The sequence below is a fragment of the Haliotis rufescens genome, unplaced genomic scaffold (assembly GCF_023055435.1).
Source record: "Haliotis rufescens isolate VD_foot unplaced genomic scaffold, xgHalRufe1.0.p SCAF_4, whole genome shotgun sequence".
Lineage (NCBI taxonomy): Eukaryota > Metazoa > Mollusca > Gastropoda > Lepetellida > Haliotidae > Haliotis > Haliotis rufescens.
The window spans coordinates 50,282,702-50,411,103 of record NW_025964112.1 but is presented as its reverse complement, the minus strand read 5'-3'; the positions used below and the strand labels follow the sequence as shown (position 1 = coordinate 50,411,103).

Genomic DNA, 128,402 nt, shown 5'->3' with positions numbered 1-128,402 from the left:
TGAATGTGGGAGGAAAGCCCGAAGTGATGCAGGTCTCAGACGTTTACCACTTCGGTGAAACCCACGAGCACGGGTATGGTGCTGACAAACCTAGAAACATAATCGGGGCGAACCGGGATTCGAACCCACAATCATAGGTTTCTGGCGTGCCGGGGACGCAACTCTGCATAGCGAATCGCGGCGCCTTAGACGACTGGGCCACCCGTGCCCCCTCCTGTTAGGAAGGGACAGTAGGATTGAGGTGAGATTGTCTACCGGTCAAGATCCGGACTTGAATAGGTCTTCAGCAACCCCTGCTAGCCGTAAGAGGCGACTAACGGGATCGGGTGATCAGGCCCGCTGACTTTGTTGGTGCATGGCATCGTATCCTAATTGCTTGGATCGATGCGCATGATGTCAATAACTGGATTGTCTGGTCCAGACTCGATTATTTACAGACCGCCGTCATATAGCTGGAATATTGCTGAGTGTGGCGTTAAACGACAATCACTAGATTGTCTGGTTTCTTTACATGCCGCCGTCAGAAGGCAAGAAGGCTGTGAGACATCAGGCAACAACTCAATTTTTTGAAAGTGTTTGAGTGGCGGGTGCTACCGGTAGAGCAGGACATGCTCACCCATTTCCTGATCACCTGGTGTCATTTATTTTGAGTTATCATTTCATAAACCTTCGCTGCTGTTTCCCTTTAAGGAACATTGTAATCTGTTTCGTCGGACGAGACAGGCTGTTCTCTGGCGATAAAGTTATGTCAGTAATGCCCCATGCCGGCGGGCTAGATGCCAAACCTTCATCTTCAGAAGCCCGTTCCTCTCCATCCCCTCTATTTTCTGTCAGCGTTAAGCAACAAACAGGTATGTCTGCCCAATACCCGTGATCGCAAGTTTCTCCAATTTGAGAAGCCTAAAACCAACAGTGCTCTTTCCTACAAATCTAAGCCTTTTCAGAATGGTCAGGTTGGATCCAGCGGAGGTCCATTGGTGGTTTGAGATTCGAATTCAGTGTATTGTGGTGGCGTTTATTTATGATTGTGGGTAAAAGGTGCAGTGTTGCAGAAACAAAACTGAGGATGGTGATATTGCTGATGGCACATCAGTTGCCGCAACATGTCTGGAATAGTTCTACATGCACACGCATCCTCTCACTAAATACGCAGAGAGAATACTGATAGGCTTATGGCTAAAACGTCTTGTCGCCCCGAAGTATGGGTTTGATTCCCCCACACGAATAAGCTGGAATATGCGGCGTAAAACAATACTCACTCACTCAGTGCAGAAAGACATCTTGGTTTTTAACATAACATTTTGTCATGATATCAACTCGGTCGAAAAGGATATGTTGTTGAAAAGTTAAAGTTTATAATTATCGCTTATCTTGGTGCCTTCAAGCTAACGGAGGTTGCAAGTCACCAACCCACGGAGCTGATCATTGCCCAACAGACGGTTATCTGTTTCCATTTTCACGCGTCCTGTATTGAAGCGAGTAGTGTGGTACCAGCGAATTTCCGAGATAATCCGGTTACGTAATATTACGTGACCTCGGAAATTCGCTGGTCTGGCCCTGGCCTGGGGTGTTTACCTAAATCGTTAAGAGAACAATCGTCGTAAAACAATAGATCAAAGGGGGGATTAGGGAAAGGGGGTGATACCTCGTGATGACGTCACAAAGTGACAACCATAACCTACGTTGTTGATTGGTGGAGTTGTCCCTATGGTGATCGCCATTTTGGGTCGATGGTCGTACGATCATTTCCCAGACATGAGTGTGTGTGACGTCATACAACGCGTCCTATACTCGTGACGTCAGCACATGGCGATCGTGGTTTTGTATTCCAACGGTGATCGTCGTGTTGTGCTAGGTTCGTCAACCATAACAGACATTTCTGCTAATGCGTGTCAGAACTCTGTGTGTGCGCGCGCTCTTAAAGAATACCAAAAAAAGTGTATACATTTAACAAAAAATCATTTTATTACATGTGAAATAAAATATATACAAATAACGATACGTTGTCAAACAATTTGACATTATTACATAGAATTATATACACATAGAAATACAAATGAACGACTCAGGGGATGTTGAGACGTGTTTTGACCCCGCTCCTATGCAGAGTGCGGGGCCGTCTTACACGTCTCGGGAGTGTACCGTGGTGGTGTACGTCAGCCACTACGGTTAGAGTGTTCGTGGTACTCACTTCGGTCGATTCCATAGGGGGAGGGGGAGTCACCGTAGATGTTGCGCTAGACGCGCCAGACAGTTCTGTAACGAGGGAGGATGGGAATGTTGTGCTCTCATCGTTTCAGGGCACCCTCTGTGCATTCTCGGGAGAGAGTGAGTGAGTGCTCTCTTCATCGATGTAGAGAGGCGTGTTCGGTTCTTCAACAGGCAGCTTGCTAATAGGGCTGAAACCCTCTGAAGCAGGACTCCTAGCCGCCCCAACCCGCTGAGCACTCTCCGGGGGGCTGCCTCTATCGGTATCGGTGGGTAGTCGCGGTATGGGAGCCACCGCTCCAGTGGTTTCAGCTCTATCTTCCGAATCTTCATTCAAACTTCATTCAAGACCCGTAATACACTTTAATTTTCTGTAATGAGAGCCTAGGATCGCGCGACCTTTAGTCTGAGTGCCGACATCGGCCGTTGTTTTGACGCAACACTTCGCACACCTCTCTACAGGTATCGCCATCTCACCCTCCCCGTCACGGGTCTTTATACGGTTTTCCAACTAAACACCAACAACATGTGCACCGTGCATACTCTTCATACAGTCCCTGGCGTAGTGTCTGTTAGTGTTGCACCTGTAACACTTGGTACGGGGACAATTAGAGGCCCAATGATCGGAACCCCCGCATCTGAAGCATTTGCCGACTGCGGGAACCAGGTCCGCGGAAACAGTTGGTCTCCCTGTACAGCGGTAGAAGCACTAACAGCAGCAGCATCAAGAACACCTCCTCCACGAACAGCAGGGACAGGGTCAACTACACCGGCAACTCCGTGCCTCACATCAAGGGCTTGAAGATCCGGACAGGTCCTCAGATAGTGTCCCCCCTGTTACAGCGGGTACAGGGCATGGGACACTGTTTTCACCCCAATGTCCAGAATTACCACACCTATTCCCGCATACAGCTTTTGGACAGTATTTGATCCCGGATCCCGGACATTTCCAACAATGCAGGTTTTTAGGTCTGGTGTTGTCTCGGAACTCGGTTGCGATGGCAGGAACCTCGTTGTTGGTAGGGGAAGACATCTCATTACCAAGAAGTACTGGTAGACAGACAATGGTGAGAGGAGAGGCTCTCACAACAGCCTGACAACGTCTTGGCATACTCCGAATTAATGCCCGGATTGTAGCCCTTGAAACATTATGCCACTCTTGTCTTAAACAGTCAAACATCTCGTCCAGATTACGAGGTTGATTAATGCGATCTCGCACCCGACGATCAAGAACGTCCCATAAATGTTCTATCGGGTTAACGTCTGGACTTTTAGCCGGCCATGGAAGCACAGCGACCTGGTTCTGCCTCAAAAAATCTGCTGAAACACGAGCAGTATGTGGCCTTGCATTGTCCTGCTGAAACTCGAACAACCGCCCAACTCTGTTAGCGAACGGAAGCACCACTGGGCGTAACACTTCGTCACGGTAACGAACACCAGTTAGACGACCATCCATACGAATCAAATCTGTTCGGTTGTCGTAGGTATTCCACCCCAGACCATCACTGATCCACCTCCGTATCTGTCATGCTGTTTGACAGTGCATGCTTGGTATTGTTCATTGCGTCGTCTCCAAACACGTATCCGACCATCTGCAGTGTCCATATTGAAACGAGACTCATCGCTGAACATGGTGTATCGCCAACGACGCAGCTATCTGGCTCCATGCTGCCTTGCCCACTGTAACCTTCGCCGTTTGTGTTCTTGAGTCATCCTGATTCCTACCACGGGACGGCGACTTTGTAGACCGGCTGAACGCAGCCTGTTACGTACTGTGCGCTCACTTAACCGTAGATGTGTGACAGTTTTGAACTCGGCATTCACTTTTGGGGCAGGTTTAAAGCGATCCCTCAAACAAATCAGCCGAATCTGACGATCTTGACGAGCTGTAGTTTTCTTTGGTCGCCCACGCCCACGTCTCATGACAACATCGCCGGTCTGCCTGTAGAGGTTCCACAGTCGTGAGAGGAATATTATTTCTTTCGTTTGAGGTACGAATAAGAAAGAATTTACTTTCTCCTATCGTAGGAAAATACAACATGGTGTTGTGTAATAGTAGAGGGCGCTTATAAGAGGCCTTATAAGGTCAAGCATGTAAAGAGTGGTCATTCTCGCTTGCAGTGCACCACTGAAAACTTTACTTTTATTAGTGATTGTTTCTAAGTTGCAAACATGGAGGCTTGTCGCCCTGAGAAACTGATGCCTGTCGCATGTAAACAGCAGCTCGTTGCTCATGATAGTTTATTATCACTGATTATGGCTTGTTGCCTTTTGTAGGGCTCGTTGCCACGTATTTGAAGCTCGTCGCGTTAATCGAGACTCGTCGCCAGTATTTGTATATTGTCAATTTATTCAATGTCATATGTTAGATATTGTGTATATCATGGATGTCAAATGACTGAGATATATGCAAATGTGATATTAATGTTGAATTAAATGGTGTGGTGTGGTGCACTGCATAGCAATCCCAAAGTGTTGTGTTATTTGTTGTATTGGAAGGTGATATATAGGATAACACTGATGGACTTCTGAAAGTGTCTTGCAACTTCTCGCAGTGACTGGCCTGACCTCACCATCCCGATTGTCTGCCATTTTTCCTTCAAACACATGTACTGTCTTGGCATGTTTCACGCAGTGGTTGTCAATGAGATCGGTCTTACAGTAGAAGACTTTATACCCCATTGTGCCATGAAAAACTACTGAAACACGTGCACTACATGTCTTTCTAAAGGTGATAGTCTGCGTTTTGGAGATGTTGACCATGTACTTCCGAAAAACGGCCACAAAAAAATAACATTCGGACTCATTGACCAAACACACCATGCGATCCCTTATTTATTTCCATCAGTATGTATAGAGCCATCCATAGAGGCGAGGTTCCTGTTGACATAACAACAAAGGCCAATCAGTTCTAGATGGGAGGTTCTCGCTCACCCCAGCGACCGATCAATATCGCCACACACCAGTCACCGACTGTTTTTACAACGATGTCGGTCTGTCCACGTGTTTAATCCCTAATTACTACATCAAGACCGCCGTCCTCTGGTCTGTTTATACGTATGATTAAGCCTTCGAATTACTGACTTACTTACGCCACTTATTCCCGTAGATGGTATCGTTATTGTACATTAAACCACGCCCTCTCGCACTGTCAATAATATAAATAATACCGTACAATTGCGCATAGGTAACAATACTGCGCCATTTCCTGACCATCGTCATTTTTACTGCCAACACGTTGACACGACTTAACACGGATCTACAGGCACTCACCGAGAGTCAGGAAATAGATATTATGTCTAACATTCTGAGATTACACGAAATAGACGATTCGGATGACGATCTATTGGTGACGGTGGACGAGAACGATGCTGATTATAACTTATTAGAACTTACCTGCAATCTGGGACAGGAGATCACCCCTCGTCTCCTCTCAAAAATCGCGGGCGGGAAGACGACATAATAGAAGATCAGATACAGCATGACGGTGATGATCACGCACCACAACACCTAGACGACACCATCCACGACCACGATACCCAAGCAGACTACTCGCCGCACAGAGTGTTTTACTTGCGACAATCTCGACGTATGGACAGTCAGCGATATCGTGAGTCGAACATCACGTACCAGTTCAACTTCTTACAGGAAATCCTGGATAATGTACCGGGCAGTGCAGATCCCGAACTTGTCCTGACACGAGGTCCTTGTCGCCCGCCTGGGTAATCTGGAAAGTAAGTAAATATTACATCGCCATTTTCAAATAGTTAGAAGTTGTAATAGAAAACATATTTTCCTATCTGGTTTTCTGAAAATAACATAGCTGTCTACATCTCTCTATCAAAACCCAAGGGTGTCTGTAGAACACCCCTAGCTCGTATCACATCAACGTTTATTCACGTTATTTTTTTTCGTGTCTTCCGCAGATATCAACTGGTTAGCAGAAATAGTACAAGTGCAATAGGCAGGCAAAGAACAATAATTCATTTACGATAGTTTTATTTTAGTTTCAAGCAACAATTACCAGCAACAATTACTATTGTACTTCAATTCACATTTACAAAGTTTCTGAATTCCCAAATTTCTATTATGATCACGATTACTAAATGACCTGTGTCAAACGATGTTGTCTATCCTAACTCTAAAGTCAAACGGAATTACAACGACACAGGGTGGTCGACACGTGGCGCATATGCATGCTTTTTTCATGCTTTTAGATATGTATCCGCAAAGTAAAGCAATGTGTGCGCGAACTATTTTCACACACAGGAACGAAACAGAACGACCTGTTCGGAAAGATAGTATACTCACAGCAATACAACCTGTGATGACAACATCCTTACGTCCATACGTCCATACAAATAATCCCAGGGGTGGTCCAGCTGGTCACTACGACTGTATCAATTCCGTAGCGGGTGTGTACGGTGATAACAAATATTGCAGGCTATGCCCTAGAGGGTATAAGTCCGACGATACACATGCCTGTACTAAAGAATATACGTGCGGAAAATGTGGACGTAATGGTATAAACTGCCTCTACACTTTCCGGCAACAACGCCACAGCGTGGCAGGGTGCGACGGTGTTGGTCAGGAATCGAACCTGTTCGGTCAACCGTGTCGAGAGTGTCGCATATGGTTCCCTACGAGGGACTGTCACGCGGCTCATATCGCACACGGTATCTGAGCGACCTCGAGACCCCCGTATGTATCCCTCTCACCAGGTTTTCAGACCTTACAGGTCCAGACATTATATATATCATTTCAATATTGTATACTATCCTAATTATTTTGGTTGTTGTTGGAGTTCAGCCTATAATTTTCTATTTTTTTTCTAAGATGGAACACTGGTATTATTTCATAAACATGTGAATATATGTCTAGATATGTAGTTACACAATGAAGATTCAGAAAACAATAATTAGAAATCTATTGATCTAAATTATGTCTCTTATTCATCACATAGCAATGATAAATACTATACTATTTATTAAGATTGTTATAAGGGTTTAGTTCAGTTCATTTTTTTTATTATCATGTATATTAATTAAGTTTTAATTATATATGTTTTTTTGTCTCCTAGATGCCCCATACTCCTCGGTCTGTGTCAAGGCGAAAGGCGAAAGGCAATCGGTCCCAGAAAGAAAGGTCGGCGACGTAGAGTTAAAGCAAGTTGATCATCATGTTGCCGAAGACGACTGCTATTCAACTGGCAGCACCCCAAGTCCATATACCAATCATATTCCATATTATCCTGGAATATTACAACCGTCCAGCTATCACAGTTACAGCCAGTCATCAGAGTTATGCTCTCCAGAGGGCACTACAGTGTTACTTCCAACGTGAGTAGAGACAAAGTACAGAATGATTGACAATAAAGTTAGGTATTCCATCACAGTTGTAAAGTATTATTTATAAAAGACAGCTATGCCATAAATCGCAAAGAACACTGAAGAACGAGGCATGTGTATTTCATGATAAACATAGTTCCTTTCTGACATGATGTCATGCTTATTGAAATCTGTTAACATTTTTAAAGCTTGTAATTTTTTTTGATATCATTAAAGCATGTATAGTGGTTCAAACAAATTTTGTCATTCTAAATAAAAATAAGGTTCTTGTTAAATCAGACACTCATTTCATTGAATGATAAACAAATCCCTCTTGTAGTTTATATAGCTTTAATAATTTAAAAAGATATTATGTAGTGTGTATGTGACATGATCTTTATTTATGCAATTCTAATTTCAGAAAAGACTGCAATGACAATTTTGGATGGGAAACAGCTTGGGAGAATTTCTATGTGAAAGACAGCAATCAATCAGCTTCCATACTTAACAGCTACTACAAAGAGGTTACAGATTTGGACATCTGTACTGCCAATGAGTTGTATGTTGTACTTCATAAAGTATTCCAGTATGCCGCTGAAGATGAATTGGATGTGGTTGTTAGTAGACTGTTGACTGAGAGGGCATTTGCACACTGTCGTACCCTTCTGGATGAAGTCAAACTGAATTGGAGAGCCTCTGGTGGCTTAACATTTTTCAGCGCAAATCACCATGGATAGAGATTTATTCAAGCATATGATCATGAACCAAGCCAGGCAATGAGACTCAATTTGATCATCAGTCAGTAATTACAACCAACATTGTATGTCCATGGCAAGGAAGTTGACCCTGATCATGATTTTTGGACTGGTCTTCCACACACATATAATTCTGTGAAAGACATTCAGAAGTTACAGTTGAAACTGGAGCGTTGGGACATTTGCATGGGAAACTATGAGACTCAATATGTGTCTATGGTGCCGTCAGGTGTTAGTATTCACAAGAATGCAAGTTGTGTCAGTGCTGTTGCCTATCGGGAAGATATCGATGCTGTGAGAGGTGACATTCAGTACGAGTCAACAATACGGTCAACCAAGTGCTGTCTACTGGTTCTATCAAAGAGGAGATTCAAACACTGTGACCTATACAGAAATACTCTCCGGAGTCCATTTGGTTAAGAAGATTGACATGTTAATTGACAGCGCTCAATTCAGGTTGAACTTGATCGACTTAAAAAACGGGTCCTTGATGTCATCAAAACAAAAGGACATGTGTTAAGCTGCAGTGAAAACAAGGAACTCGTTGATAAATACACAAGTGATGTCGAGACAAGTTATCCAGACGAAAATTGTACACAAAGGCTGTTCTAGGATCAACAACTTAAGTACGCAAAACTTAAAAACAAGTCGGCAATGAGGTTGGTTGGTTGGTTGGTTTGTTGTTTAAAGCCGCACTCAGAAATATTCCAGCTATATGACGTGGGTCTGTAAATAATCAAGTCTGGACCAGACAATCCAGTGATTGATATCATGACCATCGATCCACGCAATTGAGATCGATGACATGCATCAACCAATTCAGCGAGCCTGACCACCCGAACCCGTTAGTCGCCTTTTACGACAAGCATGGGTTGCTGAAGACCTATTCTACCCTGGAATCTTCACGGGACTCGGCAATGAGGTGGCACCCTATGATTGTCAAGTGGTGTTTATATTTGCGTAGCAAAAGTCAAAAAGCTTATGATGTGGCCAAAGATTCTGGATTCATTGCCCTTCCAAGTACACGTACGTTATTTGACTACTCACATGTCTTGCCAAGTAAATGTGGCTTTCACGAGAAATTTACCGAGCATCTAATAGAACAGGCAGAGAACTGTGGAATGTACCAGGAAGAATGGAAATCTTATGTCGGCAACCTTCAAGATGAAAATAAAGTTTCAGAGGGATTGGTCTATGACAAAACAAGTGGGGAGTTAGTTGGCTATGTGGATCTGGACAAAACTGGGAACGACACCAATCATATGAAAAATCTCCTAAGTGACAGTGACCCCAAACTGGCGAAATCCATTCTTGTTGTTATGGTGAGAGGCATCACTACATCTTTGAAATATCCATTCTTTTGTCTGGCTACTGATGGAGTGGCTGCAGCTACTTTATATCCACCTATATGGGAAACTGTAAGTATATTGACGGTTGAATGCGGCTTAAAACCATTGTTTATAACATGTGATGGGGCGACGCCAAACAGAACATTCTTCAAACTACATCGTGATGAACACTTACAAAATACATTTTGGACTAGGAACCCATACTCGTTTCCCAACAGAAAACTGTTTTTCATATCAGATGTCCCACATTTACTAAAAACAACAAGAAACTGTTCTGGAGCACATAACTTGGCTTGGAAGAATGGGAAATGTATTTCATGGGCCCACATCACCCGTTTGTATGAGGATCATGTGGAGACCCCATTATTTTCCCTCTGTCCCAAACTTACCAGACATCATGTTCATTTATCGTCATTTGCAAAGATGAAAGTGAACGTAGCTGCACAAGTGCTCAGGAAGACAGTTGCGGATGCTCTAGATCTTTGTGGGGACCATGTTGCAGAAACTGTCAAATTTATTCGGCACATGAATCGTTTCTTCGACTGTCTGAACACCAGAAATACAGAGGAGGCAAAACGCAAGAGGAACCCTGATCTTGGGGCATATAGGACACCAGACGACCCTAGACTTCAGTACCTGAGTGATGAATTCTTGCAATATTTCAATGATTGGGAAACGGCCATAATGACTAGGACATGACCATATACAAGAGGGCAACGCAGGAAGATGATTCTGAGTCAACAAACATTAAATGGACTCAAAATTACTGTGAATTCTATTGTAGAATGCACAAAATTTCTTTTAAGAGAAGGAGCAAGTTTTATATTGACACATAGATTTAATCAAGATCCCCTGGAACAACATTTTGCTCACTATCGGCAGAAAGGTGGATCAAACGACAACCCAACAGTCTATGATGTCAGGAACACAGTCTCAACTTCGGGTGATTGGATCAGGAGCACTTGCACCTATTCGAGGCAATGTTTCCAAAAAGGAAAAACAGGGACCACTTGCGGTTGACAATACCCCACTTGCCAAAAGGAGAAGATAATAATATTGTGAACATGTGGTTTGTTGGTTGGTTTGTACAATTTTGTATAGTCATCATGGTGCTAATCAAAAACAGTGAACTGTGAAACTTGCCATTCAGTGTAAACCGAGCGTGCACTGTTTAGTAGGAACAAAAAATGGATTTAACTCTCCACAAAAAGGTAGTATCTGGCACGATTGTCTATTATAAAAGCATGATTTTGTGAAACTAAATGAATAATGTTCCATAAGCGAAATAGTTGTGTTAACTGTTGAAACAGAAATAGTTAAAACTATAAACTAAGTTGTATCGTTACTACAGAACACAGCAGACTTAATAATAGAAAATCAAAAATAAATGAAGACGACAACTTGTTTAAGGTTGTATTTTTTAAACTTTAAAGTTTAATGTTTTGCAGGCAAACTGCACTCAAGTATGTTTACAGGGTATAATAAATGCTACAATACAATTACAATATACATGAGGAGATAACTTTTGTCATGGGAGCTAGGAGTCATTGTAGGTTCGCAGTCTTTTCTCAGAGATTGGGACTTTTTCCCTTTTAAACTTGCTTTAGCATTTTCCTTCTGCGATTGTCTTTGTACATGTTTTGCAACTGCTCTTCCGCGGAGTATTAAAAATAGGTCTACAATGTTCTCCAAGATAGAGGTTTTAATTTTGTCCTCAGAGGCAATAAGCTTGTCCCAGTAGAAGCCAACTGTGATGTCTTGCATTATTGCCTCTTTCAGTGCCATCTTTGCAATTGCATCCGTGTTAAGACCCTTTAAACTAACTGCCAGTCTGCAAATTGTCTCTATTTTTCTGACAAGAAAGAAAAAGTTATCCCCACAGACTTTCAAACCACCACGGTTCAATTTCACAGTCAAACCTTTTTCCTTTGTTACAAAATCGGTAGACTTTTGGGTAGATCGCGCACAGAGATTTTTGAGAATAGATTCAGAGGCGGTACTTCCTTTCTTCATTGATTTGTTCTCCATTGCATAAATCAAATATCCTGATATGTAGAATAGGATGGGTTGTCTTCGTCTGTAAAGAATTCTACAGATTTCTCGGTTTCCTTCTGTAGACTTGATGTGAAGTTGGTAATTGCACATGTTATAAGGTCATCAAGGAGACACTGAATAAAGAAATGGACATGCATTTCTGTCTCGGTTGCAACTTTCAAAACTACAGACCTGACCTGACACATAGTTCAAAATTGGTCCTCATTGAATGAAATTTACTCCACATGAGTTCCTTGTCGGCAGAGAAAGAGTTTGTCTTGCCAAACACTGCAAGGGTATCCAGGAATGGTGGCTTAAGAACAGTTCCTAATCTCTGCATCATGTCTGGTGAGGACATCACTATTTTGCCTATATGAACCATGGTACTTCCGGACATGGTGGAGTTGTGATTTGGTTATTCAAAACTTCTAAAACTGCAGACTCGAGAAGTTGTGTGAATGAGTTATCCGTAAAGGTTATGATGTCACTTGACGTCTTTGTGATCCCCTGGTCGCAGGCAGGTGTAGCAGCAACATCATCTTTTTCCGTGTCTGACAGCTTGTGTTGACTAGCTGTAATAAGATCATTTACATTGATTCAGTCCAGTCACTGATTGAAAATACATGTGTAGATAACAATAGTAAAAATCATAAGCATAAACTGTAACCAACTTTTAAAAGCAATGATAAGTGTTACAACAACGTATTAAACTATCTGTTTGTTTATGTGAAAAGATAACATCCAGACTATTGCGATCATATAAGTGATGTAAATAAAAATGCATATAACAAGATAAAGTTATTGAAAATACACAGAAATTTTGATTTCTTAGAAGCTATTGTAATAACAATTAACCTGTGTTCCTCAGTAGAAAATGAAATGTGTTATTCAGTATGTCATGTATACATTGCAATTTAAAACCAAATATTTGTATATCTTATGAACAATTTATATATTTATTTATTGGTGAAGTACGAATGCATTATTATTACTCAACACTCTACTTTTATGAATATATATTGTTGTTGTACAGAAACTATTGATATTTTTAATATGTCCAAAATAAATTTAAAATGAATTCTCATCCCCATATATTTTAATTTAAGTCCCAATATTATCGCCCAAGAAAACATTTTCAATAAAAGCTCCCCTATGTTTGTAAAGATTTAGATGATAAACTGTAAATTAATAACATTGTGGCCTTGATTTAAGCATAAAAAAACACCGAGAAAGTTGTCATTTGTCTTTATTTTTATGAATAATTTTCAGAGTAAATATCACACACACACACACACATATATATATATATATAGATATATATATATATATACTGAAAATATGCATTAGTACTCTCACCTTTCAAATCGCATCCTTTGTGTTTGTTGACGACATAACCCCTGAACCCTGATACAACAAATACCGTTTCAAGCATATTGGACACTGGTAGCCGTTTGTCTTTGGTGTAGGTTTTGCTGGAGGTTTTGCTGGTTCACTCTCAGTCTGAGGGGCGGTCGGGTAGCCCAGTGGTTAAAGCGTTCGTTCGTCACGCCAAAGACCCGGATTCGATTCCCGACATGGGTACAATGTGTGAAGCCCATTTCTGGTGTCCCCCGCCGTGATATTGCTGGAATATTGCTAAAAGTGGCGTAAAACCATACTCACTCACTCACTCACTCACTCTCAGTCTGCCTACTGACACATCTTCAGTTTTACGCGGATATTTGTTCTAGCGTCCGGAGCCTGAAGAGCTGTCCTGACCAAGGCCTGGAAATTCAAAAGAGCCGTCCTGACCAAGGCCTGGAAATTCAAAAGAGCCGAGGCGTGACAGTTTAATGTAAAGCCTCGGATCTTGCAAATTGGTGTAGACGATAAGCATAATTTTTAGGTCCACAGGTGACAAGTTCGTCAATCCAGTTACCTTCTATCTCGTCAGTCAACTCGCCTAGAAAATCACCGAGTTTCAAAGGTAGCGGTTCGCTCTCCTTCTCCACATATATTACCGAATCGTGTCAAAGGACAAGACAGCGTCACCAACAGCCTCTAAGGCCTTGTAAGTTTTAGACGGGCTTGCGCTGTGACCCATGCAGCTATTACGGGATTGCTGGCAGTGTGTGGAACTCAGGCGAGTGTACTTCTACAGGCGAGTAGCCGACGAGCAGAGTCTGGAGAGACCAAAACAACATCTTTGAGGTCTATACATCCGTCGTGAAAGAGGTCGTCGAACATACGCTCATTCGTGATGTACAGGCACTGCGTCTTGTCCAAAATGCGTCCAAATTTTCCCCAGTGGCTGTTCATCATAAATTTGGCAGCAGACCCGCTATAGACCGCATGCCGGGGTTGTGTTCGATTTTGGAAATGTCCAGACGGACTCCTTCCTTTCGAAGTACTTCCTCGACAAAACGGACCTTGCTATCCTCCGTCTGCATTCGGGAGGATAGCCACTAGCTTCCTGCTTCAGTTTGTAAAAATTGTTCACGTAGCTTGCAAACAATCCTTTCGCGCCGAAGAAAGGAATACCATCGCTGCTAGTTTCTGGCTCGTAGCGCTCGAATCGGGAAAAGTGCCATGAGGAGAAAATATGTCTGACCGTATAGCCCAGTTCCCGAACTGCTTTGTGTACCTCTATTGTCTTGTACGTACCCACCCACAATCTCTGATCCTCGGTATGCTGACATTCTGACCTGGCATTTGACTCAGCACACGTCCGGCAGAGAGGAAAGTAAAGCTTCACATTCGTGTGATATGGTAAGAGAGAATGATAGAGACGTTGAGGCGCGAGAATGTCGCAGTTGATCAATTCCGTCCAATTCGATCAAACTGTCTGAGGAGGGATTGTGTATAATACGAGGATGGGATAGGGGAAAGCGTCCTCTCTTACACACGTACGGGTACAGCAAGCATACGTCCGCGTACCGTATATTTTCACCCTCCCCGCACTTTGTGTTGTTGAATACCATTAGTGTGGCCCCCGTCAAAAGCGTCCCGAGGTTGGAGCCGTAGTACCGTAGCCTCGTCGGGTAGTTTGTCCTCCTCCTCGCCTCTACTAGCCTTGTACTGACGCTCCCATATCGCGTGTATGGCCTTCACTTGCGAATGCTGGCGCAACAGACCTAAACGATACATAGTACAGTCGTGTCTGTCAGCCAGAGTAGTGCCCGAACCATAGTGTATTTTGACATTCCGCTTTCGAGGGAAACACGTCGTACACGCATGCCAGAAACAACCTAGGAATTCGTACACAACTTTGTTGACAGGAACGTAACCATCTACTTTGTGGGTATGCTGTCTCTGTCCGGTCGTTGGATCGTAGCCGGCGTGATTGCCACCGTCGACGCCGCAGCTAAAGGACACTTCACAGTCCAGCCTCAGACCTCGGTTTCATTCGAGATACGCTAACCACTCGGCGCATATTTTTGATTGCCGTCACGGTGGTTGATTGTCCTTGTATCCACCGGGCGGTATTATGGCTATGGTATTGGGCTTCAAGTACTTTCGTCTAAACATCAGCATGTAGGCGTGGGGCAAAGTCAAACGCTCGAAAAAGGGGTTGACGTCGTTCAGAGACAGGAATGTGTCTATGAATTTCGCACAACCTCGTCTTAAGATGTCCACGTCTTGCCGACAATACTTTATGGGTTAAACCTGCATATTGAAAGAGTTTTGCTCATTTTCCCTATACCACGACATAGAAATGTCGCGACCGTCTCGAGACATACTATCCGGAGCGTAAAAGTGTGAGGGGGTAGACTGTCCAGGATAGCTGACTGATTTGCGCCGACCTTATTGAAGAGATGGGGAAAATGCCCCTTTTCACCTCTGGCCAAGCCAAATGCCTTTCAGAAGTTCTGCAGAGCGGTACGGATATAGTTGTGCCAGTCGCGAAAGAGAAGTCTACCGGTAAGCATGTTCAAAATTTTACCACCTGTCAAGATCACCTCGGGCTTTTAGTGTCAGATTGTCTAGCAGCGTTTTCAAAACGAAATGATTATCATAACCCTTGGCATAGTGAGCCACAACCACGATGCTATCGTTGCCACCTTCATCGCTAGTGGTAGAACTTTGATTGGGTTCTCCTGTAGACTCACCCCCTGTTGAGACGACAGTTATCTCGGTAGCTGTTCGTTGCAATTTTGAAGATAGCACAGACGAGAGAAAAACTGGCCAACGAGTGTGCCGGTGTGAGGACCGTCTATGACTATTTCCCGTTCAAAATCTGTCTGTACGCAGCCAGTTCTCTTCTCGGCACGCCAAGGGCATGACTGACACAAGTACTCAGACTCCGTAACCATGCACTTGCCACAACCGAGCTGGAGAACGCATAGGTTAGGTATATGTTTCCCATTTTCGTCACACATGGATTCGAAATCGCAAAAGATATACTTGGTCATGCTATACTCTGGACAATCCTCCTTTTTGACGGTGTGGGGCAGTCGGGTAGCCTAGTGGTTAAAGCGTTCGCTCGTCACGCCGAAGACCCTGGTTCGATTCCCGACATGGGAACAATGTATGAAGCCCATTTCTGGTGTCCCCCGTCGTGATATTGCTGGGATATTGCTAAAAGCGGCGTAAAAACATACTCACTCACTCACTTTGACGATGTCGACAGACATGTGACAACCGGTGCGATGGTCCTAGAAGACTCTTACACGTACGACACACTCTGCCATCGTCTTCTTCTAGACACTCGTGACCCGCGTTTCTGTCAGCTTTACATTGGGGACACCAGAATCTCACCTGTCGGCAGATACTGTTGTCGATCTGATCCGCGTCACAGTCCCTCGTAGGGAACCATACGCGACACTCTCGACATGGTTGACCAAACAGGATCGATTCCTGACCAACACCGTCGCCCCGTGCCACGCTGTGGTGTTGTTGCCGGAAAGTGTAGAGGCAGTTTATACCCTTACGTCCACATTTTCCGCATGTATATTCTTTAGTACAGGCATGTGTATCGTCGGACTTATACCCCCTATGACATAGCCTGCAATATTTGTTATCACCGTACACACCCGCTACGGAATTGATACAGTCGTAGTGACCAGCTGGACCACCCCCGGGAGTATTTGCAGCCCACCAGAAAATATCAATGCGCACCACCTACATCCCTCAGGAACGCTTCTCGTTCGGTGTACTGTTTTCTATGTTCCTGCTTGGGACATTCCCTTGTAGTGACGAATACCTCAGGAAAAGAAGGGCGACAGCAATAGCCCGACCAAAGCATAAATGATCATCATTCTCTGTTTAAGTGATACAACTACCCCTAGTTGTTTTACGCATGGTAAATGCCTCCAGTGATAGTAGATCTTTCTTGCTCAGACAGTGTCCATTACCCCTACCCACAGCGACAGGATTCCTATCTTCGTTCAGTTTCACTGTCATTGTACAGTCAAACGCGAAAGATGTGTTAGACTGGGCCACATGGTCCATCGCTCTCAATATCGTGGCACCTTAAGGTCTGAAAACTTGGTGAAAGGGATACATACGGGGGTCTCGAGGTCGCACTGCTCTAAGTACAGAGTAATTATGTCCGCGGAGACTGTGAACTCAAAATGTGAATACTTGTGAGACATTGAGGGATATGGACGTAAGGATATTGTCATCACAGGTTGTATTGCTGTGAGTATGCTATCTTTCCGAACAGGTCGTTCTGTTTCGTTCCTCTGTGTGAAAACTGTTCGCGCACCTGTAAGGTCTGAAAACCTGGTGAAAGGGATACATACGGGGGTCTCGAGGTCGCTCTGCTCTAAGTACAGAGTAATCATGTCCGTGGGGTTGATATCTGCGGAAGACACGAAAATAAATAACGTGAATAAACGTTGATGTGATACGAGCTAGGGGTGTTCTACAGACACCCTTTGGTTTTGATAGACATGTAGACAGCTATGTTATTTTCAGAAAACCAGATAGGAAAATATGTTTTCTATTACAACTTTTAACTATTTGAAAATAGCGATGTAATATTTACTTACTTTCCAGATTACCCAGGCGGGCGACAAGGGCGTCGAAACCTCGTGTCAGGAAAAGTTCGGGATCTGCAGTGCCCTGTTCATTATCCAGGAATTCCTGTAAGAATTTGAACTGGTACGTGATGTTCGACACACGATATCGCTGACTGTCCATACGTCGAGATTGTCGCAAGTAAAACACTCTGTCCGGCGAGTAGTCTGCTTGGGTATCGTGGTCGTCGTTGGTGTCGTCTAGCTGTTGTGGTGCATGATCGGCACCGTCATGCTGTATCTGATCTTCTTCTATCACGTCGTCTTCCTGCCCGCGATTATTGAGAGGAGACGAGGGGTGTTCTCCTGCCCCAGATTGCAGGTAAGTGGGACGGGTGAGTAGGTCGTCAAATGAAAAATAAAGTAAAATATTGTCCTCTTCCTCTGGGTCTTGTAGGAGAGGTGTGATCCTTTCCATGCTACTGAGTAACTCTTAATAAGCATCATTCTCGTCCACCATCACCAATAGATCGTCATCCGATGCGTCTATTTGTGTAGTCTCAGAACGTTAGACATAATATCTATTTCCTGACTCTCGGTGAGTGCCTGTAGATCCTTGTTAAGTCGTGTCAACGTGTTGGCAGTAAAAATGACGATGGTCGGGAAACGGCGCAGTATTGTTACCTATGCGCAATTTAAGGTATTATTATTACTATTACTATAACGATACCACCTACGGGAATAAGTGTCGTTAGTCCGTGATTCGAAGGCTTAATCATACGTATAAACAGACCAGAGGACGGCGGTCTTGATGTAGTAATTAGGGATTAAACACGGGGACAGACCGACATCATTGTAAAAACAGTCGGATGACTGGTGTGTGGCGATATTGATTGGTCGCTGGGGTGAGCGAGAACCTCCCCTCTAGAACCTCCCCGCGAGAACCTGTACTCGCTGTAACGGGAGGGGACACTATCTGAGGACCTGTCCGGATCTTCGCCAAGCCCTTGATGTGAGGCACGGAGTTGCCGGTGTAGTCGACTCTGTCCCTGCTGTTCGTGGAGGAGGTGTTTTTGATGCTGCTGCTGCTGCTAGTGCTCATACCGCTATACATGGGAGACCAACTGTTTCCACGGAACTGGTTCCCGCATTCGGTAAATGCTTCAGATGCGGGGGTTCCGATCATTGGGCCTCTAATTGGCTCCGTACCAAGTGTTACAGGTGCAACACTAATATAACGGACACTACGCCAGGGACTGTATGAAGAGTATGCGCGGTGCAAATGTTGCTGGTGTTTCGGAGGAAAACCGTATAAAGACCCGGGAGGATGTGTCGGAGGGTGAGATGGCGATACCTTAGAGAAGTGTGCGAAGTGTTCCGTCAAAACAACGGCCGATGTCGGCACTCAGACTAAAGGTCGCGCGATCCTAGGCTCGCATTACAGAAAATTAAAGTGTATTACGGGTCTGGGACGACGTTTTAGTTTGAGTGAAGATTCGGAAGATAGAGCTGAAACCACTGGGGTGGTGGCTCCCATACCGAGACAACCCACCGATACCGATGGAGGCAGCCCTCCGGAGAGTGCTCAGCGGGTAGTGGCGGCTAGGAGTCCTGCTTCAGAGGGTTTCAGCCCTATTAGCCAGCTGCCGGTTGAAGACCCGAACACGCCTCTCTACATCGATAAGTATAGCACTCACTCTCTCCTCCCGAGAAAGCACAGAGGGTGCCCTGGAACGATGAGAGCACAACATTCCCATCCTCCCTCGTTACAGAACTGTTTGGCGCGTTTAGCGCAACTTCTACGGTGACTCTCCCTCCCCCTATGGAATCGACCGAAGCGAGCACCACGAACACTCTAACCGTGGTGGCTGACGTACACCATCCAGTACACCCCCGAGACGTCCCCGCACTCTGCATAGGAGCGGGGTCAAAACACGTCTCAACTTCCCCTAAGTCGTTCATTTGTATTTCTATGTGTATATAATTCTATTTTGGGTACCTCTACCTCAAAGATAGAGGTCGTGACATTGTGAATTTGTTTCGCAGTCAATTTCTGGTAATGAGTTAAAATTCTGAGGTGAGTGAGTGAGTGAGTGAGCTTTCACTGAAACATGGATGCCTTGTCCGTCGTCGTCAGCGGCGTCTGTCCTCTATTCCACTGGACCATTGACGCTGAAACTTCACATGAGGTCAGAATCCGATTTCAAGATGGCCGCGAGGACAGCCATAGCCAATCTTTTTTTAAATGAGATAAAACAGACAAGACCCATAAGGCTTAGAAAGCTGAAATTTGTTTGATTAGACTATATTAGAAGATGTAAGTTAGCTAAAGGGAACCTGATTGACTTTCAACTTCGGTACTGTAGACGATGTCGCTAAAATAGGTGTTTCTTCTTTTTCCTTCATGTGCGGAAACCAGCCACAGACGTGTGTTACCATAATTAGGGTATAGTGTTTTAAACTCGTCGAAGTAAATAATTCATTTTCTTAAGAGTGTGTGTGTGTTCACCAGGGTTCCCCAAAGAGGTACAATTGTGATGTCCCACTCTATGATACTGCTGAAAGCGACGTAAAAACTCTCTCACTCAGTCATTTACATTTGTTTAAAAACAAAATGGCTGCGCCTAGCTTAGACGATCTGGTAGATAATCCTTTTTTTGTAATTAAACGGGTCTTACCTCGCCAAGTACATCAAATCACTTGAGCACCTTGATGAAAAACATGAAAATATTTGGAAAATATCTCTGGACGTCCAGTTGACGTACACATGCTCAGCAAATCCTGCAATCGACCGATATCTGCATGTCAGTCGCCATGTTGTTCATGAACCGGATGTCGATGTCGTTATGCGATTTTGATTGGACTACGCAGACTCGTTAGTCCATCCAAAATGCAACGTCATATTTCCAGCCTAGTTCGGCAAGGATGGAAACTGGACTTTCATAGTCAGTTTACTCCCTTGCTTTAGGAAGATGTGTACCTTCAGGCTAATCAAGATAGTAAATCCTCTTCCGTCGCCATGTCAAGTGACTGATCATTGCCAGACAAATGCTTATCAGTCACCATTTTCTCGCGGCCTGTATTGAAAAGGTGATAAAAGACACGCACCTTCAATTTCGCAGTTCGTCTGTAATTCTACAATGAAACTGCTGGTTGTGTTTTCTGTATTCGTGGCTAGTGCCCTGGGCCAGAATGGCCTCCCCCTGACCCCCGTCTGTGCCCCTACAACGTGTATGGTGGTGCTGTGCATGTCTGCCCAAGGATGCGACGGGCGTATAGAGCCACATGGCGGCTTCTGTGGCTGTTGTCCGATCTGTGTGAAGCAACTCTGTAAGTAATGTGTAAATGTTTACTTTTACTTTTCTGGCAATCGGGACACGGTGGGCCCCTGATGTGTGGCGCCAGTTCTCGCTGTATAGAGGTTCGCTTCTTGACTGCTTGAATCTGCTAGTCATGGATTAGACGCCACATTCTCCAGATTAAACTCACTCACTCATTCACTCACTCACTCACTCACTCAAAATACTTTACATTCCCATACTTCCTTGTTTTCCCATCAGTGCCACAATGTATAAGTGCTACACACCTGAAAGTATAATTTAGGTCAAACACTTCTTTAGAGCGGTAAAAGAGTACAGTAAACTACGGTTATAACGAACTAAAAGGGACCACTAATTTTAGTTAGTTATAACCGTAGTTCGTTATACGCATATATACAGCCCGTTTTCAGCAAATGGGCGGGACCAAAAAACAGTTCGTAATGTCCGCCAGTTCTTTATAAGCGTGTTCGTTTTAAACGTTGTTTACTGTAGTACTATATGTTCGTAACAGAGTTAAATATTGCGAGTAATTTAAGATAAAACAAAATTCGTTTGGCAGTTTATTAAATCTTTAATTGCAGTTGCTAGTTGTCTCGGGCAATTCGTTCTACAACGTCACGTCCCCATATGTGGCAATAACTTGTGATCGTGGGTTCGAATCTCGGGTCGCCCTGATTGTTTTAAGGTTTGTCAGCATTTCTACCTGCTCGTGGCTTCCACCAAAGAGGTAAACGTCTGAGACCTGCATCACTTTGGGCTTTCCTCCCACATTAAACTGACACGCCGCGATATCACTAGCATACTGATCAAGATGGTGTTTAACCCAACTCACGCACTCACTCACTCACTCACCTCCTCTCATTTGCCCACTGCATTGTTCTCTAACCTGTCATGTCTTTCCACCGGAAGCTGCCGGCGACTCGTGTGACGCCAGCGCCAGTGATGTTGAGTGTGGCAAGGGTCTTCACTGTGATACTTCTTCTCATACCTGTGTCAAAAACACAAGAAGCACAGGTAACTTACACCATTTGATCTATGTTTACTCATTCCTACATCTTAACCTTTTGAAATAACTTGGACATCAGATGGTTAGACATCCGAGAACGTCCTTAACACTATTCAACTGTTTGTATGACGTTTTTTAATTCACGTTGCCCCTGGAAAATTAAATATAATTGGGGTTTTATTTCAATAATTATTTCATCTTACTATTCTCTTGTAAATTAGGATCAATCTAAAAGTACAAAGTCTCTCAAGGATGAGGGGCGGTCTGGTAGCCTAGTGGTTAAAGCGTTCGCACGTCACGCCGAAGACCCGGGTTCGATTCCCGACATGGCTACTATGTGTGAAGCCCATTTCTAGTCTCCCCCGCCGTGATATTGCTGGAATATTGCTTAAAGCGGCGTAAAACCATACTCACTCACTCACTCACTCACTCAAGGATGTAGTTAACGGAAAATAATATTTTTTGTATTTCTTGAAATATAATTTCATTTTTATACAGCACATTGTGTTCCTCTAGCTACAGTAGCATATGGTTTTGAAAGCCTGTTCAATTTAAATTGTCGGTTTTTATTTCAATATTGATCATGTTATGTTAGTGGGTACATAGCAATATTATGCCCTTTAATCAAAATACAGTTGTAAGAATAGCAAGGAGAATATACTGTAGGACAAAAGAGAGAAGGTTTAAACCCATGTTTGATGTTGAATGAAACAAACAGGAAGAGGTTATTTGATGTGTTTTATGCGGGTATCACAGTTGTGGTTTTGGACCTCAGGTTTGCAGCTTCCGGCAACTGTTTTCATTCTAGTCACGTTTTGATAACGTTTATTCAAATCCAATTTCCAACTGTATACTTTTTTTGCCCGTCAGTGTTTGTCAAGGTAGCCGTACTTCGAGACAAGCGGAGTGTTTATGTAAGGCTCCAGTGTAGATGGGGGGTCTCTCGGAACCATCACGTTAAAGGGTGCGTCAAGGTATAGGGGACATAGTGAATGAGGGTTGATTGTGAGAGTATCAAGACAAATGCGCCAACAACTGACACGTTCTCCTTCGTTCACGTTCACGGGGGCGGTCGGGTAGCCTAGTGGTTAAAGCGTTCGCTCGTCACGCCGAAGACCCGGGTTCGAATCCCGACATGGGTACAATGTGTGAAGCCCATTTCTGGTGTCTCCCGCCGTGATATTGCTGGAATATTGCTAAAAGCGGCGTAGAACCAAACTCACTCACTCACGTTCACGTTCTTTCCTTACCCAGCAGGGCCCTGTGCTCTGCGTCACCAGGAGTTCCTTGCTAAGGATCAGCCTTTACCCGGAGATATTGATCTAAAGTGTGAGACTGACGGGACATACAAGCCCAAACAGTGCATGGTACCTGGGTAGGTTCAGCGTGACATCCTCGATTGTCCAGGACATTATATCTCAACTCTCTAGCTACCCTAGAGTCGTTTGAAAGTGACGTCTTTATCTATAACTCACTCAATATCTTACAATCTCTCAATCACTAACCCCAGCAGGGATTACTCGCTCATAATAATAATTATTGGTTTGACCCTAGACTAACATTTAGTCTCTGAAATCTTATTTTACACAATATCCTTCTTGACTCTAAAAATAATTTTAAAAATCCCTATGCTGTGGAATAGAGCTAGCTTGTGCCGGCTAGACTTGCTTTTGTATGCATTTCTAGATTATTTATTTTTTATAAAATAAATATATTCCACGGTCATGGTGCAGGACTAGTTTGACCCAGGCTCCATTATTTGCAGGCCGCCCTCATATAGTTGGAATAGAATGCGGCGTTAAACAAAAGACAAACAAACAAAATGTTATCCGTTACCACAGAATGTTTCTCCCACGAGTATCTGAAATAATTTAACAAATGTGACAGCCTCAAACGAACTCAAAACTAACATCTTCCTTTTCATAACAGAACCTAATATCGTACATGCGGATTTTAAAAACAAAGCATTTTTTCCTCAGATTTTACAAAAATAAAATAAATATTTCGCTGGCCATTAGGGATGTCCTGAAAAAAATTGCTGTTGAAAAAGATATGTCTCCTTTCTCTGAAAAAGAAAAGCGTATTTTCAAGAACTGACCGAAAAATATCCTATCTTCAACCCAAATCCCAGATAAGGATATAATCTGATACAATGTGTGAACTACATTCTTGTTGACACATGCCGTGATGTGATTTAAAATGGCTTCTCGTCCTCACTCATTCATTTCTTGATACATATTCAATAAGAAAATGTTTGATGCGATACATCAACACGGCGACAAACTCTTTGTTTGTCAAATTTTATTTGCAATAAAATAATTTCCCAAAATATTTAATCAAGATATTCAAACGAATTATTTCGAAATTTGTAAAAGAAAACTCTCGCTCTTGAATCTGCGTACCAAATACGATTTTGTGCGTTCCGTGTACCACACTGCGAAGTCCTTATTACCCTCTGAATATACCCAAGCATAATACAAGTGAGGGGCACGGGTTGCTCATCCATCTGAGGTGCTGTCTGTGCAGACTGTGCAGACTGTGCCCCTTACGCGTGCCAGATACTATCGTCTTGGGTTCGAATCTCAGATTCGCCCTTTTCATGTTTCATATTTTTTTGCACTATCCCTGTGCTTGTGGGCCTCGCCAGTGTGGTAAACGTCTAAGACCTGCATCAGTTCGGGATTTCCTCCCACATCAAGCTGTGATAAAAAAAGTCCAGTTAAAACTCCTCAATTCCAACCAAGTTCGTCAAGAGTAGAAACTGGACTTTACAGTCAGTTAGCTCCCTAGCCCAGATAAGATGCAATATCTATCAACCTTTAAAAAAAGCAGAATTTTAAAATACCCTCACTATTTTGGCAAAGTGTTGGCGAGTTGTCTTCCTAAGCTCACTTTAATGAGTGAATTGTGTTTTATATGTTTTACTATGTATAGTCTTGTTAGTCCAGGTAAAATGAAACTCCTTAATTCCATCCAAGGGTGGAAACTGGATTTTTATGTTCACTTAACTCCCTTGCCTCGGGAAGATGTGAATATTTTACGCCAGACATAAATTTAACATAATGTTCAAAGCAGTGTTAAACCAAACCATCTCATTCATAACTTAGTATAACCTCTCCGTGCTTCTGTTGGAGAGGCCGTGTCGTGATTCCAGGTTATAGAATACTGACTCATTAACCTATGCGTGTCATAAGAGTTGTCTAAATAAATGGTTAGGGTGGTCAGAAATGACTTCGCCACTGATTATCATCATGCCCCATCACTTTCTTAAATACCTGTTTCAGAAGGTGCTTCTGTGTTGACCAAGACGGTAACGACCTCGGCTACTACACCAACTCCGTCGCGGACGCAGGCAACATGGACTGCAGTAAGTACTTAACAACGTGGTTTAGCTGTTCTATATTCACTGTGCTAATAATAAATATCAGGCTTCAAACTTGGAAATAGAAACGGCATGGCAACAAAGCTGTAATATTGGCCAGATCGATGGAGGTCATCCGCCATCATATTTTCTTGTTACATTAAAGCATGGGATATCTAGTGAAACCCGTTAATCCGTTCCCAAATTGAATCGAGTTACCAAATGTCCGGATTAACGAGTCATGAGTAACGAGGAATGTTCCCGTGTGAACGTTGCCTTCACTACTCGTCCGGAATCTGAGGTTACAGGTTTAACGGGACCACACGGTGTCACTGTATCATATGAAATGCAAATAGAAATGTTCGGAGTTAATGTTGACCGTTGTTTTTGTTGACCTTTGTTTTTATTGACTACTTTTTTAAGCGTGTGCTCGGGATAAAGCCGCCTACCTGAAGACTGGCCTCATCGGCAAACTCTTCTTCTGCGACAGCAAAGGCAGCTACAACAAGAAACAGTGCATGGGCTCTGTCTGCTTCTGCGCCGACAACAACGGCAAGACGCTGACCAACGGCCAAACTGTCAACATCGGTGAAATGGACAAGCTCCAGTGTTAGGTGTCGGATACTGCCATGTGCGGAGCATGTGACCCACGTTTCTTGTATACCCGGTGTGACATTGGTCTCATATATACGAGGAATACATCGCATGGAATAATTCGTCCGTGGTGTTCTATACACGGAAATGTACGATGTTGTCATTACCAGCCCCCAGCCCCACATGGGGTAACGGGTGGCCGAAATCGTCTAAGACGCCGCGATTCGCCGTGCAGAGTTGCGTCCCTTGGGCACGCCAGAAACCTATGATTGTGCGCTCGAATCCCGGTTCGCCCCGATTATGTTTCTAGGTTTGTCAGCACCATACCCGTGCTCGTGGGTTTCATCGAAATGGTAAACGTCTGAGACCTGCATCACTTCGGGCTTTCCTCCCACATTAAGCTGACACGCCGTGTATAACTGGAATACTGTTAAAAGCGGTGTTAAACCCAACTCACTCACTCACCCAGCCCCACATCCCTTTCATCATATTTCGGTTCAAGGTGTGGTGAGGGAGGTCGGGTAGCCTATTGGTTAAAACGTTCGCTTGTCACGCAGAAGGCCCGTTTTTGATTCCCCACATGGAAACAATGTGTGAAAGCCTTTTCTGCTGTCCCCCGCCGTGATATTGCGTGAAGATTGCTAAAAGCGGCGTAAAACCATACTCGCCCACTAACTGAAATTGCTCATTTTCGGGGTGCCATTTTGTCGCGGGTTCTGCCAACGATGTAATTGAGGGAACTGAGGCGGTGCGGATGAGGTATAAAAGGATTTATTACCTGTAAAAATATATAAATCACATCAACATGAATTGATGAGTCGAGGAAGAAAGAATGTCTTCCCTCGACAATGGCGTGACATAAAGTGGCATTTGAAAGTGTCCACGTCACACCCCAGGTATCAGCACGAGATACTGCTGGTAAAACAACCAGGAGTAAGGGTTGAGAGATGAAGCGTCCGTAAAATGAAACAGAGATAACTCTTGGCAATTTCCCTAAATGAATCCGGCGACATTCATAAGAATGCGGGATGGACAGGGAGTCGAAACGCACTTAAAATACATAGAAGAAAATATAGGATGTGTCCGACAGGTGGCGGGTAGGCTTGACTGCTCCGCCACGAATTATGCAAATGGCTTCCGCACGAGGTATGCACCCGTCAGTTGGAAACGTATATCGTCCTCAATCACACCCGCAGATGGGGCAGGCACAGCTGTATGTTGACAACACGTCACACACAACAAGGCATTTATAGCAGGTGACATGTCCCATGTCTTCATTCTATTTCCTGATTAGGGAATCAGCATTAACTCTTGGAACCAAGGCTGGCATCGGTCAAGCACTGGAGAATACATCCTGGTCAGTAGGTCTGGAGATTATATCCTATATATGGTAATAATTTAACACTTTGAACAAAGGGTCACAGTGGTGGTCAAGCACTCCACATCTGAGAAAACGTACACCTTTATTGATAACATGGTCTTGTTTATTGCATATAGCGACGTTTCCATGTAGGTTCTTACACCGTCGTCAAGCATCTGTTTTGTTTGTTTGTTGTTTAACGCCGCACTTAGCAATATTCCAGCTATATGACGGCGGTCTGTAAATAATCGAGTGATTAACATTACGAGCATCGATCCACGCAATTGGAATACGATGACATGCATCAACCAAGTCAGCGAGCCTGACCACCCGATCCCATCAGTCGCTTCTTACAAGCATAGTCGCCTGTTACGGCAAGCATGGGTTGCTGAAGACCTATTCTACCCCGGATCATCAGGGTCATCAAGCATCTATTATCCACATCTGGAGATCATAACTTGGTCAATAGTTTGAGGTTCACGGGGTGTGAACAAGGGGAAGACAACTCTGGAGATGAAGCTGGGGACTATAAGTGACCAGGCAACAGACCTTGGAGTTGTGTTTAGACCTGATTCCCATCAGATGTGTTATCTAAACAGTTGTAGTGAGGTGAGGTGAAATGGGGTTTAACGTTGTGTCCAAGATTATTGCGTTTGTACTACTCCGGACTGATGCCGACTTATAGTGCTAGCCCACTGAGATACCATGCCGCAGTGTAACATGAATACCCCACTCAGACACAGTATACTGACTCCGGGCCGACCAGTCCTTGTTTTAGCCCCTTAATGCCGACCGCCAGGCAGGGTAACAACAAGTACCATTTTTTAACGTCTTTTGGTATGACACGGCCGGGGATCGAACCCCGGACCTTCCGCTCTCCGGGCGGACGCTCTACCACTAGACCACGGAGGCTGTCAAACAGCTGTGGACCCACAGACGAACTTGTATTGTGTATGCCGAATACGTCACTAATATCAACAAACCCGAAGGGTGATACATGCCAACTGCAGATGTATCCTATAATTGTATTATCGTGTTGTAATCTTAGCTTCACAGAGTAAACTATTGTCCAGTGGTTTGCATTTTCACTCAGATTTAGTTAATAGATCATTCTTAACAGCTATAAACCTTTCAAGCTTATATCCCTGTCCACACAAGGACTGCATCTAGTGTCGGGATACTGTTTGTGATGCTGCCTACATGTACATGATGTTTTGGCCATAAGAATGATATGAATTAAGAGTATACTAGGAATATGGCAAAATAATATTTCCGTTTTCGTCAGATTATATTTACAGGTAAAGTGCAAGTTAATTTTTCAATTTTCAACCAAAATTCATTATTATTTTTTACAAATTTACATTCCAAGTATACGTGAAGTAAACTCTCAGATACAGGTCGCTATATGGCTGAAATAATGCCGATGCGACGTTAAATTATATCCCCAAATAGAGCAAGTGCCATCTTCAACTAACTTCCGGCAGTTAGCCACTTTGATTGGTGTGAGTAATACTCCAGTATCCCATTCCTCAACGCTGAGGCAATCTCCCCTATTTCAGTGCAGACTCAGTAACTGGTGGTCCATTCATCTAAGGGAGAGAAACCTATGATCACGGGTTCGAGTTCCTGTTTGCCCTCATTAGGTTCCAGATCCGGGTTAGAATAGGTCTTCAGCAACCCATGCTTGCCGTAACAGGCGACTATGCTTGTCGTAAGAGGCCACTAACGGGATCGGGTGGTCAGGCTCGCTGACTTGGTTGATGCATGTCATCGTATCATGATGTCAATCACTGCATTGTCTGTTCCAGACTCGGTGCGGTCCACTGCGGTGTTAAACTACAAATAAACAAACAAACAAACATTAGGTTCCAAGTTATTGTCAGCAACATATCTGCGCTCTTGGGTTTCACCACAGCGGTAAACGTCTTCGGAATTTTCAACGACATGATGAAGACACAGTTTAAAGTAGCGTTAAACTAAACTTGCTCACGTGCAATGTAGGTTTCTGGGTGGATACTTATGTATCTATGTATGTATCTTTGCGTTTCTGCGTGGTTTATTTTGCAAATTAGTGTTTACATTGTTTCTGTCTACTTGCTTCTTGTGTCACATTCATTGTCATTGCTTGTTTATTCGTTGATAGTATGTTGTAGAAATCACAGCTGATCACGCAATGCATGGAACGAACTGGTGTCACATGTTTTTACTTCGATCTTCATTTTTCTAATTAATTCTAATGCCAAAAGGCGGGATATCATCATGCAGTATTTCAAATATTAACATCCGTTGTAAAAAAAATACTTAAAAATAAAGAAAAAGTATCATATAAATATAATGTTGAACTACCACAAGCCAATGATTCGAACCCTGGCCACAAGATTCTTGACCGGATAAATAAGCTCTCTGATAGCTCTAATCAGGATTACTTCCCTTGTGATTGCGGTCACCAAGCTCCTTCCCAGCGCGTGACACCTTCGTTACACTCTCGGTATAGAGAGTTCCGGGAACGTACTATCGCTGTGAGGAGCTTGTGCGGTCATATGTCTAAACATTCTGAATGAGCAGAGTGATTCAGCGGTATTAGAAGCAGTGATCACTGTCGGCCACAACGCAGCTGACGTAAGATTACATCAGATTATCAAGTCTGCCCGGCGCTTCGACAGGTGTATGTCGTAGTCTCTCTCAAACCAGTAAACCTTCGATCGTACGATAGTCACGTGATCGCTTCCATATCGTCTGCAAAACACACAGGATCATGACAGATCAGGGTTCGGAGTCCAAAGCGCCCGATAGGAACAGTGACATCAAACCCAGGTATGACTGGACACACGATACCCGTTTTACCTGTTTAACGTTATGTCCCACCTCACAATTGAGTAGAATGTCGCATTTCAGTACTGTTCGTTGGGAAATATAATATGGAAGAGGATATGTGCCAAAATTGCATTATGACTGCTAAACGCTGCAACTGTCCGTTTTGTGTCCCTCCGAGACACACAGAGCAGTGCCTTCGAAGTTCTATTGTCGTAATGCCTACGAACTGAATCGCAGATTTGATTTATATAATATTCGCTTGTATTTCTTCTCCTCGTCGAGCATACGTGTACTCAACACTAGGATACGGTACATATAGGATAAACATGGCTAAAAAGAACGGGTAATTGAGTAAGGAATCCGACAATACAATGTGTATACTTTTACCATCATTCCTAAACGAATGGAAGTGGGTGTTCAGAAACAACAAGCAAATCATTTTGAAAATTATTTATGGAATGTTGCATAAAGAATGAGTGAGTATGGTTTTAGGCCGCTTTTAGCAATATTTCACTAATCTCACGGCTGGGACACCTGAAATGCACTTTACACAATGTACCAATGTGGGTAATCAAACCCGCGCCTTCTGCGTGACGAGCGAACGCTTAACCAGGCTACCCGATCGCCCCATAACGACTGTTTGCATGAAGCAAAATACAATATTGCATTATGAATAGCTTTATGTAATATTTGCACAGATTCGTTCCTTACGAGATTAGTGTTGTCTTTTTTCCCTAAATTTAACAGACGAAACAACCTTTACTTTAATTCTCTTATGTATGCCCTTCAATGGCAAATTTAGCTCTAAGGCCTCAGCCGCAGATGTTGTACACAACACGATCTCCTGCAGGCCTATATTATGGTATATATGCACCATCGTAACTGGCGGTAACGCTCTGCAGTAGTTGTCGGATCGTAAAATCAGAGAATAAACATATGGCTACGATTCCGGAGCCGACTCCAGTATAACCTGTCCCATTATAAGAGGGCACCTGTGACTGTGAGGGTTGCCTCCCTTAGCTGTACAAGGATCTCCTGGTGGTGAGTCCGAATCCAAGATTAGCCTTTATTTCGATCGTTTATCAGTCAGCACCAGTGCCGCGTTAAACAACAAACACAATTTTGTGATGCCAGGACCCTACATCAGGGTCGCTATATGGCTGAAATTATGCCAATGCGACGTTACATTTTAACTCACTCACTCACCCCAATATCAGGGCTCGATTCCCAGATTCTAACTTGTATTGATCCTTGGTTTGTTTGCACGTGGCCCGAGCTGGTGGGTCGAGATTTGCGTTACTAATATTGATGATAAAATGTCAAAGGCGCATTAAACACAACTCACTACTAACCTGTATTTACACTGTGTTTCCAGACCCTTCCGGGCCAAGTACCAGCATCTGGTTGACATGGGATATAGCTTAACAGTAAACCAGGAAGAATCTCTTGCAGTGGTGGAGGCCCCTGGACCTTCTTATGAGTCATTTGACGTCTATGGTAAAAAATATATTGAATGAAAGAAATACATTGATTAAAAGATATATAGATTTGTTTGTCACTTCAGGACACCTTTTGTAACTGAAAGGAGCTCGAATTTGTTGGGTTTTGTTTCTGCTTGTCCAGAGAAAATTTCTTTCATCTTCCTAAACCTGAGACAAAATCAGCTTTTCCAGCTTTTCCTTGAACAAAAAAATCCCTGAATAACAAATTACTTGTTCTTCGGATTTTGTCCCCAAAGTGACGAGATACAAATGGCATCATTTGTTGCTGTTTCAACCCGTTTCGATCCCCCACATAGGTACATATTGTTAGGCCCATTTCTGGTGTCCTGCTGACATTGCAAGAATATTGCTGAAGGTGGCGTAAATCCATACCCACGCACGGTTTTATGGTGCTAGCTCACTGAGATATCATGCAGCAGTTTAACATTGATACTCCACTCAGATACAGTATACTGACTCATGGCCGACCATACAGTAATGCTGAGCGCCAGGCAGGGTAACGAGTACCATCTTCAAACGTTGTTTTATATGACGCAGACGGGGATCGACCTTCCACTCTCCTGGCGGACGATCTTTCGAGAAGACAACGGAGACCGTCTATTCTGAGAGGGCTGAAATGATGTCCCTTGTGGCAATGTCAGGATAGAATGTAGTACCAATGCTTGTCGTAAGACTCGACCAAACGGAAGCTTGGATTGCTACAGTATCATTAGTCACCACTATCTCCTTTCCGTAACCTGCAAGAAGACTCGTCCCCCCTATCAATGAATGTTATGTGCGAAAATAAGACAAACCAATCTTCAAGCACTTAGTTCAAAGAATCCCTCAGGAATAATTTTTGATTTTATACATGTTTTGCATCTAAACATATACCCTAGATTCAGGTAAATGTGTTCAATCATACTGTATATACCGTAAGTTCCGATGTGTTTTAAATAGCCTCTGGAAATATACGTGAATCATTACGCAACATTTCTTTTGAGTTGACAATTCTTTTAACTATGCCCGTTTGCGCTTAGACAGAACCCAGTCGCAAAAATGGCCAAGAGAGGGACACGAGTCAATATACGGCTTGTCCCGGAATAACACGAGTTGGTCACGAATGCTTCTAACAGTATGTGAACTGTTCTATTGTGTGTCATCCTACGAATTACATATTTACTCCCTGACGTTATTACCAACAGGCCGTTGTGATGTTGCTGAAATGATGCTCGTAAGACAAATCTCTTCACAATGAAGGCGACTATGCTTGCCGTGAGAGGCGACTAACGGGATCGGGTGGTCAGGTTCGCTGACTTGGTTGGTGCATGTCATCGATCCCAATTGCGTGGATCGATGCTCATGATATTAATCACCGGATTGTCTGGTACAGACTCGATTATTTACAGACCTTCCGTCATATAGCTGGAATATTGCTGAGTGAAGCGTTTAACAACAAACCAACCAACCAACTAACCATTACAATGAAAACTTTTAACACATATTTGATTATGATATTTTGTCTTTGTAGGAAACTGTAAGATTTGGAGCATCATGAGACTCATGGGCGCCTGTAGGTACTTTGCCTATCATTATCCCTTAGATAAAACAGGACACTCATTCATGGACTATGGTTCAATGACAGATGGCATGTTCACATTCATGGCGTCCTCTCAGTTTGAAGTTGAAAAGTCCATGTATGATACTCAAGTTTCAAAATGGCCGCTCAAGGTCAACGTACAGCTCGGGTACATCGGGAAGTCTTCCACCAACTCCGTCAGCAGTTTAGTTGTACCTTCTTCAGGTGAGACATTGGTAAGAAATATCAACCAGATCGTTGCCATTGACAAGGAAACGCGCAAACCGACGCCATTCCCGTCATGGTGGAAGGAGAAACATGGCGAGAAAGCGGTCAGAAAGGAACCACTGATTATACAGAAGCTCTCCAAGCCTGACAACCCCCACACCTACACCTTGCGTGTGTCGTGGAGCGAAACGGACATGTACAATCACGTCAACTGGGCGTCCTATGTGGTGTACTCCATTGATGCCCTCCATCATGGGATAAAGGAGGGCAAGTTGAAAGGCATGGACAAGGAGGTGGTCAAGAAAGGAATACAGAGGATGCGGATGGCTTACTTTGGTGAATGTGTCGAAGGAGACCAGTTGACGGTTTACTTCTGGGAGGTGGAAGACCAGCCTAGAACTGTGTATTTTGACATCGTAAAGGATGGAGTTTCCGTCTATCAAAATACATTAACATACCATCAGTAGGAAAAGTATTTGTTAATCTATCACCCTGTTTAAAAGTAGACTCGTCAAGATCAACACTTCATTACCAAGAATGTACACAGCATACCATTGGCGACAGTACATAATGATTGCATCCGATGAATGAAAACCTATTCAACCAGAAAGACATTTTAATCTTTTATACCTAGATTTGCTTAATGTTTGTAGGTTTGTCAGCACCATGCTGGTGCAGGCTGGTATCACCAAAGCGGTAAACGTCTATGCAACATCACCAAGGGCGTTCCTCCTGCATTTAGCTGACACGCCCTGGTATAACTGAATTACTGTTCCAAGCGGCGTTGAAAAAAACACTTCCTCACTAAAATTCAAAAGAACATTAACTTAATTTATTCAACCTCGATTAAAGCAGTTTCCTTTCTGTTCTCAATGCCCCTGTTCATATGACCTGACCGTCTTTATAAGTGAGTGAGTTCAAATCTAACGTTGCATTGGCATTATTTAAGCCATATATAGCGAAGAGCCGTTTATTTAATGTTTGACAGGACAATAGCCATATTTGAAAGGCTGAGGTTCTTAAAAAATATTTAATCATTTATTGATGAAAGAGTCGAGATATGAAATCATAGTATCCATTTGAAATCATATGTTTTACTCATGTTGCCAACTATTTATTTTGATTCAATAAAGTGAAAATTATGTAATAATGCATTTTGACTTTGTCAGTGTAGAAGCATTCAACTGAAGGAATTACTGCTATACTTTGTATGTTCTGTTGAGAAAGGAGTCGCTAATAGTGATATGACTCATTAGTATCACTATGCACAGCGTCCTTGTTACAAACAACAAGATATATCATTGTGCAGGGGAATGGGTGCGTCCCATCATATGACACTTGGGTTTGTGTAATTATGAAAACAATATTTTTGTCTCTCAGTTGTTCAACAACAAAAATTATAGCTGGACATGCTGATTGTGGTGACCAATGTGTTGAAAGTAATAAAAAATAAATTGAACAACACCTTTCTGAAAAAAAAATGTTATTCTAGAAACTGGCCGACAAATTCTACCTAATGGCTACCGCTAAACAAAGGCTTCATATCGTTATAATGCAATGTGGCCGCAGAGGTTGAATATCTAAGACTTACGATTGTTACGAATTGATCGAATACCTGACTCCATATTATAGAGACTACCCAACAAAGTATAACTTTTCCTTGTTTTAAAACGTAAATATGCTCTAATTATATTATAATGTGTGGTGTCAAATGCCGAAACTCCGTGAAAATCCAGGGGTAGAACAGATCCCTAGCATCCCGGCTTGAGGTAAGTAAATAAAACCGGATGGCCAAGCTCTGTCACATGTCTTAATTTGTTTCATAACTTAAATCGTACTCTACAAAAGTATTTATTTTGTCCCTGTATACAAGTTCATTTTGGCATGTTTTGTACATGTTGTACGAGCCGACTTAATGGATCTGAGACCCGTGAAGGTCCGGATTAGAATAGGTCTTCGGTAACCCATGCTTGCCGTAAAAGGCGACTATGCTTGTTGTAAGAGGCGACTAATGCCATAGTAACCCAATTACGTGGATCGATGCTCATGATATCGATCACTGGATTGTCTAGTCCAGATTTGATATTTACAGACCGCCGTCATATAGCTGGAATATTGCTGATCGCGGCGTTTAACCACAAATAAACAATAACTTTGGATGTTTACGTCGTACATATTTATCCGTATGTTACCCCGACGGTTACCGTTCTTATCCGTTGGCATTATCCTGCCGAGAAACCTTCTTATTATATGATAAAGAATGTTATAAATACAATGTTTATTCCTAATACACATATTTTCCCCAAAAAACACACGAGCATGATAACCTCTATTATATTAGGCGACAGTAGAGACTTAGACGTGTTGAACTTAAAATTAAAGAATTAGAAATTGACCTTGTAATTTAGAATTGATATTTAAACATTGTGACCTAAAAAGATGAAAGCGGACATTGGCAAACAATTGAAAATTTATATGAAAGTAAATGTTTCGCGTTTTGCATTTGTACAAAATTTACTTACAGTCGGGTGTTCACGTCGAGTATATAATCACTACACCGCCCCATAGTCAGCGTTCTACAACAAGCCAATGACGTCTAATATAACGCGATATACTTAATTCATAATAAACACTCACGTGGTGTTCATGTCATATTTTATCAAATGAAAACGTCGCCCAATATGTTCCATAACGTTTCATATTGACTATTACAATTATATCCTAAATGTTAATTAATAACGTGTTTGTCGAACAATGATATTTGTAACATCTGTTGAGAACGTTAGCGTTCCCCTTTCTCTACCTGCCTGCCGTTCATCTACTATCTGTACAAACCAGACGGTGCCGCGGTTCCCCCGGAATATAATTCTATCTCTGAAATCGGTATGTTATTTTTCTCTATGGCAATATAACATCATGTCGGGACTACCCATACCCTTCAGTTGGATATTAGTGTCCTTATCCGAACGGTAAGGACACTGTTGGTAGAAAAGGGTTTTTTAGGGTCCACGAACAGTTGTAGGTTGGAAAGGTAGGCTCCACGGTCTGTTGTCCCTTTTATAGCGAGACGTTGTAGGTTGTGAGACTGTCTCCGTGTATTTGGTAATGATTAATGTTAGAATGATTTACTTCATAATAATTGAGTTTGTCATCAGTGGTGGACTTGACTCAGGTACGACTGCCAATTTACCCGAGCACGGTTCCCCTTTATAGACGAACAGTGCAGCTGAGGAAGTCATCAGCTGACGACCAACATGGAAAGAATGAACAGCGTGGAAGCCAGGTAAGAGCAAGAAGGGCTATGAGAGAATTGACCGTTTACTTTTCATCATGCAACCTCGAAAGATTTAACACGGGGTATTCCGAACGCCTGTTACGGGCTTTACGACTGAATCCAAACAGTTTGGACCATCTACTAGCCAATCCACCTTTTGTTCAGTTTTCAGTTTTGAGTCGAGAATTTTGCGAAATGTGTTTCAAAGGCGTAGTCGACAGTTTGAAACTAGTGCCGTAAAGCACAAGAACGCTGCCTTCTGATTGGCTAACGTCGACTCTTGTCAGTCATTGCATTGGTCGGTCAAAGTTCGCATTAAATGACAACTTAATTTAATGTCCCCTGATTTCAAATAAAAAGATGTTGGTTACCACGTGCACATTGCATGAAATATGTCTACTCTGGTTTTTTTAAATACAGACTTTATGCCCCATTCCGTCACCTAGAGAGAATGGGATACAGGTTAAGACTTTGGGAGGACGAGGCGCTTGCTGTTGTAGACGTTCCGGGTCCTTCTGACGACGCCTTTGACGTCGACGGTAATACGATTGATTAAGTAATAATAATAAAAGTAATATGATGATGATGATATTGTGCATCAAATCCACATATTTAATGCGCAACGTTGTAACCCCAATGGATCAGTGCTCTCAGTCTTCATGCTCTGTTCCCTGGGGAGTATACAACCCGTCCTGCCTGTAGTGGAAGTAATGGCGTTTGGCCTTGGTCCACACACACACACACACAATACATTTACTGAAGGGCCATATATGCGCATATTTGAGGGTTGTCTGGACAATTATAAGGGATAGGCAGGAACAGTTGACATGGTGGCAAGTGGTGTAATGTTCATGTGCAACTGGCTTTATTTACTTGAATCTGGTAGAGGAACTTAAACACCAGCTTACAGTATCAAAAGAATTGAGTTCTAGTTTATAGGGTTTATCTGATGACATTATTCTTTCCATTTCAGGAAACTGCCATGTGTGGAGTATTGTAAAGGTAATAGGTGCAGCTATGCATTTTGCACACAATTATCCCCTGGGCGAAAGGGGGCGATCCTTCTTGGACTACGGAAAACTAACCGATGGATTGTACACGTTTATGGCTTCCTCATCCTTTGACTTTGCGAGATCCATGTATGATCCCGATGTGTCAAAATGGCCTCTCAAGGTCAATGTACAGCTCGGGTACATCGGGAAGTCTTCTACCAATTTCGTCAGTAATGTAGTTGTACCATCATCGGGTGAGATATTGGTAAGAAACATCAACCAGTTGGTTGCCATCGACAAGGAAACGCGCAAACCGACGCCATTCCCGTCATGGTGGAAGGAGAAACATGGCGAGAAAGCGGTCAGAAAGGAACCACTGATTATACAGAAGCTCTCCAAGCCTGACAACGCCCACACATACACCTTGCGTGTGTCGTGGAGCGAAACGGACATGTACAATCACGTCAACTGGGTGTCCTATGTGGTGTACTCCATCGATGCCCTCCATCATGGGATAAAGGAGGGCAAGTTGAAAGGCATGGACAAGGAGGTGGTCAAGAAAGGAATACAGAGGATGCGGATGGCTTACTTTGGTGAATGTGTCGAAGGAGACCAGTTGACGGTTTACTTCTGGGAGGTGGAAGACCAGCCTAGAACTGTATATTTTGACATAGAAAAGTTTGGAGTATCCGTCTTTCAAAATACATTAACATACCATCAGTAGGAGTGTTTCCCGAAAATACATTGACATAGCTCCAGTGGGAGAAATCATTGTAAGTGCATAGACATATGAATGGGATGTGGAGAACTAAATGTATGGGACTTTAGTTCTGCAATTTGTCACAAGATTTATATGTGTAACATATGAGTGTTTATAAAATAAATGAGAGAGTGAGTATGGTTTTTGGCCGCTTTTAGCAATATCCCAGCAAAATCACGGAGGGGGACACCAGAAAGTGGCTTCACACAGTGTATCCATGTGGGAAATCGAACCCGGACCTTCGGCGTGACGAGCGAACGCTTTAACCGCTAGGCTACCCCACCGCCCCCATATGATAGATGAGAACGTGCACCTGTTCATGATATTTAATAAAAGGTATATTGATTGGTTGATATCAGGTAATGGATATTTGTTCAGGTATTGTGGTGTCGTTATTGACATGTGTTATTAATTTTGCACTAATGGTTTCTCGAAATGGACGTCGGTCATTTAATTGGATATTTGGGTGTGGGGGTGTCTCATCTCATTCATGATCTCTTATCTGACAACAATATGTATTCAAAAATCATTTCATGCTGCATAAAACATATATGCAATATCAATTATTCTTTGTCATGGTTTCGGTTAAAGTAAATGTGCTTGTAGGGCAAGGTGAAATTGGGTTTTAAATCGCATTCAAAATTGCTGCACTAATATAGCAGCGTGCGTGCACGTGTGCGTGTGACTGCTTGTACTAGTCCGAACGTATGACGGTTTTATAGTGCGAGATACCATGCCGCAGTTTTCGGATACCACCACAGATACACAATATACTGACTCCGAGCCGAATAGTCCTTGTTTTATTCCCTTAGGAACCGACCATTCGATACCCAGGGTTGGGGTTGGGGGTGAGGGGTATTTTTTATCAAGATTAGATATTTTTCAGCGACAACTACAAAATGAGACATTATTTTCTGTAAAACTATGAGCCTGAAGCATTATTATTTCTTTCAAAAACTTTCGGGACGATGTATTTTTTTCGATAAAATCCCAGGACCCACCAGAATATCCAATGGTTGGTTCCTTAATGCCAGGCAGGGTAACACGTACCAGTTTGTAACCTCTTTTGGTTTGACCACGGAGGCGGTCAAATGTGCTGATTCTTACACTTCACCGTCGTATAGATGTACAGCTAAAGGTGGAACAGGTTAAGGGTGGGGGTGGGGTGGGGGGGGGGGGGGGGGGGGGGGGGGGGGGAGGGTGGGGGGGGGGGGAGATAATTGAAGGGTTAGTTCAGCTTTCTGGCTTTTCCCTCCTGCGTGTAGTTTTCACTGATATCCCTTCGCTTGTACTTCATAGCAAAATATTCGTTGGCATTCTGGTTTAAGATTAGGTCGGTGGTCAGGACCAATGACTTGGTTGATTGCGTGTCATCGAACCCCGACAGCGAGTGTCGTTTCTCAAAATATCAGTCACTGGATTGTCTGGTCCAAGCTCCAAATTACAGGCCATCACCATATATCTGGAATATTGCCGAGTGTAAGGTTAGACAACAAACAACCTAAAAACCTTCTGTATTGATGTTTTAATAAACTGTCTGAGATTCCAAAAAGTGTTACCTTTGTTGAAGCTTTGGTCTATCTGGATTAAAGGAGCTGCCAATCATGATATGTGTAACCAATACTTAATCTCATGCTCTTCAACGTTGTTGCCCCCAGCTTTGAAATTTAGAAACGTTTCTGGGTCAGACTGTACCCTTATCAAACCTAGTCTATTGACAGCTGACACTTCGAGATTTAAAATCGGAATGTAGAATCCTCAATCGTGATAAACAAACGTGCTTTGGTATATAGTCTGGCCCAATTTCTGAACATCGAAATGTACAGTTCTGTCATCCTGGTCCGACGCCCACACTCCAATAGTAAGCTCATCGTTCTCTAAACTTTCTCCCATGTAAGTGTTCCTCATGGACTTGATACCACGCTTTACAACGTCCTTGGTCAGGGCTCCCATACAACCTTTCTCTATAGCATAATGCAAAGCGTTGATGCAGAAGTACGCATAGTATGCGTAGTTGGTATGATTGTGATTATCAGTGTGCATCCAAGCAACCTTGACATTGTACTGCACAGCGCCACCTGGCCGTTCAATTTTTGGAACTATCAGTGGACGTTTCAAAATGGCGGATCCGCCATGTTTCTCTCGCCACCAATCCGGAAGTGGTTTGGGTCGTCTGCTTGTTTTATCCATGCCAACAAGATGGTTGATGTTTCTGAGGATCGTCTGTCCGGTTGATGGAACAATGATGGAACCTACTGAACTGAAGGATGACTTGCCAACATACCCGAGTTGATATAAAACATCTAAGGGGTTCTTGGGTACAGATATGTCATACAACTCCCTTTCTGTAACAAACTCGGATGATGCTGCAAACCCCAGTCTGTCCGAGGTGAGTTCAGAGTAGTCGAATACCGTCCTTCCAGACACATCCAGGGGAAAATGAGAGGCAAATATTCTTGCTATGGTGATGAATCGCATCAGGCTCGGCATTGAGGGATTTCCTGCATAGGAGAAGTCTTGTTAATACATTTTAGTCTATATCAAAGCCTAGTTTCTACCCTTGCATATCAAGCCCACTTGTTTAGGCTCGATCGTAATGCTACCTTGCGTAGATCACAAGTTGTGCCCCTTGTAAACAAGTAGAGATTGCTGCAGAGCATCAATAGCTCCCCGCAATATAATGTTATGTGCAGAGGAAATAAGTGTAAGCTATGGGAGGAGAGAATTTGTGTTCAGTACAAATTGGTTGTTATAAATGTACTTATCTTTGGAAAGCACAATAAAAGAAACAGTGTCTTTAATTGGTCAGCACAAAGAAAACCCAGGCAAGAAAACTGGGCCTGTCAGGCAAAACTTCATATATACCCATTATTAGTACCAATAAAAAAATCCTATATAGATAACACAACAAATGTCATTCTAAAGCATGCTTTTGCAGCAAATATCAATATTTCTGGTCAAAATGTTGGTTGGGTTAAATAAAGCAAACTTTTAAAATAGTAAACACAAAAAAATGTAATGAATCCACTCTAAATATACTTCAGTTCAAATGTAAAAATTCACGCAATCATTAATGGATTCCCATTTATCTAGCAACTAGTTAGGAACATACAGTTTGGTTACGTTATCTATAAATATTGAGAATTATCTTACATATTGTAAAAACAAAGGCCATAGTTCACTTTTCTCAAAAATTCGTTTAAGTAAACAGAAACTAAAAATTGTAGATATACAACAACAACAAAAAAACCATTTGAACAACGTCTCTGTGAAACATGTGATGTCTCAGAAGATGAACAACATTACGCACTGTCTTACATAATACAACCAAGAAAGAGAATCACAAATAATCCCCAATCATGATAAAGAATTTGGTACACTCTGTTAAAAGGTGCAGATTCTTAATAAGTTTACCAACAGTTATCCAGAAACAGCTTCCAAGATCTGTTAACATATCAACAATTACAAACAAATTCCTTGTACATGTATGTACAACCTTACCATAGTTTTGCTCAATTCTCATATTGTTTCCATATCATTATAATACACTTGTTTTAGAAATTAAATTGTTATAATGTACCTCTTTTGAATGTTGAATGTTCCTGTGTTTTTTAATTGTCGTTTATTGTGCATGTATTTTGTAGTTTGTGATTGTGTAATATTGCCACTGTTTCTTCATGGAATGTTCCGCAATACATATCTCATCTAAAACATCTTTGTTGTATAATAGTTTCTTACAGTTGTTTACGGGGGCATGGTTGGCCCAGTCGCCGAAGGCGCTGGAATTCGCTTTGCAGAGTTGTGTCCCTTGGGCACGCCAGAAACCTATGACAGTGTGTTTGAATCTCGGTTCGCCCCGATTTTGTTGTCAGCACAAAACCCTTACTCGTTGGTTTCACCAAAGTGGTGAACGTCTAAGACCTGCATCACTTCAGACTTTCCTCTCCCACATCAAGCTGACACGGAATACTGTTCAAGACGGCGTTAAACCCAACTACCTCACTCACTCTTGTGTATGGTTCCGTTTGGTTAACTGGGTTTGTGTTGTGATTGCTTCCGGCTTAGATTTGAAATTTGTTTAGAAGAATTGTACTATGTTCAACCCAAACATCGTGAAGATATCATGCAACCGTATTATCTTTTGGGAAAATAATAGCAAACTACAGACCAACCTGTCGATTTCCTATGTATCCAGAAGCAAAGAACATATACGGGTGTATGATCTCTGCTGGAAGTTAATTTTTTTTTGGTCAAAGCAATAAACCATGCAGAAACGTAAACCATACATTATATACAGTGAAGTATTTAAAACAATGCCGTCAACTATGCACAGCAAGCGCCATACTTGTGATTATGAAGACAACTAATAAAAAAATCCTCATATCAAACCCGTTGTTTTACATGTGTTGTTTTTTTAAGAAAGTCATACTTTATAGAAGCCTGTTATTTAATCTTGTTGAAAAATATGTTGCAATAGCAGTGTGAAAATTGAGTGCGCGTGACAGGCTTGGCCAAATTTCCTTCCTGGAACGTTTCTCGATGGCTGCCTGAATAACATACGATACATTGCAAAGGTAGTGCGCAATTGAGCTGTTTGGGTAAGGGAGATAATCACTCACTCTCAGTGATACAGCTTGAATAAGATACGATGTACAGCAATGCAAGGTCAGTGCGTGAATTTATCACTTCTATACTACGCCTATAGCTAAAGGAGATAATCGCTCAATGCGCAATAGTTTATTCTTACAAAATATAGACCGGTTAACTTTAGCGAAATGGGATCATTTTTAGCTCTTTTAAAAACAAAATGAACAAATTTCATGGGTTATCAGCATTACGAAAAGTAACTAAGTCTCAGAATAGCAAGACGATTTGGAGGTATCTCTTATTGCTGGAAAAGATAAACATCAACATTTCACGCACATTTCACATGATTTGTATGTTTCGTTTCGGTAACTGTGTGGCTTGAAATTTCAAAGAAACCAACATGTCGACTTACATGCTACAAAATTAACCTCTCCCGTATACTTCCCCGCCTTAAGGGCGGGGAAGAATAAACGTAAACGCGATATCCCATCATATCGCTGTTCTCAGTTCGTATGGCTTCACAAACATGTCGACAACCATAGATGACGATCTTTTCGATCAGATAACGAAAACATTCGCGATTTCACCACGTACAGACAAACAAAGGATGTTGATTTTATTAAACGTTCTCTGATTGGACTATCGGTATATCCTCGTTCCAATCATAATGAGCACTGAAAAGAGGGCTTGATGTGGCTAGGGTGGAAACGAGACTTTGATAATTAGTGGACGCTCTTTCCTCGGAAAGATGTCATGAAAAATAATGAACATAAGAAACCTTCGGCGTCCATACACCTTGGGTGAATGAGTGATTTTAAAGACGCTTAAAAGCTTTGAACAGTATTTAGGTTATATCGCGGCATGTCGGTTTGATGTGGTGGGACAGACCAAAGCGATTCACGTCTTTGTAACTTTGTAAAATCCAACAGCACTGACAAACAGAGAATCATTATCAGGCTGTATCATGTCTGATTCGTAAATCCTGTCGCACGCACGCACTCAAACTCTAATAGCTCGTTTGCTTAAAGTGAGGTCAAAGGGAGTTCAACCTTGCGTTCAAGAATATTTCACTTGTACAGTGACGTGCATGTTTCTACTAGTTCTGACTAATGCTGGTTTAATAGCGTTAGTCCGTTGAGATACAAGTTTAACATAGGTACACCTCTCACACATACTGACACCGAGCCGCCCAGTCCTTGTGAGCGCCAGGTAGGGTAACAACAAGTACCATCTTTAAAAGAATTTTGGTATAACGCGGTCGGGGATCGAACCACCGACCTCCGCTATCCAGGCAGACACTCTATCCACTCCACGAGGGAGGCGGTAGGTTGGTTATGGACTCACTTTGTTAAATCACAAACATTAATCTAATACGAGAAAAATACTAATATATGCGACACAAACACTATATTTACCATCTCTGTCCATGGATTCAAGTGAAAAGCCTGGAGTGTGTACGACTGACCGGGTCTCCGTCTTGTCCACTGTCTGACTGTACCCCATATTCGTCATGCTGGCCAAGAAGCGGCTGTAATGATTGAGTGAATTGTGTTTTACGCCGCAGTCGGTCCAACTATATCATGATGACCTGTACATAATATAGTCTGGGCCTTGCAACAAGTGGCTGATAGCATGAAGATTGAAAGAGTATGGTCTTACGCAGCTTTTAGCAATATTCCGACAGTATCACGTCGAAAATGAGCTTTACACATTGTAACCGCATGGGGAATCGAACTCGTGCATTCGGCGTGACGCGCGACCGCTTTAACCGCTAGGCTATCCCACCGCCCCGCATGAAGAATGATCCAGGCTGCCAGGTCATTGAAATCATCATTAATTTTCTAACTAGAACTGGATGATTGATATCTTGTTTACCTGAATTCCCTTTAGGTTTGGTGAAGGTTATACTCAGGGTTATAGCTGACTTCCGTTATGTTGTAAGAATGTCTTTGGTTTAACGCCGCTTTGAACAGTTTTTCAGGGTTTTTTTAGTGTGGAGACCCAGGACCATGGGTATGATACTTAAAAAATCTTGAATCATAACCAGGAATTATTAGGGATTCGAGTTGCATAATATTAGAGACAGAAATTCAATACAATAATACATAATAAAATTTCATTTCTAAAAATCTGAAAATATACATAGGATATGTAAGGTAGAAAATTAATGGATAATCTTGTCAAGTATTTACAACTATGTAAACAACAACAAAGATTGTAGGAATCGGTATTGCTGCAATTTGGCAGATTACGTATTTTTAGCAATTGTTGAAGTACAGTACACGTCCATTGTGTATGATGCATCATGGCGTAATACTTCCCTAATTCCGCTCAACAAATCATTGTACATAGCATCATTTTCAATTTATTAGAGGATAAAAAACATCTGACCCACCAATCCTGTAATCAATGACCGGTTCCTTATACAGATTTCCTTTCAAATAAATTTCCTTACTGGGATGTAGTTTCCACATTCTTTAAAGATATTATTAAAGTAGCTCTGTGAAAACAGTGTTAGATTTCACACATTAACCATAAACACATCAGTGTTCAAGCTGCTATCTGTCTTCCATATTTTAAACTATGAAACACACATTTCAGTGTTGAAGTACGAATATATTCTGTCATTTGAGAATGTTTATTATTTCAAATTAATTATTATAATAATATAATATTCAGTATCAATATTACATGTTTAATAAATATTAATTTTATTGATTTTATTCATTAATTTGTCATTTTTTTATTTTTTTATTGAAAACAATCCCGTCCTCTTGTCAGAACAGAGCAGAGCAGAACAGAACTTTATTTACGCTCAGGCCGGGATCCTCGGCATATGAGGTACAAATTTGCAAACAATTTTTTACATAAGATGGCGGGGTGGTTTACATGAAAGATTTTACAGTTTTCATAATGACTTTACAGAATGTACAAAGCTTTTTAATGACATTTATTTTTTTTACAATTAAAAAAATCTTTAAATTTAATCATATTCGGGGTTTTAGCATATGAAATTGGAACATATATTTTCCGTTGGTGTTTAAAAGGACAAAGATAAATATAATGAAATTCATCACCAACATCGCTCATGTCGCAGAGTTTACACGTTCGTTCACTGGCAGGGAGTGTGTGCCACCTGCCTAGTTCATTAGGTAAATGGTGGCATCATGTACTAAACAAAGAGAACTTTACAGCCAAAGAGAAACGGATAACTATTAAATATTTTTCAAGGACGAGTTCTGTTTTAAATATGCAATATGTGATACCTTTAGAAGAATTTGTAATCTCTGCACTCCATGTTTGAGTTGCTGTATCAGATAATCATGACGAAATTATAGATTTAAGGCCATTAGGAGGAACTGCTTGTTGGTTCAACCAATAAAAGCTGTAGCCCGTTTCATTGAAAATACTTTCCAAACATTTTATCCATTTTTGACAGCTGTTTACACAGACTTCATTATATAACATTTGATATAGAATTCTTGATAACTTTTGTTCATTTAAGAATTGACCTTCACTTTGTGTGAGTTCATTGTAGTATGAACCTTCATAGAGTGAGGGCCAAACTGTATGAACGTCAATTTCGCGATCATTTGACCGACCTCTCGTCCAATGGAAAAGCCGTATATCGTGTAAACTTCAAATTAAAAAACTATTGCCAGATAAAAATAAGACCTTAGCCCAAAAACATACCATTCGACATTTGATAGAATTAATTAAAGGTATCCTTCCAAGTTCTCCATACAACATGTATAAAGCCGTACTTTTTTAATGGGAAGTAATTTTCAACCCCAACGTTCTGCCACACCCGACACTGACCCGATGGAATTAACATTTTATGGAGCTTCACTGACATACGGCAACTAAGGGGGGTAACTCTAATCTCCAGTGCTTGCAACCTTTGACCTAAACAAAGGGGCACCGACAAACTCCAGTTTTTACCACTGTTCACAAGAAAACATTGATGCAGAGCATCAAAGTTCCCGCCATATGTGATGCCTCACAAACGCATAATTATGATGTTACTGAAAGGCATGAAGGAGCATAATTATATTAACCACAAATAACACAACGTTGTTGCGGGAAAAAATGTTATGTATTTTGAGTATTGGGCAATACAGTTGATACATTTGCATAGGGTAGGTTTATTTTAAAATAGTTTCTTGTTTAACGCCGCACTCAGCAGTATTCCAGCCATATGACGGCGGTCTGTAAATAATCGAGTCTGGACCAGATAATCCAGTGATTGACACCAAGAGCATCGAACTACGCAATTGGAACATGATGTTATGCATCGACCAAATCGGCGAGCCTGACTACCCAATCCTGTTCGCCGCCTCTTACGGCAAGCATGGGTTGCTGATGACCTATTCTAACCAGGGTCTTTATCTAAAAAGTAGATCGAAGGAAATGGAAGCAATTTCTGGCTCAAATGTAAATATGTGGAAATAGTATCAAAACTGCCAACAACATTGGCAGATGCACATACTCAAATAATAGATCACATTCTTTTTACACTTGGAATTGGTTAGAAATGTAAATGAAAATACTAAGGTCTTTTTGTCACAACCACAGATGAACATACTCAAAATATTATCACGTAGATGGAGAACATTTCAATACCGGGACTAATCAATAACGGAGATTCCTCGTCTCTTGTATTACGTTTTTTGGTCAGTTTCTTTTTTGTATTTCTTTCTTTCAAAGAATAGTAATTGTGATCATGATGAGTTGAGTTACTTAGTCTTTTTCTATGTACTGTTTTTTATCCAGTGTCAGTAACTGTTGTGGAATGTGGTTTACTAGTAACAATGACTGGTTTGAGTTCATATGATGATGATTGATTGGTTTGTCGTTTAACGCCGCACTCAGCAATATTCCAGCTATATGACGGCGTTCTGTAAATAATCGAGTCTGGACCAGACAACCCAGTGATTAATATCATGAGCATCGATCCACGCAATTGGGATCGATGCCAGGCATCAACCAAAGTCTGACCACCCGATCCCGTTTGTCGCCTCTTACGACAAGCATAGTCGCCTGATATACTGTTAAGCTGTAACATAACAATTCATCCATACTACTAAACAGAAGTAAAACCGCTAGTCCATTCTGATCCAAACCATTCCGCTGATGAGAGTCAAATAATGCATACGAATCAAAATCCGTAAAAATTGCAATGGAGACATCATTAAAAGATACCAAAAGTGACGGGGATATCAATATTGCTTGTTGAAATGATTCTGTGAAATTTGTTTTCCCTGCTTCTATATTTGTGGCACCTGTGGCACTTATCTGTTATGTAGACAATATCGCTTAGGGAAGTGGCTGCTGGGAGCTGATTATGACCTCCATATCCCTCATAGCCTTCGGTGTTAACTATGTGACTCTAGACAGCTGCGCCTTCATTCAACAGATTATCGAGGTCAGTGGAACACGGTACAGACGCAAATAGATTTGAGCCATGGGACACAAAATATATGAGTGACCAGAGCTTCGGCTGTACATTGAATTCCATTAAACGGTTGAAAAAGGCTACAGCCTTGATGCAAATTCGCCGACACACTACTCCGATTTTGCTTTGACTTTGATCTCAAAGGTTTCACATGTGGCTATGTGCGGTGCACTGATTAAAAAAACACGGGGGGCTGGGTTAATTCAAAATACGGAATATAACTATTCCAAATATTTCCATAGGAAATGAGCATCCAAACAATCAAAAGTGTGGTATGTAGAATGTGGAATTCAACCATATTACATTTAAGTTGAGATGTCGTCGTTGTCCATGAATAAGCATATTCAGAACATATTTTATATTATGCTGTTATTTACGATATCCGGAGTACAGTTCTTCTTTTGTATACACCGTGAAAATCAGAAAATTAGTCCTTGAGGTAAAAAGGACATCGGATTACACATGAATGGTTTAATAATGTCAGCTAATGACCAGAAACGGTCAGATGCATCAATTAACTACATAAAGATGATTTTGAAGTATCTCTTATTGCTAGAAAAGAATAGCATCAACATTCCACGCACATGATTTGTATGTTTTGTTTCCGTAAATGCGTGGCTTGAAATTTCAAATAAACCAACATGTCGACATACAAGCTACAAAATTAACGTTTCCCGTATACTCCCTCGCCTTCAGGGCGGGGAAGAATAACAAAACAAGGAACGTGTGCTCTTTTCCTGAACGAACAACTAACCTGGACATAAGTCCTGAAGTGACACGATCACTCTGTTCCGGTGTCTCGTATGTACTCCAATGTCGCCTCAGATACGAACACGGTTGATAAAGAACAGCACATCTGAAAAGCGTCGGCAGTGGAAGGAGCCGGTAGATACCGGCTGTGGTGTGAGTGGGAAACATCACAATAACTTCGGCAACAATGCAGTTTACCGGGCGCAGCCCGAGCTCTACCATCCGCTCAATTACCGCGCTATAGTGCCACCGCTGTCTCGTTATACCGTTACCGTGCCTCACGCTCTGGTGACTCTCGCTTCACGATCCAACACCCGTTTTTCGGTCTTAGGGAAACTTACACGTCTTTACGATCCAAAACCCCTTTTCGGTCATTAGGGTCAGCTGGCTTTGGGCAAGGGTTACAAAGCCGGTGAGCCGGCGAAGCGCGTTCGAGCCCCCACAGCGCTAATTGGATCTTAAAAAGTGCGCCCGGTAAAGTGCATCAAGGTTTAATCAGTCAAACTATTTGTCGTGGCTTGTCAGCGCAACTACTTCCCTGTGTTCTACACGGACATGGTCAGGGAAATGATGCGCCTACCTTTGACTGGTTTTCTGTCTCGGTACACGGATCTAGTGAGTCGGCGAAGCAACCGTCCAAGATTTGTGTGTTTGTTGTTTAACGCCGCACTCAGCAATATCCCCGCTATATGACAGCGGTCTGTAAATAATCGAGTCTGGACCAGACAATGCAGTGATCGATATCATGAGCATCCACCGTCCAAGTGTCCAGTGCCCTATCCTGTTGGTGCTGGCGTCTTCATTATTAAAGAAAATTGAGATATATGTCTAGGTTTAGCTGATCACATATTTCATTATGTAAATGATTAAGTTATTAATTAATATCACGACACCAGGGCCTATACGAATAAGTTGCCGACATCTACTGAATTCCTGAGGGCGGTACTCATCATGCATTATCAAATCTAATTAGTTTTATTTATTGATTCATTAATGAATAAATGCATTTTATAATGTGTGATATAGCAATATTCCACAAATATCAAGGCGGGGGACACCAGAAATAGGCTAACACATTGTACCCATGTCGGGAATCGAACCCGGGTCTTCAGCGTGACGAGCGACCGCTTCAACCACTGGGCTACCCGACCGTCTCAAATGCATTTTTAAAAATATGATTAACATGGTATCAATGGTATATATATATGTATTCATATATGCGTCAGGGAAAATTGAATGTCGATTGTTGATATAAATAAATCAACAATGCTACTAACTTTGATGAAGATATTGCATCTCTTTTGCTATGTTCTGCGTGTTATTTTGAACTTTCTTGTCGCTTTACATGCATTGAAGGGAAATAGTGCAATGGCAGTTTCATATCATGTCACGATTGGAAAAGGGAGTTAACTCTTACTGGTTTACACTTCCGCGACACACTAATATATTTTGACGTTACAACTTTCAAGTCCACTATTTGTGGTACCCCTAGCGGTATGTGAACCCTGAGTGATAAACTGAAATATGGTCGTTTTTCAAAGATATTGAATTCTCTTATTTCACCCGTAGCTTAACGGTAGTGTTTATATAAACTAGATATTAGTTGAAAATTTTATGTACGCTTTTAAATTATTTTCTGAAACATGATTTTGTAACAGAAACTGGTCAAAATAGCACACAATTAAAATATGTATGATCAAACATACTTGCGAGTATTATCACAATTATTATCTTCTATATGTGCTTCTATATGTGGATATTCCTTTGTTTAATCTTCACTTAAATAATAAACTTAATGATGTATGTAAAACATGTAAATTATACAAAGCACAATAAAATCATCCTTCTTTTGAACCTGTCCACTAACAATTTCCCGCGGCAGCATGTCAACAGTTAGGTTAAAAGACACCGTCACGACAGTCGTCGGACGAACAGGCCAATATGTAGTTAAACATATTATACTCTTTGGTACCCTTATCAAAGGGTAATGTGACAACAACAAAAAGCAATATCAGGAACACGGTTGTGAACTTTTGCGCAATAGTGTCGAAATCTAATCAATACTTATACGAATCTGCCAATTTCAAAAACTTGAAATGTGACACAAACAGTATGTTACTATAAACAACTCTTTCACTATTCTCCCGAAAAATCTTGAAAAATATAATTATGTTTCAGACTGTTCAAAATAAAAGAAGCATTTGCCTCCGCCAAAAAATAAATTTTATTGTTGCAAGGGTTTTCTCTTAATAAATCAACTTTAGGCTCGTAGTTTTCAATTAAAAAAATAGCTGGCTTTGTAGCACGGTTAATATCGGAACAAAATCAGATCTCAGTTCTGGCTACCGCTGAAGAAAGACCTGAGGTTCACCTCAGAACGACTTTTCATCCGACCAATCAGAGCGGCGCTTACCAGACCAGATCAGGAACGTGACAGCTACTAAGCGGGAATGTATTTTCTAATCATACAACTTCGAAAATTTAACACTGGGTATCACTTCGGGCTTTCCAATATATATATATATCTATATATATATATATATATATATATATATATATATATATATATATATCACACACACAGGGTTGGTTGGTTCGTTGGTTTGTTGATCAACGTCGCACTCAGCAATATTCCAGCTATATGACGACGGTATGTAAATAATTGAGTCTGGACCAGTCAAGCCAGTGATTAATATCATGAGCATCGATCTACGCAATTGGGATACGAGGACATGCATCAACCAAGTCATCGAGTATAACCATCCGATCCCGGTATATTAGTCGCCTCTTACGGCAAGCATAGTCGCCTTTTACGGCGAGCATGGGTTGCAAAAGACCTATTCTGTACACGGGTCCGTAGATATTGAGATATAGAGGATAGATAAGGCGTTACTGTATTGTTAAAACAGTAATACTGCACTTCAACCTGATTTGATAACATTTCATTTTGTCGTAAAACCTTTACTGGAGAAAAACTTAACGATAAAATATTTTGACTGCGCCATGACATCACTCACTTTCTTTGTGGATTGGTCAACAAACGTTGTGACCTTGACCTTTCTCTCAGTCGCCGAATACAGGGTGGTGAATGTGTTTGTTTTATACTTCATCAAATTACATTATTGGTAATAAACTGAATAATAACTCGCTTCATATTTGACATCAAGTTTATGTCCTGAGAAAAGTAATTTTTAATATGCCCGAGACATACATCTATTTCCATCAATACAAATTATCACTCATAGCAAATAGGATCACCAAAACACCCAAAACATCATTCAGTCATCATGATAAACAAACGTGCTTTGGAATATTGACTGGCCCAATTTCTGAACATCGAAATGTACAGTTCTGTCATCCTGGTCCGACGCCCACACCTCAATAGTGAGCTCATCGTTCTCTAAACTCTCTCCGATGTAAGTGTTTCTCATGGACTTGATACCACGTTTTACAACATCCTTGGTCAGGGCTCCCATACAACCTTTCTCTATAGCATAATGCAAAGCGTTGATGCAGAAATCAACATAAGTGGTGTAGTTAGTATGATTGTAATTGTCAGTGTGCATCCAAGCCACTTTGACATTGTATTGAACAGCCTCAGCAGGTCTTTGCAGTCTTGGAACTATCAGAGGATCCTTAAAGATGGCGGATCCGCCATGTTTCTCCCGCCACCAATCAGGAAGTGGTTTGGGTCGTCTGCTTGTTTTATCCATTCCAACAAGATGATTGGTGTTTCTGAGGATCGTCTGTCCGGTTGAAGGAACAACGATGGACGCTACAGTACTTAGGGATGACTTGCCAACATACCCGAGTTGATACAAAACATCTAAGGGACTCTTGGGTACAGATGTATCATACATTGCCTTTTCTGATATCACCTCTGACGAAGCCACGAATGTCAGTCTGTCGGAGGTGAGTTGTGCGTAGTCAAAAATCGTCCTTCCAGTCTCATCAAGAGGAACGTGGGTGGCAAATACTCTTGCTGTTGTTGCAAATCTCATAAGACTCGGCATTAAGGGGTTCCCTGCAAAACAAAGCTTCCGTCTTAACCTAATTTGTCAATAATCGAAAACGTTCAGTTGTTGTGAATATCTTTTTAGAAACATAATATGGTTATTTTGCAATACAACACGGGTTTTTTCATTAAAGCATTGACCCTCATCTGACATATGGAAGATATATTGATAATTGGTGGCCATATTGGATTATGCAAATTAGCCATATTTCCCAAACTGGGATTGCTTGGGACTTTTAGTATGTTGTTTTCGGGACCGTGTAGAAATGCATTGTGGTAAAATAAATTCTGTTGCAGTTTGTTCCAAGTGAAACCTTATTTTGCCTGGACTATAAGCATTAAAGGGAAAGTAAAGCCAGCATAGGAACTTTGAAGATTTTAATACTTTAGGACACACTTATAATCATAATTTCTTGACCAAAATTTAATTTTTTAAAAACCGGAAATAGCGTAAAACAGGATAAAAACGGCAGGCATAATCGTCTCCCAAACGAAAAATTCCGCCACTTAGGGGATTCCCTTTGTGGGGTTAAAACGTGTACCCGGTCTTTGTTGCGCTGCGCAATGTCAACAATCACGACGATCGGGCTTCTGCTTCGGTGAGTGAGTATGATTTTACGCCGCTTATCCCAGCAATATCACGGCGGGGGATACCGGAAATGTGCTTCACATATTGCACCCATGTGGGGATTCGAACCCGGGTCTTTAGTGAGACTAGCGAAGGCTTAAACCACCAGGCTACCCCACTGCCCCCTTCTGCTTCGGATTCTCTAATACATTACGGGTAGCATTGTTGTTATTTTTTAAGGATTAGCAGAAATAGCAGAAACAGTACACGTTTAACCGGCTAAGAAACACAAGATAGATGAACTAGGCAAACATATCAGCCAATGAAAACAGTTGTTACGCTGCACCGGTAGCTTTAGGCCACGCCCCCAAATAGGTCTGTTTTGGAAGCCGAATGCGTGTGATTTCAGCACTTTCACATGGACATTTGAATGCATTCTACGAGTATTATGATTGTACGTACATTCGGAGTTTGAAATTTGCAATTTGATCTAAAACAAATAACATAAGGCCAAATATATCACAATCAACGTTTATGTCTTGTAAATACATCACACACGAAAAAAAAATTAAATAAAACATTGCTGACAATACACAAATGCAATGCTATTCATGAAAGGGGGCGGTCGGGTAGCCTAGTGATTAAAGCGTTCGCTCGTCATGCCGAAGACCCGGGTTCGATTCCCGACATGGGTACAATGTGTGAAGCCCATTTCTGGTGTCCCTCGCCGTGATATTGCTGTAATATTGCTTTAAGCGGCGTAAAACCATACTCACTCACTCATTATTCATGAAGGAATATCAGTTATTGAATTGATACGACCAACTACATTCGTAGAGGTTTAACGTTGCAAAAATGGATCTGGTGTTCACGTAATACAGATTTGTGGGAGGTTGGAGTTGTGGGGAAATGAGCTGCCGTTGTTCAACTGGGTTGGCTACATCTTAGGTTGGGTAAGCACAGCGCTTTAAGGAAATAGATCGTCTGAGTGAAGGTTTAACGATTTGAAAGTCACCTTCATGTTGAAGGTGAAATGATTAGGTGAAATGGGGGTAAACGTCACGTCCAAGATTATTGTATAGCAGCGTGCATGCACGTGTGTGTGTGTGTGTGTGTGTGTGTGTGTGTGTGTGTGTGTGTGTGTGTGTGTGTGTGTGTGTGTGTTCGCGTATGCTGTGCATGTGTCTGTCTGTGTGTCTGTATATCTGTCTGTGTGTGTCTGTCTGTGTGTGTGTCTGAGTCTGTTTGTGTGCCTGTGTCTGTGTCTGCTTGTACGGCTTCTTCTACTCGTCCGGACTGATGCCGATTTATAGTGCTAGCTCACTGAGATACCATGCCACAGTTTAACATTAATACCCCACTTAGACAAAGTATACTGACTCCGAGCCGACCAGTCCTTGTTTTAGCCCCATAATGCCGAGCGCCAGACAGGGTAACAACAAGTTACTGTACATCTCTTAATGTCTTTTGGTATGACACGGCCGGGATCGAACCCCGGAATTTCCGCTCTCCGGGTGGACGCTCTACCACTAGACCACGGAGGCGGTCACCTTCATGTTGAAGCTCGAGGTCACGAAGACCGAAGACATATCGCATCAGCTTCCTGATGACAATGAAACCAAGGGTCATAATTGGAACGAATATGGCATTAGAAACTACAAGCAGATCCTGGTATGGCTAAACGTTACAACTCCACTCAACGAAATACAGCACCTTAGACCAGTGGACAAATAATTCATCCTCAGCCAAATTTGGAGTTTTGCTGAGATCGCTTTGTGAAATGAGTTTTGGGTTGGCTGTTATATCCTTGAGGATTTAAACCAGGCTTCCTTACCTTAATAATACTTGGTTCAAAATATGTCTATGTTCACCCAGAACAGAGTGGGTACCCAATAGGAATATATGGTTAACAAGGTGGATTGTATACTCCTCAGGGAGCTGAGAATGAACATCGAGTGCACACTGATCCATTGACCTGGGTAATAATTGTCTGTGGACTATAAACATGATATCCAGCATGTACGCCATACAAACAGACTTTTATTATTATTACAAACAGGAATTTAAAAAAATAATTTCAAAAACCATTACCATCTCGGTCTATGGATTCATAAGACAACCCCGGCGTGTGTATCACTGACTCCTCCTCCGTCTCGGCAACTGTCAGGCGGTATATATCCTTCAGGTAAGCCATGTAGCGTCTACAACATGATTCAAGTCACACTGGTAAAAATGAATAAAAAAATGTATCCAGATAAATAGTGAGTTTGGTTTTTACGCTTTCTGCAGTGTTTCAGTTAGTTCTAGGCGTGTCAGCTTGTTTGGGAGGAAAGCCCACGGTTTGATTGTTTGTTTATTTATTTCTTGTTTAACGCCGCACTCAGCAATATTCCAGCTATATGACAGCAGTCTGTAAATAGTCCTATGAGGATATCAGATTATAACTTTGTGGCTAAATAAGTCACGTCATTTATCTATTAAAAGCCATGATCTAGTGACCCACTTTGGCCTGAACAGTTGGGTTATTTGGTTTATCGGGTGTTGACCACTCCAGTTGTATTTAATTTATCAAAACTGAATACCTGCCAAGGTTGTAAGATACCAGACTTAATTAATCATTCATGGGAAACGCATTGTTGAATCAAGTCCGGGTCAATGGGTTAAAAATTAGGTAAACAGTAAAATACATCGAGAAAGATACCAAGTTATAACATGAAGAGCGCGCATCAATCAAAGGGAGGTAACTCTCATTTCGACTGATTTCGACCTTTGACCAGTGTATTAATCACAACACAAGCCTTCCACAGGCCTGTGAAGCCTTCCTGTGTCTGTATTTACTTACATCGTAATTGGCCCGGTAGTGAAACTATTCTTTTCTGACGATTCTCCTGTGCTGAAGTGTCGCCCAATACTCGGACAGTGTAGATCTAGCTTGCCATATCCACATCTCAAAATCCTCTGCAGAGCGTGTCGGCGGACAGACGATGTTCGAGTTGAAAACATTCCGGTCAATAACTGGAGAGAATCCGCAGTGTGAGAAATCAACACGTGCGTGTGATTATAAACACCCTAAACCCAAAGTCTCCCTTTGGGGTGAAAGAAAAGCTGAAGGGGTGGTAAACGTATATATGCGGTTGTGAAAGCGACTCACTAACACAACCTGACACAACAAGGGAGGTAACTCTTGATTGTTTATATAATCCCTCGTGATAATAATTATTATTTTTATTCAATATTTTCCCCTCGTGATGTATCCAATTATTAAAAAAAAAAACTTACGACCTGTATAATAACCTTTAAGGTTTGTGTTTGGTCTAGGCTGATTATAACACCTAGAATTTATTGTCGGAGAAGTAGCTCGAGACCGCACACCTTAAAACAACCAAGAGAAGCATCTATTAGTGGTCGTTATTCGGTGTATCTCATCAGTCACTCACATATAACAATAAAACACAAGCAAAAGTACAACCTGAGGCAATTAAAATACTCCGAGAATTATGAACAAACAGTTACAGTATAAACCATACTGACAATGAATCATACAAAAAAATGCATTTTTAAAACAATGAAACGAAGACACTTTTACATTTGGTTGAAAATAAATAAACCGTGATATGGCGCAATTAAGGCAATGTATTGTTAATAAATAAGACACTTCAGTAAGACACGTACTACATGTGTTTCAAGTTACTAAAGACCGCCTCCGTGGTCTTGTGGTAGAGCGTCCGCCCGGATAGCGGAAGGTCCAGGGTTCGATCCCGGGCCGCGTCATACAAAAAGACGTTAAAAGATTGTACTTGTTGTTACCCTGTCTGGCGCTCGGCATTAAGGGGCTAAAACAAGGACTGGTCGGCTCGGAGTCAGTATACTGTGTCTGAGTGGGGTATTCATGTTAAACTGTGGCATGGTATCTCAGTGAGCTAGCACTATAAATCGGCATCAGTCCGGACTAGTACAAGCAGCCACACACACACATACACGTGCATGCACGTCGCTATATAAGTGCAATAATCTTGGACGCGACGTTAAACCCAATTTCACCTCACCTCACCTCAAGTTACTAAAATAATCTGACATGATCTTTGATATTTATGAAGAACGTAATGATAGGCTTTACTTTGATACAACACTGCAGAATACACATTGAACCGAATAATAAGAATACAGAAATATTAATATATAATTTCAATCTGTTAGTTGAATAATATGTCAACATCTTTTCTATCAAAACTACAGTTAATTATCAAAAAATCATATGCCGCGCGGCATGTCATTTGATGTGTACAATGTATACATAAATAGAGCATAACAATACTGATAATATCGCAATGAATGAGCAGCTGATCTAAACAACAAGTTTAGCGTGAACAGTATAGTTACCTCGCTTGATAAGTACATTGTTTATACATTAATTACACCAAGGGTAGTTTGAATCATTTGAAATGAACACACACAGTAATTATTTAAAGATACATTCATTTACATACACTTTGATTGCAAACATGCAATAAAATATAAAATTGACAACACACATACCAGAGCGACTTCGCTTCCACGAGGCTGATTATATGTTATTAATACAGTAATATTAATATACACCTTATTGTTAGATTATTTCTAGTGCTACAAGATCTAACCTAACTATAATAATAACTTCACTGGTATACTTAATCAATGCCTAATTTAAAATGTTGATTATATTCAAATCAACTAACAACATGGAAAGCAATAGAAAACAGGAAAATAGGAATATAGTTTAAGGACATACAATATATATCAAGTGAACATGTCTTACCTTAAAATAGCCCAGAGAAGCATCTGTTAGTGGCCAGTCTTTATTCGGTGTATCTCATCAGTGAGGTACCCCCCAAAAAGGCCGTTATTTATACCACCGATGCTCATAGATGTCATGATATGGTCGCATGTTCAATTATCGTTTATTTAATGTTACTACACAATACTTACACAAAGTATCTGAATTTAAAGATCACCTGGCAGTTTTGAAAGAGATGAGTATTCTAATCCCCCTGTGACAGTTAACCAACGTTTTTGTAAATATTGCCCTGGATGTGTAGAAGATGAAACTCACTTTCTCCTCCACTGTTCACTTTATGATGATATCCGTGTTACCCACCTTCCACAAGTATTTAACCCCACAAATGGCAACTTAAATAACTATACTGAGCTTGTATATATTTTAAATGATTATAATATTATTTCAACTCTAGGTAGTATGTGCTACAAAATGGCTGTCCGAAGAAAATCTCACTACCAATAACACCATATATATTTATATTGCTTTTTATATGTTTTTACTCAATTTGTTTTACTATGTATTATGTATGGTCTCTTATAACCCACATCGTGGGTGGCAGAGATACTTTATAGTGTACTTTTATAATAATGTATGTGCCTATAACCTGTATCTACGATGAGACAAAAATAAACAATTTGTCATTGTCATTGTCATTGTCAGTATGCAGAATTGACAAAAATTACATAAGTTGTCTCGGAGGGGCGTGTTATCACAGAGTAATGTTTACTTCCCTCGCCGGACATGGAGTATTAACGATTACCACATAACGCTTGTCAAGTAAAACATGGGAATGAAGGCAGGCGTATATCACCACTGACAGATATAGACTTCGGACGAACATGCATGTGTCTTGACGCTTCACATCTATACTTATCAACTAAAACTTGAGAATGAAGGCCGGCGTATATCAACACCGACTGATGAGATAGACTTTTATTACACAAATTATTGAGTATTATACACAAAATATGTTGTTTAGTCCTATTTTAATAAGTCAAAATTATTTATACAATGTTAGGAAAGGAATCGTCTAATATCCCGTCAAATTATCAAACCTCTTATGTGTATCATATTGTCTTTACACAATGAAGTTCAGACACAGATGCTATAAATGTTTTCCTCCAGATAAGATCGAGCACAAATCACGAAAGCGAATTTTAATGGGATTTTTTCACAACATACGAATACCCTGACGAAGACTGTTTAAATGCCTCTTCCGGTCGCTACGGTCGTGATTACTATAATTTTAATATTATTATTTCATTTATTGATATCACAAATTCGATTTCATTAGAAGAGATAATTATTGATATCATAAAATAGTAAGTCATCACTGATTCGATGGTTAAATATCAGTCTATGATATCTTAAAATGTATTTGTGATATCGTAAAATGTATTTTATGATGTTAAAAAATGAATTTGTGGTATCTGAAATAATCTATCGAAATCTAAACCAAATCGAACAATTCATTTTTTTATATCAGAAACTCGATTTATTTCTATTCAAACAAACATCCCTTTAAATGATATGGTGTCAATATGTGATTTTTTTAATATATGATATCAATAAAAGAAAAAATGATATAAAAAAAAGAGGGGGGCCGCCGCCGTGGAGTAGTGAAAAGAGGCATTGCCTAAAAGTCGGTCCGGGCCGGGCCAAAGTGTTATTGGCTAATTACTTCATGTTCGGCGATCATACCTACATGTAATTGATGCAACATACACACATGTCATTAATGAACAACCACCAAACAAAAAAGTGAACCATAATTAAGTAATTGGGAGTAAATCGCTTGAAAACCAGAAAGTGGAGCTGTGTGTAAGCGTCGCTGATCTAGGTAACATGTAAAAGAGCAATCGTTAAACGAAATAAGATTTGAAACGTATCAAATACTTCTAGCTATCGTGATACAAATTTCCATCTGTCGGCATAGCGTACTATATCTAAGTAAATACCACTTAATACTGTCACTGTTCATCGTATTTAAAGCAGACACGTTGGTTAAAGTAGACCTCTTCTCCCTATACTCTCAACAGTCACACAAGTGTTCGGTCCGACTTGGCCCGGGCTGTCAAAATCAACTTTAAACTCATATATGTATCATCAAATGGATTCACTTCAATAAACTAGTATAATTTCTACCAAAATATCACTTTATAGTGTCTTAGATCGCGGTATTTAAAGAAAACAAGGGGCTCAAAGTGAAGCCCTTTTCCCTCTACATTCTCAACATAGTCTCTATCAGAAGTGTTTTGCTTGTGTTGGGTCCGAATTGGCCCGGGCGGTCAAAATCTACTTTAAACACACAGATGCATCTTCAAATGTGTTTACATCTATAGATTAGTATTAAATCTACCTATATACCACTTTATAGTGTCACGGTGCATCGTGTTTAAAGAAAACAAGGTGCGCAAAGTGAAGCATTTTTACTGTATTTTCTTAAGAAAATCTATGTCAGAAGTGTTCGGTCTGACTTGGCCCGGGCTGTCAAAATCAACTGACCAGCTGTAACACTGCACAATATGTTGTTTTCACTAAGTATCGTTATACATTAGAGAGGTGCAACGCGTTTTTATCCGTCTTTTAGAAATGTAAACGCTTTGAAAAAGACACCTGTCCATTCAATACTAGGAGATTGTATTCGCCTTTAGACTAGACATTCCTCGCTGAAATGTTTGTATGGATGATATTTCAATGATGATGAATCATATACATTTGTACATACTAACGCTTAGATTTTGGCCTCCATTCAAATAACTTTCTACAGAAAAGTGCTATAAGAAAGCCAGGGTGGCCCAGTTGTCTAAGGCGCCGCGATTCGATGTGCAGAGTTGCGTCCCTTGACACGGCAAAAACCTATGATTGTGGGTTCGAATCCCGGTTCGCCCCGATTGTTTCTAGGTTTGTCAGCACCATACCCGTGCTCGTGGGTTTCACCGAAGTGGTAAAAGTCTGAGACCTGCATCACTTCGGGCTTTCCTCCCACATTAAGCTGAAACGCCGTGATATAACTGGAATACTTTTAAATTCGGCGTAAAACCCAACTCACTCACTCATTTCATACTACCTGTATTCCCATTTGCCCATTCCTAATAATGATATTTGAGTATATCTAATAATCCTGAACATTCGGACACCACATTTGGCCTGGATGGTTTGGGAAGATTTGTAATTGAAAAATATGTACCATTGTCAATGGACAAAAAGTAGAAGGAATGTTTATTTTCTGGCACAACATCTGAAGCACCTCACCAGCAGAAAGTGTTACCAATATCTTCTCTCTCCCGATCCTCTTGTACCCATATTTACTACTACTTAGTCTAACTCTCCGAAAGGCAAATTGAAACTTTTGTGCAGCTAGATTCAGGAAGTTCACAGCGTGTACATAATGTTGCCTTTAATCTGTCAGCGAGAGCCCTCTCCCGGCTTAAATATAGAGCTTGAGAAATGTTATTGAAGGGTGTTCATAGATTCAATGCTTTCAGTTCTTTCAAAAAGGTCTATTGAAATATAACCTATAGTCATGTCATAAATAACTTAAGTCTAGACATGAATGAGGGTTTAGCTTTCATGATACGCTTAGCTAAGCGACGCGAGACTGTTTCGATAAGGGCGGGAGCGATCACCGCCACAGAATTCAAACGGCCGTTGATACTGAGGTATTTAAGTCTGTACGTTACCGTCACAAAAAAACTGCAACCAGTTGTTTATCCAGCGTAACGGCACTTGGCCATAGCCTCAACATAGTTTTTTGCTCATTAAAATATTATATGAAGTTCGTGAATTTAGCGTCAAGTTCTGCCTGCCACTGTTGTCGATGGTCGAAATGAGAGTACAAGTTGGGTAAAGTTAGGCCACTCGGCCTGTAGTGCAAGTTGATATCATCCTTATTTTATTAAACTGGCGAGGCCGAAAAGGCATCCCTGTAAAACACTCCATTTTGTGTTGGTTCTCAAAAAAGCAGTTGATATACGGTAAGCATATACACTCACACAAGAAACACACACACACAAGGGTGTTCACAAGGGTGTTATGCCCATCTATTACTACACGAATATGGCAAATCGTCACTCGTCACCACTCGTTCATTTCCTTAACCCAGCACCATACGGTTAAGCTCAACTCACTCACTGTGAACACAATGTTCCAGTTTAAGTTCATCACACACGAGGCGGGGCGGCCGGGTAGCCTAGTGTTTAAAGCGTTAGCTCGTCACGCCGAAGGCCGGGTTCGAATCCCGACATGGGTACAATGTGTAAAGCCCATTTCTGGTGTCCCCCGGCGTGATATTGCTGTAATATTGCTAAAAGCGGCGTAAAACCAAACTCACTAACTCACTCAAACAGACACCCTGGAGTTATTTCGGCTGAAAGTAGTTTAACCCCCAGCGTCGAGAGTGCTGACATAACATAAAGAAGTTGTAAACTATAAAGTTGTATGTTTTCTTATTTACCACTTATTGTTCTGGGATGTTTGTTAGAGACTGTATCTTTCTTCACCGGTACTTCAAGAAATCCATTCTTTTCTTCGAAAAGAAGAGCCAAAAAGGTTTGTGTTTGTGTTTGCACAATACGTTTTAAAAGACATCCCGCACATTGACGTCTTTTGGAAATCCCAGACTCCCACAAAGTGATTTCTTATGAATATGGAAAGGCATTTGTCACTTTCAGGAAGGGTCATTTTCATATTTGTTAATTGTTATACCACAAGTCAACAATATAAATATAATATGTTATTTTGATTGACACATAATAATTCTAGAATCTGGTCCAGGCGAATTTGTTGCTGATAACAAGACTAACGCCCCATTGTTAACACAAGGATGCAAAACGAAACGTTATATTTTATTCAAACAACATGAACTAAACCTAATACATGTTTCAAGGCTTAAACGTTGACATGAGTTACTCTATATACAGTTGACAATGATGCTTGAAACAGTTGAACAATGGAAACATAATCCTTGAGCATAACATCCTTGAGTATCAAACATACATAAAGAGTCAAACAGCTTAAACGTGTTTATTAGGACAGTTGTATTCAAACTGCTACGAGAAACAGTTCCAGCCTTGAGGAGACGATGACTCAATACGTCGATTATTATCACAGGCGTGTCGACTAAGAAGTTGTTATATACATGATTATGAAACTACTGGTAAAAGGCATGCAATTAGTATAAAGCATTAAAATGTATCAACATTGTTATATGAAATACAAATAACTGGTGTATATTAAAAATATACTCATTATTCCTTTTGTTTATGAGACATAGTTTTTCTCATATGCAAAACAGGTTATTGTTTAGGAATGATCTAAAGTATTATCACTGTTTTGGCACGTATAGCTCGTTCATAAACTCATGTTTTAAATGTTTATGTTTAAAACAACCAATAACCGCACTTCTTGCGAATAATTATATTTTCATCCCCGTAACCGAGAGTAGATGAAGACGTTTTTCATATCCTGCTGGCGCCTCCATCAACATAGTCAGGAAGAGGGTCTGTGGGAGGTGTGCATGGAGGCCTGGAAAATGGTAAACATATTAAATTTCAACTAATTTGATAAATAGATCATGATATTAAATTACTATAGAAGATCAAGACATTATAAAAAAAAATGATATTTCAAAACGTAGTCATTAAATGAAAATCAGTATTCTAAATACAAGTCACAATAGAAGTGGTTTCATTCCAACACTCATACTGTTAAATCAAATATTGATGATATTATGTTCCACTTGATGTATTCATATTTTGTTTACAAATATGTATGTGAGAAATATCAACGGCCAAATGTGTATTCATATTTAGTTTACCTTGGACCTGTAGACACATATGCTGGGTTTGGAACACCGGATGACTGCAAAGACGAGAGAGTTTACATTTAGACAGCTGTTAGTCATTATTACCAGCTAATTTTAAAAGAACACTGTAATGTAAATACTGCATACAGAAAAAATAATTTTCATAATCAGTAAGGTGTATATGTGTGTACCATACATAAAATCAGTTATGTTGTCAACACTTGTCATGATTGGATTTCAAACACTTAATAAATCCAAATGAAAACACCTCACAGAACGATTGTGGTCAAACAGAAAAAGCGAAGTAACTCTTCACTGCCATGCAGACAGGTACCTACATTTTGGTGAAGAGTGAGTGAGTAAGATTTTCGTCGCTTTTTAGCAATATTCCAGCAATATCACGGCGGGAGACACCAGAAATGGGCTTCACACATTGTATCCATGTCGGGAATGCAACCCGGGTCTTCGGCGTGACGAGCTAACGCTTTAACCACGAGGCTACCCGACAGCCCTTTTGGTGAAGAGGCTTATGTGAGTTAAAGTGGATGTTTTGTAACAGTCAGTGATCTATTGTCTGATGTTGGTACGAGAACATAGTCTGTGAATGATATTTTCAGTCCCACATGATCACAACTGCCCGACAGCTTATAAAATGGTGTGTCAAAAATGATATGCTGTAGACTTACGAAATCTCTGTCTCTGAGTTTGTTGTACGATGTTTCTTCATCTTTGCCCCCCGCAGCTAGTGAGTCGTATCCAGCTTGTTCTGATGCTTTTGTTGTTTTACCATGAGCGGTGTTGATATTTTCCTGATATTGTGTTCTTCGTCTTACAGTCCTCCACCTAAACGAAACAATGTTTGAAAAAATAATTGGAAACTGAAACTCCAAAACTCTGCGCATTTACCTTTAAGGACATAATGAAATTGCACGGGAGATTTTGTTATTGATGTTAATGAGTCACATCCTCGATAATTGAAAGGCTGGAGTCATTTGAGTACTTACTTGTATATAGCAAATACTGCAGCAATGCTGGTAACTGCAAGTAGGGCTGCCATAGCTATGAATAACCCAAGGAATAATACTCTCTGTTGTTGTAGCTGTGAATATGCGTTTTCAGCTACACATGTTGTTTGTGTATATCCCTGTAGGGTTATCGTAACTGTACACGATCTGAAACAAATATCACAAATCATTCGACCGCTGCTTCAAGAAATGCATTGTTGTACTGCAAAGAGAAGCCAAACAGTGACTGAGGAGTGGACTACATAGTTTGCACATTGCTTGTAACAGGCATACCAAACCATTGATCTACTGACTTTGTTCCTGCACGGCATGTGCTGCCAATAAATCATGCCATTGGCTTCAAACATATAGGGGGCGGTCGGGTAGCCAAGTGGTTAAAGCGTTCGCTCGTCACGCCAAAGACCTGGGTTCGATTCCCGACATGGGTACCATGTGTGAAGCCCATTTCTGGTGTCCCCCGCCGTGATATTGCTGGAATATTGCTAAAAGCGGCGTAAAACCTCACTCACTCACTCACTCAAACATATACTCTATCAGTATCAGTATCAGTTTTATCAACATCAGCCTAAATCAAAAGTGGTTATGCCAGTATGATAAAAACTTACCCAGTCTTCGGATGAGGACTTTCGTCGGTGGCGATTATTACTAATTGTATCACTTCGGGCACAGTGTCGTCAAATTTAATGTGAACAGATATTTTCCCAGTCTGGCTGTCGATCTTGAGATTTTCCTGAAGAATAATGGTCAACTCAAGCATGTAGATATAGTCACATACAACGTCAGTTAAGAAGATGATAAGATAAGGAGAAACAGAATCTGTGGCAACTGGGACCAGGATAAATAGCAACTGGAATGCGGGGGAAATAAAGGCTACTGACATAATACTATCTAAAAGAACCTTTTTAAACTATGACTAATGGGGAAACACTATACATTCACACAGATGTAGGAGGCCATTAGATCCGGGGTGATGGAATAATGTGACATGACTTCAAGACAAGTAAATAGTTTTAATTGCTCACCCTATCATTTCTTGTTTGTATGGCGTATGTGACATTGTGGCCGTCGGCGTCCGTTGCCCGGAAGTTGGTAATCTTAACTTCTGTACCAGTTTCAGATGAAAACTCCAATGACGCTTCATAAGCAACTGAAACATTTGAATACGTATTCGTTAATTTATACAACATTGATTTATGTCAGTATTAACTATTGTACCAGATTCAGATTTAAACCCCAATATGAATCCATAAGCTTCCGAAAAATATGAATACATATTCGTCACATTAAGGTAAAACATAACCAAACAATGATACAAAGTCAAAAATCTTCTGTAATTATAATCAAGTGTAACACTCATTTGTCATCAAAACGTACGTCTCTAAAACGCCTGAATTATCAGTACAAATCCATCGAAGTGCATTTTTCTGATGAATCGACGTTGCATAATTATATAAGGTTCAACATATTCGATTTGTCATCATACAGGCAAACATCCTGTAAAATGTAATGTCATGACTAGAGTATATCGTGTGCAAGATAACGGTGTCAGGATAACAGAATCTCAGGTACGTTCCACTGGTCTCAAACCAGTTTACCTTTTTCAAATCTGGGAGGATGTTCATTATAATCGTCTGGTCGCACTTCTATGGAGGCCTTTGTTGTAGTTACTGCCGATATATTTTTTGATCCGAAAAAGTCGCCCTCTGTCACACTGACTATCATCTGGTAAAGAGACAGCATATATTTCCTTGAGGATGAGCAAATTGAAGCCGATACACTTGTTGTATATACTACTTAATGCTGATGGTAATGTAGCCAAAACAAATTGAATCTAGGTTCTTTAGAATATTTTCATATTTCTTTGATAAGGTTACATAAACAATAATATCTCTCGTCACCTTTTGAAAACAAAAAAGGGAAAGTAGATCGAATATAATTTTAATTTTAACCCACTCCGACCAAAATTTATCATTGTTCTAAATGAAAGCAATTTCACATTTCTGTTATCATAGGAAATCTCTACCAAACTTAGAGTACCATTGCGACTTTATCATATGCATGCCGATACACTTGTTGTGTCTATTACTTTAGCTTATGGTTATGAGCCACAATTAATTAAGCCTGTGGTTTTTTTAATACAGTCAAACACCGTTTTGTCGAACTTTGACGTGTCGAACTTACGGTTGTATCGAAGTAAAAGCTTGGACTGCGTATCCCTTTTTTATTTATTATTTTCGGTTGTGTCGAACCTCGGATAATTCGAAGTGTTTACGTAGGTCCCTTCAACTTCGACACGATGGTGTGTGACTCTTTTTCATAAACCTTTGGTATTGCCACATAAACAATTATATTTCTCGTCACATTTTGACAACAAAATGCGTAGGTATGTCATGTTTTAATTTTAATTTAAATTTTCAACCACTCTAACCTTAATATCCATTGATCTAAATGATAGCAATGATATAAATCAAAAAGCGACAAAAGCGTTTCTGTAATCGTAAGAAATCTGTAGTAAAGTACATTCCGACTATATCAAAAACATGTGTTTACGAATCACTATCAAAATGAGATACCAGGTGTTCTCAAAAAGGTGGACTTAAAAAAGAAAAGTACTTTATTGTAAAATCACCAACTACATAACTAGCTTCAAAACAAATTGTATCATTAGATCTAGGGTCGGAACGACGTTTTTTAGAATTTGTTTTTATGTGGCCCGATGAATTTATTATAACAAACCTATTCACCATGTTTCTGTACTGAAATACCTTTTGCCAAAATAGTGTTTCGGCCATAATAACATATTTAATCGCGTTTGTATATATTGCCAAAATCATATTCGTCAGTCTTTGGAAACAATCAATTTAAGAACATGAATCAAAATAATAATATGCAATTATATTATGTGGCATAATATTGATTACTTTGTGTCGTAACCCTCAATATCTGTCTAAATGAACTACATGCATGATCTATTGAACTGAACTTAAGGCAACATATTGATTACCGCACATAGTGCAATAACGGTCTTTTTCCAAAATATCTGCTTACATCAACCTCTGTGTAGTTCAGCAGAGAAGCCCTCACTACCAGAGTTCCATTACGCAGCAGTTCGATTCCCTCAACATCAGTTACGTCTGTGTATATGGGGTGACTGAGTTCATCAGCGTCTACCGACATCACTCTCCCGATCACATGCCCAACTGGAGCACTCTGAAATGTGAACATTTAAACATACTTTGATATCCCTTTACATTTATTGCTTGAATTGTTTATTCTTGTATTTAGTTACGATAACATTTTCCTCAGTTGGTAATATACGCATTATAGACAAACGAAGCAACAGAAAAAGTGTAAAAAGTGTAAAAAGTAAAAAGAATTCAAGGGACATAACTTTTCATGGTATCTCTCATCCAATTGTATGGTGGCGTTAAATGGCTTCTCCATAGGACATTGATAGGACATATAATATTATATTCCGGCATAGACTGATGCAGTCCTTTATTCATATGTTACCTCCTTACCCAGTAATATATTATTCTTGGACGTTGACAGACAAATTGAGCGACTTATAACTACCTTCAGAAGAATACAAATATGTATACTTACGACCCTCCTACTACTAATACTACTACAACTATCACTACTACTATTGCTACTACTGCTACTACAACTACTTATAATACTCCTAGTACTACTATCACGACAACTACTACTATTTCTACTTCTACTGATCATAACAATAATCATAATAATAATGATAATAACAATGCTCCTATTATATTATTTTGGAATTATATGTTAGATATTGAATGTGTGGTTTCACGTTCGTTTTAACTATATATTACGACAGGAGACAAATATTATACTGATGATAATGATGGGCATGAAGTGAATCAGTCCTGTGAGCTTTTAACCCAATAAATACATACCTGATTTACTGTGAAGTTGTGCTGAGTGTTCTCGAAGAAGGGTAAGTTGTCGTTAACATCTTTAACGTTCACTTCAACATCTGTTGTCCTAAAATGAGGGCTGCGTCGGTCTGTCGCCCTCACTTTCACATAAAAACGACTGCCTGTTTTTTCACGGTCTATTGGGTCCTTTTGTCTTAAGTCTCCAGTCATACTGTCTATGTAAAAGCTCGAATTTTCTGAACCTGAAAATATCAGTTAGTACACAATTAAAATCTAAAACCTATTGCCATTATAAAAGAGGATTGATTTTTTTCTATTGATTTGTATGAATTCAATTTAAAGCCTATAAAATTATGTTTTGAAGAGTAACACTTATGAGGAAAGTGAGTGAGTGAGTGAATATTGTTTACGCCGATTATAGCAATATTCCAGCAATATCACGGCGGGGGACACCAGAAATGGGCTTCACACATAGTATCCATGTCGGGAATCGACCCCTGGTCTTCGGCGTGACGAGCGAACGCTTTAACCACTAGGCTACCCGACCGCCCCTTATGAGGATAGCAACGGGTTAAGTCTAAAACATTATACAGAACACTATAAAATGTCCAGAAGCGAGGATCTTAAGCATAACACCATGTAAACTTTGAAGACATTTGCACACATGAACAAAGAACAAAGCAAGGTGTACCTATTAAATCATAGGTGCAGTTACACTCTTCTACACTCGCCCTTCGCACATAGGCTCTAATGGACACCGGTTTATCCTCATCGGGCTTTTCATTCTCCGTCAGCAGGAAGGTGTATGTTTTGTTGAAGAATGGTCGTGGCTGATCAGTCAGGATGGAAATAGTAATCTGTTGGCAGCAAAACCGTTACAATATATAAAATATAGAATCTCACCCGAGTGACTTTTGATATCAAATATATAAACACGAGTTGATAAAAGTGGAAAAATTCCGAGTCTTGCCGAGGATTTTTTCCACTTTTATCAACGAGCGTTGATATATTTGATATCAAAAGACACGAGAAGAGATTTTATTTATCATCCAACATCATTCTTCCAACTTTTTCAATTTGTAGACAGTAATTAGCAGTGTCTTCAGTGTAAAAAGTACTTCAGTAGCAGAGCCATTAGTGATGTCATTTGATTGTGACGTCATGGTAACCAGTGACGTCACAATGGTCTGCAAAGCATTGTGATGTAATTTCATTGCAGCGATATCTACAGTGTAGATATCGCTTGATCTCATCCAAGCGATATCTCCCGTGGGAGCCAGTTTTGGATGATAAATACCAGTCATAATGCGTTTGGTCAAATGCGAGAAGCTGGAAACAATTGTCCCTGTGTGTCTTTCGGTTGCCCCTTATATCAGTCCCGATGGACTGAATGAACATCATGGACAACCGTTTTTTGGTATGATCTAAATACTACAGTATATATAACAGCTACATTACGTTTGTGATTGCTTCCATAGCAGGGTCTTTTTGGGGTAGATCTGTCGCCCTGATCCTCAGAGTGACCTCATCATCATTGACTTTGTCTAGGGTTGTAGCCACGTATATTCTTCCTGAATTGCGATCAATCCTGAAGTAGCTTATGTCTAGAAAACATGGAGAAATATTATCACTTGCATGGTAGTGAAATTCGACACACTGATTGATCAGGTCTATATGGTGCTTCGAAAGGTGAATCAACAGAAACTTCCATTCCCTGAATATTGTATTAGGTTTGTTTAGAAAATTGTTTTCCTGTTCAAAATTGTTTCCACTCAGCATCTCTATTCACAGGGCTTTGATATGTCATCCTGTTTATGCAGTATCAAGACAATAACACTGGACATATTATAGATACCAAGTATCACGTCAGGTAACCTCCCCTTCTTAGTGTAACTATGATACAATTCATGTATGTTGACATTAATGCAATGCATGAAATATAATAAATAATTTCTAATATTTCATGAACAGAACATACTTGATAAAATATGGTATGTAACAACTCCGTTGCCGTCCATGACGCTGTCCCTGTCAGTTGCAGTGATGGCGACAGTGACGGGAGTGCTGATGTTAGCGTCTCTTGATATGTTGGCTCGGTACGGCGCCCCCTGAAACACCGGCGGGTTGTCGTTGAAATCCAGGATGGTGACGGACATAGTTGTCGATCCAGTGAGACGTCCTGTGCAATTGCTGCATCTCTCCATGTCCACCGCAGTCACAATGCATTCATATGTTGAAGTCGTCTCATAGTCGAGGTCGCCGCTCACTTTCACGACTCCAGTCTCTAAAGAAGAGGTATTGCACCACACTTAGTAACAAAATACTGAAGATATTATGACGTCAAGTTTATTTAAAGTGAAATTTACATACCAAATCATCTTTTGCCGTTTATTTAACATTACATATGTTGTACAAAAGAGATAAATGAATCGGTGCCTTAAGTATATTCACTTTTTGATGTGTTTGATATGTGTGCACATACAAACAGAGAGTCAACTACCCTTGTCAAAGGTCATTTCATTTTTCATAGTAGTTATACTGTGGTGAACCAGTAAAAATCACTACCAGGATGGCTACACTGAAGGCTATTGACTATAAGGTGTTACACGTTTACTTATAATACTTAAAGTATACGTCAGATTATTCTTACCCAGTGACACATTGAATGGACAGACAGTTCCGTTCACCATCACGGTGTTAGGAACATATGCAATTGCACCATGCTGCGCCAGGTCTCTGTCAGTTGCACTCACTTTCTCCACCTAAAATTAGAAGCAATATTATTTCTTAATGTACAAGGGGCGGTCGGGTAGCCTAGTGGTTAAAGCGTTCGCTCGTCACGCCAAAGACCCGGGTTCGATTCCCGACATGGGTACAATGTGTGAAGCCCATTTCTGGTGTCCCTCGCCGTGATATAGCTGGAATATTGCTAAAAGCGGCGTAAAACCATACTCACTCACTCACTCTAAATGTACAAACGATATGCTGCAAATGAAATCAGATACATTGGATAAGAGTTAGTGTGTGAGTATGGTAGTGATTAACACTTCTGGAACAACCACTATGATTCTTATCGATCCCAGCCTTATCTCCCTCGAGTGGCATGCTCTGATGTTTCATGAGTTTGTTCGCGTTATTCAGTGCTTTCTTCAATCCAACAGACCCCATGATATGACTGAAATAATCAGCAAACCCTACTTACTCCTTCTTTAATTACTGGTCATAAATTCATGTATCATATGATGTGTAGGATTCTCGGGAGGATAAACCCAACGTATATAAATGGTATCCATTTACGGGTAAATATGCAAATCATAAGGTCAGGTGGGTATCACTTTCAGTGATTGCAAACAAACGTGGCGTCAATCGTCACTCGATTCAGAATTGACTGTCGGGCATCAGGACAAATTGTTCGGATACTTGTCATCATTATCAAAATAATAGTCCAAGATACTTACAGATGTTTCAAAGGGGTGTAGCTGAGGTCTTTTAAAGTTTAGGCACCATTAAGAGATACAAATTGGGAAGCTGTGCTTGTGGACCTCGGCGGCTTAGGGTTATTTCCCGAATTTAGAAAAAGTTGGATTGGCCGAAAAATGGCCAAACATTTACTTTGTTTCATTTTGTCGCTGTTTTGGACATCTGGCTGCTTTTCTGAACGTTAGGATAATGTAATGACTAAGCAAACCAGACGTATTCTAAACAAACGTGATATTAAAGATAAGAGTAGCTCCTTTTGACAAAGGGAAGTTACTCTGGCGGGCAAACAGATTTACTGCCGCGAAGGGCTTAGACTGACAACATTAGTTTTGTGCTTTAAAAAAACCTTGGAAATTTTGTGTTGCCAATTGTCTTTTTGCCTGTGTCGTCGTGACGCCACTGATGCCACAGTTATGCCACGATTGGAACAATATTGCTTGCTGTCGCCTTATCACTGTCCTTGTTTGTGACCTTATAATATATTGATACACACATTCCTGGTTCCGTTCAGGTACCATTTGTGAGAGAAAAGAATATTTTTTTCAATAGAATTCAAGAATGACATTACATGATTAAGAGGTTGTGATGCTTGTGTGATTTGGGATCGTAAATGTTCTGTGTTATGAATAGACAATATGCATTTAGCGCAAAGGCTCTGAAATACAATGTTTATTCCATAAACGGGGATATTTACCATACCCAAACACACTCGCGTGATACCTTCGATATATAAAACTGGACACATTGATTGGCGTCAGTGTCCCAACCCTTACCGCAGTGTATCCATTAGTTAACTATGTATATTGTCTTATGTACATACCGATGCGGAAATGGCACTATCTTCTTTTACTGTCACTGCATACGTTGTTTGGAATGTAGGGGGATTGTCGTTGCTATCCAGGACAAGGATCGTGGCACTTGTTGTTGCAGTTCTCGGAGCATCTCCATTGTCTGCCGCCTTGAAATTAAGCATGGAATGTGAGATGCATATTTCAGTCGCCATAAAATCAATCAAGAAACTGTGAAATAAATTACCAATATTTTGAATACGTTGACGTTTCGTTGTGTAGTCAAGCCATAGTTTAGTGTTTAGTTTTTGTGTTACCTTGATGGTTAAGTTGTATTTTTCATAAACTTCTCTGTCTACATCTCCCGAAACAGTGACACTGCCGGTTCCAGGATTTATCGAGAAATCTGCAAATCGTACAACACATTCAATACTGTAAATACGAAATGAAACATTGAATTGAAAAAGGTAAAACGAAAAAGTAAAACAAATACAGTGAAGACGAATATGACAAATTATATAATAACACCCGTAAATGCTAACACTGAGCATAATATATATAAGTATATGTTTTGTAAACTATATATATATTATTGTATAAAAAACTTGAAACCCCGGGAAACAATCCTAATTAATTTGCACAAGGCACTACTGGCTCCAGTTATGTTCACAATTACAATCACAACTTAATAAATTGAAGATATTACTAGCATATTCATGTTAAGACAAACAGTAACGTTTGGCATCAATATCTGCACCTTCCTTAGACGCAGTGTCATCAATAACATTTAACAACTTACGTGTCCGAGGTGTCTGCGATACAATGCTGTACGTTATTCTTCCATTTTCATCTGCATCCTCATCTTTGGCAATGATGCGTCCGATCTCCTTGCCAGGAGAATTTTCCTTAACTTGAAAGACGAGCTGTCCTGAAGATGCCAGAAACTCTGGTCCATTGTCATTAACATCCAAAATGTGTACTGTAACCTGAAACAATCACATCAAATCTTTAAAATGTTACAACGGCTCACATACTGTTCTCATGTTGATCCTTAAAAATATAAACGTTTTGGATGTAGCTTCATTACATGTGCAGACAACAGGAAACAATAATACCGCAAAAATGCAAATACTTTCACTCTTAAGTCCTTGTCATTGCTTTATAACTTCTGTCTCGTTGTGTGTTCCCTATGTAATCTATCCCTCCTTCAAAAGTTTATATTCAAGTGCAGTTTCCTGTGCTGTAGAAAAATAGAGAATCGGGGAAAAAGTCGAAACCTACATGACGCCAAATAGAAAGTATCGTTTGGAGCGAGACAACTTTTCGAAATTCGTTCTATACGAGCTATAAGTGATTGATATATGGAGGAAACCCGCACTTACAACAGCCAGGTCCGAGGCGTTAGTGGCGATATCCCTGGCGCGGACGATCATGGTATGATTTGGTGCTGCCTCACGATCCAGTGCTTTACCGCAAGTCAACGCTCCACTACTAGTATTAATACGGAAATCCCCGCCATTGATTAAGGTATAGCGAACTGACACGCTGGCGTCATGAGAAGCATTTGCTCTTCCGAAAGATGTGGTACATAATCGGTTCTCCACAATTGAAAACCTTAAGTCTTTAGAACTGAACCGTACAGTACTAGTGCCTTGTATTTTCTTTACATCAACTGATACTGGGACTGTGACACTTAGCGGTGGAGAACCTTTATCTGTAGCTGTAACGTCAAAGTTATATGTTGTGGAAGCATCGGGTTGACTTGCGCCCTCTTTGATGCGTAACACACCCACAGTGTCTCCATCAATGTAGAATTTGTCCGTCTCCCCACTCATGGAGAGTATAAATAGGCCATTCGTTCCAGAATCATCGTCCGTGACTTCAAAAACATCGACAGGGTTGTTGGTCACCCACTCCAACGTTGTTATCTCAGGCTGATACTTGGCTTCATCAAAACGTGGAGGGTTGTCATTTTCGTCTTCAACGTTTATCTCAACTGTTACTGTGGCGCTCATTGTGGGAAACCCTGGGTTCTCTGCTTTTATTTCTATCAGATGTTGTTGCATGTTTTCATAGTCGAGAGGAATCATACATCTGATTGCGCCAGTGATATTATTGACTGTAAAGTTAGGACTTGTTGTTGAGAACGTGATGGTGGCATTGCTTCCTTCGTCCTGGTCTGTTGCATTCACTGTTAGGATGCTTCTGGCACATGGACTATTTTCCGTATAAGAACCCTTGTACAATCTCTCCGTAAATGCAGGCTTTTCATCGTTTACATCACGAATATTGACGATAATATTCAACACGGATTCTAGAGAAGGCGACCCTTGGTCCCTTGCTTCGATTGACAGGTTGAAGACTTTCCTGTTTTCTCTGTCTATTGCCTTGATTGTCGATACTTTGCCAGTGCTTTCGTTAACTTTGAAGAAACCAAATCCCCCATCTTTCAATGAGTACGATACCTTGGCATTGAAGCCTTCATCCTTGTCTGTGGCTGTTAACGTAGTGATAGTCTTTGGTCCAACGTTTTCTTCCACCCAAAATACGGTCGTCCCGCCGTTGAACTGTGGTGCATTGTTGTTGACGTCTATGATTGTGATGTTGAGTGTAGTGGTGCCTGTGTTAGGATTAGATGGATTGTCTGTTCCAGTTAATGTCAGGACTACGTATGGAGTTACTTCCCTATCAATCAGGGTTCCACTGGTTTTTATGGTGAATTTGTTGTGGTTTGATTTCTCAACAGCAAAATAGGTCTTCCCAGGTCCCGTCAAAGCGAAGTTTACAAAACCATTCACTCCAACGTCTTCGTCGGTAACAGCTATGTCCACCTGCTCAATAGAATATGAACTTCATTACATGTTTGATTAAGGTTCCTAAGTTCATCACGTTATACATGACTTAGCAATACACCACTGTTGCAAGCTAATTTGCAATCTGGCCGAATGAATGCCTTTCAGTGTTATCTGCCTTTCAGTGATATCTATATGTTTACATATGTAAAGTTATATGTGTCTCGGTTAAATCAAAATCACGATTATCACACTCACCAAACCAACAACCAGGGTTCCTTGAATGGAGTTTTCTTTTACACTTCCTGTATAAGAAGGTCTAGAGAATTCTGGCGCATTGTCGTTCAAGTCCGTTATATTCGTAATGAGTTGACCAATCGTCTGTGGGATAGAATGTTATATAATATACTTATTCTTTAAGTAAAGGTTAATTTCAAGGAGAAATGTCTTCAGTTTAATCTTCTTTGACTACTTTTAGTTTGAGCGTCCGAAATCAGTTCATTAATTATAAACTTTCACCAAACATATCTACATACGTAAGTATGGGTCATGACTGTTAAGATATATAGTGATGAAATATGCATGTAACCGAACACTAAACACATATCTTTCAGGTAGTATGTACCGGTCGTTGTTGTAAATCCTAACACACATACATTCAGCTTCCTAATATTGCTACTCACAACAGGGGAGCACTGGTCGACACTATCCATGTAAGCCTGAATGGTGAATGCAGTATCTGCCTGGTCGTCGTTCTCTCGGTCTAGGCCAATAGCTGTTGTGACGAGCCCCTTGATAGATTAGAGAGGATTATTTTAATATGTATCTTAAACACTGACTCGGCTATACGGATATTACAAGGGTAATAACTCAGTCCATTATAATTGAGGCCACACAAGAATACAGTAACAAATATTTTACCATGCATATATTTTAGTGGACAAGATTGGAGGACAACACTGGTGCATGCCGTGGTACTTACAGATTTAGAATCCAGGCTGAAGAATCTGTCAGCCTGAGGATTTGCAAATTTGTAACCGGTATGGTTTGACACTGCGACATTGGCCACAAATGCTCCTGGACTGTTTTCACTGACTCTGCCACGGAATGTCTTGTTGAGGTTGACTGCATTAATGGTGTAGGAGATGAGATAGACAGTGATGTTGGCTTCATCAGAGTAGGTTACTCCATCATAAGCCTTGACCCGGAGGGGGATCGCGGAGGGGAAACGGCCTCTTGTTAAATCCACTTTTGATGTCAAAACACCATCGTCGTTTATGCTGAAGTCGTCTTTATGTCTACCTTCCAGACTAAATGTTGTCTGCCCAACTGTATCTCTATCAGTAACATCAACAACGCCGACTACACTATTCCCCTTAGATCCAGCAAGCAGAGAAAATTCGTAAACTGCTTTTTTAAATTTTGGGCGTTCGTCATTTTGGTCTTCAATGTTTATGTGGACATCTACTGTAGTTGACTTTGTACTGGTCGTCGTGACAAGATCAAGTTTAAAATTCATACTTGTGATACCAGCTTCGTAGTCAACTTCTTTTGCCAGACTAATTGTCGTCAAGTCCTTTGATAGTTTTAGTCTATATGGGAGCGTGTCATTAATAGCAACCTGGAACTTAGAGCTTGTTATAGTATAGCTCAAGATATTGCCTTTCCAATTTTCTCTTAACGTTGTTGTAAAAGTACTCTTGAATAACAAGATGTAAAATGTTGCAATTGTTGCGCTCTGTCCTCCCTTTGTCGCTTTGACACTGAATATATATTCTTTAGCTACTGTGTCGTTATTGGTAAAGTCAATCAAAAACATATCTCGTCCACAAAGAACCTGCCCCGATGTGGTCACATTGAACAGGGCCCTTGCTGTCTGATCTGTGGTCTCCATTTCGAAGTTGCTGTACCCTCCCAAACTACCAATAGTCCTCACGTCAGTTATCAGCGTGCCTTTCCTGGTTCCCTCCACTAGCATAACTGTGACGTCTTCTGGTGTGAAGGAGGAGGATGTGATCCTGACGGTCACAACCTGCTGCACAGTGAACGCACCGGAGGTTGCACGTAACGCCACCACAAATGTGTTAGCATCGCTTATTTCCTTGACCAGTGCCACATCAATGTGACTCGAGTTTCTCATGAGGTCCAGGATCCCCTCATCAGGATATACTTGACCTTCTATGGAGAAGGTATTTGTGGGGAAAGTACTAAGCCCATCAAACATGATTGATCCCACTGAAAAATATAATAATATCATTCGCCTAAACTCTTTTATTAACGAATGGACCACGACGATAACGTAACAATTGCATATATTTAAGTTGTCGGTCAAACACGACGATTGCTTCTAAGGGCGACTTACCAGTTACTGACGTTCTAGATAGATCTGTGTTGAAGATGTAGTTTGTGGTACTTGACAGAACACTTGGTCCTGAAACACAGAGACTTGAATGAAGATCGTTGACAGTACTATCCATCGTTACCAGGGTAGTAAACGTATTCCTTATTCATTCTTACAATTATGATGTACACAATAACTCATATTTACCCAATGAGCATTCTGTAGCCGATATCTGCACGTTCTTGTTAACACAGGCACATCTACGGCTTCCCGCTGACGTCGTCACACACGAGCTGTTGACGGCCACACATCGCGCGTAGGAGCAGTCCTCGTCCAGAGAGGCATCTGTCATGGGGCCACACGTTGGTGGCGTTGTAGTGGTTGTTGCTAAATGTAAATTGTTCACTACAATATCAGGCCAGGATATGAAAGGATATTCCTTGTGACTTTTATATTGCATATTAGTCGATGATAATTAACGATCTGTTTTAGTTAAAGTCACAAGGCAAATCCTTTCATTTGTCAGCTCCACTAAGTGAATTGCTTCATATATTTGTGACATTTACTCTACAATTTTGATGACAAATCCGGACATCATGACACATTCATCCCCTTGCACACCTCACTCCAGATTCTCACAAAGCGTAAATACTCACCACAAAAAGCATGTTAGTTCCAGCAATTCGCTTATACTTACCCCATCATTAGACGACGTGCTCAAGAAGTGCAAATGAGAAGAAGCACAGACAAAAGAGCAATACATGGGTTAAGTTATTAAATATTTCATATTAGATTACCTTAGGATAATGTTACAAGCAATCTTACAAGTATTTATCATTTATATATATATCACTTTAAACAATACCGACATTGGCAAGTCCTATCCACCAGTGGTATCTTCATATCCTAAAACGAAAACAGAACAACAGTACAAATGTTATGCGTTACTTTAATACCTCCCGCCCAGGAAAACGTCGTGTGTGTGTGTGTTTGTGTGTGTGTTTGTGTGTGTGTGTGTGTGTGTGTGTGTGTGTGTGTGTGTGTGTGTGTGTGTGTGTGTGTGTGTGTGTGTGTGTGTGTGTGTGTGTGTGTGTGATGATTATATTGACTCAAGTAAGCATTAAAAACTTCATTTCTCAGTTGCACCCTTGAAAATCATTGCATCGGAGCATTGTCAGCTGTAGTTGTGTGCAAAGGACAGACCAACTCTTTCGCATTTATCTGCAGTTCATGTAGTATGACATTGTCATATATAGCTATTGACCAAAGTATAAATATAACTACTATTCACCAAGGTATAAACATAACTTCCATTGACCAAGGTATAAACATAACAGTTACTACTATTGACCAAGGTATAAACAGAACTTCTATTGACCAAGGTATAAACATAACTACTATTGACCAAGGTATAAACATAACTACTATTGACCAAGGTATAAACATAACTACTATTGACCAAGGTATAAACATAATTACCATTGACCAAAGTATAAACAAAACTACTATTGACCAAGGTATAAACATAATTACCATTGACCAAAGTATAAACATAACTACTTTTGACCAAGGTATAAACATAACTACTATTGACCAAGGTATAAACATAACTACTATTGACCAAGGTATAAACATAACTTCTATTGACCAAGGTATAAACATAACTACTATTGACCAAGGTATAAACATAACTTCTATTGACCAAGGTATAAACATAACTACTATTGACCAAGGTATAAACATAACTACTATTGACCAAAGTATAAACATTACTACTATTGACCAAGGTATAAACATAACAACTATTGACCAAGGTATAAACATAACTTCTAGGCAAATTACATAGAAATTATGAACTACTATACATGTGTCTGGGAAAATCGGGTTTAGCGGCATTGCGGAGCGATTAAACCATGATACCATGACACACAATTAGTCAGTCCATACTTTTGATAGACAGCAACAATAATACCTGGAACCTAGTATAATGTCCAGGATATAACTATTGCGTTGCCTCCAGGATTTTTTGGGTTTTTTTGTTGTTTAACCCCGCCTACAGGAAACATATTACCTGCATCTACATATACTCAAACACAATGACCACATAACATAATGACCCTGTGGGGAACGTCAGGCAACACACACTTAATGTTTTATACAACGAGTGGTAGTGGTCGGCACTACTGGTTTCTTTTAAAATACATAAGTACATAAGAATCTCTGCACTTGTACACAGCAGAGACGTAGTTCAAAATTAACATGTCGTTTTCAGTCTCAACAAAAGCAGTAAATGGGCTTTCGTGTCACTTGTTTACCTTAAACAGTATGTTCTATGACAGTTGCGTTATTCTATCCAAATGAATTTCCTAAAGTTTTCGCTGCTGTCAAGCACACCCGTTTATAATAATCATATTGTGTGTCAAACTAGGCTACACATATATCTAGAGCCAGTGTGCAATAAGCTTGACTAGTTCTTTTGAACAGTAATATACTTCCTTGTCGATTTGTTTACCGTCGCATGGCAGGAGTACTGCTTTGTGGTGTTATGCTACAAACATATACATTCTATTTGCAGATTGAGTGGTGGGCGCTACCGGTAGGGCAGGGCTTGTTTTCCTTTTTCGCGAACACCTGGGCCCACTTGCACAAAGCGATCTTAGCGCTAAGACTAGTGTAAGCCTATGTTAAAGTATGGGAGTTACGATAATCTTAGCGCTAAGATCGCTTTGTGCAAGTGGGCCCTGGTGTCATCGCTGATTGTCAGTGATCCATGCATATACTTTTCACGACTATTTTGCCTTTTACGCTAAATGGATTCTGTTTCGTCGGATAATCGAGACTGGCAATGTTCTGGCCAGAGACCAAGCACCGACCAATGCGGCCCAGCCTGGGGCAGCTCTTGGCGGGCTATACCAAGAGTAACCATACGCCAGTATGCCATCAAGGTGGCGTGCATGTTTCGTCCAACATGGTGGGAACACCAGATATCGATATACTCGCCCGAAATCAATTTTACAGACATTTATTATTACAACTTCATCAGTTTCCATAATACCATAACAAGTTTCGTCTTTAGGCTAAGTTCAGTTTGTACCTGTGTTAAAGCCTACATCTACATGCCCATAGACCGTTCTGTTGCAAAGATTAACATGGAGAAAGTGAACAAAGTTTGACAAATATTTCATCACTTTAAATGTCACATAGTAAGAATGGGAAATTGTGAAATAAGGGAATACTTTACAAATTTACAAATAGTTTTCATAAACTGTATCTTTTGAATATGTGTATGTAAAGGAATAAATCTTAAATACTAATTGTTTTTGGTACATGTATAACGGACGACTAATGTCAGGAGGACCTTTACGTTGGTGCTGCACGTTATAGATTAATATGTTCTGATTACACCCTCACTACCGGGAGTAGCAGAACGTCATCAATGTGTCTATAACCGCAAATCAGTGCAACTGTTGTTAATCCAACTTGCGCTTCGGGATAAGACGAAATTCACAAATATCCAACTGTTATATCAACAGCGAGTGTTATATGATCATCTATTTCTCCACGTATGAAAACAGGTATCTATAGACATCCCGTTTCATTGTCTAAAACATGATGGCCATATATATTTATCTATGGCAATGGAAAATACAGAAGAAACAATGTTTGTATGAACATACCATTCTGGGGCGCACCATCAGTAACGTAGGTCCCTTCGTCTCTCCCGCTGTTTAACACGAAGTGTATATGCACCTTATCCAGTCAACGAGTGCAGCGCGGGGAGAGAGCTTCAGCTTTTGTATAGCTACAACAAGGAAGTAAATCTCAAAGCTCACGTGTCTCTCCATATAAGGGATGGCTTTGGTGGTGTATTGGGATATACAAACGTACATAGAGTAAATAATAGTTTTATGCTTTCAGGGACAGCTTTAACGCCTACCGAGGTCGGTGTTCATGCAGGCTGCCGCAGAGCATGGGTAAGGCTAAATTGCCGGGTGTTGAGCAGCTACAGGCTTTTAGTCCTTACAATCATACTTGCCTGTCTGTATATGAGTGTAGGGGAGGGGTAGAGATAACGTCCAGATAACGTCTATAGCATCTAGTTGACTGTTCCTGAGAATAGCTGAACAAGCTCGTCGAACGATTTAGCTAAGATTTGAAACGTGTAACACTGTATACGGTCAGCAAAGTTCGCCTAAGCCGTCCAAACTACATATGTCATATGTTATATTCGGAGATATAGAAGTCAATAATTATCGATTTGTTAACGAAGTGTCACGAAAGTACTTCCTGGTGATGTTTTTTCCGTCTTAATAATATACTGTTCCAGACTAAATGAAGAGAACATCCCTGTTTTAAGATTAGATCAAACAATTCGTGTTGGCGAGACGTTGTTACATTATTTACGTTGACAACACTATACAACATAAAGTTGAAAGCCTGCTGTGTATAACATGGCTATTACCAATGAGTATATAATTCTGATTCCACCATGAATGAATCTTTTTTTCAGATCACGACGAACGAAACGAGTGATTTGCTTAAATGCGATTGTTGGTGATAGGTAAATCAACTCGGCAACCTAATAAAACATTAGATTCAACCCATGATACGTATCCATCTCTTCTCTTCCTTTCATTATCTTTTCTAACACAAAGCCATGTGTTTAGTGTTATGTTACCAGCAGATGAGACGAATTAACTATTCAAAACCACACGCCGCCAACTCAACCGAATGGAAAACACAGTATATTTAGAAAAGGGTAACCTTACAAATATAATACGTCACAACACGGTAAAGTTTATATTGACACCTTTGTGTAATATCTAATATGACAGAAAGTACGGAATATCATTTTAGTGTCATAATTTGTCAGGCAGAAAATTTCAGAATGTCATTCTTGTGTCATAATTCGTCAGGCAGAAAATTACAGAATGCCATTCTTGGGTCATAATTCGTCATCGGGCAAAACGGTACAGAATGTTAATCATGTTACAATTCACCAGACATAACACTGCAGGTTTTAATTGACGAATACTGAAGCATATAGGTCAGTGCGGAATGTCACCCTTGTGTAACACGTCATAACGTGAAACACCGCAGAATATCATACTTGTATAAAACCTCATTAAGCAGAACAATACAGAATGTCATCCTTTTGTAGTACCCCACAAGGCAGAACAGTACAGAATGTCATGTCATCATTCTGAAATACCCCATCAGGCTAAACCTTACAGATATTATACTTGTATAATACCTCGTTAGACAGAACAGTACAGAATGTCATGTCATCATTCTGAAATACCCCATCAGGCTAAACCCTACAGATATCATACTTGTATAATACCTCGTTAGACAGAACAGTACAGAATGGCATCACTGTGTAATACCTCGTTAGACAGAACAGTACAGAATGGCATCACTGTGCAATACCGCGTTAGACAGAACAGTACAGAATGACATAACTGTGTAATACCTCGTAAGACAGAACAGTACAGAATGACATCACTGTGTAGTACCTCGTCAGACAGGACAGTACAGAATGACATCACTGTGCAATACCTCGTTAGACAGAACAGTACAGAATGGCATCACTGTGTAGTACCTCGTCAGACAGGACAGTACAGAATGACATCACTGTGCAATACCTCGTCAGACAGAACAGTACAGAATAGCATCACTGTGTAATACCTCGTCAGACAGAACACTACAGAATGGCATCACTGTGCAATACCTCGTTAGACAGAACAGTACAGAATGGCATCACTGTGTAATACCTCGTCAGACAGAACAGTACAGAATGGCATCACTGTGTAATACCTCGTCAAACAGAACAGTACAGAATGGCATCACTGTGTAATACCTCGTTAGACAGAACAGTACAGAATGGCATCACTGTGTAATACCTCGTTAGACAGAACAGTACAGAATGGCATCACTGTGTAATACATCGTTAGACAGAACAGTACAGAATGACACCACTGTGTAATACCTCGTCAAACAGAAAAGTACAGAATGGCATCACTGTGTAATACCTCGTCAAACAGAACAGTACAGAATGGCATCACTGTGCAATACCTCGTCAAACAGAACAGTACACAATGGCATCACTATGCAATACCTCGTTAGACAGAACAGTACAGAATGGCATCACTGTGCAATACCTCGTTAGACAGAAAAGTACAGAATGGCATCACTGTGCAATACCTCGTTAGACAGAACAGTACAGAATGGCAACACTGTGTTATACCTCGTCAGACAGAACAGTACAGAATGGCATCACTGTGTAGTACCTCGTCAGACAGAACAGTACAGAATGGCATCACTGTGTAATACCTCGTCAGACAGAACAGTACAGAATGGCATCACTGTGCAATACCGCGTTAGACAGAACAGTACAGAATGGCATCACTGTGCAATACCGCGTTAGACAGAACAGTACAGAATGGCATCACTGTGCAATACCGCGTTAGACAGAACAGTACAGAATGGCATCACTGTGCAATACCGCGTTAGACAGAACAGTACAGAATGGCATCACTGTGCAATACCACGTTAGACAGAACAGTACAGAATGGCATCACTGTGCAATACCTCGTTTGACAGAACAGTACAGAATGGCATCACTGTGTAATACCTCGTCAGACAGAACAGTACAGAATGGCATCACTGTGCAATACCTCACTAAACAGAACAGTACAATGTTACCATTGTGTTCCTTACATATTATTAGGTGTGTTGCTTCCATCATATCGCACTTCTATAATCGGTAATCACATGAGTTGAACAAAGATACTGATCGAAAAGACAATGGAAATAACCATACGGACCTTTCTTTAAGATTTTCAACAATGCACCACATGCATGGCGAATCCTAACCTTGTCAACATAAATACATGCAGGAGGTGAAGTCTAGTACAAATAAAATTTCAAATGTATTGATATAAAACACTTGGAGAATATTGGCAATACTGGATCCTTAGCCATGTGTAGATACAGATAACAATCATGGACCATAAAAGTGATGACCTGTACTAAAACGGAATGCAAAGCTTCACTGGTATATCCCAAATGTTCTACTGTAATCCTCGAATGTTTTATTGTATATTATTAAAAGAAACTGGTTTAAAAGGGACTATAAACTATGAACGATATACTGAAGAATAATAATGAACCTTCAATGAACAAAAAAGAGACTACCAAATAAAAGGCACAATCATTGACTAGTACCAGGTTCTATCAAACATACCAAAAACCTGGAAAGATGTTATTAGAAATAATCGCATTATGCTATAATGCTATGAGTGAATATGGTTTTACATCGCGTTTAGCAATATTCCAGCAATATAACGGCAATATAATACCTATAAGTATAATATTACACGGCATCTGTGTCTATGTAAAATATGTAACAACAGCTACTGAATTGATTTAAAAACAAATAAGCATTTGAATCTGTATGGATAAAATCATAACACAAGATATGCCCCCAAATCCTTGTGTTATGTAAACTGTATTTCGTTTTGCCATGCACACACAGTAAGACTGCATGATTCTACTTGGACTAGCTGAATTACTGAAAAAGGATTTTCATTGTTAATAAGACCCAATATTTTAACGACTAGGGGCCTTCTGTAACACCAGCCAAGGTTTGTTCAATTAATTCAGGATATATGCCTTGGTGCCAATTATCCAGTTTTAGCAAATAGTTTTCAGAAGGATGTTGAATAATTTTCCAGGTTCATATCAATATTATTTTACGTAATAAAATCAGATGAAATGATTCAACTATGAATGTGGAATGGATCTATTTTACTTTGAATTCAGCGTTCTCTTGCGTGGCATTTAATTACAGTGCGTTTTTGACCTGCTAACATTTCCTATTACATAAGATAAGGGGAAAGTGCGCTTTATGACTCCGTGGCGTGTTATTGAACACAGTTATCCAGTCTTACCAGATTGTTTCATTTGAAGGGCTTTGAATTATTTGCCAGGTTCATGAAGTCAATATTATTGAGATTGTAACAGCTGATCAAATGATTCAACGATCCATATGAAAGGATCTACTCTACTGGCCTAATCCTACTTCCATGTCAGAACTGGCTTGTTTTTTGTTTATTTTTTATTCTTGATATGACCTGCAACAAGGTAACATTTCATCAAACACTAAAAGGGAAAATACGCCGATGTCCATTTTCGATGAAGGTGTAGAAGGTGTAACCAGTGCTTGTGCCAAACTGAAACATTGTATCAAGGTTTAGGCATCAAATGCCTTTTCAAGTCGTTGGCTGGTTTGTTTGTTTGTTGTTTAACGCCGTAAATATTTCCAGCTATATGACGGCGGTCTGTAAATAATCGAGTCTGGACCAGACAATCCAGTGATTGACATCATGAGTATCGATCCACGCAATTGGTATCAAATGACATGCATCAACCAAGTCAGCGAGCCTGACCACCCGATCCCGTTAGTCGCCTCTTACGACAAGCATATCCTGATCAAGTCATTACGGTATTGTATGGTAGACATCCAGATGAATTTACTAAACATAACACCTTGCTTGTCAACATAATGCGCAATACAATGTCGTGTCCACCTCCTTAATCACTGGAACTTCCTTTAATGGATGGTTGGTCAATGCTTGTGATGACGTGGATTATTGCTCATGAGACTGATCACAGGATTGTCTGGTCAATACCCGATTGTTTACAGGCCGCTGTCGTATGTCAGGCGTAATACTGCGTGCCGCATCAGCAACAAACAAAAACTTACTTTTTTATGTAAATTGTGTGAGTGATGGTAGAGAAGGAAATAACTCACACTTTTCGCAAACACCTGGTGGCATCACTGATTTTGAGTGATCCATTCATTAATTTCAATCACTAGTTTTGCCCCATGGAATCTGTTTTGAATCTATGTAACTTTGGAAATTTCCAAATTTGAGATTATTACTTGCATATAAAATGCGATTGCAGACAAACACAATGATTTCTGAATGTGTTGAATCAAACTTACTATGACAGAGAATTGTCCTTTTCAACGTTGTCAGTACATTATCGTACCAAGAACGCGATGAGCAGTTGTTCAAGAAGATGTAACCCATCGTCAATATTGGATCATTTAAATTTAATCGTAACTGTTGTTTTTCATTCGGACTGAAATAGTTTAGACTCACAACACTGTGTAACGGTTGTGCTTAACAATTCTGTTCACAATATACGCATACCTTTCCTCTAACATATATTTCCTTAGACTCACAACACTGTGTAACGGTTGTGCTTAACAATTCTGTTCACAATATACGCATACCTTTCCTCTGACATATATTTCCTCGTGGCTGGGTAAATCCAGTACGATATCTATTCTGTTTTCATTGCATAGGGACATTATTCATCCCTGTTGCAGACACCAAAGGCATGATATGGAGGGCCGTTTTATTACAAAAATAAACATATATAGTCATTTTTCTATTATCAATGTCCATCTAATTTCTTCCATCACATTGTGGTAGTGTACACATTCAGTTTTGGGCATAACATCCGGAAACTGCAGTTAAATTATAAAGATATATTGAATATGCAACGTTGATATCCTTTATCGTTTGTTATACCTTTATCAAGTAAACATCTTCCGGGTCCACATGAGCCTGCATACATTATTCCTAGACACCCTTTAGTCATGTTTGCTGCATGTGGCCTTCGCTTTAAATTGTACCAGTAAAACACTTCCTTCCTCCAGCCATGCATGTCGACAGTGTGATAAGTATACGAATGCCGCCTGTGAATAAACGAGAACTCAACCGCGCAAGTATTAAGGGCACAGATAAAACCTCATCCAGGTGTAATTATATCAAAATAGGTCCCGTGCATTCCACGCTAGTCGCAAGAGCCGATTAAACGGGGCACCTTGATTGTCATCGTACCCTGGTGGTATGGAACGTTCCTCGAGCAAATCAACTGCCTTGTCTGACCCAAATTCGAGTATTCATAGATGTGGCTGGGATATTGCTCGCTGCGACGTAAAGCAACAATCAATAACTCATTCTTTATATGAGTACACGCGATCACCTTTTGTACCGTCTTCTACGAGGGGGCACGGGTGGCCCAGTCATCTAAGGCGCTGCGATTCGCTGTGCAGAGTTGCGTTCCTTTGGCACGCCAGAAACCTATGATATTGGGTTCGAATCCATGTTCGCCCCGATTATGTTTCTAGGTTTGTCAGCACCATACCCGTGCTCGTGGGTTTCACCGAAGTGGTAAACTCCTGAGACCTGTATCATTTTTCCTCCCACATTAAGCTGACACGCCGTGATATAACTGGGATACTGTTAAAGGCGGCGCTAAACCCAACTCCCTCACTCACTCTTCTACGATCGATGTTGATTTGAGAATAAAGAATGTAAATAATTTCAGGTCCAACCCTTCACCCCTGGTAGAGATTAGCACTTGTATAGCTTCTCTGCGCATGTGTTATAAAACGCATCAAAAGGGACAACAATAAGAAGATATTGGTCAACGTAAATCGATACAATGACTACAATGATATTCTGACCATACAATGGTAGACGTAAAGTGACAATACTGAACTGCCCGGTTTAGTGGAGTATCAAATATTTTTTCCAATGCCATCTGGATATGCAAACACTTTTATAACGCCAATTTTAAAAAGTAATGCCAGGACAAAGACAATGCCGCTCCTAATCACTGGTGGTTATAACTTCTCTAAGTCTTTTTGCGATCTGTATCTTATACAATTACAAATATATATACATAATATTAAGAAGTCTCTTCACATTATTTCAGTCAACCTATCTCGCTCGCTGACTTGGTTGACGCATGTCCGCCATCTCTATTGCGTATATCGAAGCTCATGATGTCAATCACTGGATTGTCTGGTCGATTATTTACAGACCGCCGTCATATAGCTGGAATATTGCTGAGTGCGGCGTTAAACAACAAACAAACAAACAAATTCTACTGGGTAATGTTTCGGGATGTCTTGTACTTTGATGCACCCTTTCAATAACAGAAAAGTCTAATATATCAAAATAAGAATAAACTTTTTTAGTCCATACTATGTGGATATTCTTTTGACACATTGCCTCATTCAGGTCTTTGAATATCAGTCATATCAACCCTGTTGATGAAATATCAATATAAAGCCGTGGAGTTAAACCTCTCCCCGACCCGTGTTAATATCAATCGCCACATGTGCTACCCGTAACACTCATTAGGGCAGGGCAACCTTGTTCTACATGTGTCGACATAAACCGTTTAGTTTCAATACAATGGAGGCGCCAAACCCTTTCCACATTCACACAAAAAATATCTGCCAAAAACAAGAATCGATTGTATGATTCCGACGTCATCATGAGCATGCGTAAAAAAATCACCATCAAAGAGCGACGACACCAGGTGCTCGCGAAGAGGCGAGCAAACAACTTCCTCAATGTTAGAACATTCTCGTTCTTAAGTATCATTATGCAAGATAGAGCTACAACATGTTGTTCCTGACAACATGTGATCCGACAGTCAGCAATGTTAACGCTTTGATAAAGATATCTGCTCATACAATGAGATTGTATTCTCCTTTATCCATTACATGACTAAACATTCCTCATAGCAATGTTTGTATGGGTGTTATCAAATGTTGAATCATGTACATGCATGAACATGACTGAGAGTGGTCGCTTTGGAAACTAGTTCAGTTGTGTCACAACGTGTCAGCCACATATGAGAGGAAAGCCAAGTGATGCACGTCATAGACGTTTACCACTTTGGTGGAACCCACAAGCTGACAGGGGCGGTCGGGTAGCCTAGTGGTTAAAGCGTTCGCTCGTCACGCCGAAGACCCGGGTTCGATTCCCGACATGGGTATAATGTGTGAAGCCCATTTCTGGTGTCCCCCGCCGTAATATTGCTGGAATATTGCTAAAAGCGGCGTAAAACCATACTCACTCACTCACTCACAAGCTGACAAACCTAGAAATATAGTCAGGGCGAACCCACTAACATAGGTCCTGACACGCTCGATTGCCAAGGTTATTAAAGCATCACTGGGTTTAAATTTCTCCCATGAAATACCTTGTAACAAACTTCTACTAAGTACAAACTAGACAGTAAAGTCTGAATGTTACAACATGTAAGTTAAGCTACTGTGCTGTGACAAAACACGATAACGATTTCAATACATCTCGTGACGCTCAGTTTAACATACTCCCATTGAAGTAATTCTAGTTAACTGTAATATTTATTGCGTTTCCCACTGATGACTGTGAAGTTATTGCTTGAGAAATGCATACCATGTCAATGTCGCAGGGGGGACTTGCATGTAATGTAGATACAAAGTATACTGAACCGCAAAAGAAACGTCACCAAAAGTAACATTGCATAAAAAGTTGTCATTTAAATATCTGGGTAATTTTTGTCAAAGTTTCTCAAATCTAACATTACCTTGTCCGGAAAAATGAAATTTGATGATTAAAAAAAACAAAGCAGATGACAATAAAACCGATCGCCCAAACGCTTCACGGCAACGGCCATGGTAACCCGATGCACGTGAGTTTCGTGCAAATTGAAATGCACATGCGTTCCCCCATTTCTTGCCCTATAAAAATCCACCCAGATCGGATAACATTTATTCATTTTTGAATTGCTACCACATGCCAAGATTGACAAGAAATCAGCGACACCAAGCCTTTGGACGATTGCGAGCTGGACAAACCGCCCGGCACGTAGCCAATACATTTCAGGTCCACGTAAGGACCATATACAGGCTCCAGCAACTGTACCAGACCACCAACACTACAGATGACCGACCACGTAGTGGGAGACCAAGGGTCACCACCCGACGTCAGGATCGTCAGATTGTGCGACAGCATCTTCAAGATCGCTTTGTTACTGCTGCGGAAACTGCTCGACAGACCATGGGGACACACCAGCGACACATCAGTGCGGACACCGTGCGTCGACAATTGACGAGCAGACACCTCCACTGTCACAGGCCGCACCGAGGACCCATTCTGACACCACGTCATTGCCGGGACCGTCACCAGCAGTGGAGAAGGGTCCTCTTCTCTGACGAGAGTCGTTACTGTATCTCAACAGCAGATGGCAGAGAGTCTGGCGACGCCGTGGGGAATGTTATTCGGATGCTTGAGTTGTTGAGAGAGATTCGTGGGGTGGTCCGAGCATCATGGTGTGGGGTTGAATTGGTCTTGCACAGAGGGTCGGCCCTGTGGTCTTCCAGAACATCGGTCCAGGGAGAGGCAATGGTGTCACAGCAGCTCGGTACATTGATCAATTTTTGAGACCACACGCCATACCTCATTTGGCACGTCACCGCAACCACGAGTTTCAGCATGATAACGCCCGTGCCCATACTGTGAGAGCAACAAGAGACTTCCTCCAGCAGAATGGCCTCAGAACCATGCAGTGGCCTGCCCTTAGTCCCGATTTAAATCCCATTGAGCACCTGTGGGACGAGATTCAAAGACGGCTGACAACTGCAGCTGAACTGCGTTAGGCGTTCCTCAGAGTGTTGGCTCAAGTGCCTATGGCCTTCATCAAACGCCTCATCCATTCCATGTATCGACGTTGCACGGCAGTCATCAATGCACATGGCGGACACACGAGATACTGACTTGTGATGCCATTTTATCAGAGTCTAGTGTTGTTTCACTTTAAGAACATTTGACACTTTTATTTCAACCTTGATGATCGGTTTTGCCAAGTTTCATCTTTTTAATATGTCTCAAAGCATGTTTACAGTGTTTGGACAAATAAGGCTTCTCATATATCTATCCATGGTGACGTTTCTTTTGCGGTTCAGTATATTTACTCAGCTCAACTCAATCCCATCGGTCAACAATGGGAGGAATATTCATTGAAACCTGAGTCGCTAGTTTCACCAGTTCAAGTGACTATCATATTACAGAACATAATCTAGCTGCAGTTGTGCCTCTTGTATATATGTCACTCGTTTAAAACTTGTAATGTCAGTTTTCTATTAGTGAGTGAGTGAGTATGGTTTTACGCCGCTTTTAGCAATATTCCAGCAATATCACGGCGGGGGACACCATAAATGGGCTTCACACATTGTACCCATGTCGGGAATCGAACCCGGGTCTTCGGCGTGACGAACGAACGCTTTAACCACTGGGCTACCCGACCGCCCCCAGTTTTCTATTAAATACACCTTTTCACAATTGATGGTCTGGTGCATGAACTACATGTGAAGAGATATGTCGGTATGCGGTTATCAGTGTTATCATGCAGTACCGCTTCAGGACAGGAGCATGTTGGGATTACCCCAACGCTAATCCTTAACGTAATAGAAAATTGATCAAGTGACAAGGCTCTGTGACTTGGCTGTAGTCCAGATTGCGGGAATAGTTGCGCGATAACTTACAGGTCGCCGTGAAAGAGCTGGAAATAGTATTCACTCACCATGTAAAGGCTTGTTTGCCTAAAATCCCATATATTTGTATATTGACACATAAAAGAAAATACTTTTGCCAATTTACCGGTGTATGCCTAGAAGTTGACATTGGTGACCTGTTTCAAACTGATACATGGTCGATGTGCATTTGGAATAATACAATTACTGCTAAATTTCTATTTCAATAAACATAAGTTTTGAAATTACTTCAAACTTGCTTAGACTAACAACTGTCCTCAGTGGTACCCCTTTAATAGATTTGGGGAAAAAAGATGTTTGGGTGACCCAAAGTAATACTCCCTTTGCATCATGTCATGACATATCAAACCCAAACATAATCAGAATACAATTTGTTTTCTGTGAAATATTAAGTGGACATGAATTAATCTTGACATCGATGTCTGCTGTATAAATGAACGTTATGTACGTGTAAGTTAATTTCTTTGGCCGTTCCAGCAGTGAATATGTCTTGATTGAATAGATAAGGTCTTCTAATCTATATCCAGACCTCGTGTATACCAGGACGTTACACACAATATCCTTTGTAGTGGAGCTCCCCACAATGCATTGACAGCTACCTATGTAACCTGATCAGCCACACCTAAACATGCCAGGCTGTTTATGCAGCGTTGAGCAAGCTTTGTTTACCTCTATCGGGACACCCAAACCGGGTTGCAATAGGCTTTTTAATCCTCCTAGTCGCTTTGTTTACAAATCCAATTACTTATTTACGCTTGGTTTTTTTTCGAAATATCAAGTATGTTATGTTAATACAAAACCTTACATAGGCCCTTCTTGGCCTGACTACAGAAATTAATGTAAAATCAATTTGAATGTAAACTGGTCCGTTGTTGAGGGGTCATGTCAAAAGCGATTTTAACAGAGGGTAGGAGTGGCTGAGTGGGTTTTGGAGATCGAACCCAATGAATCCAAACAGCCTCATCCAAACTAGCATCTCCCACTACACACAACCCACCTCCAAGATCTGCCACTGGACCGTATCTTGATAGAAGGGCGGTATTTACATTTGCTTGCAACACGTTCTGCAGCGGACACTTTCCATGAGCACATTCTACAGGGGGCGCTTTAATAGCTGTTGCGAGCGTATGTTGATCGTGTGTGAACAATAAGAGTATCCTGGTTCTGTCCGGCAACATTTCCCTGTGATAATAATGTTAAATACGTCGTTAATACAAATAACTGGGATACAGTAACAGTGGGTTGAATATGCAATCGTATACAATGACAATGTATATCTAAGTTGTTATGTCTTTCTCTAATCTACAAAACCCCTGGTCGCCATTCGCGTAACCGACAAGAATGCTCTGTCGGAATGACCCGAGTAGTCACGAATGTCCACACTAAGCCGAGTGCACCTTCTCTCAGTGGGCGAAATAAACGTCTAAGAGTGCTCTCCCTTGAAATGGTAAGCTTAAGCTATAGACAGGAACTGAAAGCGTCCGTTTTATTCATACGTCCCTGAACTGGCACACAATTATTATTCGTGATATTTCATAGAGATAAATTCCTGTTTTAAATTACATTTGTACAATAAAAGTAGCATAAGAGAATACCCGTTATTTTCAACACAGTTAACGCTCAACTAAGTGTTGTGTTAGTGACAGGCAAGTGTAGAGGACAACTACATCTGTATTATATATACTATTTAATAGGAGAAACTGAAGTCCAATGTCTTTTCACGATGGTGTAACTATGTGCACTCGCCATATGTACATAATCTGAACCCTATGTTACATAAGTGAGTGAGTATGGTTTCACGCCGCTTTTTATTCCAGCAATATCACGGCGGGGGACACCAGAAATGGGCTTCACACATTGTACCCATGTCGGGAATCGAACCCGGGTCTTTGGCGTGACGAGCGAACGCTTTAACCACAAGGCTACCCGACCGCCCCCTATGTTACATAAAGTATTGCTATTTTGTCAATACGTAAAATGATAAAAGTCAAAGTTGCTCCGTTTTCAGCTCCAGGGTCAGCTACAATTAAAGCCTATTGTTAACCACAAAGGTCTACTGGGTACATGTTAATTTGAAGTCCTGCTACATTTTATTCAATTTATTCAACGTCAAATTGGTTGTCTACTTTAAAGATTAAAACTAATGTTTTAATTACTTATAAGAAAATAACATTACGCTATTTGTAATACCTAGACCTATAAACTGCAGAGACCCCTGACCGTGGAGAGTTGTTACTCTGCAGGATGCGGTTGGCATATTCATTTTCAATTCCTATTCCTCTGTGAATACCTGCTGGACACCTTGAGAGACAACATTTAGAAGCTGGAACTTCGTGGAGACCGACCCATTGACTTAAACTGATTCAGGTCTTCGTGTCAAATGTTTTCCATAAAAGTATTCACACATTGAGTCAACCGAAGTTCCCTTTTCCCATATTGACATATGTACATGTATTTAGTTGCTCATTTTTTTTATGTCACGGTCAGCAATATCCCAGCTGTGCCATTGTGTGTTCTAACACGTCTTGGTCAGGCAAACTTGTGGCTGATAGCATAATTAACGTCCTAATATTTAACAGAAAATATTAAACGAAAACATGTAGTATTAATAACCAAACAAGCATTTATTCGTCATATGTTTACATGGAAAACTGATAGTGATATATGTTTGTATGTTAAAGGGTTGACAAAATTTATACTATATGTTATACATTTGAAAATAATAATGAAAGCAGTTCACACTTTCAAAGCAATGGATAAAGGTCCATGAGTACAAAATAGTAATTCAATGTATGTTAAAATATATTCACAAGTGTGTATAGTTTATGAACAACCGAATAGCAATATTTTTCTTAGACTTGCACATGATATTTACCATGTCCGCACGTACATTTCAACTACTTGTATTCAAATAATGTACCGATAAGGCACACGATGACAACTGTTCTGTTGCTTCGTAACAATATATATTGAACACATCTGGCTGAACGATTAATAAGATAATTGGTTGGGTGTAGTTCGGTGATTCATATTTGTTTCAATTTCTAAATAAGACACTACTGAAGACGGGCATTTCCTGACAATGATTATATTGTCTCGCCAGGACCGAGAGTGGATGAGGAGTTCTTCATGCATGCAGCTCAATGGCGTCAGCATCAGCATCATTAGGTTAGGACTTAGTTAGGACTGCCCTCTACTGGATATATGTAGGATGTTGGCCTGGAACAGGACAAAAGTATTACTCCTCAACATGTATTAAATAGACAGACTATGACATTATTCTATTGTGGAAGATCCGAACAAATTGTACCCATGTCGGGAATCGAATCCGGATCTTCGGCGTGACGAGCGAAAGCTTTAACCACTTAGCTACCCGACCGCCCCTGACGAATATTAGTTGTGACGTGTTAACGTATGTTTATCTTACCTTGAACTTGCAGACACATATGCATCATTTGGAACACCGGTTGGCTGCAAAGGCGAGAAAGTAATACATTCCATTTAAACACTCACAGAATATACTTTATAAATCAAAGTCAAAATGTTATGCCACACCAGAGTGATCAGATAGGAAAGGGGAATAAATCTTTAATGTCATGGACCTAAAGTTTCGGCAGGTGTCAAACTTTTAAGTGAATGATTGAGTGAGTGAGTGAGTGAGTATGGTTTTAGGCCGCTTTTAGCAATATTCCAGCAGTATCACGGCGGGGGACACCAGAAAAAAAATGGGCTTCATACATTGTACCATGTCGGGAATCAAACACGGGTCTTCGGCGCGACGAGCGAACGCTTTAACCACTAGGCTACCCGACCGCCCCTTTTAAGTGAATGAATATTGTTGAGTTGGAAAATGGTAAATTGTATTCACGTCTACACAATTAGATATAGCACAGGCTGACACACTTATCATACACATGGCGTCAAGAATGAAAGGCTATAGTCTTACCGTATCTCTGTCCCTGAGTATGTAGTAAGATCTTTCTTCTTCAGTCATATTTGCAGCAAGTAGGTCATATTCGGTTGGTACTGGCATCTCCGGAGCTGTTTCCTGAGCGTCCGTACTTTGTCTTGCATGTGGTAACGTCCTCCACCTAAACACAGTCGTGGTTTGCTAAATACATTAATATAAAACGTCCGCGCCAGTGAATAACAAGTATCGATTATCCGGCGAAAAAGATACCATTGGGCGTTTAATGCAAAAGTGCGGTAGAATGCAAAACTATCTGGATTAGACTTAATACACATAGAGAATGCATAAATTAATTGAATTAATCCTCGATGGCAACTGGAAGACTGTGGCTATCTGTTCTCTAACGAGATCGGGTGGTCAGGCTCGCTGACTTGGTTGAGTCATGTCATCGTATCCCAATTGCGTGGATCGATGCTCATGATGTCAATTACTGGATTGACTGGACCAGACTCGATTATTTATGTCATGTAGCTGGAATATTGCGGCGTTAAACAACAAACAAACACTTACTTGTATACAGCAAATACTGCAATAAGGCTGATCACCGCAAGTAGGACTGCCATAGCTATGAATAGCCCAAGGAATAATACTCTCTGTTGTGCGCTCTGTTGCAGCTCTGAATATGCGTTTTCAGCTATACATTCAGTAGCGGTAAAGTCCCTTAAGGATATAATAACGGCACATGATCTGAAACAAATATCACTAATTATTCAACACAAAAATATACAAATTGTCAAAAGAAGAGAATAACCAGTCTAGAGTATCCGCCGAAACAGATTCCATTTGGCGTAAAGGGCAAAATAGCTGTGAAAACTATATGAATGGACCACTGAAAATCAGTGATGACACCAGGTTTTCGCGAAAAACGTAAGAATGCCCTGCCTACCCGGTAGCACCACCCATTCACACAATTTGTATAAAAAAGTTAAGTGTTTACAGGATAATAAGTTTGACAATGTTTGTTTTTTATTGAATATGTCACGTAACTTGCCAGTGCTTCGAGTATATAGTGTTGTTTTAACATTTTTCTTATAACGTTTGATAATTTAACCGTTTGTGTGTGCATACGTCACGTCACATGTGTGTCAATATAGATCAGTGTCAGCATAAGTCAACGGTGGTTATGCCCCTGTGGTATATGTTGTGTTATTTTAACACTAATATTGGGGTTTGTTTGAACACGTTTAATGACAGGAGAAATACATGCGACAGTCAGCATGGCGTCCATTCAACACACAATAATAGATGACGTAACTCGATGACATAATACGCAAACATTTACGAAGGGGAGCTAACTCTGATATTGACTGGGTATAACCCAAATCGGCGAAAACGCTTCAGTATAAACCTACCCAGTCCTCCGATAACGGCTTGAATCGGTGGCGATTACTACTAACTCAAGGACTCGGGGTACTGTGTCGTCCAATGTATACTGCACATATATCTTCCCCGAATGGCTGTCGATCTTGAATGTATCCTGTAAAATAATATACGACTCAAGCGTGCCTCATAATCATATCAATGTTTGCAAGGCAATTTAAGCTGAATGTAAACTAGAACAAGTATTTGTCACAGAGTGACGAAATATCCCCCGCCTGTACACCATAGTACCAAATATGAAGACAATCCAGCGATTAGTTCTTGAGATATTGTGGCAACACCGTTTTCCAACTCCAAAAACAGATTTGCCTGCTGTGACCTTGAAAATGGGGTCAAGGTCACCAAATCTGACAGATGTATGCGGTGTCTGTATATACACTATAGTTCCAAATATGAAGACAATCCAGCGATTAGTTCTTGAGATATCGCGGCAACACCGTTTTCTAACTCCAAAAGCAGATTTGCCTGCTGTGACCTTGACAATGGGGTCAAGGTCACCAAAACCGACTGGTGTCTGCGGAGTCTGTATATACACCATAGTTCCAAATATGAAGACAATCCAGTGTTTAGTTCTTGAGATATCGCGGCAACACCGTTTTCCAACTCCAAAAGCAGATATGCCTGCTGTGACCTTGAAAATGGGGTCAAGGTCACCAAAACCGACTGGTGTCTGCGGAGTCTGTATATACACCATAGTTCCAAATATGAAGACAATCCAGTGTTTAGTTCTTGAGATATCGCGGCAACAAACAGGTGGGACGTACGGACGGACGGACGTACGTACGGACGGTCGTGAATACTATATCCCCCGCTTCGCGCTTTCGCGCGGCGGGGGATAAATATTGCCCATTCAGTAACCTATCAGAAAGAGTGTGTTAGAGCAACGTAAAATATTACCCACCCTATGATTTCCCCTTTGTATGGCGTATGTAACGCTGTGGCCATCCGCATCCGTTGCTCGGAAGTTGTTAATTTTAACCTCTGTGCCTTTTCGAGATAAAAACATCAATGAGGCTTCATAGGTATCTGAAACATGTGAATACGGCTTCGTTACATTAGGAAAACAGGAACAAAACAATGACAAATAGTTTCCCTCAACAGAAGTGTTTCTGAAAGTATACTCAGGATTAACTTTGAACACCAATCCATTAAAAATGAAAGTGCTATAACATAAAAAGTAACTTATGACTAATATTCATAAATACTGATGATGTATTATTCAACTGGTCATTTCTGATTATTATATATAATTTTGCTGAATAAATTCCTTCTCCTTAATCGTCTCTTTTAAATGGTAACGTTTGTTGGTAAATATACGAACAAACGCCCAGAAGAAAATTATGTCCTTCTGGTATAATACCTCGTTCACAAGATGTGCTTGTCGCGAATTAATAAGCTAGTGTATCGTCCAGTTTCTGGAGTCAAAATAGTTTACCTTTTCCAAATGTTGGAGCATGATCATTGTAGTCGGGTCGGACGTTTATATAGACATTCGCATTGGTACTTGCTGATACGTTGAATGTTCCTTTAAAGTCATCCTCTTTCACATTGACAACCATCTGGTGAGAAGCAAAGTTTTTAGGCTTTAATGGTATTTAGTGAGTAAGTATGGCTCAACGCCGATTTATCTTTTGTAATATTTCAGCAATATAATAGCGGCCGAACTCCAGAAACGAGGTTCACATATTATACCAATCTGGGGATTTGAAACCGGGCTAAAGAGGAAACGTTTAATCACTTGACTACCCCAATGACCCTTTAACGGTAATTTGAGGGAGATTATACGCTGTAGGTTCTTCTCCGGTTGCCTTATGGCAAACACTCCAAGTTCACCAAACGGCATTTCTGATCGTCAGAAGCGATCTTCAGTAAAACTTTGAGTTACAAGTAACTCTAAAAATGCCGGACTGGGGCCGAGTGTACCCTATAACCGAATAAAAGATTTAGGAAGGGTCGAAGATGGGAAACAAAAATTATTGATGGCCTAATGATTTCCTGGCCGCAGTCTCCTAGGGGCATTTAGGTACTTCCTTGTCCGATTTCGGGCACAGAGTTTCAGAAACATCGAAACACCCAAAATATGCAATATCTAACCCTTAATCCTTATTTTCTATTGCAACATTTGCCACAAAAGAAACATTTGCCATAAGAGAGAATATCTGTCAGTGTTTGAAAACAGTCATGCAAGAAAGATTATAAGGATACTTACAAATTCATCCTCTGATTTGATATTTGGATTTTTAGAAATAATAAGCAGTTTCTTGTTTAATTATATGCATCTTTTCATAACATAACCATGTTTAGCCATATTAAGTGACTATAAGATCTGTTAAACTGAATAGGAAGGCAAGATATACTCAACAACAAAAGTTCCAATATTTTAGTGTATTTTTCACAAAAACGCAACTGCTACAGAAAAGCATGCATTCCATGCAAAAGTTGACTTTTATGCAAGCCTCACTTTCACTATCCAAGAATGGGTATACAAACATGTGCGTTAACGGGATTCCATATGCTTTGTTTAGCATCGTGCTGACAACAACCACTCAGAAAAACAACAAAATTACCCAATTATTCAACATTACGAAATGCCACGCCTGTCCGAAAATGAGCGTCTGCGAGCCATTGGTGTGCTTGAAGCAGGATCGAGTCAACGTGATGTTGCAAGACAATTTAACGTCCACAGAAACATCATTTGGTGTTCATGGCAACGTTGGCAACAGACGAATGCAGTCAGAGACCATCCTCGGAGTGGCAGGCCACGCGCTACCAATAATCGACAAGACAACTGGTTTCGAACAACACACCCACGAAATCGATTCCAGCCAGCAACAGTGACTGCAAGAAGCATCCCTGTCCTTCGACGAATATCTTCACAGACCGTACGTCGCTGCCTCAGATGTGCAGGGGTTGTCGCCAGAAGACCCGCCAGACGTCCCATTTTGACAGGAAATCACCGTCAAGCACGTCTACAGTGGTGCAGACAGCATCTACGCTGGACGGCCATGCAGTGGGGACAAGTTCTATTCACTGACGAGTCTCGTTTTCACCTCAGCCACAGCAATGGACGGATTCGAGTGTACCGACGTCACGGTGAACGTTACGTCAATCATTGTGTCATGGAAGAAGATCGGTACGGGGGCGGCAGCGTTATGGAATGGGGTGGGATTACAGCAAGACAGAGGACCCGTTTGATAGTGGTAGAGGGAAATCTCAATGGACAGCGCTACCGCGACGAGATCATTGGCCCTGTTGTTCTACCGTTTTTGCGTTGTCATGGCCCAGGCATTACCTTTCAACATGACAACACCCGGCCTCATATTGCTCGACTTGTTCAGGACAAAACAACGTGAATGTCATCCCCTGTCCGGCTCGCTCTCCTGATCCCTCACCAATCGAGCACATGTGGGATGAGATGGATCGGCGCCTTCGACGTCAACCACGTGTTCCAGACACTCCAGGAACTTCGAAACATGTTCCAGCAGATATGGATAGATATCCCACAGGACTTTGTGCGAAGCCTGGTCCATTCCATGAGACGAAGATCTGTTGCTTGCATCGCAACCAGAGGTGGACACACAAGCTATTGATTTGTAAATTGACATTTTGGCATGTTATTGTTATGAAATCACGCATTTTCTGAAGTCAGTATGACAAATTAAACTATTTGAGCCTTTTATCTGTTGCAAACAGAAATTGTTTCAGATTTGGTTGGTTGGTTGGTTGGTTGGTTTGTTGTTTAACGCCGCACTCAGCAATATTCCAGCTATATGACGGCGGTCTGTAAATAATCGAGTCTGGGCCAGACAACCCAGTGATTGACATTATGAGCATCGATCCACTCAATTGGGATCGATGACATGCATCAACCAAGTCAGCGAGCCTGACCACTCGATCCCGTTAGTCGCCTTTTACGACAAGCATAGTCGCCTTTTACGGCAAGCATGGGTTGCTGTTCAGATTTTATAAAAAGAAACCATAACTTTGCATTAAATCTTATTCAATGTCACAGGAACTTTTGTTGTTCAGTATATATATTACTGGACATATTATTATAAAGGACATTTGCCCTGTGTTGAGCTTACACGAACGTAGGTGTAGTTAAGCAGAGAAGCCCTCACTACCAGAGTTCCATCACCCAGCAGTTCGATTCCCTCAACATCAGTTACGTCTGTGTATATGGGTCGACTGAGTTCATCAGCGTCTACCGACATCACTCTCCCGATCACATGCCCAGCTGGAGCACTCTGAAATGTGAATGTGATTATTTAAACACAGTTTGATATTCCTCCAAAGTTAAGGCATGAATTATGTATTTACCATAGTGAAAAAATACACATCAAACACATAACAAAGCAATAGAAAATGGCACATAAAATCGTAAATTAATTCTTCAAGGGAGGTAACCAGCAGGTATTTCTCATCCTATAGAAAGGTTCCAATGAAACTGTTTCTATTTTTCTGATGAGGATATGTAGAGAATTGGTCCAGCATAGGCTGTTGCAATACTTTGTTTGTATGTTACTTCCCATATAAACGTTGTTTAAGAATCACGAATTTGAACCAGTATTAGATTATTCATGCTTGGGGGTTGACACTGTTAACTATCTAAGGGAGGTAATTACCTCCAGAAGGACACAACAATATACAAATAAGCTTACCTGCGACCCTTGCTTTCCTTCATCCGTACTACTATTAATACTGCTGCTACTAGTAATACTACCATTGATAGTTTAAGGATACCCTAAACTCTTTCGTGACTTAGAAGCATAGATAATGGCAGAGACAATCGAGACTGGTTATTCTCTGGCATTGACTTTTTATAGTATTCTTACGTACGTATGTGCAGTTTTAACCTGTTCACTAAGGAATGTATTGTGTGCCAGTAGCTTCTACATTGCCATGATGTATGTAATGAAACAGCGGATTGACGTGACGTTAATTAGATGGTATGCGTGGAGTAACTACCTACCTGACGTACGGCGAAGTTCTGCTGTGTTTTTAAGAAGTAGGGGAAGTTATCGTTAACATCCGCCACAATTATTGCAACTTGTTTTGTCCTATGAAGACCACTGCCACCGTCAGTCGCCTTCACTGTCACATAAAAGTGGCTGCCTGTTTCTTCGCGGTCAATTGGATCCTTTTGTCTCAAGTCGCCAGTCATACTGTCCACATAAAAACTCTCCGAATAATCTGTAACTGAAAGACATAGTTCATACGGTAAAGCATATTGTTATAGCAATTGTTTTCTTAAAAATAAAAACAGCAAAACACCTTACCAAGAAAGTGTTATCCCAAATATAACATTTGTGGAAGCATCGGTGGCTGAGTGGGTACGATTGCTGACTTTGTGTGCTGGTGATTAGGTGCCCCAATCTGAGAGTGTGGGTTTGATCCGAAAAAGTACTACAATTTGTGCTTTACTAAGAAAGTGTTATCCCAAATGCAGAGTCGTTTGTACGTGAGCATGTGTATATGGGGAATACTAATTATGGCAGCAACTGATTGAGGAAAATATCGATAAAGTAAGGACAAGTGTGTATGATACAGTCGGAATCGTTAAATGGACTCCTTGTGGTCATGGAAAGGTTTATTTACTAAGTGCAATAGCATGAAAACGTTGAAACCAAATTCTTAGTTTAACAAGAACAAACCTATACCTAGTATTTCATAGGTGCAGTTACACGCAAATTCGTCACTCTCCTTTCGGACATAAGCTCGAATGGGAACACGTTTATCTTCATCAGGCTTCTCGTTCTCCGTCAGCTTGAAAGTGTATTCCTTTTTGAAGAATGGTCTTGGTTTGTCAGTCCTGATTGAAATGGTAACCTGTAGGTAGTAAACCAGTTATAATCCATAAACAATGGAACCAAGGAGCTGGAAGCGATTATTATTTTCAAATAACACATAGTTATAAATACAGAAGAGAAAAGTCCTCCTTCTAACCTCTGATGAGTGCACCTAAAACCAAACCACATATAACAATGCATTAACCATAGACCTACTTTCAAGGTTCACATTTTCCCTCTTAGGACCTTCAGTGAGTGAGTGAGTGAGTTGGGTTTAACGCCGCTTTTAACAGTATTCCAGTTATATCACGGCGTGCCAGCGTAATGTGGGAGGAAAGCCCGAAGTGATGCAGGTCTGAGACGTTTACTACTTCGGTGAAACCCACGAGCACGGGTATGGTGCTGACAAACCTAGAAACATAATTGGGGCGAACCGGGATTCGAACCCACAATCATAGGTTTTTGGCGTGCCCAAGGGACGCAACTCTTCACAGCGAATCGCGGCGCCTTAGACGACTGGGCCACCCGTGCCCCCCTTAGGACCTTCAGATACAATGAACTAAGGAAAATGATGGAACACTGTTTGGGTTACCATCAAAATAATGAAGAATGTAAAACAGCTACATTACGTTTGTGATTGCTTCCATAGCAGGGTCTGCTTGAGGTAAATCTGTTGCCTTGATCCTCAGAGTGACCTCATCCTCATCCACTGAATCTAGGGTCGTAGCCACGGATATGTCCCCCGAGTCACGGTCAATCTTGAAGTAGTTTATGTCTGGAATATATATTCAGAAATATTTACACTAATATGTCAACGACATTTGACATGCGGACAACTCAACTCAGCGTCTCTAGTTACTGGGTTTACATACACCATCCTGGCAGGTTGTGTGGGGTCAACACAGGAACACAGCAATATATACATCATCTATCTGCCCCCTGGATACCGGAGTATAGGTCCCCAGCATCCTATACTGGTCATAAGTGACGACCAAATAGACCCCTGAAGACCCGGGGTAGAATAGGTCTTCAGCAACCCATGCTTGCCGTAAAAGGCCACTATGCTTGTCGTGAGAGGCAACTAACGGGATCTGGTGGTCAGGCTCGCTGACATGGTTGATGCATGTCATCGTATCCCAATTGCGTGGATCAGTGATGTCAATCACTGGATTGTCTGGTCCAGACTCGATTTTTCACAGACGGCCGTCATATAGCTGGAATATTGCTGAGCGCGACGTTAAACAACAAACAAACAAACAAGATCGAGCGATCAGGCTCAGAGACTTTGTTGGTTGCATCTCTTTGTTTATCATGCCCGGTAATATCCTCCTGACCACAGACAGACATGCTATTAAGTATGCTATTAAGACAGACAGGAACCTTAGACAAGAACAGCGGACACATCATAGATTATGAGCAAAACATACCACAAACGTCATGTAACCTCTTCGTTTAAGTGTGCAAATGACATAATAAAAGGAAGTTTCCTATGAATATTTTCTGATATTTCATGTTCACAACATACTTGATAAAATATGGTATTTAACAACTCCATTGCCGTCCATGGTGCTGTCTCTGTCAGTTGCGGTGATGACGTCAGTGACGAGAGTGTTGATGTTAGCGTCTCTTGATATGTTGGCTCGGTACGGCGTCCCCTGAAACACCGGCGGGTTGTCGTTGAAATCCAGGATGGTGACGGACATAGTTGTCGATCCTGTGAGACGTCCTGTGCAATTGCTGCATCTCTTCATGTCCACAGCAGTCACAATGCATTCATATGTTGAAGCCGTCTCATAGTCGAGGTCGCCGCTCACTTTCACGACTCCAGTCTCTAAAGAAGAGGGATTATACATAGCTAATAAAGACTAGATGTCATCATTATTATAAAAATATTCTTGAAAATTTGAAAAAGCAACACATTTGTCACCACAACGATAAGCAAAGTTATATGTTTTGTTGTTGATTGATATAATAGTAATACAGTGGCAACTGCACCATGACGATGGCTCCACTGAAGGCTATTGCCTTCGCAACTTATGATTCTTAAAGTATACGTCAGAAGACACTTACCCACTGACACTTTGAATGGACAGACAGTTCCGTTCACCATTACGGTGTCAGGAAAATAGGTAACTACACCATGCTGCGCCAAGTCCCTGTCAGTCGCAGTCACTGTCGCCACCTGAAGTAGACGCAACATTTATTATCAAAGTGCAAACAATATGCTGCAAAGGAAATCAGGTACATTGGAAAAGAAGCTCTGTGATTCTTATCATTCCCTGGATTATCTCCCTTGGTTGGCGCCTCATCTGTGTTTTGTCATTTCATTGTGTGTTTCGCGCTATTTGGGCTTTCTTCATTCCAGTGTCGGGGTGGGGGTATATATCTCTGATTATCATATCAAATGTTAAACACATGTATCACTTATTACCAATCAAATGTTTAACATATTTTTCACTGATTATCAATCAAATGTTAAAAACATATATCACTGATTATTGAACAAGTTCTTAACACATATATCTCTGATTATGAAACAAATGTTTTAACACATATATCACTGATTATTAAACAAATGTTAAACACTAATATCACTGATTATCAATAAAATGTTTCACACAAATATCACTGATTATCAAACAAATGTTTTAACACATACTAGTAAATCACTGATTATCAAACAAATGTTTTAACACATATATCACTGATTATTAAACAAATGTTTAACACTAATATCACTGATTATCAATAAAATGTTTAACACAAATATCATTGATTATCAAACAAATGTTTAACACTTATATCACTGATTATCACTCAAATGTTTAACACTTATATCACTGATTATCAAACAAATGTTTAACACATATGTTACTGATTATCAATCAAACGTTTAACACTTATATCACTGATTATTAAACAAATGTTTAACACATACTAGTATATCACAGATTATCAAACAAATGTTTTAACACATGAATCACTGATTATCAAACAAATGTTTAACACTTATATCACTGATTATCACTCAAATGTTTAACACTTATATCACTGATTATCAAACAAATGTTTAAGACATATATAACTGATTATCAAACAAATGTTTAACACTTATAACACTGCTTATCACTCAAATGTTTAACACTTATATCACTGATTATCAAACAAAAAGTTAACACATATATCCCTGATTATCAAACATAAGTTTAACACTTATATCACTGATTATCAAACACATGTGTAACACTTATATCACTGATTATCAAACACATGTGTAACACTTATATCACTGATTATCAAACACATGTGTAACACTTATATCACTGATTATCAAACACATGTGTAACACTAATATCACTGATTATCAAACACATGTGTAACACTTATATCACTGATTATCAAACACATGTGTAACACTTATATCACTGATTATCAAACACATGTGTAACACTTATATCACTGATTATCAAACACATGTGTAACACTTATATCACTGATTATCAAACACATGTGTAACAATTATATCACTGATTATCACTCAAATGTTTAACACTTATATCACTGATTATCAATCAAACGTTTAACACTTATATCACTGATTATTAAACAAATGTTTAACACATACTAGTATATCACAGATTATCAAACAAATGTTTTAACACATGAATCACTGATTATCAAACAAATGTTTAACACTTATATCACTGATTATCACTCAAATGTTTAACACTTATATCACTGATTATCAAACAAAAAGTTAACACATATATCCCTGATTATCAAACATAAGTTTAACACTTATATCACTGATTATCAAACACATGTGTAACACTTATATCACTGATTATCAAACACATGTGTAACACTTATATCACTGATTATCAAACACATGTGTAACACTTATATCACTGATTATCAAACAAATGTGTAACACTAATATCACTGATTATCAAACACATGTGTAACACTTATATCACTGATTATCAAACACATGTGTAACACTTATATCACTGATTATCAAACACATGTGTAACACTTATATCACTGATTATCAAACACATGTGTAACACTTATATCACTGATTATCAAACACATGTGTAACAATTATATCACTGATTATCACTCAAATGTTTAACACTTATATCACTGATTATCAATCAAACGTTTAACACTTATATCACTGATTATTAAACAAATGTTTAACACATACTAGTATATCACAGATTATCAAACAAATGTTTTAACACATGAATCACTGATTATCAAACAAATGTTTAACACTTATATCACTGATTATCACTCAAATGTTTAACACTTATATCACTGATTATCAAACAAATGTTTAAGACATATATAACTGATTATCAAACAAATGTTTAACACTTATAACACTGCTTATCACTCAAATGTTTAACACTTATATCACTGATTATCAAACAAAAAGTTAACACATATATCCCTGATTATCAAACATAAGTTTAACACTTATATCACTGATTATCAAACACATGTGTAACACTTATATCACTGATTATCAAACACATGTGTAACACTTATATCACTGATTATCAAACACATGTGTAACACTTATATCACTGATTATCAAACACATGTGTAACACTTATATCACTGATTATCAAACACATGTGTAACAATTATATCACTGATTATCACTCAAATGTTTAACACTTATATCACTGATTATCAAACACATGTGTAACACTTATATCACTGATTATCAAACACATGTGTAACAATTATATCACTGATTATCAAACACATATGTAACACTTATATCACTGATTATCAAACAAATGTGTAACACTTATATCACTGATTATCAAACACATGTGTAACACTTATATCACTGATTATCAAACACATGTGTAACACTTGTATCACTGATTATCAAACACATGTGTAACACTTATATCACTGATTATCAAACACATGTGTAACACTTATATCACTGATTATCAAACACATGTGTAACACTTATATCACTGATTATCAAACACATGTGTAACAATTATATCACTGATTATCACTCAAATGTTTAACACTTATATCACTGATTATCAATCAAACGTTTAACACTTATATCACTGATTATTAAACAAATGTTTAACACATACTAGTATATCACTGATTATCAAACACATGTGTAACACTTATATCACTGATTATCAAACACATGTGTAACACTTATATCACTGATTATCAAACACATGTGTAACAATTATATCACTGATTATCAAACACATATGTAACACTTATATCACTGATTATCAAACAAATGTGTAACACTTATATCACTGATTATCAAACACATGTGTAACACTTATATCACTGATTATCAAACACATGTGTAACACTTGTATCACTGATTATCAAACACATGTGTAACACTTATATCACTGATTATCAAACACATGTGTAACACTTATATCACTGATTATCAAACACATGTGTAACACTTATATCACTGATTATCAAACACATGTGTAACACTTATATCACTGATTATCAAACACATGTGTAACACTTGTATCACTGATTATCAAACACATGTGTAACACATTGTTTCATATACATACTGATGTTAACAAGGATCTGTCCTCCTTCACTGTTACTGCATTCGGTGTTTGGAATGTGGGGGGATTGTCGTTGATATCCAAGATAAGGATCTGAGCCTGCGTTGTTGCTGTTTTTGGAACATCAGCATTGTCTGCCGCCTTGAAATTAAGAATGAAATGTAACATTTATATTTCAGTAACCATAAACAAGTGGAAGAAACGGTGATAAAATTCAGTTCGTTCGTGAATAGCATTGGTGGCAACAGATGGCACTGTTGGCTTGTAAAGAAATGAGTTATAACGCAAGATGAATTGTGAATTATTCTAATGTTACCTTTATTGTTAAGCTGTATTCGTCAAAAGCTTCTCTGTCTAGATCTCCCGAAACAGTGATACGTCCGGTTCCAGGATGTATGGAGAAATCTGTGAATCGTAACATAAATTCAAAACTCCAAACAAGCAATGAAACATTGAAATGAATGCGGTAATCTGACCGAAGTTGATGATCGGCTGTGACATGTTGCACCTTGGCATAGTGCAACTATCACAAGATATGGTGTATATGGATATACTATGCCAGACGATATGTCCGTAAATGAAAACAGAGGGTATTTAAGGTATTGTACTCGTGTTTCATGATGTTGACGCTTGATGTTATCGGATATAAAAAGCCATTATTTACATAGATCAGACAGTTGTATGGATGTATGAAGACTTTTAATGAGACTTAGTGAATAATTTTCATCTGTAACAATGAAAACCCAAAATAATCAAAATAGCAAAAGGCACCACTTACTTCAAATATATTTTAAATTGTAACTATTCTTCACTGAATAGAATGTGCTTTTTCCATAAACAAAAATGATTAACCATATTGTTTCGTCTAAAAAATAATTAGATTTCAGTATATCCATTCAAAGACAGGCTGCAACTTACGTGTACGAGGTGTCTGCAACTCAATGCTGTATGTTATTGTTCCATTGTCACCTGCATCCTTATCGTGTGCCACGATGCGTGCAATGAACGTGTCCACTGCAGAGTTTTCCTTAACACTGAACACGTGCTGTTCGGGTATTGTCAGAAATCTAGGTCCGTTGTCATTTTCATCTTCAACAGTTATTGTTATCTGAAACAATTCAAGCAAATACTTTAAAGAGATATACAAGACAATCCCACTTACAGTTTTTACTTTATGACAATCGTAAAATAGGTTAATGTTTAATGTGGCCAAAAAGTATAATTAATGCTTTAGGTAATCTGATATCATTCAATAATGGTCAAATAGCCAGTTCCCTTCCACTGATTTACCCAAATGAGCTTGAAATAAAAGAGACCAGTAAAACTGCCTCACTTGTTTCATATTTAGATTAATGTATAAATATTCAGAGAAACCAAAAACATCCACAAAACTATATGACACGAGAGATGACGTCAAATGTTCAATTTTTCCGTTATATCGAGCAACATTCCAGCAGCTCCAGCCTGGTATCATCACTATTCAATAGTGATTCAGAAAAACATGCGTATGATATAGTCGGTTCGTACAATGAACTCTTATTGTTGCTTTTATTTAGATGCATAATAATGTGAAAATACAACGAGGTCCAAACATGAAAAAGCAAAAAGCAAGAATCCAAATACTTTCACTGTTAAATCCTTGTCATTAGTTGATCACTCTATCACTTTGTATATTCGTCATGTGTGTAAATTTAAATGCAGTTCCTTGGTGTATTATGGAAGCCTATATGACAACAAACATAATATAACAAATGTTATATTTGGTATAACACTTTCTTAGTAAAGTACAGATTCTTGTACTTTTTGGGGTTGAGTCCCGTCCGGGATTCGAACCCACACCTGCTAGGGTGAGGCACCTAATCGCCAACACACAAAGTCAGCGATCTAACTCACTCAGCCACCGAGGCTTCCACAAAAGTCCCAAAAATTGGTAGTCTAGATCGCGTACTTTGAGTACCCCCTTGACAAGTGTAACATAGTGTAATATAATATAGTCAGAACAAGTTTAAGTAAAACTATAATCACAACCAATTATCGCTACAAGTCCATCGTACCGAATATATCATGAGCATGTGTTTATGAATCACTATTGAAAAGTGATGATACCAGATGTCTGTTCTATACGAGCTACAAGTGGTACATCTATTGGAAAACCCGCACTTACAACAGCCAGGTCCGAGGCGTTAGTGGCGAGACCTCTGGCGCGGACGATCATGGTATGGTTTGGTGCTGCCTCACGATCTTGTGGTTTACTGCAAGTCAGCGCTCCACTACTTGGATCAATACGGAAATCACCCCCATGGATTAAGGTATAGCGAACTGACACGCTGGCATCATGAGAAGCATTTGCTCTTCCGAACGGTGTGGTATATAATCGGTTCTCCACAATTGAAAAGTTTAACCCAAAGTCTTTAGAACTGAACCGTACAGTACTAGTGCCTTGTATTTTCTTTACATCAACTGATACTGGGGCTGTGACACTTAGCGATGGAGAACCTTTATCTGTAGCTGTAACGTCAAAGTTATATGTTGTGGAAGCATCGGGTTGACTTGCGCCCTCTTTGATGCGTAACACACCCACAGTGTCTCCATCAATGTAGAATGTGTCCGTCTCCCCGCTCATGGAGAGTATAAATAGGCCATTCGTTCCAGAATCATCGTCCGTGACTTCAAAAACATCGACAGGGTTGTTGGTTACCCACTCAAAAGTTGTTATCTCAGACTGATAGTTGGGTTTATCAAAACGTGGAGGGTTGTCATTTTCGTCTTCAACGTTTATAGCCACTGTAACTGTGTCATTCATTGTGGGAAACCCTGGGTTCTCTGCTTTTATTTCTATTAGATGTTGCTGCATTTCTTCATAGTCAAGAGGCATCACACATCTAATGGCGCCAGAGGTTGGATCGACTGTAAAGTTGGAACTTGATGTTGAGAACCTGATGTGAGCATTGCTTCCTACGTCCTGGTCTGTTGCTGTCATTGTCAGGATGTTTCTGTCACATGGGCTATTTTCCGTATAAAGACTTTTGTAGGAGTTCTTCGTAAATGTAGGTTTTTCATCGTTTACATCACGAATATTGACGGTAATTGTCAACACGGATTCTTGAGAAGGAGATCCTTGGTCCCTTGCTTCGATTAACAGGTTGAAGATTTGGATGCTTTCTCTGTCAATAGCCTTGGTTGTCGATACTTCGCCAGTACTTTCGTCAACTTGGAAGAAACCAAATCCCCCATCTATCAATGAGTATGATACCTTTGCATTGAAGCCTTCATCCTTGTCTGTAGCTGTTAACGTAGTGATAGTCTTTGGTCCAACGTTTTCATCCACCAAAGGTACGGACGTCCCGCGGTTAAATTGTGGTGCATTGTCGTTGACGTCCATGATTGTGATGTTGAGTGTAGTGGTGCCTGTGTTAGGATTAGATGAATTGTCTGTTCCAGTTAATGTCAGGACTACGTATGGAGTTACTTCCCTATCAATCAGGGTTCCACTGGTTTTTATGGTGAATTTGTTGTGGTTTGATTTCTCAACAGCAAAATAGGTCTTCCCAGGTCCCGTCAAAGCGAAGTTTACAAAACCATTCACTCCAACGTCTTCGTCGGTAACAGCTATGTCCACCTGCTCAATAGAAAATGATCCTAATTACATATTTGACGAAGGACCCTAGGGCCGTTACATTCCGTATTACTTAGTATACCCCACTGCTACAAGCTAATTTGCAATCCGGCCGAATGAATGCCTTTCAGTGCTATTTTGATATTTGTATGTATATATTTATAAACAACTCTCTCTCTCTCTCTCTCGGTTAATTCAAGATCTCGATTATCACACTCACCAAATCATCAACCAGAGTTCCTGGAATGGAGTTTTCTTTTACTCTTCCTGTGTAAGAAGGTCTGGAGAATTCTGGCGCATTGTCGTTCAAGTCCGTTATATTCGTAATGAGTTGACCAATCGTCTGTGGGACAGAATGTTAAATGCTATTGTGTCCATTAAGGTGTGAATCGCAATACCACAAATCATTCAAATGAGAAATATGTTAGTATATAGTCTGTTTGTAATTGCTAATTGTGACGGAGCAATTTAATTGGCTTTGTCTACATTCCTTTGTCTGAAATCAGTTCATGAATCGAAAACGTCCACAAAACATGCCTCAAATATTGAGTATAAATGATGATATATATATAGAAGGAATTCGCAGGGACCGGAAGGTGAGTTCGAGACAACCGGGAATACGACACATCAAAGTTCGACTGCACTGATATATTGCAAGCATAAAGTCTTAGATGTATATATCCTAACACACATACATAAAGGTTCCTTAAATTGCTACTTACCAAAGGTGAGCATTGGTCGTCACTACCCATGTAAGCCTGAATGGCGAATTCAGTGTGTGCCTGGTCGTCGTTCTCTCGGTCTAGACCAATCGCTGTTGTGACGATCCCCTTGACAGAGAGAATGTTATTCGTAGTACGTGTTTTACTTGCATATCGACTCTTAACTGAAGCCATCAGATGACAAATGCCCCCGTAGGTACTATCCTCATTTTCAGTTAGGGGACACGGTCGCCGCAATAAGCTGTGTAGAGTTACGTCTGTTGGGCACGCCAGGAACCTATGACTGTGGGTTCGAATCCCGGTTCGCCCCGATTATGTTTCTAGGTGAGGTGAGGTGAAATTGGGTTTAACGTCGCGCCCAAGATTATTGCACTTATATAGCGACGTGCAAGCACGTGTATGTGGCTGCTTGTACTAGTCCGGACTGATGCCGATTTATAGTGCTAGCTCACTGAGATACCATGCCGCAGTTTAACATGAATACCCCACTCAGACACAGTATACTGACTCCGAGCCGACCAGTCCTTGTTTTAGCCCCTTAATGCCGAGCGCCAGACAGGGTAACAACAAGTACAATCTTTTAACGTCTTTTTGTATGACGCGGCCCGGGATCGAACCCTGGACCTTCCGCTCTCCGGGCGGACGCTCTACCACAAGACCACGGAGGCGGTCTATGTTTCTAGGTTTGTCAGCACCATACGCGTGCTCATGGGTTTCACCCAAGTGGTAAACGTCTGAGACCTGCATTACGTCGTGCTTTCTTCCATAAAGCTGACACGCCGTGATATAACTGGAATACTGTTAAAAGCGGCGTTAAGCCCACTCACTCACTCACTCACTCATTTTCAGTTACGTCAAAATTGTCATGAAAACATATTAAAAAAAATTAAAAATTAAGTCCCAAATTTCAAAAGGCACCATTTCACCAGTAGACTGATCTACATGGCAAGTTTCATCTATAAATATTCAACGTTTTACGAGTTCTACTCCAGGAACTACCCTCATTTTCAGTAAAGTCCAACTTGTCGTCATGAAAAAATATTAAAAATTAAAATCCCAAATCATTAAAATGTACCAGTTCGCCACTATACCGATCTGTACAGCAAGTTTCAACAAGAAATATTCAACTGTTAAGGACTTCTGCGTCAGAAATGGACATGCTGATATATACTCTTAAAAAAATGAAAGGCAATACGGATATTTTTGGCCATAAAAGAAAACTTAGCGGACCAAGGGGTGCAAAATGATGAGGTTTAATGGGTTATAGCGTCAGTGACAAATATCATGCAAAGGACATGCAAACCATTAGTCGGAAAACACGTACGATTCGGAAAAACGCACCACGGAGCTGCACGTACTGCACAAGCAGCAGCACTATGAACGGTATTAAAGTGCAGGGTTTTTGATTGCCTGTCATCTGCGTCAATCGAACAGTGACAGTTCAACAACATGCCAAGATTAACAGAAGTGCAAAGAAACAACGTCATAGGCCGCTTGCAGGCAGGGGAATCCCAATAAGCTGTAGCCAGGGTTTCCAATGTAGCGCCCAGTACCATCACAAGGCTATGGGATCGGTTTCAACAGCATGGGTCAACACGTGATCTGCCAAGATCGGGACGACCAAGAGTAACCACCCCCGCCCAAGATCGCTACATCCGACTCAGCCACCTACGTGAAAGGACGACCACAGCCACCTCAACCGCATCCAAAATACCCGGACTGCGCAGAATCTCCGACCAGACCGTACGAAACCGTTTAAGAGCAGCAGGTCTACGAGCAAGATCCCAATTGCCTGGATCGATGCTCATGATATTAATCACTTGATTGTCTGGTCCAGACTCGATTATTTGCAGACCGCCGTCAAATAGCTGGAATATTGCTGAGTGCGGCGTTAAACAACAAACCAACCAACCAACGCCTACAATCACCAAATGTTCTCTCCACAACATTGTGGCTAAATAGCGTGTACGGTTCCTCGAATAAATGCATTTTCCTACCTCACACAAATCTGTCTTTGTGTTTCTTTTTCTTTTTTTGAAGAGTATATTTGTTTGCACATCCGTGAGTTGGCTAGGGCATAGGAGAACGGGAGGAGGTATGGCTAGTGTTTCTTGCTATGGTACTTACAGATGTAGAATCCAGGCTGAAGAATCTGTGAGCTCGAGGGTTTCTAAATTTGTAACCGGTATAGTTTGACACTGTGACATCGGCCACAAATGCTCCTGGACTGTTTTCACTGACTCTGCCACGGAATGTCTTGTTGAGGTTGACTGCATTAATGGTGTAGGAGATGAGATAGACAGTGATGTTGGCTTCATCAGAGTAGGTTACTCCATCATAAGCCTTGACCCGGAGGGGGATCGCGGAGGGGAAACGGCCTCTTGTTAAATCCACTTTTGATGTCAAAACACCATCGTCGTTTATGCTGAAGTCGTCTTTATTTTCGCCTTCCAAATGAAATGTTATCCATCCAACCGTATCACCATCAGTGACATCAACAACACCGACTACAGTATCTCTCTTAGATCCAGCAAGTACCGTAAACTGGTATACCCTTTCTTTTAGTTCCGGGGGTTCGTCGTTGAGGTCGTCAATGTTGATGTGGACATCTACTGTAGTTGACTTTGTTCTGTTCGTTGTGACCAGATCAAGTTTAAAATCAATACTTTTGATACCAGCATCGAAGTCTATTGCGTTTACCAGCCGTACGCTCGTCAAGTCCTTTGTTAATTTTAGTCCATCTGGGAGCGTGTCATGTATGTCGACCTGGAACTTAGAGCTCGTTAAACTGTAGGTCAAGATATCACCCACCCAGTTCTCGTCTAATCTTGTAATAAAACTTCCTTTAAATAACAGTATGTAAAATGTTGCAATTGTTGCGCTCTGTCCTCTCGTTTTGACACTGAATATATATTCTTTAGCTACTGTGTCGTTATTGGTAAAGTCACTTAAAATCATATCCTGCCCACAGAGAACCTGCCCCGATGTGGTCACATTGAACAGGGCCCTTGCTGTCTGATCTGTGGTCTCCATTTCGAAGTTGCTGTACCCTCCCAAACTACCAATAGTCCTCACGTCAGCTATCAGCGTGCCTTTCCTGGTTCCCTCCACTAGCATAACTGTGACGTCTTCTGGTGTGAAGGAGGAGGATTCGATCCTGACGGTCACAACCTGCTGCACAGTGAACTCACCGGAAGTTGCACGTAACGCCACCACAAATGTTTTAGCATTGCTTATTTCCTTGACCAGTGCCACATCAATGTGACTCGAGTTTCTCATGAGGTCCAGTATCCCCTCATCAGGATATACTTGACCTTCTATGGAGAAGGCATTTGTGGGGAATGTACTAAGCCCATCAAACATGATTGATCCCACTGAAAAAAAATATGATATTAAGATTCGACTTAACTCTTTTATAAACGAATGGACCACGACGACAATGTAACAATTGTATTTTTTTTAAGTTGTCTGTCAAACACGACGATTGCTTCGAAGGGCGACTTACCAGTTACTGACGTTCTAGATAGATCTGTTTTGAAGTCGTAGTTTGTGGTTCTTGACAGAACACTTGGTCCTGAAATACAAAGGGTTGAATGAAGATCGTTTACAGTACTATGCATCGTTTCTAGGGTAGGAAACGTATTCCTTATTCCATTCTTACAATAATGATGTACACAATAACTCATATTTACCCAATGAGCATTCTGTAGCTGATATCTGCACGTTCTTGTTAACACAGGCACATCTACGGCTTCCGGCTGACGTCGTCACACACGAGCTGTTGACGGCCACACATCGCGCGTTGGAGCAGTCCTCGCCCAGAGAGGCATCTGTCATGGGGCCACACGTTGGTGGCGTTGGAGTGGTTGTTGCTAAATGTAAATTGTTTACTACAATATCAGGCCAGGATATGAAAGGATATGCCTCATGACTGTTATATTGCATTCCTATTGATGGTATAATTATTATTATTATTATTATTATTATTAATAATAATAATAATAATAATAATGCACGCCTACCTATTGTTTTGATAAAGTTTTATCACAAGGCAAATCCTTCCATTTCCAGGCCCTACCAAATGTATTGATGCAATATTTTGGGTATATTAACCCTAAGGTGTTGGGGACCAGTCCGGGTATCATGCCACATTCACGCTCTGTCACACTGTGAAAACGTTTATACTTACCAATTACAAGTAGTGCTTAAAACAATTGCAGATTAGACATTGGCAACACTGACTGAAAAGAAATGCATGATTTTGCATACATGATGTATGTAATAACATTTATCGACATTTGTACAATTGTTATCGGTATTAAACTTTGAACATTTAGTATTCATTGATATACGTAAGCGAAAAAATACCGACATGCGCACGCTGGATTTTTCAGTGGTATCTTTACAACCTGAAACGAAAACAGGATAATAATACAAATGTTTAATGTTGTTGTTGTTTTTTGTGTTGTTTGTGTCGTTTTTGGTTTGTTTTGTTGTTTTGTTTGTTTGTTGTTGTTGGTTGTTGTTGTTTTTGTGTTTTGGTTTGTTTTTTGTTTTTTGTTGTTGTTTTTTGGGGGGGGTTAGTACAACAATCAGTTTATGTTTGGATTTAGATGATTACATTAACACAACTAAAAATGAAAACTAATTTATCGAAGTTACGCCCAAGTCAAAATCACTGTATCACTGCATTGTCAGTCGTGTGTGACCAAAGAAAACACCTCTTAAAGCATATATGTCCCAATGTTATCATATTACCTGCAAGATGTTCAAGTAATCCCCCAGGATTGTGACAAGTCATCAAAGATGTTGGGTATCTTATGCTCCGCCTGAAAACATAATGATCAATGCATGAAGACATACGAAGAAACTAAATAGATCTATATGTGATGATGTGTTTGTGATGACTTATCACTTGCTGCAACAAGACAGAGAATATAATTCGCAACTCCATAAAAAGCCCCATCCCTTTTCAATGATCCTACCAGTTTAAAATCTGAATTTTGGAATGGAACGTGAGATTCGGAAAGTAAAGCTTCATTGACAGCCATAGCCGTAGGTGTGTGGCACGATGCCGTGGCTGTTGTACGTTGCTCATTTTATTACTTGCCCGTGAAGAGATCACAGTTTAATAAACATACAGCTGTATTACACATTGTATAATACCAAAGCGCGTGCTTATGTACTGCGGGAACAAGTTACTCTAACAAACATTGAAAGCTCTCAACATCCCTTGGCTTATGCAACGACGTTGCGTGAGGAGATCGGCACGTGGCATTGTTTCGCCGGTGGATATTGCAACAAAATTCCACAAATCACGTCAGAGAATTTTATGACGTGATTTGTGAATTTTGTGGTGCAGGTCCCGTTCCACAAGGCGATCGTATTGTAGCGCAACAACAGTCGTTTCTGTTAAAGTATGTGAGTAACGCTACGATAACTTTGTGGAACGGACGCCTGAATTCTAAAGGTGGGGCGTTGTGTGGTATTAAATTACTACGTGTCAACGTCTGACGTGTTTGAAGTATTATTCTGTTAAACTCAATTGGATTACGTTGTGGATCGTGTATGTTTCTGCCTATTCATACACGGCAGTGGAATTCTAAAGAAAGTTGCAAATGGCAAGTAATAAATAAAATACTTAACTCGCTCCCGTGTAATACCAATTTTATGAAACTCGTGAACTATTCACTCGTTTCATAAAATTGGTATTACGCGGGAGTTCGATTAGTATTCGATATTTATCCAACACTGGTTTTCCTGGACCGAGTACCATGACACACAATCAATCAGGCAATACCTTGAAATGAACAGATCTTCATTTAAGTCGACAGGTACAATACTGGGGACCTGTCATATTCTGGATATACTCGTCGCTCTTGCGTTACTTGGTATAAATATGTGAACTGCATCTGCACTCAACACAATAATAATGTTAGGGACATATTCTTAGAAATATTCCTCAAAAGAAAATAACTCTCTCTGAACCATTGGCAAAGCGGTAAATCCAACTTGTATTATGTGATTTTTAAAGCCACTGCTTCTATTATCCTGCTTCACAGTGAACGTTGACATCGGATGTCATTCCATCCATACGTCACACGTTCAATTTACGGTAAGAATAATGTGTTTGGAAGTATGTAAGGCGCATTGCTCTATACAAATGAATTACCTAATGTTGCGTGTCATATGCCTGTTTCGTTTTGTCGCTGTGGGTACATCTGATTGCACTTAGCAATGTTATGACAGGACAGGCAGGCTCTAAAGCGACTCTAAGCGACAAAACCCCCTCCATATCAAGTAGAAAATCTCTGCATAAATCAAGGTCGATTGTAAGATTCCGACTATATCATGATCATGTGTTTATGAATCACTATCAAATAGTGATGATGCCAGGTGTTCGCGAAAAGATGAGCGTATCCTGCCCCACCGGTGACACCCATCACAAACACATGCAAAGACAAGTCAATTGTTCACCTGAAAAAACACGGGAACATATGGTTCAAGTCAAAACAGGGAATTGCACTGGACATCATTTTTGTCACTGATGCGTCAAATTTGGAAATGTCTACAAACACATTTTAAAAGCTTTACTGAGGCCTTGAATGTTGTAACCTTGATCAAACAACTTCTGAGCAAGAGTCGTATGACGCTCTTTGAAATCTTGGTAGAAAGAGCATGCCCGAATGTATCTCAAAAGTTGGAGCTGGAGCTGCTGAAATACTATTAATGCTCGACATAAAAGGGAGAATTGACTATTCGAAAGTTGAAGTCATCCCTCTTGTCATGCAGTCTTGTGGAGAGTATTTTGCCACTTTGAATCTTTATGCACAGATCTAAATATGAAACAGATGAGGCGGTCTCACTGGTCTCCTTTATTTCTAGTTCAGGTGGGTAGATCAGTGGAAGGGCTCTTTGGTGGCTATTGAACGATATCCGATCATCGATATACCTGAATCTTAAGTTAAACTTCTTAGCCAAATTACCTTGTTTTCATTTTGCAATTCCGAGCAGAAATTCCGATTCATATGCATAAACGTCGCGTCCAAGATTATTGCACTTATATAGCGACGTGCATGCACCAGTGCGTGTGGCTGCTTGTACGAGTCCGGACTTATGCCGATTTATAGTGCTAACTTACTGAGATACAATGCCGCAATTTAACATGAATACCCAACTCAGACACAGTATACTGACACCGAGCCGACCAGTCCTTGTTTTAACCCCTTAATGCCGAGCAACAAGTACCACCTTTAACGTCTTTAGGTATCACGCGGCTCTCTGGCGGACGCTCCACCATTAGACAACGGGGGCGGTCTACCGAACAAGATGATACCCAGACATGTTATATTGCTATTATTGCTTGCTTTGTCCTGTAACTGGTTTCATTAGACTTTAAGTATTATTACCATTAGACTAATAAATATCCACAAACAGGGACCTTCATCTGATTTCAAGAATCCAACAGCCATATATAGGCTCTTACTTTTTGTTTAACTTACAGTCGGTAAGATAATAACATAACTAGATAGTAAGCGTCTTTGATATCGCCTCCATCCACGAAAAGACACTTACCAATAACATTGGAACAGACGTCTACAGCTCGGGCACACCCGCCTTCGTCTCTCTCCCCCGATAGCTTACACGGACAGCAGATAATCAACTAATCCCTTCATAGAATGCAGCGCGTAGAGAGAGCTTGAGATTTTGTATAGCTGGAACGAGGAAGTAAATACCATAGGCTCACGTGTGTCTCCGGGTGGGGTGTATATGAGGGTCCTGAGGGGTGTACATCTTGTCCGCTATTTGTGTGGCATTTTACTGACAATAAACCATCCTGACCCTCGTTTATGTGGGTAAGCCTCGATCGGCGTCTTGTCAGTGCAATGTAATGCCGGTGGCAACAGGGCTTGCATGTGGATATTTTGTAAGGTAATCAGTTGTGTACAAGGTTCAAATAGGCTTTCAAACCCCCTGACTGCGTTTTACATGCGCAATATCCAACATTTATATAACATTCCTGATTAATAATGCAGGGGCTGTGGTAGAAATTCAAGAAGTTGGTTTTGTTATTTCATGAGCATGTTCCATGTGTCGTATGTGTGTTTGACAGGGGGCTGTGAGTGTTTGACAGGGGTTGTATGTGTGTTTGACAGGTGGCTGTGAGTGTTTGATAGGAGTCTGTATGTGTGGTTGACAGGGGTTGTATGTGTGTTTAACAGGGGGTTGTGAGTGTGTTTGACAGGGGACTGTAAGTGTGTTTGACAGGGGGACTGTATGTGTGTTTGGCAGGGGGCTGTGAGGGTTTGACAAGGGTTGTATGTGTGTTTCACAGGGGGCTGTGAGTGTTAGAAAGGAGTCTGTATGTGTGTTTGACAGGGGGACTGTATGTGTGTTTGACATGGGGAGTGTATGTTTGTTTGACAGGGGGACTGTATGTGTGTTTGACAGGGGGCTGTGAGTGTGTTTGACAGGGGGACTGTATGTGTGTTTGACATGGGATGTATGTGTGTTTGACAGGGGGCTGTGAATGTGTTTGACAGGGGTACTGTATGTGTGTTTGACAGGGGGCCTGCATGTGTGTTTGACAGGGGGCTGTGAGTGTGTTTGACGATGGGAGTGCATGTGTGTTTGACAGGGGTTGTATGTGTGTTTGACAGGGGGACTGTATGTTTGTTTGACAGGGGGACTGTATGTGTGTTTGACAGGAGTTGTATGTGTGTTTAACAGGGGGCTGTGAGTGTGTTTGACATTTGGAGTGTATGTGTGTTTGACAGGGGGACTGTATGTGTGTTTAACAAGGGGCTGTGAGTGTTTGATAGGAATCTGTGTGTGTGTTTGACAGGTGGCTGTGAGTGTTTGATAGGAGTCTGTATGTGTGTTTGACAGGGGTTGTATGTGTGTTTGACAGGGGGCTGTGAGTGTGTTTGACAGGGGGACTGTATGTGTGTTTCACAGGGGGACTGTATGTGTGTTTAACAGGGGGCTGTGAGTGTGTTTGACATTTGTTTGATAGGAGTCTGTATGTGTGTTTGACAGGGGTTGTATGTGTGTTTGACAGGGGACTGTATGTGTGTTTGACAGGGGGATGTGAGTGTTTGATAGGAATATGTATGTGTGTTTGACAGGGGGCTGTGAGTGTGTTTGACAGGGGGACTGTATGTGTGTTTGATAGGAGTCTGTATGTGTGTTTGACAGGGGTTGTATGTGTGTTTGACAGGGTGCTGTGAGTGTTTGATAGGAGTTTGTATGTGTGTTTGACAGGGGTTCTATGTGTGTTTGACAATACATGTCATACATGTGTAATGCCCATGACACAGAACAGTACATGTCATACATGTGTAATATCTAATGACACAGAACAGTACATGTCATACATGTGTGATACCCCATGCCAAGGAACAGTACATGTCATACATGTGTAATACCTAATGACACAGATCAGTACATGTCATACATGTGTAATACCCCATGACAAGGAACAGTACATGTCATACATGTGTAATGCCCATGACACAGAACAGTACACGTCATACATGTGTGATACCCTATGACACAGAACATTACATGTCATACATGTGTAATGCCCCATGACACAGAACAGTACATGTCATACATGTGTAATACCCCATGACAAGGAACAGTACATGTCATACATATGTGATACCCCATGACACAGAACAGTACATGTCATACATGTGTGATACCCCATGACACAGAGCAGTACATGTCATACATGTGAAATGGCCCATGACAAGGAACAGTACATGTCATACATGTGTAATACCCCATGACACAGAACAGTACATGTCATACATGTGTGATACCCCATGACACAGAACAGTACATGTCATACATGTGTTATACCCAATGACACAGAACAGTACATGTCATACATGTGTGATACCCCATGACAAGGAACAGTACATGTCATACATGTGTTATACCCCATGACACAGAACAGTACATGTCATACATGTGTGATACCCCATGACACAGAACATTACATGTCATACATGTGTTATACCCCATGACACAGAACGGTACATGTCATACATGTGTGATACCCCATGACACAGAACAGTACATGTCATACATGTGTAATACCCCATGACACAGAACAGTACATGTCATACATGTGTATTATCTAATGACATGTCATACATGTGTAATACCCCATGACACAGAACAGTACATGTCATATATGTGTAATACCCCATGACACAGAACAGTACATGTCATACATGTGTAATACCCCATGACACAGAACAGTACATGTCATACATGTGTATTATCTAATGACATGTCATACATGTGTAATACCCCATGACACAGAACAGTACATGTCATATATGTGTGATACCCCATGACACAGAACAGTACATGTCATACATGTGTATTATCTAATGACATGTCATACATGTGTAATACCCCATGACACAGAACAGTACATGTCATATGTGTGATACCCCATGACACAGAACAGTACATGTCATACATGTGTATTATCTAATGACATGTCATACATGTGTAATACCCCATGACACAGAACAGTACATGTCATTGATGAATGCTTGATTCTGATTGGTTAAAAAGAGGTTTCCTTTTTGCTACGGAAACCCCTTTCAAATATATTAAGCCTTTTCACACAAAAAACGTGCGTATGAATACATAGATAGCCTACATATCGATTCACAGAAAATGGCTGCCGATCGATCACCCCCATATGAACTGTAAAACGTATCTATATTTCCTCTAATACACGCTGGGTCTCTAATACCAGACAGGTCTCTAATACACGCCAGCCATTGACAGCTGCGAGGTGTGAGTAACCGTGATTTAGGTCAAGTTCTGCCACATCCAAGTTCGGGGTAGAGAGGCATTTACTTTGATGTTATTATTGTTTACTGGGGGTAATTGCTATCTAACTAATAACTTTTAGACATGTTAAGTGTATATTAGAATGTTAATTCATAAAGTTTGCTGTAGAAATATATTCGTTTAGCATTTTAAAACCTTTTTTCTATTACCCGTCACCCCTACAATAGAAATGAAGGCATGGTCGATTTCCAAGAAATGACCTCTCTCACAAATTTCCGAGCAACGACAGCCAAGTCCACAGTGTTCAACAGTGTGCAACAGTTTGATAGAAATTAAAACATCTCTCTTTGGATTAAGATAGGAGTTTAATTTGTCAACTTCGTTTGAAAAACTATGTGTTTTGAACACTTATTATGAACTACTCACGACTTTGGTGTTTTTTAATCTTGAACTTTATTAATATTTGTTACATATATAACTACCTGTGACCTAAGAAAGCGGACCTGTGCACCTGTGTTATTACGCGTTGCAAGAGAGCACCATGTTCAAAGCGGTGTTGCCGTCATGGTAGAATGGAGATAAACCTACTGTGTTTTGAAATTTGATGTAGTCCCACTGTAGAATAGATACCTCTTTATTATAATTTGGAACCGAGCGCTTTAGCGCGAGGTTCCAAATTATAATAAAGAGGTTTCAAAACACAGTAGGTTTATCTCCTAAATGACATGTCATACATGTGTAATACCCCATGACAAGGAACAGTACATGTCATATATGTGTGATACCCCGGAAGGTCGGTGGTTCAATCCCCGGTCGCGTCTACAAAAGACGTTAAAAAGATGGTACTTGTTGTTACACTACCTGGCGCTCGACATTAAGGGGCTAAACAGAGACAGGTCAGCTCGGTATCTCAGTTGGCTAGCACTATAAAATGGGCAATAGTCCGGACAAGTACTAGTTTTTCCTGTAACATATGTTCATTCCAGAGAATAGATGTTCGTCTCACTCACACACACACACACACACACACGCACGCACACACACACACACACACACACACACACACACCTTAAGCTACAATGTCGACGTCAACATCAGAGTTCTTAGAATTTGGAAAACAGTACATTCAGCCAATATGACCTTCTTATGTTTGGAAACTGTTATTCAGTCCTATATTATATTAGCGGCCCTTCAATAGTTGTCCTGAATATAAACCCAGACCCGTGTGTACCAGGATGTTACTGGCTTACTCATTATTCTGGAGCTCGACGCGAAGCATGGAGAATCACACAGCATTCATGAAACTTGATCAGCCATGAACAAATGTGTCTCACAACAGTGAGAACGCAATGCATAATTCAGCGTAATTCCTACCTGTCTTTGGAACAGACAGGCCACCTGATTTTTCATACTAGCGTTAGTTCGAAATGTCAAGGGCATATGTGACGTAGTTGCAAAACGTATAGAGCCCCGAACAGGATCTGTGCAGATTGAGCGGACCAATTAAACGTATAAAGCCCCGAACAGGATCTGTGCAATTTGAGCGGACCAAGGGACTGGGGGAATGGTGGAGGGGGTTGGGGGTGTTAGGTGTGTTCACAGTTCCAATTAATCAAACAAAGAAGGGCTTTATTTCTTATATGTGATATCAACATTTTGTACAACCTCTTTAAGGATGTTAATAGAATGTAAAATGTAAAAGCTTTAAACATATTTACCTGTATTTAAATAATGATGGCTCCCTGAATACAGTCCGACCTCGGCGATGTCGGACAACTCCATTTTAAGAACAGAGGGGCTACGTTTGGTATTTCCCAGATATTTCATTTTTCACATCGTTTATCTGTCCCTTTTTTCCCGATACGATTGTCATATCTCTCCAACATTTGAATGCGATCATCCTATTCGGCCATTGCGTTCATCAACGTGAATCAGCTACATCTATGGGGAACAACTCACAAGACACTTCCTTCTCCAAAAGTCGTCCAATTGACGACGTCATCAAGTTGCGAGCGTATGTTCGAATCTCCAGAAATGACGTCATGATAGATCCAGTGTGTTATCGTGAAATATAAGATAGCTACGCACTTAATCGCAAAGAACAATGAAGAACGAAGCATGGTTTATGCCACGATAAAGCATTATTCTATCATGACGTCATTTCTGGTGATTTAAATATGCGCTCGCAACTTTATGAACGACGTTATTTTTGAGAGGGAAGTTTCTTGTAAATTGTTCCACATAGATATAGCTGGGCTACGCAGATAAACGCAGTGGCCGAACGATCGCGTCCCAAAGTCTGAGAGATGTGGCAATCGGTATTAGGAGAAAAGGTTCTGATACTCGACGTGAGGATTGTGAGAATATGCGGGAAATACCAAACTTAACCCATCTTTTCGTAAAATGGACTTGACCGACATTTCCGGGTCGTATTCTATTTAGGGAGTAATCATTATTAAAATTTGGGAAAATATTTTTAAAGCCTGTACATTTTATCAACATCCTTAAAGGGGCTGTACACAATGTCGATATCTCATATAAGAAATAAACGCCCCCTCATGGTTTATTCTCCCTGCAGTGATTTATTGTACGATAAACAACTCCCAGTCGTCGTTTATTTCTTCAATAATCCAAGCTTCGTTCTTCTTTGTTCTTTACTATTTATCGCGTAGCTATCTTTAATATATAGGGGGCAGTCGGGTAGCCTAGTGGTTAAAGCGTTAGCTCGTCACGCCGAAGACCCGGGTTCGATTCCCGAAATGGGTACAATGTGTGAAGCCCATTTCTGGTGTCCCCCGCCGTGATATTGCTGGAATATTGCTAAAAGCGGCGTAAAACCAAACTCACTCACTCACTCACTTTAATATATAGATATGACCAGGCAGTCTATCGGTGTATAGCCTCCCTGATATAACGAAGCACATTATGCTAGTGATGGTTTTACAGTTGTGGTGAGTGTAAGTTGGAGACTGTCACCTGTATTTTTATTCTAGTTCCGAACACATATCCTTGTGATACAAATGTGAAACACATCAGTTGATGGCAATGTTTGCGATACAGTTACAGTGAGCCGAATACACAACGTATACAATCGAAACCGGGATACAATCTCGTTCGTAATCAACATTCAACATTCATCCTGTTTATCTAAACGAGGAAAGAGGCGGCGGTCGAACTCGTTTTTCCTCGCGATCGTATGAAAACAATAGCGGACATGAAAAAAACATTAGCAAAGTAGCTTGTTGATATATTTCATCGCCCAAAACAAGCTTCCGAGGTGTTAATATGTATATTTACATTCTCAAGTCCACCTACAAACTTATTTAGTACAGATTTGTACAGATTTGTACAGAATTGTCACGAACGTGAGTATACGCGTAAC

At 40.5% G+C, this 128,402-nt stretch overlaps 7 protein-coding genes and 1 long non-coding RNA gene across 10 annotated transcripts; 3 read left to right on the top strand and 5 right to left on the bottom strand.

Moving 5' to 3' along the window:
- Nucleotides 1–20,680: 20,680 nt before the first annotated feature.
- LOC124151140 lies at nt 20,681–26,015 on the top strand. 2 transcript variants are annotated; one of them, XM_046523494.2, is made up of 5 exons: nt 20,681–20,942; nt 21,842–21,946; nt 23,196–23,313; nt 25,223–25,305; nt 25,723–26,015. In XM_046523494.2, exons 1-5 carry the CDS (start codon nt 20,753–20,755, stop codon nt 25,911–25,913), a joined length of 687 nt encoding a protein of 228 aa, XP_046379450.2. In that variant the 5' UTR covers nt 20,681–20,752; the 3' UTR covers nt 25,914–26,015. The 2 variants fall into 2 exon arrangements, with proteins under 2 accessions (XP_046379450.2, XP_046379444.2); XM_046523488.2 differs by having other exon boundaries at nt 20,683–20,942; nt 23,193–23,313.
- Nucleotides 26,016–28,056: 2,041 nt separating this feature from the next.
- On the bottom strand, nt 28,057–35,933 carry LOC124151166. Its single transcript, XR_006863336.2, has 3 exons — nt 35,878–35,933; nt 31,420–31,559; nt 28,057–29,089 (listed from the first exon to the last, which is right to left on the bottom strand). It is a non-coding gene; the product is annotated as an uncharacterized LOC124151166 (long non-coding RNA).
- LOC124151158 lies at nt 29,760–34,483 on the top strand. The gene is made up of 3 exons (XM_046523519.2): nt 29,760–30,067; nt 31,443–31,564; nt 33,080–34,483. Exons 1-3 carry the CDS (start codon nt 30,009–30,011, stop codon nt 33,820–33,822), a joined length of 924 nt encoding a protein of 307 aa, XP_046379475.2. The 5' UTR covers nt 29,760–30,008; the 3' UTR covers nt 33,823–34,483.
- Nucleotides 35,934–36,204: 271 nt separating the features above from the next.
- Nucleotides 36,205–38,944, top strand: LOC124152774. Its single transcript, XM_046525833.2, has 3 exons — nt 36,205–36,638; nt 37,050–37,168; nt 37,603–38,944. The coding sequence occupies exons 1-3, from the start codon at nt 36,610–36,612 to the stop codon at nt 38,343–38,345; spliced, it is 891 nt and encodes a 296-aa protein (XP_046381789.2). The 5' UTR covers nt 36,205–36,609; the 3' UTR covers nt 38,346–38,944.
- A 943-nt stretch (nt 38,945–39,887) lies between these two features.
- Nucleotides 39,888–49,687, bottom strand: LOC124151168. The gene is made up of 3 exons (XM_046523534.2): nt 49,178–49,687; nt 44,384–44,496; nt 39,888–40,882 (listed from the first exon to the last, which is right to left on the bottom strand). The coding sequence occupies exons 1-3, from the start codon at nt 49,393–49,395 to the stop codon at nt 40,140–40,142; spliced, it is 1,074 nt and encodes a 357-aa protein (XP_046379490.2). The 5' UTR covers nt 49,396–49,687; the 3' UTR covers nt 39,888–40,139.
- Nucleotides 49,688–52,208: 2,521 nt separating this feature from the next.
- On the bottom strand, nt 52,209–57,041 carry LOC124151178. The gene is made up of 3 exons (XM_046523545.2): nt 56,599–57,041; nt 55,848–55,957; nt 52,209–53,197 (listed from the first exon to the last, which is right to left on the bottom strand). The coding sequence occupies exons 1-3, from the start codon at nt 56,757–56,759 to the stop codon at nt 52,452–52,454; spliced, it is 1,017 nt and encodes a 338-aa protein (XP_046379501.2). The 5' UTR covers nt 56,760–57,041; the 3' UTR covers nt 52,209–52,451.
- Nucleotides 57,042–63,406: 6,365 nt separating this feature from the next.
- Nucleotides 63,407–82,535, bottom strand: LOC124151189 (protocadherin Fat 4-like). Its single transcript, XM_048381923.1, has 23 exons — nt 82,393–82,535; nt 78,923–79,621; nt 78,737–78,805; nt 77,357–78,609; nt 77,058–77,165; nt 76,633–76,755; nt 74,965–76,413; nt 74,382–74,568; nt 73,900–73,988; nt 73,615–73,752; nt 71,965–72,076; nt 71,293–71,598; nt 70,773–70,918; nt 70,006–70,171; nt 69,333–69,556; nt 68,452–68,613; nt 66,999–67,125; nt 66,426–66,550; nt 66,009–66,133; nt 65,383–65,550; nt 65,065–65,221; nt 64,391–64,434; nt 63,407–64,098 (listed from the first exon to the last, which is right to left on the bottom strand). Exons 2-23 carry the CDS (start codon nt 79,173–79,175, stop codon nt 64,032–64,034), a joined length of 5,598 nt encoding a protein of 1,865 aa, XP_048237880.1. The 5' UTR covers nt 79,176–79,621; nt 82,393–82,535; the 3' UTR covers nt 63,407–64,031.
- Nucleotides 82,536–95,731: 13,196 nt separating this feature from the next.
- On the bottom strand, nt 95,732–126,233 carry LOC124151203 (protocadherin Fat 4-like). 2 transcript variants are annotated; one of them, XM_046523562.2, is made up of 25 exons: nt 126,089–126,233; nt 121,775–121,914; nt 118,958–119,028; nt 117,892–118,608; nt 117,705–117,773; nt 116,327–117,573; nt 114,200–114,307; nt 113,698–113,820; nt 112,026–113,480; nt 110,780–110,969; nt 110,178–110,266; nt 109,865–110,002; nt 106,338–106,449; nt 105,793–106,098; nt 104,897–105,042; nt 104,139–104,307; nt 103,451–103,677; nt 102,564–102,725; nt 99,914–100,037; nt 99,380–99,504; nt 98,451–98,575; nt 97,609–97,785; nt 97,075–97,219; nt 96,556–96,599; nt 95,732–96,347 (listed from the first exon to the last, which is right to left on the bottom strand). In XM_046523562.2, the coding sequence occupies exons 4-25, from the start codon at nt 118,142–118,144 to the stop codon at nt 96,305–96,307; spliced, it is 5,577 nt and encodes a 1,858-aa protein (XP_046379518.2). In that variant the 5' UTR covers nt 118,145–118,608; nt 118,958–119,028; nt 121,775–121,914; nt 126,089–126,233; the 3' UTR covers nt 95,732–96,304. The 2 variants fall into 2 exon arrangements, with proteins under 2 accessions (XP_046379518.2, XP_048237881.1); XM_048381924.1 differs by having other exon boundaries at nt 103,451–103,671.
- Nucleotides 126,234–128,402: the final 2,169 nt, after the last annotated feature.

Excerpts from the sequence above, each read along its gene's own strand:
- LOC124151140 (XM_046523488.2), top strand. The coding sequence starts at position 20,753 with ATGAAACTGCTGGTTGTGTTTTCTGTATTCGTGGCTAGTGCCCTGGGC. Across the intron at positions 21,947-23,192 it reads CAAAAACACAAGAAGCACAG|CAGGGCCCTGTGCTCTGCGT; the intron begins GTAACTTACACC and ends TTCCTTACCCAG. Across the intron at positions 25,306-25,722 it reads CGCAGGCAACATGGACTGCA|CGTGTGCTCGGGATAAAGCC; the intron begins GTAAGTACTTAA and ends TACTTTTTTAAG.
- LOC124151158 (XM_046523519.2), top strand. The coding sequence starts at position 30,009 with ATGACAGATCAGGGTTCGGAGTCCAAAGCGCCCGATAGGAACAGTGAC. Across the intron at positions 30,068-31,442 it reads AACAGTGACATCAAACCCAG|ACCCTTCCGGGCCAAGTACC; the intron begins GTATGACTGGAC and ends CTGTGTTTCCAG. Across the intron at positions 31,565-33,079 it reads TGAGTCATTTGACGTCTATG|GAAACTGTAAGATTTGGAGC; the intron begins GTAAAAAATATA and ends TTGTCTTTGTAG.
- LOC124152774 (XM_046525833.2), top strand. The coding sequence starts at position 36,610 with ATGGAAAGAATGAACAGCGTGGAAGCCAG. Across the intron at positions 36,639-37,049 it reads ATGAACAGCGTGGAAGCCAG|ACTTTATGCCCCATTCCGTC; the intron begins GTAAGAGCAAGA and ends TTTTAAATACAG. Across the intron at positions 37,169-37,602 it reads CGACGCCTTTGACGTCGACG|GAAACTGCCATGTGTGGAGT; the intron begins GTAATACGATTG and ends TTTCCATTTCAG.
- LOC124151168 (XM_046523534.2), bottom strand. The coding sequence starts at position 49,395 with ATGGTAGAGCTCGGGCTGCGCCCGGTAAACTGCATTGTTGCCGAAGTT. Across the intron at positions 44,497-49,177 it reads ACTTCAGGACTTATGTCCAG|CCGCTTCTTGGCCAGCATGA; the intron begins GTTAGTTGTTCG and ends CAATCATTACAG. Across the intron at positions 40,883-44,383 it reads TGAATCCATGGACAGAGATG|GAAATCCCTCAATGCCGAGC; the intron begins GTAAATATAGTG and ends TCTCCTATGCAG.
- LOC124151178 (XM_046523545.2), bottom strand. The coding sequence starts at position 56,759 with ATGTTTTCAACTCGAACATCGTCTGTCCGCCGACACGCTCTGCAGAGG. Across the intron at positions 55,958-56,598 it reads ACTACCGGGCCAATTACGAT|ACGCTACATGGCTTACCTGA; the intron begins GTAAGTAAATAC and ends ATCATGTTGTAG. Across the intron at positions 53,198-55,847 it reads TGAATCCATAGACCGAGATG|GGAACCCCTTAATGCCGAGT; the intron begins GTAATGGTTTTT and ends TTTGTTTTGCAG.
- LOC124151189 (XM_048381923.1), bottom strand. The coding sequence starts at position 79,175 with ATGCAATATAAAAGTCACAAGGAATATCCTTTCATATCCTGGCCTGAT. Across the intron at positions 70,172-70,772 it reads CTATGGAAGCAATCACAAAC|ATTACTATTTCCATCCTGAC; the intron begins GTAATGTAGCTG and ends TGCTGCCAACAG. Across the intron at positions 66,134-66,425 it reads TACAAACAAGAAATGATAGG|GAAAATCTCAAGATCGACAG; the intron begins GTGAGCAATTAA and ends ATTATTCTTCAG.
- LOC124151203 (XM_046523562.2), bottom strand. The coding sequence starts at position 118,144 with ATGCAATATAACAGTCATGAGGCATATCCTTTCATATCCTGGCCTGAT. Across the intron at positions 106,099-106,337 it reads TCCATTCAAAGTGTCAGTGG|AGACTGGAGTCGTGAAAGTG; the intron begins GTAAGTGTCTTC and ends CCTCTTCTTTAG. Across the intron at positions 102,726-103,450 it reads AGAACTTCGCCGTACGTCAG|AGTGCTCCAGCTGGGCATGT; the intron begins GTAGGTAGTTAC and ends TTCACATTTCAG.